The following is a 121,896-nucleotide window of genomic DNA, read 5'->3' as shown; positions in this document are numbered from 1 at the left end:
CAGATACAGATCTGGGCTTCATGTTTGTGGAAGGTGGCACATAATTACCAGCAACACATCCCAAGCATACTTACAGAATCACAAGTGCTTGCATACCTCAGTGTCTGTGGTTGACACACCAAACATGAAAGAAATGGAATTTAGCCTAATAAAAACTAATAGCTTTTAACAGTGCCTTAAACAAACCAAGCCACTCAAGTCAGAATATAGCCTATAGCTTAAGTAGCTATAGTACAATGATCCAGTGGTTTCATACCTTTACCTTTCAAATAAAACATCAGAACGACAAGTCAACTTGCACAGCATTGATAAAATGAGCTATCGGTACCAGGAGAGTAAGAACCACAGCCAACCGTCTTTTTTTATAAAAGTATTTTTAATAAACTGATGGATTTAAGATGCTAGACAACTTGTTGCCATGTACAGGTAACAAAAGTCAAAATTCTTTGAATTTTATACAAATACTATGTAGTATTGTAAACTTGAATACAAGTTTACCAAAAATGCATCAGTGAATATTCAGCTTGTAACCAACTTCCAACAGTGAAAATTATCATGTATCAATAGTGATCAGAATTGCATTGCAAATTTTAGAAGTAATGCAAGTATATTTTTACCAAGCCACTCTGAAGTTACTGGTGCACACTGACAGTACATTGGATTTTTTTTGGCTTGCTGAACAGAAAATGGCATTTAAATAAAACGACCGAGTTAAAGAATATACTACGTATCAAAAGTACTATCTTACAGAAAACTAAACAACAATGAGAAAGTAAACGGAGCAGAACCCTGAAGTAGTGAATTATTTTTCTACCCGTTTTGATGGAAAAGACTCCACAGGTGTCCAGCTTTCTCACAGCATTTTGGAGTGTCCTAGTCCTAGCACAGTGTGGCTGTTAGTAGACTAAAGTAATCCCTGCTTGGCAGTAATGCTGGTGAAAGGTAACTTGTTCTATTGCTAACAAATCGGAGTAACCACTGGCAGGGTGACTTCTTGGAGGCATCCAGCAGAGGCTGAGTTCACAGCACATGGTTGAAGTTACAGTACCACTTGCTTCGATGCAATACCCAACAGCCTTCAGGGTTCACATGTCAGTTTCCTCACAGGATTTACAAATGGATGGTATTTAAACAAAAAAAATGGAGCATAAGACAGTATTTTCACCTGTACAGCTACCAATAAAATGAACATTTTTGTTACAAACTTTCCAGTCTGCTTTATAAAAAATATTCTTAGTTTTACTTCTAAATAAAAACTGTGCTGTGATCTGTCGCTTTCTTGCATTGTACATGCTGCAACTGTGTGGGTTAATGAAGGTGTAGAGATTTGTGACCTAGAGCTCTGGATATATTAGAAGCCTAGAAAGCTGGTTTTGGTACATAAAAGTTAGGTAGCAATGAAAATTCATTCTATTTATTTTTCCTAAAGCCTAGGAAGAGCTACAGTACATTGCTAGATCAGTGGCCTCAACCCTGAGCTGAAATAAAGGACCTGCCTTGACCAAGAGACTTAGTCACACTCCTACCACAGCTGCACAGGAGAGACAAAACTTATCTATGGTCTGTCACCTTCGCTGTAAGTAGTGTGATCTTTCCTTCTGTAATGCTTGAGAGTTGACTGGAGACCACCATGTTCATTTTCACAACAGGAAAAAAAAGAACTCAAATTCAGAGATTCAGGATCAAAGAAAAAACAATCAGGGAGAGTCAGTATGTCCAACTTCTGGAGACCAAATAGATAACATGATAGACTTGTCAGTCTTAAGCATTTCCCACTTGGTAGAAGAGATTATAAGAACACGTACCAAAGCACAGTTAGCAAGACTTCTACCATTATCCCACTCTTTCAAGAAAAAAGTAGCACTTGATTTTCGCCCCCCGCCATAACCAAACATTAGCATTTCTTTCTGTCACTACAATATACCACAGTTCAGTGAAAGCTTCAACTGTCCTACAAATGACTCGGCCCAACTGCAAGCAGAAAGACTTCTCGCTCATTTTTAACATGAATTGGAGTTGGCCATCATATGAATTCTTACTAGAATATAACCTACTGCGCCTTCCTGAAGGGTTCAATGGCACTGACTACACATAGCTAGGAGAGTACGTAACATTAAGCATTCTTGCCTCCTAAGAGGATTTGTTTTTACCCCTTTTAAGTAACAAACTGTAGAGTCAGTATTTCACTTAATGGAAAAATTAAACCCAGCAACAAATCAAAGCCAAAGCTCGTAAAAATCATTTATACTTCTAGTAATGCACACGTCTTTGAGAGCTGATCAGTTTACAGATGGTATGTTTTTGTTACAGTTTAAGGCAGCAAGTCTTACCTCCCTCATGTTTGTGCTACTGTATCCTCATGTGCACAATAGAACCTCACTAATTTACACTAATAACTGGAAGAACCATTAATTCTCTTGGTAAGTGAACAAGAATAAGGCATTCCATTATATATTCTGATCACTAATTATAATTTAGCTCTAATTATAATCTACCAGCAAACATACTTCTGTGTTTTAGAAAATAGCATCTCTTACCTTCAGATATAATTATGTGTGCAGATTAGTGGGTTCTGCTGTGTAAACACGCAGGTGCATAAGCAGTTTTCAGGTTTTTCTTCATTACATCTGACAAGAAAGTTAATGCCACAGACAGAAACTGCGGGAAAATAAATTAGGATTTCTCTATAATTTGTGCGAATCTGCACGACTGGGCAGTAATATGTAAGTAAAAAAAAAAAACACTAATGTTTACAAACTCAAATGAAGCAAAAATCAGCAGCAGAAAGCAAGGCCATTCCCCAACCATAAATGGCTTGTATTATACTGTTCAAACTACGTGAGGGGAAAAAAAAAAAAAGAATACAAGTACTAACTTTTATATACAAGTTTTAAATCAAGTAAAGCAAATGGCAAAAAAAAAAAGTTGTTGATGCTTTCAACAGGTGATATTTACATGTCTAAATCCTGGCTGAAGTAGACTGTAAATACAGACGGAAGTTAGGATGCAAACTACACGGCTAAGTTTAAAAAAAAAAACACATTAGGGATCAATGTGCAGTGTAATGAGATAGAAATTTCCCTTCATATGTGCAAAAATCCACAGTTTCGTTAATGTAGAGGTCATACTTCTTCAATAAGAGATCTTCGACAAAATCAGTCTCCCTACATCCCGGAATCTACCTGTTTACATCAGCCACTTTAAGTGTACAGTACCCTGTTCGCATATATAGTATTCAGCAGTTTCTACATTTCTCAGAAATTTAAACTTCGCCTGCCTTATATCTTGAAAACAAAGGGGAGAGTTCATCCAGGGCATAATACTACTGCCTTTGAGTTATACCAACAGTTAATAAAACACATGTTCTCTCTTCTTCCATGGTGGCAGGAGTCCTTACAGGACTTGTAAACAGCAGTACACCATACTGTAAACAAATAATTTAAGTTCTGCTTTATACAAGATGTTAAGTTAACTCAGGTCTATCAAACAGGTGAAAATGAAAAGGGTGGCTTCACATAAGATCCTTCCCTTTCCTCCCAGCAATTCTTTTCACTACATAAGTAATCCTGAGCTGAAACAGGGGCTGATGAGAGCCATTTTTGCATATAAAAACAATGTTCTAGAGTCAGCTCTCATGTTCTGTCAGGAAGTCAGTTGCTGGAGAGATTAAACTGAAGTATTTCAAACCATTGTTACTTTGGAGGAGGACTTATAATTTGGTGTGACGTCCAGTTCTAGACCCAGATGCTGAGCTTGCCAAGGAAGCTGATGCTGCTGCATCCTCAGCTTCCTCCAGCTCCTCGTGTAGCTCCTGGCTAACACTAGACTGGAGGGCTGCAGGAGTTAGCCATTCCTTCGGCAGGCAGCTCTGGAGAAACGGTATACAAGAGCTGAAGTAGGCAAGACGATTCACCCATCGTGGAATCTCCTTTCCACACAGAATCTAGGGCAAGAGGGGAAGGAAAGGATTAACTTGTCTTCTTGGTTCAGCAGCAACAAAGCTACATGACTGTAAAGAGAAAGCAAAGGCTGCAGCACTCTTAGATTTATGCATCACAAACACCATTCAAGAAGCACTCGGCTGCACTAAGACAACTTGGTCCATCAGTAAAAGCACCAACCCAAGTTGCAGAGACTTGTTTTTCACTCTAAGTTTGACATATGGTCCTGCTTTCCTTCTGTAAGGAAGGAAAGTAGGGGGTGTATTTTTATTTTGAGTTCTGAAAAGCCCAAACACCTAGCTCTTTTTGAATAGTTTCTATAAAAGGCACAGAAATGAGTTAAGCTTTATTTTGTATTCACAGACAATCCTTCAGGAACAGCGGCCAAATGAGAAAGCTCACTATTACAGATGTGCACCCTGAAATCAAGCAGTCAAAAAAACACTGCTAGTATTACAGCTACGTGGAGTTACACACACAGCCCAGGATATTTACTATGATTGTCTCTGATGACTCTGGACCAGAGATCACTATCTCACACCACACAGGCTGCTAAGATCACTAGAACAAGAGAAGCAATACAACACAAAGCTAGCTTCAACCCCTCAAAAATATATAAATTTGCATTAAATATTTGTTTTTACTACACAGCAAGTCATTAAATGTTTTCATTGTCACTATTGAGGGAGTGACCTATTTTATTTAACTGCCTCCATGTTCACTTTGAGCATTACTTATTCCAATGCAAATCCGGAGAAAATCATAGCTAACAGGAATGTTACTCTGCTGTAACTGAATAGCATTTTATTTGTAATTATATCCCTGGTTTTTAGTCAGCTTGAACACTGAATAGGACATGAGATAAAACAGAAACGACATGATCATGCAGTTCAAGGGTATGGCAAGTGGCTGGCCATATGGGCCAGATGTCACGTCAACTGCAGCTTCACCAGTGGGCCACCCTACTAATTTGTACCAGTGGGCCACCCTACTAATTTGTACCAGTGCTGCATGCAAATCATCCACTTCAAAATTTTCCAGCACCACTGGAAGATCACACTACACAAAGCAAAGGCTATACAGTAAGCATGCCATTAACTTTTTTTTTCCCCTTCTTCTTCCTCCGGAACGGTTAAGTTTTATGGAAGATTGCCATGGAAAACACAGCCATCCCTTTTTCGGAAAGCCTCAATGAGCATTAGAATAAATTCTGACAAGTACAGGTTAGCAACTACTAATGAAAACACAAGTGCCATTCCCCTCTTTGTCCTGGGTTATTTGTTCCTCACCCTTCCTCTTGTGTTGGTACAAGCACGTGAGTGATCAAGCACTCAATCCTACTGGCAAACTGGTAAGGTTAAAATAAAGCTGAGGGGGAAAAGCAAAGCCCATTCAATTCCACCACCAGATACTTTTGCACACCCACACAGGTATCTACATGACCAGGACACAGGTGCTGGCAGAGGGATAACTTGACAAAAGCCTCTCAGACAGCAGATTCACTTCTGAACCTTCAAGGCTTTTGTTGTTCTTTAATAGTACATCGTAACTTTAGAAATTATTTTCAGTGTGAGGGAACACTGGTAAAAGCAGCATGTGGCTCTGTCTCCTGTAGTGATCTACGAGGAGTCTGACAAGGTCCTGCAATGCTGTTAATACCTGCTTTACCAGGTCTCTCAAACAGGAACACCTCCCCCCTTCTGGACCTCAAACTACGTATAACAACGTCTAGCATTTTTGGCAGCATAATCTTGCATTTTGGACATAAGCCCAAAAATCTGAAGAAATGGTAACATTTACCCAAGGTAACAAAGATAAGACACTGGAAATTATGCCAAACAATCCAAAGGACAGGAAGGAGATGACGCTCTGTAGCCACCTGGGATGCACCTTTCTATAGACCCTCGTGTTTGTTTACCTCAGATAAAGCTGAAGAAAAGTGATTGCAGTTTTTGTGCATTAGGTGATAAGCATTTCCTTTGAATTCTTTTCCAAGCTCTTCTACTATTTTTTCTATGTCATCTTCCATAAAGTCAGTACTGCCTAGAACCACAGCCTCTCTAGAAAGAGAAATAGAGATTAGAAAATGATTAGGCTGCCATAAAATAAGTAGATAACTGTTCTCAAAGTGCTCAAAAATTACCATACTGCAGGTGGGGAAATCTTTCTGTCCTCCTAGAATAACATACTTTTTTTTTTCTATTGCATTTTACAGCACCACTTCCATCTTACATGATGTTATTTTCTTGCTGACTGCCCACCTCTGTTCCACTTAAGTTCTCTGCAGCTTAACTCACAGAAGTGCAGGCTGCAATTTTCCCCTCTTCTCCAAAGGATATTGTTTATGGAAGACAGCTGGGAATAGGCAGGGGTTTGTAATGCAAGGAAGGGTCAAGACAACCACACTGAGAAACCACAAAAAAAAAAAAAAACACACAAAAGATGTGGAAACCTTGAAAAGCAACACCATTACCTTTGTATAAAAATTTCACTACCTTGAAAGAGTTACCCCATTGTATATATGGAGAATAATAGAAAGCTAGCTACGAGTCCACATAATTTATGCACATTTAAGGAATTTAACAGTACGCTAAAAATAATGTTCTTTGCTGCCATCACCTCTTCCCATTTTTCAAAGAAAAGAAAACATGCTATTATCTCACTAAGTCAGAAATCCTTGGGTACCATTTAACACACTTAAAAATCCTTGTTTCCTTATCCTTAAAAATACATTCAACCAGCTGTCCTTTTAGCATACCTTCTAAAAAACAAGAAAATAGATATTTTTCTTACTTAAATTTAAACGTTTCTCCTAGCTCAGAAGCATTTCCTGGTGAAATTTCAAATATTCCAGAAAAAGGGTATGGATGACCACCGTAGGCAAATTCTGAAAAAGAAAGCTCAGGTTAAAAAAATAATAATGATGTAAGATGACAGTAAAGAACAAGAGACCTCATCAACTGGTATATCAATTGCAAGGATCTTCTAGTCGATGAGAACTTCACAAGGACCTAAACCTAGAAACCAGGGCAACAAATGCAAAGAGCGACCAACTAATAGGTTGACTTCTAAGTTAATAAAACTAAGTGAAAATTGACAAAAAACTTGCTATATCAGCATGCAGGCTTAATTAATAAGTGTATATAACTGGTGGGATTTTCAATTTAACTTTTAAATCTTCACTTATACAATGAAAGCAATGTTTTTTACATGCGCTTAGCCCCACAAGTCTACTTAAATATTTACAGATTAGGGATTCAAAGTACAGCATCCTCAAAGGTCTGATGGTACACTACAGCTGTATGCGTTGCCAACTAGTATTGGCCTAAAAGGTTTTTGAATTTTTTGATATGCAAGAGTTCAACTATCCTGTGTTCTTCTCTAAGAAGAAAGTAAACCAGTGCACAGATCTGAAGTCTGCACCTAACATCTGCTGGCACAAGCCCTTACAGTTCATGAAGGTATCAGTGTGCTTTAACTTCCTTCTGTGTCTGTAAGATAACACACCACGCCACACCCCGGGTATAATAAAAAGCTTTAAGCATGACTTCACACTTCCTTTCCTAAAAACTTGAAATACATCATCCAAGTCTAGCATTCAGCTTTGTGGATAACCTTTTTTAAAACAGGTTAATAAATAAAGTTTGAGGTACTGTGAAAAATGCAAGTCATTGTTCTAGCAGGGGCACGACCTAATATGAGAAAGCTGTTACAAGCTGTACAGGAAGGGAGACGTGGATTTGGCACAGCGCAAGGACTGGGTTTCACACACACCACTACTAGGAGTCAGGCCCTTCTGGTTTGGATTAGAAGAAATTCAAAGAAGATTTTAACTGTAAACATTGTATTTCATCAACTCCCCGTTCCTCTGATAACACCTGCAAATCCAGTTACAACGCTACTATTATGGTAGCTGCAACACCTACAGCTTAAGATACTTGCACAACGGGGCCTTTGGATCAGCTCACAACCCCCACTGCTTTTCCTCACCTCCAAACACATTCCAATAAAAGAAAAATAACAAGTATATGTAAATATACATCTAATCAGACTACTTTTAGCAACACCATCACCTCAGAAAGGGATTTTACTTCTAGGTATGAATGTCTAAGACCGAAGCTTGCACCCCTTCTGGCCGGGACTGGAATCGAAAGTGGCCTGCGTAAATCAGGAAGCTGCCTCCCAGAGTACAACCCACTGGGCAAAATCAGGACATATCGCTCTATTTATCAGCAGTGTATCTTTCGTAAATAAACAGTATGCATAAGATACCTTTTAAATAAACTCTCCCTAAAACAAATAAATCTACTAATAAGGAACGGACCGCAACAGATTAGTCTCTATAGTTAAAAATTAACTCCTTGCAGAAGTGCTGGCAGAATACTGACGAAACATGATCCATCATGCTTGTGTGAAACATACTTTTTTTTTTTTTAACAATAGGTATTTCTAAACCCAAGCCAAATATTGCTATTTCTAGTGGGAAAAAGATGTACACTTTTTCACAGCTATATAGCTTTACACAAGAACGCAAGATGCATATCAGTAATCTGATAGTCAAGTGTTTTTTTGTTTATTTCCCAGAGGCAGAAGAGATGAGAACTTGAAAACAACAGGTTTCAGGACCAGCCTTCCCTCACTACCCCAAACCCATTTTTGTTTGAATAATACTGTTACTTAGACAAACAAAAGAGTAAATTATGGTTTTCTTGTACATACCTCGGCCATACACCTCTATACCTGAATGGAATACTCCAATTCCAAGGGAAGAAGTATACTCATTCATCCAATACTAAAAAGAAAAAAAGAACAAAAAGGCTCTAGTTAGTTTCCAATACAGATTTGTCTCCTCACAGCACATCAAAAGCATAAAAGCCAACCACAAAACCGAACTGCACAACCCAGTTTTTAACAGGAACAGGACACGCTATTAAAATTCCCCAACTATACACAGTCAATTAATTCCATTAGGTTTTACTCGATGTTTTAGTGCTGTCAGTGCCTGTCAACCAAGGAGACCATATTGGGGAGAAATCCAGATCAACTTTATTTGTCAACAGCTTACAAAAGTTTCCCATGAGTTGACTACATGCTGGAATCAACTACAAAAATTTTGCAGGAGTGCTTTTTTTTTTTTTTTGGAAAGAACATCAAAACGTAGGACTAACATACACACACCAATTGTCCCTTAGAGCAATGACCATTTTTTCTTATGACCAGATGATGACAAGACGCTCAGAGATATTTAAGATGAAATTACCTTGTATTACGTCTTTGATTACTCAATTGGTAATCACCATACAATAGCCTAAACTCTCAGCAGGCTCCTGACGTATCTGTCTCCACGCATCAAGTGCAAGACCTGTGCAGACACCTGGTATGTGTTTCTAGCATATCACTTCTATGATAAAAAAACAGATTGCAGCTGTATTTCAAAGTTATCACTTCCTGGGTTTTTTTAATTCTAACACACAAACCACACTCCCCCCAAAAAAAGGAAAAAGAAAGAAAAAAACTTCTTGTCACTATTTTCTATTTAAAAAGTAGCAGCAGTGAGGGCCTATCAGGAGCTAACAATTATCCTCAACACCACAAAGGCATACAGAGTTTGAAAAAAATGAAAACCTCAAAGTTACTGCCTTTTCTTGGCTACATCACCACCTTGAAAATATCAGTCTCCAAGGAGCAAAAAAATTTTGGGGTGAAACAATTTAAAGAGGAACCTCAAACAAAGGCTTCAAAGAAAAAAGTCTAAGCAGCGTCCTTAAAGCTGAAATTGGCTAGCAAGGAAAACCTCTCAAAAATACATGAAAAACATTATTTTGTCAATTACTCCAGTAGTGGCAACTTTCCTCCCAGGTCACCCAGACCTGAAGCACACCGCAGACTTCAAAGAGTCAGCTGGCAGTCAGGATACAGACTGAGGCAGCATCCTCAGCGAGTTATTACTTGTTTCGTAAACAGGAAGGAGAAAAATCCATCTTATTTGCACAAACTGTTGACACAGTAAGCGCTTTCTGATGTGAAGTCACTATTAAAACATCACAACCGATGATATAAATGTAAAAGGTTACAGATGTCACACTGTTGATGTGTACTAGCCGGGGCTGGTACATAATTTACAGACATTTTAGTCATCCTGGCATTTAACGTGCAGTGGGAGAATGAGCCGTTTTTCCTCCAGTGAGGATCATTCTCAATAAGTTTTGGACTGAGAAGCTTCTTTGTGAAAATCAAAGGAAGTTAAATGGCAAAAAGAGCAAGTCAGGCCACATATTACAAGTTTTCAGGCGTCAGAAATGCATGCATTTGGCTTTCACAATCAGCCTTACCCTGAGGATTGTCAAACCTAGAGGCAGTGGTCTCCCACATTCGGTTACCCGCAGTAGCCAAACATCAGCACCCCATTTTTTCCAGCCTAAACTTGACAGCAGCGCTGCAGGCACGGGACTTCAGCGACTAAGGACTTAATGATCATGTCTCCAGAAATGCCAATTGTGGGAAATCTTGTCAATGTGAGTTAGCAGCAGGCAGGTCTTGCTCCTTGTGTTTATCGAAAGCTAGCAGTCACTGAGATCTGGGGGCACAGTTTGCTTCAGAGTAAGCTTCACACTCAGCTTTGTTAAGGGATCACTGTGCTAGTGAGCATGGTATAGATGACCACAGTAAATCACCACCTTAATCTGTTTAAAGGCTTCCCAATTCTCTCCTCCCTCTCTCCAGAAGAGAGAGCAGAGCGCTCATCCACATGCATCTAATCAGCCTTTTCAGGTCAAGCTACCTCCAGAAACATGTGGGGTTAGGTTTGCTCTGTACAGAACGACGGAACAGGGAGGAGAGAAGAACAGGGGATGCAAGGAGAGAGGTAAAACTGCCCAAATAACATAATGAGTTCACGAGCATAAAAAATAGACCGTTCATTGAAGGGAAATTAAAACTTACAGGAGAATGCAAGAGAGTCCCAAATGCAGACCTGCTTCAGTTCTGAAGCCAGTTTTCCTCACTTCTCCAGCTCACTGTTTCAAAATAGTTTTACTTTTTTTTACAATCAGAACTACAGGAATATTCAACATATGAGTTGTCAGCACAGGAAAAAAGTTTATTTGCCTAGGGAGAATGTGTCCAAGTCTCTGTAACCTCACACTGAGCCGGTAAGCAGCCCTGGTTAGTGGCAGCACTTCAGTATGAGGGGCTCATATGGCTCCAAAAACTGAGCAGTGGTAGCAAATTTAACAAGTGTTAGCAGCTTGAAAGAAGTGCCTACAGCACTGCACTTAACACTTCCAGCAAGAACCGAGTAGGTTAACTGATGAATTTCAATACTGCAGAATTACTTCCCCCTAGGAACAGTAATTAGATCTAATTATTACTTAATCTGGATCAGTTATTGAAAGGTGGGTCACATCCTCTCATTGAGCAAAATGCTTTATCTCACTGAGGAAAGGAACACGGGAAAATGCAGCTTCAAGTGTGCTGAATTTGGCTGCAGCTGGCAAGGGAAGGTACAACTTACAGAATAGAGATTGCCCGTAAATGAGATATATACAGCTCAATGGTTCAGTAACACGACAAACTCTGGAATCCCAAACCGATCCCAAAAGCTACATCCTTGCTTTCATTACACAGAACAGGCTCCCTTCACCTAGTTTTGATCTGAATTTAACTACAGTAGAACGTGTAAGAGCACTGTCCCACATCCTCAGTATTTTGCAGTCAGTCAGTCCTGTGAAACAGGGATTGGTGTTTAATGCTCGTATCAACAGAAATTAGAAACATTTTTCTATGTGGGAAATAAAGCCAAGTCACTGATACAAAAAACACATTAATCCTACTGCTTCAAAAGTATCTTTGTTACACTCTTCAGAGCTTTCATTTATGTTAATACTTTAGATTGTTACAGCTTTACTTGATGAGTGAAAAAGACTGTGCTACTTTGGGCACAAAAAAAATAGAGTCCTCCCCCCCCCCTCCAGAAAAAAAAGAAAGCAATTTTACTATATTAAATACTCCAGTTCTCAAAACACTGTAACTGTTTTCATATGACCCTTTCTATAATAAGTTTTCAAAGGCATGAACAGAAGCACACAAACATGCCCTTAAGTTTCTTTCCCTCCAGGAAGCTGCCACTACAAGAAAGTAAACTCTCAAGCACAACACATACACACCCCTCCTCAGCCTCTGGTGTTATCCCAGATTTTCTCCTTCTCAAATGCTAAGGAAAGCAGAAGGTACATGCTCTGAAGTGAACCAACTCAGTCCTGTACACAGCTCCAGCAGCAGCGAGGTCACCCATGAGTCCCCTGCATATCTACCTGGCTGTTTTGGGAACTGAGCTACAGCTAGCACCCGGGTTAACATGAAGCTGTTCCTAAAACTGCTGAAGCTACAGCAGTGCTGGTTCTGTCAACAAGTGACTAATAGTGTTCTCTGGTTCAAAAAAAAAAAAAACAAACCAAAACAATAACAACCCCACAAAGCCCAAACTCCCCCAGAACTCCTCCAAGTGCTGTGAAACACCAGAAGCGAGAGCAGCAAACCTGCGAGGGCCTCAACACACAATTGGTGGCCTTTGATGAAGGAGTAGAACTTCAGAACGGCTGCAATAAAAGATTCTTCCCTTCTCCCCCCTTGCACTTAGTGCTCCAAACGATGCATTACCGATGATTTCAGTAGGCTTCCTTCATGCGGTAACAAATGCTATACAACATGAAAGTCAGGCTTTAGTTTAGGCTCCTGCTTCAAACCAGCTTAAAACAGACTGAGACATCGTTTGTGAAAGAGTTCAAGGCTGTGCACAGACAGTGGCGTTCAGACACCGTCAGAAGCTCTGTTTTTCTTTCCAGTTATAAGGAAAACTGTTTCTCTAGCTGTCAAATAACATAGATGTCATTATAAAACAGCAAGCACAGCTGAAGTAGGATAAAGCAATATTTTGCTCAGGGGTCTCAGCTTGCACTGTGTATAATTTGTGGTGATGTACAGCTTTGACAAGTACCACAGCTGCAGACCAACACACAAAAACCCACCCCTATGTGACCAGACATCCACTGGTAAGGCCGCTTGTTGCTTGTTTCTTTTGGACAGTGCGTGCTGAGTAGAGGTGGTGGCTTTGCAGACTCCTATACTTCTTGCTGTGGGCAGAGCCCTCCCAAGCACAACAGGACAGCTGTTAGAGCCCTCTGCACAAACCAGGGCTAGTTTTTACGAGCACGACCTTCCTGTTGCTTCCCCTGCTCCTGTCAGACCTGCTAGGGGAAGTGAATAAAACCCACCTCCAGACTCAGCTCTGGAGGATGCATATTCCTGCAAAGATGTCTCAAAAATAAGTGACAAAGCACTGAAGCAGCACTGAAGCCACCCCCCGCCCGCAAATGCTCTCACAGTGAGAACAGATTTTGTAAGACCATCACATCACCATCTAAGCAGGTGTTTACACATGAGGCCATCTCTTCTGTTAGTTTTCACAGCTGCCTGTAAGCAGGGCTCTGACAACCCCTGGCACAGCCACGCATGCCTCTGCAAGGACACTGGATCTTCCCCATTCAGAAGTCAGAGGTGTGTCAAGCCTTTGCCTTTGAAGATAACATCTTGGGTATGAGTCTTGAAAGTAAAGTCCTGCTTCTTCCTCTGTACAAGTATTCATAGTTAATATACATAAAAACAGCTCTCTTAACGCTAGAGGAGCTCCTCCTATGCACGTTTGTAAATTGTAGCCCAAAGAAGTCATGCATACCTGTGTCATAAAGCATCCATTCCAAACCTCCCGTAAATAAAGCACGCTGGCTTTGTCGTACGGCATCCCATATGTGCACAACCAGGTGAGCAAAACCCCACTTTCTGCCCCTCTGAGGGGTCACAGTGACGGTGTTGCTCCTGTCCCCAGCCTTTCCCCCCCACTCTCGGAGAGGAAGGGAAACCAAAGCAGGACTAACAGGTTACGCGTGCTGGTGACAGAAATCCAGCACGGGAGGTGACACAGGGAATCCTTTGGCAGGGACGTTACTTTCTTCCGCTCCAATACTTACCACAGAAACCAGTGACAGGGATCAGAGTAGCTGCTATAATTTCACATAGTTTTATGCGAGCAGCTCCCTGCTAACTGCTGGCAAACACTCCAGCACTTGAGCCTGAGTGCTCCCAAGCACAAAGACGCATTTTCTCTCTGCCAGCAGCCAGACTCCACACTCCACACCTTTGCCCTTTCAAAACACCAAAAGTTTACTTTAAAATGGTGGCAGCGGCAGGGGGAAAGCCTCTCCACAACCAGCCAAGTAAGGCAAACACTGCTGCTACCTGGAGCTGGCTGTGAGGCGCCACCGTCCCCGCACCAGGTGACCCAAAACACGGGCAGAGGAGGACTCGCGGCGCTCGTCCTCCTTCCCAGCGGCTGACGGGCATTAGCGGATAATATTTTCCTCACATCGCTGATCCGCGGGGCCTGTGCCCTGCTCACACCTCACTCCTTACCATGGCGGCTGAGCCGGACCCCGGGCAGCACCGCAGCTGCCGCCGGTGTCCCGGGCAGATCCCAGGGCACAGGACCACGAGCCGGGCTGAGGCAGTGCCTTCATTTCTCCCCACACAGAGGCTGTTCGCGAACCCTTCAAACCCCGAGCAACTTTTCTCCCCGCAGCGGCCCCCAGCGGGGGGAGCACCCCCCTCCCCCCCGAGCAGAGGGGAGCCCCCCGGTGCCCCTCACCATGTCGTAGACGTTGAGGACGACCAGCTGGTTCGCCATCGCCCCGCCGGGCGGCTATCGCGGCGCGGGCACCCCCGGGGGCCGCTTCCTCCTCGTCCTGCCTGTTGCTGCGGGGCGGCGGGGGGCGGCGGGCACCATGGAGCCGCCGCCGCGGAGGGACGGGGACGGCGCCTCGCCCGCGGCCGGCGGCGGGGCCGGGAGCGGGCGGGCGGGCGGAGAACGGGGCGGGGGGGGGGAGAGAACGGGGAGCGGGAGCGGGAGCGGGCCCCGCCCCGGCGGCCAGAAGGGAGCGGGAGAGGGAGGGAGGGGAGGAGGGGAGAAGGCGGTGAGGGGCGAGCGGCGGCGGCCGCCGGGCAGCCCCCTCCGGTGGGCGCAAAATGGAGCCGCTGCGGCCCGCCCCCGCCTTCCGCCAGGCTGCCGGGGACTACAGCTCCCGGCGTGTCCCGCGCACGGCCGCCGCCGCGCAGGTGTGCGCAAGGGGCTCCCCTCCTCTCCCCTCCCCTCCCCTCCCCTCTCCCGGCCGCCATCTTGTGTGGGGGAGCGCTGGGGCCCGGCCCGGGTGCGTGTTTCTGGAGAAGGACAAATGTTTTCTGTCTTGCAGCGCCTAATCTGAGGCGCGAATTGCGTTTACAAGCATATACACTGCTACATAAAAGGTGCCCTTCGCAATAGGGTGCCCCCTTGAGAAGATGTACCTCACCCCACTAGCGCTCTGGCTCCTGTTACCCTCACCTGCAGTGTCCCCGGGAGGACAGCCCCTTGGCACGCAGAACAGCTCCATTCCCTCCAGTACTGCAGGGCGACTGAAACAGACAGTTACAAAAGCATCATGGAATCACAGAATCATAAAGGTTGGAAAAGACCCCCAAGGTCATCTGGTCCAACCATCCCCCTACCAATGTCACCCACTAAACCATGTCCCCAAGCACCACGTCCAACCTTTCCTTGAACACCCCCAGGGACGGTGACTCCACCACCTCCCTGGGCAACCCGTCCCAGTGCTTGACTGCTCTTCCTGAGAAGAAATGTTTCCTAATTTCTAACCTAAACCTCCCCTGGCGCAACTTGAGGCCATTCCCTCTTCAGACAGTGATCTTTGGTTAGAGGAAATGGTATCGTTGCAAAAACCTGCCAAAGGTTTGGCTGCTGGTTGTCAAATACGAAAATTTATACACCAGCCTAAGAGACTGGTGTATAAACCTCAGGTCCATCTGAGCTGCTGAGGGCTGCTGGCAGTAATCCCTTAGTTGGCCAGTGAAACCGTAAGCCTGTGGACAGGATGCCTGTAACTCCTTTGGGTCATGTTCTTCATCTGCTCCTTTGGCCGGCAGCTAGGAAACAAGCCGGCTGTTACGAAACCAAAAGGTTTTGTGGAAAGAAGGCTGCTTCCATATCGGGGAATACTGTGGAAAATATGATTGTATCTTAAAAACAGCAGGGGTCAAAAACCTTCTCTGAAAAGGCAGGGACTTCTTTTCCAGCTAACAGTATGCATTAACTGGAAAAGAGAAGTACAAAAGTCTGCAGTGACTTCTAGCGAATGATTTTCTTCATTCTCCTGCTTGTTCCTTGTCTACAAGATGCAATGTGAAGAAGAAAGAGGAAAACATAACTTCTAGCCTATAGTGATAGGAGAGAGATAAAATCCATATTTTTTGAAGAAGGCTGAAAAAATAAAGTTATAAGGTGTCATTTATTTGACTTGGAAGCTGAACTTTGGTATTTAAATATTAGACTTACTACACAGAGTAGTGCCATAATGCTATATCTCTCTCTTCCTCAGTGATACAGTGATATTTTCGTGCCATTATCTGCGAAAGACAGGAAAATCCTTTTGAGCAAAAAGACTGGAGATTAGCTAGGTGTCAGACACAATGTTAAACATATGTGAATGCTGCAGAAAGTTATGCCTTACATGGTGTTTTCATACCAGGTTGTATTTATAGGTTTAGTTTGGAGAGTGAGCAAGTACGGTATGGGGCTACTTCAAGATACTATGATCAGTTTGGCAATTTGGATGTTAAAATATTATCAGAGGACAGCATATGATTTTCAAGATCTCACTCCATATCTGCAACCTGTACCTTACCTCTCCAGTGATGAAGGGGTAGAAAACCATGATTTCCTGAGGCTTAGTAAGGATGCAGATAAGGACAATATTATGGACTCCGCAACAGTGGAAACTACAGGACTACTAACTAATCCAGGGATGTCCACCAGTGGTGATGGTAAAACATACTTTGACCTGTGATACTACAGTACGTGGCAATAAAGTACACAAAAAAACTCTTTCTACTGTATAAATTTCTATCACATTTGGTACCAAAGTGGAGGTGCTACAGAAATGGCTGTCAGTTTAGGATTTACCGATGAGAAATCAGAAGATTGCAATGATAGAACAGTAAGTACCCAGTAAATAAGGTCCCAAAAAAGCTGCTGACTATTCAGGCCCTGCATGCTGATGGCATAGAGGAGCTGAAACTGATGCTGCTACTTTGGCATGCACAGAATCAGTGACACCTTGGCTGAGTAACTGTGGTAACCAAAGTTCTTGAGCTCATGGGGTCTTTGTTCATTGAAGATGACTTTTGATCCTAAGTAGCTACAGTTTGGAAAGTCTTATGAGAAGGTGGTGGAGAGGAGTCAGGCCAAGCTCTTCTTTCCATGTTAGGATGCAGCACAGGCTGCTCAGGATAAGTCTCCTACAAAGTATTACTTCCAGGACCCCTGAGCCTGTACTTTAGGCATCTTAGGTTAGGGGGTAGTGTTCAGCAGTGGACACTGTTACCTCAAAAGAAGTGTTAATGTGTGAACTCCAGGGCTTCTGCTTTGTAAAACTGAAAGCCAAGCTGCTTGGGCCTTGAATCGGAACCTAGAAAATCTCCTCAGAGAAGAACAAAAAACAAAATCATTGTCTGTCCGTCTGTGAAGTTTTATTACATTTAGTTTATACCGTAACATTTTAAATTGCTTGTACGGGAGAAATGCATTTAAAAGAGCAGTCAGTGTTCATGTGTTTATGGAAAACGCCATTTTCTGGTTTGTTTTCAAAGATACAGAAACAGTGGAGGAGCACCAGTTTTCAGCCGTAATGGAGAACTGAGAGAACACCAAGGCAGCTTAGAGTCACAGAGAAATGCAGAGTGCCCCACACAGGTGTTGCTGCAAACCTCCTGTGCATCCCACACATCAGACACTCTCACAGGTAAGGTGGAACACAGATGGGCAAATGCTCCAGGAGGAACTGGAGGGCTCTAATTTGTACTTCAGCCCATGGACCAACCTGTTTTAAGGGAAGACTGGCTTCAGTAGGAACAGATTTTCACTGCAGGTGAGATTTCTAAGTTGATTACCATTTTTTTTTTCTGATTTCAGTCTTGGTACAAACTGTACAGAAATAGATGGGATATGAGTCATGCAAAATGAATCAGTAACAATGTTTAAAAATGTGCATGTATTCAAGCCAGATTTCTACAGCTTTTCATAATCTTTATGATTTTTTTCATAAACTGTGAACATCAAATTAGATTGTAACAATTTCACCATTTATTCACTATCGGGTTTAATTAAACCTATTTTAGGAAAAATAGAAAAAATGCCATTAACAGCATAAGCTCTGCAAGGTACCTTAACTTGACAATAAGAAAATTCTGGCTAGAAGTGCAAAAATGTCTTCATCTGGAATTAAAAAGTAGATGCAAGTAAGACTTAACTGTTATAACAAATATTATAACCCTTACTTTTATATACTGAAGGAGTGAATAAGCTTGAGAGGATATACAATCCAAATACATGTTATTAAGATAGAATTAACATCTGTTAAATATCAGTAAAACATGCAGTATCAAAAAAAAAAGTCTTCAAGAACATATAATATTCCCTTTGTGCACTGTGCTACTCAGTTTTGTAACTGAATTGGCTGCAAACCTTCTACAGAGTGGAAAATTTGCACAAGTTGTTCTATCAGACTTTACATTGAAAAGTAATGCTAATTATCTCAGGTAAGCCAGTGAAAGCCATAAAGAGGTGAAAGTAACTCAAGCACGAGGCTCACACCTGTAGCTACCACTGACCTTTAACATACAAGTTAAAGTTATATTGACTAGCATGCCCTTTATATATGAAACTCAATAAATGAAATAATATTATAGAGATATTAAAAGTGCTTACAAAACCATCCTTTAATAAACAAGATTCATTTGATTACGGTTCAAGAATAAAGACTGTTTTAAATAAAAGGTACTGGGGTATTTAGAAGTTCATTTGGTTTAAAAACCTTACCAATACCACGTATCTTTTGTACAGAACACAGGAAACAAATTTAATATATTAAATAATAGTCATATTTAGAAATGTTTACTAGCTGATGCCTTTCCATTATTAGTGCATGGACTGCAAAGAATGCTATTAAATCACAAACACTGAAATAAGAAAAGCTGTTAGGTTATTTTCATAATTGAGAGCAAAGGCAGAGAATCTTATGAAACTGTCCAGTACCCAACATCACCCATCCTTGCATATTTAATGAAAAAATTGAGTTCTTGTTAAACAGATTAGAATTAGCATTAAAATTATTTAAATCCTTCTGTAGTTATAAGTAACGCTTGAATTATTTTGTAAAATTTTACTACATTTGCAGTTATGATTAATTTTTCTGCAGTAGAGTCAACATTTGTGAGCATTCGGGTGTGCAAATATGGATTTTTACATGTGCCATGCCTTGGAAAAAGCACTTTCTACAAGAGTCACCCCAGCACTATCCACAGGGCTTTAACCATGAGGTAATATGTCTCTGCATAAATCAGGATACAAAGGAACACATACAGCTTTGAGAGAGGTTAGAGAAAGCTTGGTAACAGTCATCTCTTTACTGTAGGTTTAGTGTAAGCAAGGAATATTGCAGAAACTGCAGTGCATTAACCAGTCCTCACTGTTTTCAGACTGACCTCTCTGCTGGTGGTTCAAGCATGTACACTTGAAAAAGGAGAAGAAAAGCTTAAACTCTCGTTTTTCAGGTTGTGAAAAAAGGTACTGGCACAGGAAACTTTTTGGTTTCAGGTGTAAGGGTAGCTGTTAGAAATACACAACAAGGAAACGTGAACAATGTTTGTTTTATTGACTTGTTAGAATTTACAGATCTATTGTATATTCCCCCAAGTATATGGAATGTGGGGTAGTACACTGAATATTATACAGATCAACTTTTTTTTTTTTTTGTACTGGACGAAAATGTTAAAATACAAAATTGTTAACTTAATGCAAAAGAAAGGCAAAAATTCTTCAGTAGAAACTATACTCTCATAAGTTCTTGAAAAACATAACACGATAGGCCATTTTCAAAGATTTTCAGATTACCTGTGTTTATTTACGAACAGTATGGTTCTTTTTTCTGTAGCTGCCTCATTGTTTTGAGACTATGTAGTAAGTACTTATGCTGTGGACTAATCTGAAAAATGGAGAAGTCAAGAATTCTGAGAATGATACCAGAATCATTTCTAAGTTAGAGCTAGGGAACAGTGAAAACATTGTTAACACCAAAGCAAAAGGAAATCCCGAGGAAAAAATATTTTTAAAATACGAATGGTCAGCATTTTATCTTTTTTTTTTTTTTTTTTTCCCCATATCATTACACTTTTTCACATTAAAGAAGACAATAACCTGTAGTTTGGGTCTAACATCCCCACTCTGAACACATAAATGGCATTATGACTAGAAGCCCAAACAATGTAATTCTTAGAAGTGCTATTTAAAATTTGATTCTGCTCATACTTTCTGCTTCATTTGTTCTGTTCTCATGAAACTCAAAACAAGATCTGTAATTCTGAACAGAAACAAAAAGAGTTGCTTCTGAGGTAGTTCTGAAAAACAATCAGACACAGTTTTTTGTTGTTGTTTTATTTAATATACAGGTAGTGGCTAAAAATGATAAATGGATTCTGCTATGTAAATGTTCAACTGAGCACAAATTCAATGTCCAATGAACATAAATTATGTAATTCAGTCCCTTCACAGCACTATTAAGAAACTACCAGTAATTTACCAAACACAAATATCAGTCCTTAAAAAACATGTATGTCTCCTTAAGATGACATCTTAGAGAACTTGCTGATCTTACAGTTGGAAGTCAGTCTGCATTCAGTGTATCATACTCAGTCTCTGTTATACAGATCTCAAGACTACTACTGGACAGAAAAGACAGAATATAAAACAGACAGGGAACTTTGAAGTGCCTCAGAATTTACTTCTGATGCTTCAGAAAATATTTTCCTTAATCTGAAAGAGTTATGAAGATGCTTCATAATTATGGCTGAAGTTCAGACAAGAACATCTTGGGCAGACAGGACAAAGTACTAGCTCTGTGGATTTTATATAACGTATTCTGTCATTTCCTATCCAGCTCGGCTACTTGAAGGTTAAAAAAACAAACATACAAAAATAAACCACAACCACCAACAAAAAGAGCAAAAGACTTAGTGGTTCATATATTCTCTTTACATTCTTTCAAATGCTTATGACTTCCTGATATGGCTTCCAGTGGGAATCTAATCAATCAAGCAGCAAAAAAAAAAAAAAAAAAAAAAAAAAGATTACTTACTCAAAGTTTCTTCTCAGGATATATTATTGTCTGTATATACATGTCTACATTAATACCATCCATATGTATACGTAAACTCTATCTGTTAGAAAACTGTCCTGTTAATATAGATAAGATACACTAACATATAAGATACGAAGGAGTGCTTCTAGAGAAGAAGAATGAACTTTATAGGAAAAAAGATGCATACAAAGATTTCCTGAGCTAAATGTCAAAAACCATCTAGGATACGAATTTTATGTATGTTCTAAAAGTCACACTGTCTTTATACAAAAGAAAGGTTAGCCATGAGGAACTGACTCTCTCACCTAAGTTAATGGGACAAGGTAATGACTACTGAAGAGGTTATCTTAGAGGACAAGTTTAGAAGTAGTCAAAGGATTTCCTTTTCAACAGATATAGAAATTTAATTAAGATTCCATTAAAAGAACAGATTGATACGGAACTGGGTGGGGGGGAGTGTATTTTACAGGCAATCGATGTGCTTTAGGTCCTCATTATCATGAAGGCTCTGTCCCAGCTGTTCCTTCCCCTGCCACTAAGGAGGCAGCTAATGAGGCTGTGTGAAGACAGACTCGTGTCCTGCAGGAACAGGTGCTTGTAGTGGCCTTAACCAGAAGGCTGTTGTACATCAAGGAGTTAATGACCCACGTAACAGCTGACTTGAGCAGGCACATGCGTGTGCTGTGCTGTACGTATCACTTGGATGTTGGATGAACTTACTAATTGCAGCAGAGAAGGCTATACGTGGCTTTTTCTTGGCACCTGGCCTGGCACGTCTCGTCTTATCTTGACATGAAGCAGCATGTTCATGTATCTTTTCACTTGAGAATAGAAATGATAAATAGAGTTGGTTACTTCCAAGAAAATCCCATAATAGCTCTAAAGACTCCCATGCTGGCAAATCTCACCACGGATGGTATCTGCGCAGCAGGCTGTGCCCTGACTAAAAGGTCCAGCCAATGCTGTACAACTTCGGGTTCCCAACATCTGAAGGGATGTAAGGTATCTACACTATCCCCTTTTACCTTTTCTTATCGCCAATAAATGTTGTTTTAATCAATACCTAAAGTAGTCCAAGTGCCTTTCTTAATGGGATCCGTAACTGACACTTGCTAGTGGTGCAATACAGTAACTGTTTTCTATGTTTTGTGATGTAACTTTGAAGTACAGTGGGTTTTGCCAGATCAGATGAGTGGAATCCCAAAGGACAGGATTAACTGGAAATGATGGCTTCTAAATCAAAGTCTGATGAAAGATGTCAAATAAAGATTAAGATGCTTCCAAAAAGAGCTTCAAATGACTGTCCTGTGAAGTCACTTTTTTATTAATAACATTCTGTGCCTATTGGGAGATAAAAAAAAAGGCCAATACTGAAGGAAGGTTCTTTTATATTTTAAGAGGTATCAGAAAGTTGTGAGGCTACAGAAGATAGAAGAGAAAGTTTCCACTGTTCAGGCTCTACATACATTGGCTGTCATAATGTTGAACTTCTGGCTGTACTGTAAAACTTAAAGGACCCTTCGTCTGTATCATAACTGTCTGGATAGTCAGAAGAATGTGTCTGTGATAGCCAATACATCATCCATTGAGGATTTTCAAGTTACGTGTGCTGCTGGTGATGCAAGTTTTTGGTGTTTAGGTAGGCTTTCTTCTCTTACTCTCCTTTGATGGGGACTTGTTATGTTAGGGGGAGGACTCTGTATAGGAATTACTGTCACTCAAATGAAAGGGTTCAGATGTTTTTTTCCCCTCCTTCCGAAAGCCAGAGGCTCTGGCAATTCCAAAAATCATTTGGTCGTTGGTCTCAGTCAAAGCCAATGATCTCCTGTCAATCATTTATTTAGGAAGGACTTGACAAAGTGGAGAAAAACAGTGAATAGCGTGTCTGGCTTTAACTGTGGGTCTCCTAGCTTGGGAAATTGCTGCACATGTCAGCACAAGCAAAGCACCTTAGCACATCGATTGCCTATAAAACATGTTTAGCTGCAATATTTTCTAGCTAGTATTACATACAGCTACATTATAATAGCTAGAATTGAGTGTCCTTTTCTAATCAAAACACTTTTAGAATTCTGATAGTGAAAGTATTGTAAACAGATAGATTAATGATGAAATAGATTTCAAAAGATTTACCCTAAATGTAGCTATAGCTGTGTTTCTACTGTCAAGACCACAGATGGACTACTAAAAAAGCTTACTGATTTGTAATTACATTACCGCCCCTTTGAGCAAAAGCCCAGATTTGGGGTCCTGTGAAAGAAACTTTTTCAGATGGGAAATACACTATGAAGTTGACCTAACTGCCAAGGAAACTACTGATAAATAGGATATTCAAATGGAGTCCTTTCTGAACTGGCATCAGAAAACAAAGTCTGTCTCTGGCTTCACTGTGGAGAAGATGTCAAACAAATACGTCTCTGAACAACATACAGAACACAGGATTTTGCAGAAATTTCAAGCCAGATACTCCAGCCCTGTGTGCAAGAAATAACTCTTTCTTTGCCTTTAATTTTTAGGAAAGTTGTACAGAGTTTTTGCTGCTTATTCCACTTCCATTGGCTTGAACCCACTCTCCTATCAGCTTCTTGCTGTGTGCTTGCATCTGAGCATTTTTTTTAGTTCTGTAATCCCCTTCTGGCTTCCTGTCTAGCACTCTTCCTTGTGTCCTACTCTTTATATTACAAAAGTGTTTTAATTGTTCCTACTGTTGCCCACAAAGAATGCTTTGCTAAGCATTAAGTGATACCTTTGCTTTTGTCGTAATATAACAATGCTAATACCATATTTTTGGCATAAAACTATCTTTTCTGAGTATGACTAAATCAAGGCTGTATTGTCATATGAGCTTTATTCCACCTTGTCAGTGCTTGTCCATTGCCCCTCCTCCAAGGATATCCGCAATGCAACAACACGAAGTAAGATGACAATACATTTTATTCACAGTATTACAAGCTATTTCTAAACCTATGTTTTCGTACCTGCGGGACCCATACTTCATCCAATGTGAAGTTTTTACTTTCATTAAGGATCATGGGCCAAGACAGTACTTTATACAGACAACCTTCCTGTTAAAAACAGAAATTGAACAGATTAAAAATGTGAAATTCAGATGTGTATCATTTGCAAATATGGTACACAAAAAGGCAGCATCATGCTTCAGTATGTTTGATTTACTTCTCTTTAAGAGATAATTGTCTTTGTCAGGGTTGCAAATGAGTAAGTATCAACCATCATGTCCAAACCTCCAGAACTGCTCCAACCATTTCTTTCATAAACTGGGCTGTCAGAGGGGGCCATCAAAGTTCCCTTACTACTGTACGTAGATGAGGAGTTGGCCTAAATATCCTTTGCCATTCTCCTGAAAAAGGAAGCAATGTGCTCATCTTAGATGTAAAGAGTTTGGGCAGAACTTATTTTTACGAGACCATGTAGATTAGATTGATTTTTTTTTTCTCTTTAGAGAGAAGGAAGTCTGAAATTTCAAAGACATTTTTAAAGTTTCATTTCCCAAACCATATTCTCATGGGTAGGTTTCTCTTCTGTTTAGTGCATCGTTTTGATACCTCCCACATGCTTAATTTTGAATAGTGTATGATGTTAAATCCACTACATTAAATGCTAAAATGTTAAGCTGCTAAATACATCCATTCAGCCTAAAGAGGTCTCAACACATGTAAAAACAGTGATATATTGCACGTGGACCACTATGCATGAAACATTTAAATTACATCCTTGGTGGTTGACTTACTTTTTTGATGGATGAAGTATAATCTTAGTCAGTTCTGCCTTTTATCTCCCATAATATAAAATTCGCTTCTGCATTTCTAAACAAAAATCGCCATCCTATCTGTAGAACAAGGAATGTGGTATCTCAGTAGAACAGCATGAGCACACAAACAGCATTTGTATTCATAACTGTGCATGTTATGAAGAGAGCATGTAGAGCTGCTGATGCTGCAGAGGATCAGACAGGTAGGCAGTGTGCTGACAAGATGCCTTACTCTAAGATGTCCTAGGGCTTAGAGTAGCATCTTGGAATTACAATATTGATGTGGTGCAACAGTACCCACCAGCTTCTTGTGCTATGTACAAGAAGGAACATAGATTTGATAATATTACTCTTGCCATTGGAGCAGGATAGTTTCTTCAGCTTCATACCCGCACACAACATTGGTGGAAGAAGTCTTCCTCGTGCTTCACAACTTATCAGCAATTTACTTACAAGGAAATAACAGGTTGGAAATGCTCTTGATTTGAAGTTCCATTAGGCAACTGTATTCATCCCAGTCATAACAGGCTATCTGAAAAGAGAGAAGTTGTACTCATACATTGAATATTGTGCTATATTTCTCTTTTTTTTAAATTTATTTATTTATTTTTTATATGCAGCCCAACTAGAATGAAATCTGCAACTCTCACCTGGTCCTTAACTGTTGGATGCCACAGAAATTTCCTAATGAAAGGCAAAAAAAATCAACAATCATTTTGTTAAACTTCTTATTTTATCTTGATACAACGTAGTGTCAATTGTTTAGATAGAAAGAATTCAACCTGCCAATCTCTGACTTAAAAACAAAAGCAGCAAGTCTGTCTTTCTACTATACAGTTTAAGCTTCCTTATGTTTTAAAAATTTTACTCAAAGATGACCATAGGTTCTAAAGATTTGTAGCCAACAACTGATATCAACATTACCCAGAACACATAACTAAAAATTTAGATAACAGAAAAATTGCAGCCCCCAGTTTCTTTACTTTGTTTGTTTCTTTAACTTTTTCTTTTAACAGCACATTGGGTGAAATTTTCAACTATAGCAGCCTGTTGGGATGAAGTACAAATAATGCTTTTGCAGCTATTTCAGACAGTAATCTGAGTAAAGAAAAAAAATATTTCAATAGTTTTCTGCATTGATTCTATCAGGCCACTGTCCTAGTAGAGAATAAGTAGAGAAATAACGTCTTTCTATACAAACTACACCTGAGGCCCTAAAAACAAAGAAAATATGGTATTCATAAATTAATTATGAATCATTTAATATGTACACACTGCACAAACATACATTATTTTTAATTTTTATAAGCTATAAGGATTATCATTTTTGTACAATAAATTCTCATTTATTATTTTAGTATTCTGAACTCTATTCACAAAAAAAAAAACAACACTTTTCCAATAATTTCAGTATGTTACCAAATTATTTTATTAAGAATTAAATCTCACATCCACTTAACCCTCCACATCAGCAAGTAAAAACTACAATAGCTCCATCCATATTAGCCAAGCTAAAATTGATGCTACAACAGATTTTTTTCAAACCTCAGGTTAGGAATGCTGGAAAGCTGTTACATATACATCTATATACACCATCCTAAATATGTCTAAATCTTGATCTTCAGAAGCTGTGCTTCAATTACAAGTAACAAGCAAACATGGCTCTAGTTTGTTGTTATGCAAACTATTAGAACAGAGCTCCCAAGGCTTCCACTTCTGGACTATTTAACAAACTACCTTTTTTTTTTTTTTTTGTAGAAAACTTACTTTTTCTTCAGTTATTCTTTCAGGTAAGATTCTTTTAAGGATATGCAGTTTTAAAGAAAATACAAAAAAGCTGGCTTGTTGGTGTGAACTTTAGACTAACTTTAATTTAATTCTAAAGGCAAAAAAGATCTACTGGATATGCTTTTACCTTCCTAAGCTTTTTGATACGTGAGAAATCCCTGTACAAGAATGAAGTTTGAGCTGATAGTACTGTACTGATAGTACTGTACTTCTCATCACAAATGTAAACAGTTCAGAGGGTTATAGGAAAATAACACTTTTATTTATTTATTTATTTATTTTTAATTTGTAGACAACTCATACTGTGAAATGCAGAAAGGTCAAGTTTGGAGGGGAGACTGATCACTGTTAGGAGAGATGTGGGCTTGCTATTGAACCTTTCAGCACGTTCAGTGCAGCCTAGAATTAGGCAGATGGAAATAAGCAGAATTACAGAGATCTTACCCAGTTTCACTCTTTGTAAACTTGTAAACTCGGGCTTGTACTGAGGTAAGATGACAGGCATAAGACAACCTACTGTGGCACTGAATCTGAAATCTGTCGGTCAGAGACTGTTGACTCAGGCAGCCCTAAACCAGAGTACCTAGCTGGGTGCTGCTACTATAGTTTTTCATAAAGAAATCAATTCCAGAAAATCATCAGTCCCTGAAAACACTCCTGAAGACACCTGATTGTACTTCCCATCTGTGATCTGAGAGTCTGAAAAGGCAAGGCTTGTTCACTAGTATTTTTAGCAGCCCTTGAAGGAGAATACTAAGAGTTGAATTGGCAGCTTGATTGAAAACTTTGAAAGCTCAACTGGTTCTGACAAGGGAATAATCAGGCTACTTTGTGCTTTGATGCAGAGCATAGTGATGATATCATCGGATGCACACAGGGTTTTTTAAGGCTCTATGCTTCAATATATTAATGGCAAGACCTTTGTCCTTGAATCTTCTCCTGAAATCAACTGCATGAAATCTATAACTTACCAAGAGCAATCCATTTTGACTGATTTGGGTGGAGGAAGAAACTGGTGGAATGGCAGAAACACACAGACATTTTAAAAACCCTGCCACCACTGCAGGTGAGAGTGGTACTGAAAGAGAGACTGAGCAGCATGCTGTGGGGAGGGAGCAGGGAGGAGGAAGTCTGAAATAATCAAATCTTTAAAGGAAGGGCTCAACCATGGATTTACCTCACAGAAGCGACTAGGGAAGTCACAGGCCTGCAAGCAAAAAGATTTGACTGCATAGAGGTGCTTGAGCAAAACATAAGCAGAATTATCTCAAAAAAAAAAAAAAACACAAGTAATTTCTGCTTATAAAGTTGGCTTGATAGATTTACTAATCTGATTTAAAAGGACACGGAAATGTGTGTGCTAACTCTGGGCATCCAGTCCCTTACACTTTCTCCCCAAGTGAGAGATTACAACTTGCTCCCCAAGTTCGGGTTGAATGAAGCAGCCTGAAAATGTTGGATTTTCTCTGCATCGCTGTTACTATCAATGACAAGGTGATTACCACTGTAGCTAAAGATGAATATGGTATTCTCTGCCGAGACTTGTTCTCTTTGGAAATGGGGATGGAAGATGCAGGGGCTTGCCAATGATAGACTTACTGATAGCTGTGAGATTGCTTCATTCATTGGCAGTGAGTTCCCTGTGAGTCTTGGTAGCAGAATCCAGAAGTGTACACAACAGCTTGCCAAAGTATACATTTCGTGCTAATTGATGAAGAAGGTTTCAGAATCATCTGGTATCCTAAATTAATGGTGGCCTTCCTCAACAGAATGAAGCAGTGTCTGGTGGTTCCTGGTGAAGGACTATCTGGCTGAATCCTGGTATGAGAATTCCAAAGCCGGCGAATTGCAGCACTGATGGTTCAAAGATGAAGTCAAAGAAAGGCCTTCACCTCACAGTAATTTAGCCATTGTGTACTGGGGAAAACCATACATTTCTGATTCCTACAGCATAGCTGATAGAACACCTAAGCCTGGCATTCAATTAGATCAATTTTCTTGTGCAAAGTTGCAAGCATTATGAAAATGTTTCTTTTATCAAAAGACAAGAAACAAACCGATTTCTTAGGCCTCACATTGTAAAACTTTTTCTTCACTCAGCAGATCATTTTTGTGATCCTTAATCCTTCCCCAATTTTGTGCATTCCTTTTGAACAGGGAGTATCAGAACTGGACACAACTGTATTAGTTTCAGCTTTATCAACGCTATGCACCAATGCAAATCGATCGTTTCAGTTCTTCTTCATATTTTCTACCTTATACATACAAAAAAGCCTGCTAGATCCTTTACATATTGCTTGTAAAAGAGATATTTGCACTTCTACGAATACGGAGTATTTCTTCTACGGAGAAAATATTTGAATAAACCTGTCTGCAAGTCCAAAACAACAGTGAGGATAAGAGAATTAGTGTTTATCGTTTTCATTTATCACTTCACAGTACCAACCATAAATGAGAGGCTGAATCTCTTCTCTGTTCACGTGGTTCTGACTTGCCTAAACATTGTATCTGGGATTCATCTACCCCAAATTAGATACCTAAACTACAGATGGGTGTATGTCACAAAACAGGAGCTTTCATTAATTAAGACAAATTCCTAAGCACAAAAGACTAAGCCCTGAACCTCTCAGTACTTCTAGGATCTTCAGATTCCTTTGGGAAAAGCACTCAAGAGGTCTACTGTCAACCTAAGCCATGCAGGTATTTCCTGAAACATCTGCAAATAAAAGCACTGTCAGGCCTGGAATGTGTGTTCAAGGACTGCGGAACTCAGCACCCTCATTCCTGTCTCTTGTCTTTTCCTTGCTTCTGCACACAGACGCTTCTGATTTGTCATAATTTCTCTTCATGGCAGGTCAGGCCCCTACCCTTCCAGAGGTGTACTTACAGCCACGGCGTCAGAGACCAAAAAGTCACTTTATCTCTCATGTCGAGTTCGAAGGCATTCAAATCCATGCTGTGTTGAAAAGCTGCAATTGAGCTAGAGTCTTCAGAGCTAAATGTAGGCCATAACATTTCAATGTCCCAAGGATAAATTTGGTGGTATATTCTAGAACCATCCGTTAATAATATATACATTAGCAGATGGATTCTAATAAAGGATCATGTTTTTCCTCCTACTTATCCACACAGGAGGCTTTACTAGTCTTCTCAAGCCAGTTCCTGTGGCAAGTAAGACATTATGTTTTATTTTTATCAATAAATTCCCAAAGTAGTCTGTAAGAAGGAAAGCAGAAATGCACATTTGCATAATTCTAATTTACAAGGGATTATGGCTGCCTTTATTTTTCTTATAGTTCTTATCTATTTTACGTAGTATCTGAATGTACTTCATTCATAAAACATCCCCAAGTTAGAGCAGTGTCTTTTGATAGCGGCTGACAGACATATCTTTTGCTCTTTCAATCTCAATCCCATTAAAAAAACAAACGAACAAACAATGAATCTTGCAGGATCATTTCCTTTGTCAACTGGAATTCTTTTTTATTAAGAATCCTGATGTCATTGGGACAGAAGGGAAGTCTTGGTATAGATAGAAGCACATTTTGAAGAAGGAAGGCAAACTCTTTAATTTCCTTTTAATGACTATAAATTTCAATGTAGCATTTCAATTCTAGCAGTCTTACCATATATCATCTCATGTGAGAAGGGAGGGTAGCAGTGTGAAAACTTATTGAACTGACTGCAAGAAATTGAGGTAAATGATTAGTGTCACACTCTTAGAAGAATTGCACCAACGGTGGTACAAAATTATTTATTAAGTTTCTTCTAATTTCAGAAGGTAGACAGTGAAATCAAAAACTAGGAAAAAAAAATAAAAATTTGCCTGTTATTGGACTTTAATTTCTAAGCTTAAAAACCACATATATTTTGTATCTCGGTGGTGTTTGGAAACTGTACGCGTCTGTAAGATCTCACTGAGAAGAGAGCATTTGGACTTAAAAATGAATGGTTGTAACATTATAGCTCCATGGAATAATACAGCTTTCACCATTACCGAGAACACCTTCTCCTCCATAACCTCCACTGAGCTACTTGGAATGTGTAAAAGACAAGAGGTTAACAAGAGCTAACACAAAACCATGTTGCAGACGATAATTGGGGCCACTGATGAATTCAGGAGAGTTGTGTGAATAAGTCATAAGAGAAAACGTGGCTTAAAGAGAGAACCTACTTGTAGGAATAATCTTATTGTAAGTCTTGCAGAATTATGCATGAAAACATGCATGACAACAGAAATAGTCTTGAACGTTGAGAATTTCTAAGTCTTTGGGAAGAATTCTTACTTTCTCATCCTCTCGGTGTGTGTATGTATGCATTCCTGATGCAGTCATTCTGAGCACTGAAAGCAGAAAGTATTAGTATGCTTGGTAGGCAGCTAACTACAGAACCAGATAAAGACAACAAAGCATATTATCGAATTCTGTATCCTTATGTTTATATGCTTCACTTGCCAATTATCAGTGCATTCCATGGAATTATTGATGAATTCTATTAATCCAGTAATTAATGGGTTCCCTGCAGAGACCAACAATCTGTATGGTCCTACTAATGATAGGGAGATAGCACACTGCCCCTTTATTAAAATATACAATGGCATGAATATGGCTGTAGTAGCTATAGTATGTAGTATCCAGTCTGGAGAGAATTTGACACTTGGAGGTAACAGAATAATGCAAGTTAATTAAGACAGAGAAATGATGCTTTGTTATGTTCCGATGAACAGCAGCTGCACAGCTTCCCAAAATTATTTCCCTAACTTTAGGTAGCTACCACAGTAATATCACTAGGCCATGAACACAATAATACAGCTAGAATACCCCTAGTTCACAAAATATGTAGGATAAGAACAGATCTGATGGGGTGCAAAAGGCCAGTGTCACAGAAGGTTACTTGTTTGTAGACCAAGGCCCAAGCAGGTCTATTTCACTACAGCAGGGTACAGCAGGGCTGACAGAAACTTAAAAACTGAAAAATTCAATTCATATAAAGCACAGTATAAGCTTTGTAGCTTGGTTTCTGGAGAAAATGTGATACAGGACAGGACCTTTTCCTATTCCTATGAACTGTGTGAGTTTCCTAGGAAGCTGCTGCTTTCAGTGGAGACTTAAGAAGCCTAAGAGCCTCTTGCTGAGTGTTTAGTAAATACTTACTGAAACTAGGAATCTGTCCAAGGCCCCTAAAGTAAAAAATGCCAGCAGCTCAGTTAGGACAGGTTTTGTTTCTTTTTCTCTCTGAGTTTGAAATTTCAGACCGTGATAATCACCCTGTCCAGGCTGCCTAGAATTTTAATTAGTCTGCGGGCTCGGTGGTCTCAAGGGGGATGCTGGATTACTGGAAACACGTTGTTACACCCCATACTCATTTTAGTTTGTTCTGTCAACAGATTTATCAACTTCCAGACTTACCACAATAAATGAAATATTTCAAAAGGCAAAAATAATGCAAATTTTGTTCTTGGTACAAATGCAAATGCCACTGGCTTCAATAAAAGACATTTGTGCAAAATAACCATGTGTGTGTGAGAAGATTCAGGTGAATCAATAGACTCTGTTCCTTATTTGGATTTAATTCATAAAACCATGTTATTTTCTTATAATTGCTTATTCTGTACTTGTGTTGTGTAACAAACCAGCAGTTAGTAAGATAAAAAAAAAAAAAAAGTAATACCAGAACACACATAATTAAGAAACAATTACTGAAGTTGCCAGAATGCATGGATTCCCATTTCACGGGGTGGGGCAGGGAATTATTTTAGCTCTGCTGTGACAATTATGATGGAAAAAAACATCTCTGATTACAGGAACTTTTTTATGGAGTGTTGCTATGTTGCCATCTAGCGATGAAATAGACACATACAATTGATAAAGGTGTAGGGGAGCAAACCAAAGCTATGGAACAAGTCTTTAACACCCCCGTTAAAAGTCCTACTCGTTTCTTGCAGTATCATACATTTGCATGATAAAACCGGTGACAAATACGTTTGCTAAATGTAACTCCTAGCACATTCACATTACTGTTATTTACTGGTTTTATGTATTTTCTTATGAACTCACAATCAAATAAAAGCTCTGAATTTCTCTCACTGCTGACCTGCTGTGTTTTCACAACAAATTGCAAAGTATGGTGAATACTGCATACTCGCGGAAAGAAAAAGAAGTAATTTCCCTAAAATGCAGTAAGCAGTAAGAAAAGTAGAGCAACTGACAGTACGAGAGTCCTCATATTAGACTTGTTGGTCCAAAATAGGGGAAGAAACAGTGCAGAAGAGTTTCATCAGGGGCTCCAGTGCAGAAAGGACAGGAATTGGAGGGGATAGCACTGCCCCAGGAAGCTCTTCAAATGTCATTTGTGTGGATACATGAATTGCCCTTTTGTGGATATCCACACATATTGTGGTTTTACCATGACCTCTTTATTTATTTCCAAGAAAATTGACGTAGCTGCTTGTGAAAAGAAAGCTCCTCAGTCATTCTTTGGAATCCTATATAATGTTTGTAAGAAACTGCTACAGATGTCACCTGATGGTGGATGCTGTAGCACAAGGAGGCACTGGTGCCCCTTTCATTTTTCCTTCACCTTGCAACCACTTTCTTGCTATTCTATTTTCTATACAGAACATGCAAACCACTACTCATAGCATGACTAAGAGAAGGATTAATACTTTGGGTATTATTTTATCACACATGTTTAGAAACATATTGCTGTTATAATTGCCATTGTCCTACTACAGCTCAACAAGGGTATAGTTAAATATTGATTCTTCCTGGAAGCCTAACAGAAAATGCTGAACTCTTCAGCAGTCAGGTGAAAGAAAATGTCTAGGATGCTTACCACAAATACCTGGACTCAGTCCTGAAGAAGTGTTGGCGTTTAACCTGGCAGGCAACCAAGTGCCACTCAGCCATTTGCTTGCTCTCCCCGTGCAGTGGGATGGGGGAGAGAATAAAAAAAATAAAAGTGTGAGAACTCACAGGTTGAGTTATGGAAAGTTTATTAATAAAGAGGGAAAAAAGTCAAACAAACAAATAAATAAATAGTAATGACAATAAAAACAAGTGGTGTACAATGCAATTGCTCGCCACCAACCAACTGGTACTCAGCCAGTCCCCGAGCAGCAGCAGCCCCACTCCCAGCCCAAATCCCCCACATTAATTGTTCCACGTGGTGCCACATGGTGTGGGACATCCCTTTGGCCAGTTGGGGTCAGCTCTCCTGGTTCTGTCCCCTCCCAGCTTCTTGTGCACCCCAAGCCTCCATGCTGGCAGGGCAGCTCGAGAAGCTGAAAAGTCTTTGGCTCAGTGTGAGCTCTGCTCAGTAACAACTATACCATGGGTGTTATCAACACTATTTTCATCCTAAATCCACAACACAGCACCATACCTGCTACTAGGAAGAAAATCAACTCTATCCCAGCTGAAACCAGGACAACAAACTAGCAGAGATAATTTAGTTGAGCCTGAATGACATTCTACCTGAGCTACCTTTCTTCTTTTTGTGCCTGAAATATCAGCAGATGAAGTAAAAATGTGCAAACCCCTGACAGAGAAGCCTAGAGAAGGATGAGTAACAGTACCTGGCCAAGGTACTTTTTTCCTAAATGAAGATGAGGTGTTTGACACAATAGCTCATGCTGGTTCTGAAGTTCCAGGAATGGCATGCCTGAATGGGGGGGACATTGAACTTTGAACCGATACCTATAACTTACAGACTATTCTTTATAGGAAAAATTTTTAGGTGATTTTTGAGTCCAGCCATGCTTTCTACTCCCTGGGCTTCTATACATACCGAGTAAAAAAATGACATGCAGCCAGATTTTCAGGTCTGAAAGGCACTTATATTTAAGTACCATGGTGAATGAAACAAAGGGCAGATAAACCTGCTTAACATAACAGGCTGTCCTTAAAGAAATGGAAAAAGGGCAAAACTATTACTGAAGCACAAAGTTATCCTGAAGTAGAAAGAAGAAGCCCTGACATGGCCACAGTCAGCCATACTTTGTATTTGGAGGAGCCACAGAATGATCTGTGCACAAGCACTGGAAGTTTTATGACTGGTTGTCATAAAACAGCTGGCATGCTGCAAGTTTACATCCCACAGTTTGTTATTCATCTACTCAAATCAAAATGCCAAGTCTTGCAATCTGTCCTTAGAATAGGGCAAGCTGAGTAATCACACAGCTGCTTTCTCAGAGCTGGATGAGCAGAACTTGGACAGAATATAGGCTTGCTTCCACAGCTGTGAAGTTCGATCATTTCTAGCAGGCTGCACATCACTTATGCTGCAGCTACCTGTATTCAATTTGTTAGCAAGGACACTTTTTTTTTTAAAAAAAAAAGTTTCTGTATTTCCTCATATGATCACAGTCTCTTTCACAGTCAAACAAAAAGCGGGAGAGGTAGGAAATAATTTCTCTTGTAATCTCTTTATATTAAATTTGGCAGATGTTGTGAAATAAGTAATTTTAGTAACTAGATATTAGTTTGCTGTACCAGTGGAATGCTTAATCATATTCATTGTATGACACACACTAAAAAAATCTCAAGCAAGCACTCAAATTCAAAGAAATGAATAATAAATTAGCCAAAATCTGCTACTAATCAGCTTGAATTTGTGTAAAAATTGCATTTGATAAAAATGAAAACAAATAAAGACCTAGATTAAGATATAAGGCAAAGAACTCATTCAAACTTCAATTTCCCTTGTGCTTAAATTAAATTTACCTTGTGCAAACTTAAATTTATCATTAGGAAGAGTAGATTCTGCAAAAACAATAAAGTATACAATACTTTAAGTATCATTTGAAAGCCTTCTACTGGATAAAATTACTTTAGAAAGTTTAAAATCAATCTGCTTGTATGAGGTATGTACATAGTGTCTAAAAGGTTGTATCGCGTTTAGCATACTGGCCTTGGTTGTTCCACTGCATAAATACTTTACTATTTCAAGAGAGACATCCGTATTTGCTGATGGTTCTCATTTCAAAACACACTCTAAGCATCTTTCATAGACTTTTATATAATGTAACTTCTCTCTTACCAAATATACATACTGTTCAGAGAAAGCTTGTCTTCTGCTGAAGTTCATCCTATTTAAAGTTCTCAGATTAAGCAGATCGCACGGAAGGATACCTGCTGTATCAGAGTGCATTGTGGAGGCCCTGTGTTGTGCGCTGAACCACTCCCCTTTCCAATACAGGAGATGTGTCTTTGTAATGACATGACAGGGAGCAAAGTGCTGCTTGCCTTAGAAACAGGGCCTCTGAGTCTTCTGAACTCCTTCTTACTGCATCAGGAATGGGTAAGGTCCAAGGGCTGCGACTTGAGGAGAGGCAAGGGAACTGCTGTATCTTTGACGTCAGAAATACAATAGAATTAGGACTGCATGAGATCAAACCCCACTAAACATCCTGGACGAAATGTTACTTCCCATGAAGGCAATGCTGAGACATTCGTTGCCTTCAAACGAGATCAAGAATTCTTTCATCAGTTTAAGAAAAACAAACAAACAAACAAACACAAAAACACTGTAGACAAGGATCAGAGTTCATAATATGGAAACATTGATTATTTATTAATTATTATAATGCCTTATTAATTACTTGAGTAAAATGTTATCAATCTACCAATTATCTTCACATTTACAGAAAAAATAATCCAGATGAGAGGCACAAGTAGCTCTAACTAGTGTGACTGATATACGTATAAGAAGAAAAAAGTGCCATGAACAGTTCTTTCAGGATAAAAGAGAGGATAAGAGAGATTACTGCTATTGCTGTCTTTGACTTTTTGTCAATCACATTTTGTTTACATTTAGAAACTGTACTCGGTGCATTGCTTCTAGCAAAGGAAAACAAAAATAGCAATCAAGTGCTCCTTTTTGGCTTTGACAGAAAGCAAATGATGCTTTGCATTACACAGGAGTTACCAGAGGGGTTCAAGAACTGAAAATAAAGCTATTGCTGTTTATTTCTACTATGTTTACAGGAACAGGACTTTTATACTTATTTCATAAGCAAATATATGCCATTTAAAATACTCCTGACTAGCATTATATATTTTTTGTTTTTTGTTTTTTGTTTTTTTTTTTTCCTCCTATAGAAACAAAGGAAACCAAACACTGCCCCTGCAACCAAAATCTCTCTGCTTTCATCTTCTATAACCTTCAGACCTGTTGGACACACATCCTCCCAAGTCTGTATATCAAGGTGAATAACCCCCCCTTTTCTTCGTAGTCTGTTGCTCATTAGCTGCCTTCTGCAATTCTGTCTTGAAATGCTGATTGACCCCAGGCAACGGCTGGCTGCATTTTTGAGCAGAGCCACATCTGAATCCACACATCCTTCATTTTCAAACCTGCACTAAGTGCAAAAGCTTCTCTTTTCCCCTTCCGTGAGTTTTAATTCAATGTAGAAAAAATAGTTTTCAATTAATTGCACGTGTGAACACAGACATATATTTCCACACTATCCACCATGATCCAAAATTCACAACTTCCAAACTAACATATTTTTCATTTCTTCAAACAGTTCATTAAAAATATTATCCCTGCTAGTAAATATTAATATATTTCCAAAAATATTCCCATAGAAAAAAACTTTTTATAGAAAAAAAATATTTATTTGTGAAGCTGTCATTATGCACCATGTGAAACAATTAGAATGATAAGAAGCAGGCAAATACTGCCCTTTATCCTCAAAGTCTTGAAGACAGCAGCATGCTTTGCTTGATATACCATTTTCCTAGTGCTATGGGTTTATGTTTCACTTATAGTGATATATGCATCTATACAGTGCTCTGTTACTTACAAAAGTTTTGATTTATGAACAGCCCAATTGAATTCAGTGAGACTATTTATAAATGTACAAGCATGCTTGGAAACTCACAGTCCTAAACACTATTGTCACATATGTAGGTTAGGTCACAGCATTTGCTACCTCTTGTTCAAACAGTGTTTGAAAACTTGAGCAGCTGAAAGCTATTCTGTAATGGCTCAAGAAATACTGTGAGGAAATGGAAACATTAAAGGCTAAAGAGAGCTCAAACCCACAGGTAAGGTTTATTGAGACAGAAAAGGTGAGGCGAAACATACATGAGAGGGAACTAAGGTTTTGCACTGCATAAGGGGAGTGAGAGAGAGAACACAAGTGAGTAGACAACAATTAATTTTGACATTCATGAAATAATTTGCAGCAATCCCATCTGCTAGGAGAAAAATAAAATTAAGAGTGATTTAATAGAATCATTCAGATTGGAAAAGACCTCTAAGATGATCTAGTCCAACCTTTAACCCAGTACTAACAAGTCCACCACTAGACCATGCTATGAAGTTCTACATCTGCACGTTCCTTGAAGACCTCCAGATATGGATGGTCACCCAAAACACCAATTACATTCTTTACTAAATACTGAAAAAAAATCCCAATTAATTGCAAAGCTGCTTTTTTAAAATATATATTTATTATTATTATTATTATTATTATTATTATTATTATTATTATTATTATTATTATTATTATTATTATTATTATTATTATTATTATTATTATTATTTTGGTAAACATGAAGGCAATCTGTGACAATATCCACATGATCCGTGTCATTCCCGTTTAACAGGCAGGAAATACTATTACTACAAATCCATTTAAGAATCAAGAATTCTAGTGATCTCAGTAAGAAATTGAATAATGCCTGTACGATGGTTTCTTATCTCTCATTTAATTAAAGATTAAAATCTGTTAAAATTGCACTTTTTTTTTAAGATGTAATCATATGACAGAATTTGGTATAAAAAGACTCAGTGGTCATTACAAGAACTATTGTGAGAAAACTGAGGTTTTTTGCTACTATTTGATAAGCAGCTGCCTCACCAGAGAAGATACAACATGCAGGTAGGCCTCTAGAGCAAGCAGAGGAACTGGATGTTAGGGGCATGAGTGTAAAATATTTAGCATTTTAACAAAATAAAAGGGGCTATCAGAAATCTCAGAATTCATTGACTAAGCTTGCAAGCCAATGAACCATCACAATACTAGTTAAACTCTGTTCTTACTTGGAAGAGAGGTTATTTTATAAACAGCATGTTCAGTTCTGGAGCTCCATTTCACAAGAGACTATGGATGCAATAAGAGACATCCGCATCCAAACCATCACCAAGTACATAATGATCAGAACACATTTTTTTTCACAATTTATTTTCACAGCTTACTTCAGTCTTTTTTTTTTTTTTTTTTCTATAAGTCCAAGAAAACTGATGGTTCAGTGTTTTTGGTGAACTGATATTTTTTTTTAAATAAAAATAAACACTATACATAACACGGTACTTAAAAACAGATACAAGTGTCTGAGAATCTAACTAGATTAAATCATGAGAATTTAGGATTTAAGAGTCCTCTTCAAAAGTCTGTGCAAGAAACAAACCCCATGTTTCTATTAAATAGACAATACAGTCTAGCAGTTCAGTATTTGGATGACAGACAATCTAGATCTCTAAGATCAAAAAATTATATTTGTAGGACATTACTTAGAAGTTCTTTGTACAAAATTAAAAAAAAAAAAAAAAAAGAGAACGTGAGAGAAACTTGAGCCTAAAAGCATATGAAATATTTATTAAGCTTTTGGCTAAGCCTTTCCTTTCTTGTATGTGAGACAACCTAGTTACTGTACAGTATCAGAGTGACACTGAGGAAATTAAGAACTACAAGACTGCCCTCTTTCAACAGCTGAATAAACAAGCCCCCTAATCAGAGCCAACTGCCGGGGCACACTTCCCTATCCTTGAGCTCTCTAAGCATGAGGTATGGTATGGGACATTCCAGCAGCCTGTACATCCTGATTGCCTGTCTATAAGGTCACATTTCATCCCATTAACCAGTTTATTCTCATCCATCTTGTCCCAAAACATCATCTGTACAAAAAGTCGATTTCTACTTCTGCTCTGCAATGACAGCGATTTATTTGCCATTCTCTCAGGGAAAAATGGAGCATGCAGATTTGAAGAACTCGCCTAAAACTTCTTCACTTATTTTCTTTAGTATTATTACATAAAATGTTTGTCTTTGCAAATCATAATTCACAAAACTTATTTCCAAGCAAAGGATCTAGCTTTAAATCTTTTCAAAGAACAAAAACCAGTTATTTTATTTTCCTGTACATATCCAGCCCTGTCAGCTGCTACCTTCTTTGTAAAAAAGAAATGTAAAAAACATGTAAAATGTAAAAAGCATGTAAAAAACCCACCTCTGTAATGTACCAATGAAATTTCAAAAGTATACTGTATTCTCTTAATTATTCTCTCACTGAATTCAAAGTCTTGCTTATTGTGGTGATGTTTCTCATTTTTTAAATTCTTTCTTTTTATCTTCTGTAGTGCATGCATCAGGAAATTCCCACTTAGTAAATGAAGTTCTTTCATAATCTAGATATACCTAACTAAAGAGCTGAAAACACTTGCTGTGTGTACAAAGGTATCAATTATGAGAACATGTACAGGTATTGCTTTATAACGTTCTTAATCCAGTTTTTATCATGATAAAAAGATTAATGAATTTAACAAAAATACTTACAGATTTTTTTAATTGGAATAAATAATTAAAAAATCAACAAGCAGGGATCAATTACATTAAGCACACTGTTCAAATTAAATTATGTATGTCCTTACTGTATAATCAGTTCTTGTTCTTAAAAGGTAGAGTGACAGCATTTTGGAGGGTCTGGAGTGCTAAAGATGCCAACCTTGTCTAGCACAGTAATTCTTAAGGCTTTTTTGCACTGTAGCACTATCAACAACCAATTCTTTTTTGTGAGGGACTCTACCTCATAATATCAATTTTAAAACAGGAAAATGCTGCAAAGTTGGTGCAAATAATTAGGAGGTTAAATAAACCTTCATTTTATTAAAAATGTTAATGACTTAATGTGATTAATGTTAACATTTTAACATAGTTCTGTGGGACACCTACAGATTAGCTAACCATGGCCCATGGACTTCTTTTCCACAACCACTATTGTAGCACAGGTAAGACCTGGGTGTTAAATATCTGAGTATTACATCACTGTCACAAACAGAACTAGATTTAACAAAAAACTTGTACCAGATACCCTGACAATTTCATTGCCATGGACTATTTCTCTCTTCAGTCTATAATTTTCCTGAAAGAAACTCAGAAACTGCTTTCAGTAGGGAAAACAGTATCAGAAAAGTATTAACATCCTTCAGTTGCCCTTCAACACAATTAAGAAGTATTAGTAAGGATGGAGAAATAACACTTTATGACCCATCAGCCATGCTGAGCATTAGCTAATAGTCCACCTGACATTCTTGGCTCTTTTACAGCATTTTTCCTTTATTCATGCTCATCTTGGATTTTATGAACTACTGAAATTCTATCTTAAATTCAGCTCCAAACAATTTAGAACAACTTATCTGTAATACTTAAAAAAAATAAGAAAAAAAACACGAAACATATCAGAGTATGCGGGTTACTTCACCAATGTGGGGTACTCCATCAGAACAATTAAATCATACTGATGTAAACATTCCACATATCTCTTCAACTCATCTGAATGAAATGCAGAAATTATCTCATGCTGCATCTGGTCTGTGTTAATTTATTAAAAGTTCCTGTCTGAGCCTCTTGAAGTTTATTGGGAGGCAGGAAATGACTGTAATATGGAAATCCTGAGTGTATCCAACTTGTGGTCAAATTTGTGATAAACATAAATGCCTCCAATAAAAAGCATTGAACAATTCAGAAGATGATGAACCCTAAGCTTTATCAATGTACATTTGTACATTGTGTTCAGTTTTACAAAGTCAATACCAATCCCAAACTTGCTAATGCCAGAACGGGCAATCGCATTCCTTTATTTGTTGAACACAAACTCTTGCAACTTATTGTCAACTCTAAATGCTCACCTGAGCAGATTCAGCTTGCTGAACTAGAAAAAAAAAAAAGTAAAAAAAAAAAAAAGTGAATGGATTCCCTCCATATTAGAAGAAAAAAACATTACCGTAACATTGCATGCACTTACTGGTTCTCTTGCTTATAGTGAATAAAGCAAAATAAAAGCAACAGAGAATTTCTGCACTGTGTTATTCTAACCTCTTACTTATGCTACAACAAATGCCTATTTTTGATAAGGGGCTTTAGATACCAGTTGTTTTTGTACTTTAGTCGAGAGTTAATATTTTCTAGAACTATACTATAAGTAGTATATACTATAAGTAAATAAAGGACATTTAGCATCTTTTACTGTATTAGAATGAAAAGTATTCATTTATTTTGCAAAGAAAAGGAGGTGGGGGAATGATAGATACTAACTAAGCATGATGGATCTGTAACTAAAAGCTGTAAATCTTGCTGTATCAATCAGTACTGATCTTCATTAAACTTGATCTTCATTAAACACTTACAGGTTTTCTGGAAGTAAAGAGTTCATAGTTTTCTTCTTTGGTTCTATACCTACCAAGATAACATACAAAACCACACATTTCAGAACTCTCCTATGCCAACATAAAAATAGCAGTGCAACGACAGTGTGTGTCTGATACCTCTTTGAAAAGTAGCATTACAAGATATTTCGGGTTGGAAATATCGGGTTGGAAATTAGGAGGAATTTCTTTTCAGGAAGAGCAGTCAGGCATTGGAAGGGGTTGCCCTGGAAGGTGGTGGAGTCACTGTCCCTGGGAGTGTTTAAGCAAAGGTTGGACGTTGTGCTTAGGGACACGGTTTAGTGGGTGACAGCGGTGGTAGGGGGACAGTTGGACCAGATGATCTTGGAGGTCTCTTTCAACCTGAACTATTCTATGATTACATTAACACCATGTTACTAGAACACTACCCTGACAGGCTCAAACTTATTTTGAGATTCAAGGGAATGTTTGTGTTGGCAGTGGTGAGGCTTTAGTATCATTCAGCTACACTGGAAAATCATATCGTAAAAAATAAATCAAGACCACTTTTTGTGGAATCATGACATGATGTACAGCCTCAGTTTCTTCTTTCAAAGTGACTGCACTAGAACAAAAGTTGCCTTTGTGTCAGCAGAACTGGAGAGACTTCGGCAGCTCCTTGTGCTTTTTAGTGACTTCCCACGATCCCTGTCCAGTGATTTATCATGTCTATGTTTTTTAGCACAAGCAGCCAAAACTATCAATACTATGGACTATACCAAGTGCTTAGGGGACCATTTACTCTGAGAAGTGTATATAAACAATTGCCTTGTGTATCGTTTGCAATTGCTCAAGATCTTTGTACAGAACTGCTGACTGCTTTGCCATAGCACCTCTTTGCAATGACATTCAGGACTTAGATTTTTTTTTTTCATGTTCTCAGTCAACTTTATACAGTCAACTTTATACTTAATCTTCTGTTTTATATCTCTCTAGCTTTACAAGACATAGTTAAACTTTACTCTGATGACTTTTATACCTCTTCTAATTCTTGATTAGAGCAAGCCTGAAGGTGCAAAGAAGCAACTGAAAACCCGATTCCAACTCCCAGACTGTGACTGCTCAGTGACTCAGGTTTCTGAATAGTTCGTCTTAGCAATAATTACATCATTCAGACTTCTGCCTTTTTAATAGCTACTTTACAAAAAAAATCTTCCCCCTAGGGGTGTTGATTCTGTGAAAGAGGAAAGAATGAAACAGCCTCTGAGGCACCAGTTCCACTCCTAAACCCTCAAGTATGCACGATGAGGGCATTTCTCTGCTATGGGTTTTTCCATTCTCGTTTTCTTCTCAGGAGGAAGCTGGGGGCCATGTTCTGGTGGCTCTGGAGAAAATGGCTTCTCACGTATAGCCCCTGGCTACTTCACCATTAAGCGTGCAGAATTGAACACACACACGACGCTGTGGTGTACCCAAAGCATTTATTTGCGGGTCTGACATTCACGCTAAGAACCGCGGGCGCGATTTGCGGAGCACAAGGAGCGGAGGTGCCGGGCCAGGTCTGCGCCGTGCCCGGGGGGCCATGAGGGGAACCGGCCGCCACCAGGCCCCAGCCCGAGCCGCGGCCAGGAGCCCCTCACGGCGGGGCTTCACCCCCCGGCCATGGCGGCAGCGGGGGCAGCGCCGGGCCCCTCAGCCCGCCCCACAGCCCCTAAGGGCCACGGCTGCGGCCGCATGGGGCAGCCGCCACCCCCCCGCCCCGCTACAGGTGCTGCCCGCGCGGCCTACAACCCCCAGCACGCCCCGCGCGCGGCCCCGCGCGGCGCTCTGCGAGGGGCTTGCCGCGGGGCACGCTGGGTAATGTAGTCCGCGCTGCGAGGCGCGGGAGAAGCGGCGGGCGGGCTGGGGGAACGGGGAGGGCGGCAGGGACGGACAAAAGCCGCCCGCAGCGGCGGCGGCGGCCTCGCGGTTCCCCGGGGGAGCGGGGCGGGCCGGGCCTCCTCCGGCGGGGGAGGGCGGGGAGCGGCGGGGCGGGGGCCGGCGGCGCCTGGATGCGGCAGCGGCACCGCGGCGCGGCCGGGAGGAGGCGGGGGAAGCGGGGCCGCCGCGCGCTGCCGCTGCCGCATGTGCCCGGAGCCCCGCGGCAGCCGCAGCCGGGAGCGGGGCCGGGACCAGGAGCGGAGCCGCAGCCGGAGGGGGCAGCGCGGGCCATGGCGGAGCAGGGAGCCCCGGCGGCCGCCGTGCCCAACGGGGGGAGCGCCGCCCGGCCCCTCGGCAACAAGGTGACGGTGGTGCTGGGCGCGCAGTGGGGCGACGAGGGCAAGGGCAAGGTGGTGGACCTGCTGGCGCAGGACGCCGACATCGTCTGCAGGTGCCAGGTGAGGAGGGGGCCGGGGAGGGGAAGGGAGCGGGGGGGGGGGGGACGCGGCCCGGCGGTGCCCCGGGGCCCCTTTGTCTCCCCGAGGCGCCGCGGGCGGCAGGAGCAGCGTGCCCGGGGCGCTGCCGCCGCCCGCCCTTTGTCTGCCTTTACAGCGCCTTCCCGCAGCCCCCGCCGAAGCAGCGAGGTAGCCGGCCCCGGGGGAGGCTGCTTGTCGCCCGGCTCCCCGGGCAGCAGCGGCCATGTGCCGGGTGTCCCCCTGCCGCTGGCCGCACGGCCCCGCGCCGCCTGCAGCACGGGGCTCGGCCGCGTCTCGCTGTGTGAACGCCGCCCGGAGCAGCCCCGCACGCTGCCCCTCAGCCTGCCAGCGGGCACGGCACCGCGCGGGCACAGCACGGCCCGCTCCGCAGCCGGCAGAGCGCGAACTTGAACTTGGGAGACTTTAATTTAGCAGCAAAGGGATGTTCCCGCAGGCAGCCGGCTGTGCGAATGAATGGCTCTTCCCTCACGTCCCTGGCTGGTGAGGAAATAAAGCGGGATGTGGGGATGTGGCGGGGCTGCCTGGGGCGAGGGGCACCGAGCGTGGTGGCTCGGCTCGGCCCCAGAAGATGGAGGCGCCCAGGTGAGTGCCCACACGGCGCCCTGGCGGGAGGCAGGCTGGCTCCCCTGCGGGTGCCGGGGATGCGACTCATTTCTTACTCCTTCCCGCCCAGCTCAGTGGAATCGAGGAAAGGGCGAAGCTGTGATGTTATCTCAGGCTTGAGTTTCATGGCCAGTCCTGCCATTTCTCACTGCTTGTTGCTGCTGCTGCGAGGAAAGAGTTTTTTTTTCTTTCCACCCTCCTTTCTTCCGTTTCCTGTTGGTGGGCCTCCTGTGCTCTTGGCCTCCTCCCATGTGCTCACTCTTGCACTTGACTGCTTCTACTAAGTTGGTTTAACTCACCAAAATGGCAGGGAACTCTTTTTTGGGGTTGGGTTTACTTTCTACTGTTTTAGTAAACAAAACTGAGTTTACTTGGCTCAGAGGAGCCTAATGCAAAGAGGAACCCTGGACAAGGTAAGCACAAAGGACCTTATCTTAGAATGGGAGGGAAAATAAGAATGTTCTCTTCCTGTGGCACTGAGCTATTAAGCTATCTTGCTCTGTGTTGTGCAAGAATACCCCTGGTGGTTTTGTTACCGCTGGTAGGCAAGAGTGTGAAAATGACTTTTGTGCTTTTCATATCAGTACAAATCCATAAAGAAAGATTGCAACTCTGCCTGACCCTTGCTACTTGTGGCTTTCTGCAGTCCATGCTTCTGATTCTTATTTCACTGTTATACCCTGTTCATTCTAAGATGGTTCTTTCTGTTCATCGTGCCACAGGGTTGCTAGAGTACCTGTGGATGAGACCAAATACTTTCCCATGGAAAGTGTGTTAATACAACTATTTCCCTGAAGGACTGAGTAAATTGTAGCAGAGCTTAAGATGTCTTAGAAAATTGCATGATACTTGCATTGAAATTCTGGGAACTCTGGTGTGGTTTTCCAGTTGTGCCTGGTTCTGTGCAGACGCAGCCCATAAAAACAGTCCTGACCAAGAACTGAGGATTGTTTACTGTTTACTTTTACAACACCTGTAAAAAAAGGCATTGCAAGAAGTTGTGCTCTGAAATCGGTGGCTGTACCCTCTTGTCTCCTAACTCTCAGGTGTCCTAATGGCTTCTTCAGTCGTTTGTTTGGCTGGCTGACTGTGGCATCTGGAAGAGGTACAAGTAGGCAAACCAGTGTATCTGGTCGTAAGCTGTATTATGGCTGTACTTCTTCCAGACAGCACCCCCAAACTTATTTTATCTTAGGTTTGGAGGTTGAGAGTACCCTTGTGCTTAGAGAAAGAATATGGGGTTTCCTTGTCAGGAGACAGACTTGCATTTATCAAAACTAGTATTGTGGCTTCAGCAACATCTGACCTTGCAGACCAAGCTCAATTTGTGTCCAGCGGCTGCGATGTGTCTACGCGATAGGCATAGTATGTGCTGGTTCTTCCACTGTTATGCTTGAATTGGTCTTAATCTGCTTCTAAGGGGTATCTGGTAAAATGATGCTTTTGATAAAGCAAATACATCTGTGAGACTTCTGTACTTAAACTACATTTGGGCTTCAGTGGCTTGCAGAGCAAAGTCTGTTTACCTGGTATCACATAAATCACGGTCCAGACAGTAGAATAGAGCAAGAACAGGTTTGAGATTCAGGAGAAGTTGCCAGAAAAAACGTGCTTTTGTGTTTTTTTGTTTTTGTTTTTTTTGTTTTATTGATATAGGTTCCTGTTAGCAAGCAGTTAGCATTGCTGCTCTCAAACCTGGCAATTTCTAAAAGCATACATTGTATTTTTATCAATTCCATGGGTAATGGAAAGTTAAAGGAAAACATTTCTTGTTCTGATTCCTACATTTCAAAGTGGAACCGAATAAGGGAATTTAATTACTAAAATTTCATTTGTTAATGGATATGGGAATGGCAAATTGATGCAAGCAAATGATTTTAGGTAATCATTTTATCAAAACAAAGACAGTACAAAAATATACTGTATCTCTAATATTAATACTCCTGCCCCATGTACCAGTGTGTATGATACAGCAAAAAAAAACCTGTGCTGTCTTCACTGCATGGTTCAGTTCTCATTCACCCCTTTCATCAGCAGACTTGTTGGTCGCTGTCTTTTCATAGTACTGCAGGTACCTGATTTATTCGGAGCGCATAATTCACACAGGTAAATAGGATTTTGAAGTCTTAAATTATTATAAAGCTATGCTTGTTATCCTAAAGAATCTTATTTTTCTGCTCCTTCAGTCCTGTCATATGCCTTACTACTACTGCAGAACAGAGTTGCAGCTTCTTACCACATCTCCTCTGCTGATCTCAGTGCTTGCTGCCTGGTAGCTCCCCATCGTTGCTCTGCGTGCTGTGGGGTCACACACTTCTTACCCCCGGACCACTAATGTGCAGTTACTGCAGTGTGTGGATTCTTAATCCTCCCTCAGAGAAGTTTGTGTGGTAATGCCCCTGCTCGTCAGTTGATGCACGGCAATTACAATGCAACGGGAGAGAAGTTGTCAGCAGGCAGGTTCTTGGGGTTAAGTGGTTGCCACTGATCAGTTGACTGCTGCTTAAGTCCTCAGACCTAATGCCTCTGTATCACTTGTCTGCATATATCCATTTCAAAAAAAAAAAAAAAGGAATCTTTGTGTTTTCCTTCCACCAAACCCCTTTTCCTAAAAACTCTCATCTGAAGAGGTGTTTGTCAGGCCGCGCGGGGCCGGGAATAGCAGGATCAATAGCTATCTATAGCAGCTGCTGCTTTTTCAGCTGGTCAGGCGTTCGATACGTGGCGTCCAGCTGAAGCTCTGGGTGCGCCTGTGGACCTTGCAGCGGCCGGCAGCGTGCCAGTGGTGCGTGCTGGTGAGGAGAGAGGTCAGCGGGATGAGCCTGCCGCATGAGTGAGTCACACGCTGCACCGACCTGCTTGGAGCATCCCTGACAGGTGACCTCTGCTTGTGGCGAGCGCTGAAACCGTCAGTTTCACACAGGAGGGCAGCTGAAACCCCATTTCCCCATTCATAAAGCTTGTGCCATTAGCAGGAGATCTTAACAGTACGAGGGAACAAATTGCACCTCGAGCTGCTGGTTGCTTACTGCTCTGTCCCTCTTGCTGTTGTTACATCTTGCTGTTTTCATTTGCTGGGCTCAGATGCAGTGCTCTGTAGCAGCTTAGTGAAATTTCAAATACCTGTATTCCCAAAGTCGCTTTTTGTTTCTTGTATCCCTTCTTAACTCTGTTGCTGTGAGATGTAGCAAACTGTTTCAAACTGTTTTTTTTTTTTTTTTGTGCACTGAAGCAACATAGCACTGGACTGTGCTTTCAGCATTTTTCTTGTTCCATATCAGCCTGCCTCACTAGGCCTCTTTTATCTCTTAGGGATAGATTGGCCTTTATTCTGGACTTGAATGAAGATTCGCGTAATAAAATCTGTTCCCTACTTAGTACATGTAAGGCATTGCAACAATATAGGGTTTTGCAAATCAGGTGAAACCGAGCTGAAGCTAGTTCTGACGAGCCTTTCCAAAGACCATGTTCCTGTAGCAGTTCCTCAGAGCTAGCTCTGTCAACACAGAGAAACATACAGAGTTTTCTGAGGTGAGTGAAAGAAACTTGGGCTGGACTTCAGTAAAATTAATGTTTTCTTTCAAACAGTTGCCTGTTTTCTTCTAAAAAATAAGGCTGTGTGTAGGCTGTCATATTTGCCTCAAACCACACTCTTGATGTTGTTCTGATGCACTAGTTCTTGTACTACACATTCAAAGATTTCTGAAATCTGGCCAAACTTTCAGGAAGTTGAAAAGTTAAGCATGTAACATGATGGCTCCTTGAACTAGATTCAGCTCTTACAAACATGAGTTGATTGGCATAAATACCAACAAAGATAATTGCCAGATGCTGAATGTTGTTTATATTGAAATCCAGGAGTAGGTTATGTAGTACAGTTTGATAACCACACATTCATTTTTTTGGGGGAGGGGGTAAAGAGGCAAGAAATTAATCACAAACATCAGAGATGTGAGGCAGTGAATTTGTTATCTGCGCCTTGGTGGAGGTGTGGTTGGCAACCTGAAGCTGAAGCTAGATTTTTGGCAATATGGTTTGAAATGAGAAGCAAACAGCTTAGTGATTGCCAGTTCTGTTATGTGAGGGTATGTAGTGGAGGTTAAGGATGAGACAGCCTCTGATCAGCTTGCTGGAGGTGTTCTCAGCATTCCGAGAAGCTGATTGTGGCAGGAAGGGAAAAAAAAAAAGTACATTGTTAGTAGTGGTAGTATCCTTTCTTTGAATCTATTTTTGGCTTTCCAACTAAGAGTTAAATGAAAGTGTTTACAACCATATGATGCCAAAGCAACATTGACTTGCTTCTTGCCCGACTTGGCAGTCACTTGCATTACTAGCTCAAAAACAACAGTGGTTGCCCCAAGGTGAAAATTAATGCTGGAATGTGGTGGCAATAAAAGTCAACTGTTAAAAAAAATAAAATAAAATATGCTTGCGCATGTACACACCCCTCCAACAGGGAGAGCTCGAGGGAGCGTATGACTTCTTTCTTAATGGAGGCGTAAGATAACATCGCTTTAAAATAGACAACTAATTTCTGTTCTAGAGGAGATAACTTGAAAGACTTCTTTGCTCTACCCGGGGGCATCCTGTTTTTGGCATTACCATGTCATAAGAAAAGCCACTGATTGTCATCATAGGCTTTTGGGGTCTCTGTAGTGCGTATCATGGTATTTCAGAGCTGCTTTAAATAATTCAGAGCTTAATGTTGGTACAGAGAGCTATTCACAGTATGATTTTAATAGTAATTTCAGTCTGCTTTTTTAATAAATCTTTTTTTCTGTGTACTTCAGCTGTTGGGTGAAGTTGCAGTAACGTGGGCCAGGCAGTTCTGAGGGTGCTGGTGTTGGCGAGGCATCGAGAACTGCTCTCCTCTCCTGTTTGTAGCAGGCTGAAGTACTCTGGTTACTGTACCAATGGCTAGGCTGCTTTGACTTTATGAAGATATGTGCTGGAAAATGTTTTTAAAAATGTGATTTTTTTTTTCCTGTGCTCCTGCAGTGCATATTCTCCTTGTGTATATTGAACATGCCGTACACTTAAGCTTAGACTTCCTTGGCTAGTGCACATAGCATGAATTTCCTTTTATTCTTGGTGCTCAACACCAAGGCTTTAAAAATCAGTCTTTTTTTTTTTTTTTTCTTAAGAGAAATCATGTTTTGCTTTCAGTTTGTGAACAAGCAACACCGCTTTCCTTTTTCCGTTTTGCTGGTTATCTGGGTTGGTACACTAATGTTTCCTGTTAGGCTGCACTTAAAAGAAAAAAGGAAAAAAGTATGTTAAGCTAGAATGAGCTTCTTAATCTTCGGAGCAAGGGTCTTCAGTGAGTGACAGAGTAAGTGTGTATGTTTTTCTTAGAAGAGTCCATATACTAGGAAAATAGAGTTGCTGCAAATCCTTTTCATAAGCTGGAAGGACAAGCAGTGAAGTCCTGTGGGTGGTTTTCAGGTAAGTTGGCGAGATTGGCTATAAAGCCAGGAGCAAGGGACTTCCCTGAGCAAGCTCATCAGAGGAATGTTCTACTTCAGGATTTTCCTGTAAGCCGTTGAATATGGCTTTATATCATTTTTGGAGTCTTCTCAGAAAATGTGATTCCGTGCTTCCTCAATGGCTGGCTTCACTTGGCTTCAGAGGAGCTCTTAAGTTAGCAGACAGAATCACAGAATCACCTAGGTTGGAAGAGACCTCCAAGATCGCCCAGTCCAACCTCTGGTCTAACACTAACAAGTCCTCCACTAAGCTGTATCCCTAAGCTCTACATCTAAACATCTTTTAAAGACCTCCAGGGATGATGACTGAACCACTTCCCTGGGCAGCCCATTCCAATGCCTGACAACCCTTTTGGTAAAGAAGTTCTTCCTAATATCCAACCTAACAGATGCTCACTGATGGCTGCAGTTGACACCAAATACATTATTGTTTCAGTTTAATTTTTTTATGTCCTTGGTGAATATTACTATTATTGTTGAAATATATTTATGGAAAGCTAAGTAATGACTTCTTAGGAAACACTGTGTTTGTACCTGCATATTTAGCAAACAAGCAACAAAAAAAAACAAACAGGAAAAGAAATGAACACCTCAACAAACAGCCATTTATTTCAGAGTCAGTATTTCTTTAGCTGAGTTTTGGTAGTGGTTGATAAAGCACACTAAACCTGAAGTCTTAGCTAATGAACTTTCTTGCGTTATTTTAATATAACAAGAAAATAATTGCTGTATCTAAGAGGAAATCTCTTCAATCCTGACACTAAAGGTCATGATGCAGAGACTGGTGAAGTTGTCAATTAGACTTTCTGAAGGCAGATGTAAGTCATTGCTGTTTTGTTAAATTAACTTTGTTAAATTATCTTCTAATAACTCTCTCCCAAATAATCGGTCCTTCGTTGTCGAGTGAATCAGCTCAACATACAAGGAATATCAGTTCAGTTCCTTGGGATCTTCTGGCCGGTACTGCAATGCAATTCCAGGGGAAAAAATGGCTGTTGGATATTATGAGAGCTCCTTCTCCGTGCTTTGTTCGTCTGGAAGCTGTTATGCGTGGATGGAACATGACGAGCTGAGGAGCTCTTGCCCTAGAGGAAGGCTCACAGTGAGCAGGCTGTTTTGCTTAGAGATTGTTTGTATGTTCTTCTGAGTCTACTGGTTTGGTTCTAGAACATGCCTTTTGAGGTGTCCTGAAAGTTGGTTTTAGTCTTCAGAGTAAGGAAAAAATCATGAAGCTGTAGTCAGGTACGGATACAATATTACTCCAAACTCTGTCTAGTTCTTTACCCCAAATATTTTAACTGCTAGTTAAGACACTTAAAAACTATAGCTAGAATGTATGAGAAAACAAGCCATTTTGCATAGGCAGGGGGAATGCTGAAATACTTTACCTTAAAATTGCCAGAGGTGTCCTGTTAGAAATACAGTTCAGTCAGTGTGCTTAAAATGTAGTCCTCTCTGATACTGTTGATTTATCCTCAGTGTATTTTGTAGTGTTACTGTCTTGATCGTGATATGGTGCTGGTACTGATGCATGTGTGCTGCTTGCAGCAAGTACTGCCTTCCAGTCCCTAAAAAGTGGTTTTTGGCTGGCAGTAGTCACTTGTTTGATTTACTGAAAACTCAGGTTTGTTTCCAGTAGAATGTCAGCTAGCAGATAATGACCTTTCCCTTCAAAATTAGTATCTCCAGGCATACAACACCAGTGCAAACAGGGTGTTACCTAAGCATGTTTATCAAACGGCTCCCAGATGTACAATGCATGTAGCTGCCTTTGCTATCGTATGCCCCCTCTCTGCACGTGTGACCGATCCTGTTTGGGTTGGCCAGGAGAGGTACATTCATAGCAGCGTCTGGCTTGGTGCATAGCACCGACCAGCTTATCCATGTGGAATACCTGGATGTAGATTCGTGGGTGTGGTGCTTACACTGGGAAGGATTTTTAGGCTACTTAATCTTCTTCAACAGGTTGGAGGCACTCCCTTCTTTCTCCCCCCCCCCTTTTTTTTTTTTTTGTTTTTAAATCTATCTGGGCAGTGTACTACTCTGAAAGTAATACTTCAGAAGAATTGTTTTTTGGTTTTTTTTGGAGCGAGGCTTCTGGAAGGGAGGTAAATAAGGGGTTTTGGGACCGTGACTGCTGTCATTCCAACTGTACTGGTGTGATAATTTGTCTATTAGTGTGCACCTTTCCATCAGATTCCTGTATACTTAGCTGTTCTCCATGCTGAATAGCTTGGATATTTCAGGATTACCAGCTGGTGGCCAGGGATCAGAAGCTTTTTCAAGCAGGTGATTTAAGCATACTGCGCTAGTGACATTGGAATAATGCCTTTTTAAAAAGCTTACGCAATTAGTTATCTTACAACAACAGGTTTTGCTTAAATATTATAGATTGGATAGTGATCTTAAGCCTAATCTGATGTTCACTATTCCATTTCTACTTAATGACATAAAATACTCTAAAATAATAGCATAATTTAATAGTCATATTATCACAAAAGGGAAAAAAAAAAGGCTGCTGGGTCTCAGTAGGATTTTAAATTGTTCATCCAACAGCATCAAACTAAAAAGACTTCAGACTAAATCCATACACTGAAATGAGTAGGTTGGTGCTTGTTCATGACTTTTGCTCTGCATCTCCAAATAAATAGAAACTTCTCTTTTCTGATCCAATTGGCACCCTTTTGAGCTGGATGTACACAGAAGTTTAAAAACCATACTTTTTAAGGAATACTAATAAGGAGCTTTCATAGCTGAGGATGGTTTTGTTTGTTTTGCTTTTGGTTTTTACATTAAATCTATGATTAAAGAGCTATTTCTCTGATCCTCATCTTCACGGCTATGTGAGCTGGTCAAACATGTTGTTGGGGAAAAAAGAGGTGTTAGGTTCATGTTTCTTTCTGAGCAAGCTCGTGTTTCCCCCGCATTCTCAGCACAGAAGTTCAGTGTCACCTGGTGGCAGTTCCTGCTGGAACTGCTCACAGAAGTGCTGGCAGCAACTGGAAAACTGCAAACCAGTCCTGAAGCCAGCCTTGGGGAGCAGCGGTGGCACCATGTATGGACTACAAGGAAAAGTCAAAAATTAAGAAAGGGCAAAACTGTAATGCAAAGTCCATGCTCATAGCAGTTGAAAAGTTGAGGAAATCCTATTTGAGATGCAATTTAACATTGTAATTTGGTAAAGCTTTGGGCTGCTTGCTGAAAGGGCTGATCCTTTCAGCACCGATGAATCTGTAATGGGAGAAGAGAAAAGCTGTTCCAAATAGTGAGTTAAAAGATGTGAGGGGGAAAAATAGGGTAAGGAAAGGAGTAAGGGGGAAAAATAACGTAAGGACAAATGAACTAAATGCTTTTATCTTTTCATAAGCCTTCCTTAAAGTACAGTGCTAAGAAGACTGCTGACTTCTGAAAATCAAATTTTGGAAACCTCAGAGTATGCCAAAAATACGCAGTGCTGTGCATTGATGGAGATAAATAAATAAATAAGTCTCTTTCTTCTCAGCTTTATTAGGATGTCAGGGAGAAGATCGCTTATATTCTTACCTGAGTAGCCTAGTAGTAACCTAGACAGATATTAACAGTCTAACAGTCTCTGTTAGATGTTCCCTCAGTATGTCACACTATTTCTTCTTGGTTCTCTATTTTCTGTCTTCTTTTTTTTTTTTTTTATATCCACATCATATTCTTTCTTTACTCTGGCAAAGCCAACTGTGCCTTGGCTGCCTGACCTTTTCCACAGCCTGCGTCCCAGCTTCCAGAGGGGCTCCCAGTGCCACCTTTCTGCAGAACGGGAGGGAAGCATCCACGTTAAGTTCGATGCTCAGAGTGCTGCTGGTGCCTTACTGTGCCTCCCATGTATAAGAAGTCATTTTTTCCTCTCCTCAGCCCTTTCCTATTGGTAACTAAAGCCAGGGTTGCCGTGCCCCAGTGGGTGAGTACGCTGGCTGTGGTGCTTCTGCCTGGCTCAGCTGAAGGAACCGTGCTGTTGTGCAGGGAGGAAGGGTAAAGGAGCTGCTGCCACATGCACGTGGTGTGGTCCACACAGAGCAGGAACACCTTCTGGTCTTTCTCTCTGTCTGTGTCGGCCCAAGGTAGGTGTTCCAGATTTCACGTGGCTGGGAGAAAATTCTCCCAGTTTGGGAACCCAGGTTACCGAGTTATGGTAGACAGACACTGTACACAGTTAATCAGAAAGTATTGCCAACCTCAAGAAATGACTTGTGTCTTTATTTCCCTCTGGCAAGGGATGTATTGAAATTTATGTGGACATAAACAGTATAATTTATTTTCACTATTAGTTAAACCCAGTTAGGAGTACTTCATTAATGTTTAAATACTTTAATCAGGGGAGTGTTAGCTTGAATGATCTAACTGATCCCTTTTGGATTAGCATGGTGAGGGAGGAGGAGGGAAATAGGGATGGAAAGGACTGATGCCAGAAGTGACTTCATCAGTTTCTACCTTGAATTAATCCCAGAGGCAATAGTTGTGAAGATGTTGGTGTTATCAGCAGTTTCTGGGTGAGGGGTGGGGGAACTTCCACCAAGGAAAATCCTAAACACACCAAACCCAAAACTCAACAGCCCCCCTGCCACTCAAACTCTGAGTTCAAGTGTTTGTAAGTAGAAATGTTTATCACGGCTGTGTGCAATGTGAGCACAGGCACACTTTACTAGTACTTCACTTTGAGTGTAGTGTGAATTATTCTCTTAATATACAATTCCTAACTGTGTAACTGTACACTTGCTCTTCTGTGTTAGGTTAGGGCTTACCTGTAAATCAACGTTTTGAAGACTCAATTAATTGAATGCTGCTTTTGTAGTGTTCTCCTAATACACAGTTTGAAATGAAAAAAAATTGAAATAAGTGAAACCGTTTTATGGAATGATGCCCAAAGCAGGGTGTGGACTGACCAGACAGTCCTACCTAGCAATTGTTCTACCAGGCACCTGATAACAACAGCACTTCTGGGATCAAATCCTTTCATGCTGCGGGCATTGTCATAATACAACTGAATTCTGGGACTGAAATTTGAGTATAAGCTGAAAACAAGCGTTAGGAAACCTTGAGCATGGCCTAAGAGTGTAGTCAAGTGGTGGTTCATCACAGTGCTGAGGTTTTTTGCTTTAGTTTCTAGCAAAATCCCTTAAAGCACAGCTGCTAATAGCGAAGATGGTAAAGTTTATATAACCTGGGTGACCAGCTTGCTTCTCGATGAAGTATGAGCTGTGCTGTACACGTAGTTCAGAGTTTAAAGGGTAAAATACCATTTTAATTCTGTCAGCCACTATGTCAGGGTATTTTTAAACAAGCACAGAAACAACACACCTCTGTGTATCTTGACGTCATTCATCAGTGCAAGGGAAAAGTCTGGACACCACCAAAACCCAGCAGCTATGTTCTGATGATTTATACGCTCTGTGTCTCCCTCCTGAACACCCTACTCGAGCAGGCTGGCCAATGTTTCATTATTTTCTTAAAAGAATAACCTTGGATGACTTGCTTTGTTTATACAACTAATATGTTTCATATGTTGTGAATGCAAAATTTGGCTTTCTGTGGTTAAGTCAGATCACTTGCAGGGAAAGCCATCCGTGTCCAGAAATTTTCACCACTTCAAGGTACTGCTTGGGAAAACTCTGTAACATGTTACAAATTCATCTCAACTTTGTGCGAGTTTGTAAGGCATCCTTCTGTTCCCAGAGGAGATGGGACTGGTGTTAAGTCCTCAAATAATGCTGAAATAGTAAGAAGTTTCATTGCTGACCTCGCTGAGATAACATTTACTCACAGCATGTGTTTATATACTTGCAGAGAGGTTTGAGGGCTAAGAATATTTGTTATTTGTAATGTCGGATGAATGGCTTTTTGTATTGTTTTCATGCTTTTTGAATGTTGCCGAAGTAGTGAATAGCTTTTGAGTCCATTGTTTAGAAAAGATCTTCTGTGATAAACTACTGTGAAATATTTCAGGTTTATAATTCCATGGCTTAATATTTCAAATTTCTTTCTTCTTTTCATATAATGCCTTTCTTCAGTTTGTCTTGTATTGAAAAAAGGCTTGGAATATTACGTCTTTCCATTGTCTTTTCTTGAACAAAGCACTTTGTGTAAAATGCCTGTAAATATTCCTGTGGTTACGGCAAACAGGACTGTTTTGTGTGTAACCTTGTCTTGCACAAATGATTTGGTCACAAGAGAGTGTAAGCTTATTTTCAAAAGCACAGCAAATGAGAACAGGGGATATTCGGTAACTATTTTGTAATCTTTGTTAGTTTCATAAGCCTATCCTGACCCTCTTTGAGACTTGGACACAGGCTCCTTTTGTGTTTTGGATGTTATTTTGCAGTTTAATAAATCTCTTAATACTCTCATGCTTCATGGTAATGAAAAAAGGTAGGAACACTGAGTGCTAGTTGGTACAAGTGGTCTCCTGTAACTTGGAAAAACCACGGTTATCTTAGGTACCTTTAGATTCACTCCTTAACAGCAGACTTCAGATACAAATACCTTGTACCAGCTGAGGAGGTATAGAGTGAACTAGTCAACTTCGAATGCTTTTCTGTGAAAAACAATCAGCAAAAGACAGAACCACAAATTCAGAACAAGAGGCATGCACGTTGCCAACCCGCAGCACGCATCCTCCCTAATGGTTTCACATACCCAGTTTAACTGTTTTTGAGTTTTGTTTTTCTTTGCTAGGGTTGCAGTTTGACTTTTAATACTTACATTTTCCTAATTGTAATAGGAAGCAAATAAAACTGTTGAATGCTTTTAGAAATGTTTGCACATTCTAGAATGTTTATGGGTCTGTCTGAGAACTGCTAGAAACATTGTACTCCAAAGCATTTGTACCTTTATGAACCACAATACCATCCAAAAGTCTCCATGAAAATATTCATGTGAAAATTGTCAAGTTTGACAAACCAAGTTGAGCAGATTGCCTGGGTGAGGAAGATTTCATGTAGATCTTTTATCAGCAGCAAAATGAAAGCTGCAGAGTTGGAGGTGGAACGAGTTTATTCCGTCTGTACTGTGTCTTCATTTGTCTTCCGTATCAAGAACTATTAATACTTTTTTTTTCCTCAGGGAGGCAATAATGCAGGGCATACAGTTGTTGTGGATTCTGTGGAGTATGACTTCCATCTTCTGCCAAGTGGGATCATCAATCCAAAAGTCACGGCATTCATTGGTAAGTGGTCCATCTCTGAAACAAAAATGGGCAATGTAGTGACAAACTTTGGACATACTAAAATAACAAAGTATACCTGAGGGCATACAGGATTAAGACACTTTTTCCTCATTCCCAGGGGCTTGAGCTTTGCTTGTAATTCTACTACCTTGTTAATATTGACTTAATCATGAATTTTAGATTATGGATGTTTTATTGTCTTAGGTCGTTTTTGTTCTTATCTGCCGTATCAATGCAGATGGCTATCTACCCAGTGTATCTTCGTTGTCCCTTCCCCTTCCATCTGATTTTTTTAAATTATTTCTTTTATTCTCACAATTCCTCCTCTGTTTCAGTCTTCACCCCTCCTAAATGACTACCAGTACTTAGAGCAACATAAATCTTTCCTTCCTTTTCCACTGGAATGTAAAAGGAATGCTGAATCCAAGAAGATTTATGCACTATATAGATTTTGTCAAAAGGTCTTTTCAAGAGACTGCATTAGGTTTGGGGTTGTGGCATTACTAAGCAATGTCAGGATCTATGATCTATTTGCCTTCCGAAAGGAGGTTTAGATTGTACTATCTGTTGCTCCATACCAACATACTTAACCTCCTTTTGCTCTTGGAATCTGGTCCTACTTTTCCTCAAATTACTTGTATAACCAAACTTCTTAATAATGTTGTATAGCCCTTAAAGTTTTCTTCTAAAGATGCAGGTGAATATAGAAAGTCCTACACAGCATTATAACTGTATGTTTGTGTGCTCTTTCACAGATCCGGTTAGTTTCTAGGTTACTTAAAGGCTATATGACCTATCCATTTCCAGCCTGTTTTTGTGATAATTTTTGAGTAAGTGCTCATTGACATTTTGCTAAAGAGCACAGCAACTAAAGTGCATCTGTCAGTAAGTAGTTTGATTCATAAACGATACCCGCTGAATTATTAGGACCAGTTTGTAGTGACTGTGTGCTTCCAATTAGCATTAACACCATTCCTGATGGGAATTTGTTATTGATTGTGCCTCCTTTCAGCTGCTACAGTGTGACTTGGCAGTGGGGTAGTTTTGGATTAACTGGCCCTGTCTAGTACTTTCTATGGAAACTGGGCCAACAGGCATGGAAATAGATCCCAGCTGACAGAGGGGAGGTTGGGTTGTTAACTACTCCTGGTTTGGGGAGCTGTGGCAGATGATACTGCTATTATTCTATTTTGGTGTCTTACTGTATTACATTTATTCTAAAAGTTTATTGCTGAAAAGCAGTGGAAAAAGAAATGTCCATTTGCCATGTTCTATGTGCTGGACTCAAGGTCAGGTAGAAAACACTAGATCCTGTAGAAGTACAGTGGGCAGGAGAGAGCTTTTTACAAATCTTTTTGTATCTGTCTCCCATCTATCACTTGGCCTGTCTATTCTGAACTTTGCTGTTCTAGCTGCTTTGAAGTCTGACTTGAATTTAAAAACTCTCTTGGTGGTTCAGTTGTATTTAGTAGAAGAAAAAAAATCTGTCAGGTTTAGGATTCCACTGAAAAGGTTTATAATTAAAAGAAAAAGGGGGGAAAGTGTTGAGGGGAAGGACAGAAAGGTTAGAGTATTATAATAGGTTATTACGATTGATTAGGATTATATGCTGAAAAGTATAACAAAGAAGTCTTAAATAGTTTGTATTTCGGTGTTTAGAATGCTTTTATCTGTGAAATAAGGTGATTTGCATATAATTTCAAATGGCAAGTCCGTTCATGACAATAGTAGGTATTTTGTTATACTGGCTGCTTCAAATCTACTGTGTTTGGCATGACCTTAAGATGATTCAATACTGTATGTACAAGTGCTTCTTAAGGCACTCGCTGATACTGGTTAATTGTATGAGCTAACAGTCTTTCTGAGCAATTTGTCGGTGTGGTAAATCTCTGCTTCCTGTAGGACAGTGTGCTTGCTTTTGATGGAGCCTTTTCCATATTAATTCTGCTAGTCTGTTAACAACCTGAACTCTGCACATGGAATACACTGTCTATTTACAGATGGAAAGTGCCTGAGGGAGTGCTAACATTTATAACGATGCTAGAAATGTGCTAAGCTTTTAAGAACAATTGGGTGATTAACGTGAAGTGCAAAGAGGGAAGTTAATTTTAGAAATGAGGAAGAGGAAGTTGCATTCTGAACTGTCCCACAATGCTGTAACTGTTTGTCATGATCTAAACTGAAAGTTTATTAAGCTTAATAAAAAGGTTCAATGCAGGTAGTTAAAGATGCATACTTTGAGTGTAAGTCAGTCTTTTAAAGATATGTTACAACTTTCATTCTTAGCAATTTACTGAAAGATTAAAAACTTAAATACATTGTTTACAGAACATGAAGTGTCTTTGAATTTGTTGAAATACTATTTTTCCATGTTCAATGTAATTCATTAAATTTTGTCTGATGATTTTCTTCAGGAAATGGTGTTGTAATTCATTTGCCAGGGCTCTTTGAAGAAGCTGAAAAAAATTTAAAGAAAGGAAAAGGTGAGAAAACTAAGTTTTACTACTCTAAAGTAGTTTGTGGACACTTCATCAAAAGATTTAGATAGAGAATGTCTCTGCAGAGGTTACATTCGATAACTTTTTCCAGAACTGCATTTACCTGCTAGTTCCTGACAGGAGCCTTATCAAAAAAACGTAGGGTCCTGATGGGAAGTATAGATGGGAAAAAAGAATCTCTGTACCATTTAAGAACAGAACATGTTCTAAATATGAATTATCTGCAGACATACTTTGTTGCTTAAAGCAGTGAGCTTAATAAGTAAAACAACTTTTAAAAGTGTGTTACCAGTTTGTAGACATGCTACCTCTTGCAATCTTAACATATGTTTTGACAGCACATGGTAATGCAAACAAATGCAATAGAAATCCTTTCTTTGGTTTCTTGTTGTCATGACAGTGGCCATGCTTGATAGCAGTCCACTGGAAGTGAGGTAAATCAACTAAATTATTCATAAGTAAAAAGCTACTAATTGGCTGCTGAAATTGAAGAACTAGTAGAATCATCTGGAGTTCTTTATCACAATAAGCCTGACTTTCTCAGTTTTAGAGGCTGATGTTAAGTTTTAATAATTCCAATCTACTTTTTTTCTCCAGAATGTGGTTGCTCATCCTTTAAATAGATCGAAGACTAAACATGAAAAGTGTTTTTCCTTTACATATCAGAAGAAAAAAATACTATATAAAACATAATTTGAATTATTTTACTTTGTCTTTTAAGGGCTAGAAGGCTGGGAAAAAAGGCTAATAATTTCTGACAGGGCTCATATCGGTAAGTTCCCAGATCTTTATTATTATTTTTTTAACTTTGTGTTCTCTGAACTTTCCGTGGCAGTAAGAGAGTGACTGTTTTAGCCTTTCTGGCCATTTGTTGGTGTGTAAATGTCATCGGGCTAAGCCTCTGTATGCTAGGCATTGTATCTGCTTTGGCTTATTAAAAATTCTAGAAAAACTTGTCCATCACTCAGGACCCTCCTAGGTTTGTTTTCCAGTGAGTCCTTAATCCCCCTCTGTAAGCATACCTTAGTCAGGAAAGCAGGCTCAATTTCCAAGCTGAAGGTAAGATGTGAGAAGCAGTCAGAAAGCAGTTCAGAAGTTAATTCACTGAAGGATTCATTTCCCTTTTCGGTGTAAAAGCAGTTTTGCTTTTCTTTCCTGAAATAGAGCAACTTTTCTGGTGTGAAACCATGTGAGTGGGTGTGACTTTCAAATTAATGAGCTCCCTAACAACTAAAATGCCAAGTACTTCAGAAAAGAGACTGTATGGGAAGGGCTCTGTAGGAATTAAGAGAATGGTTTTCCTTCTCTCAGAGGGAGTTCATCAATCAAGGTTTGGTTCCAGCTTATGTTCCAGAAAATGCTTCAGTTCAGAGCATGGAGTAGAATGTTGAGAGTCCAAACCACGGAAACAGAACTTCAGTGCTAAAGGCTATATCTCTCCTAGGCCATCTTTATTACTTAATTTCCTCCTTTAAATTAGATATGTGGCATAATGGTTATGTAACTGGATGTATTAGGAAATAGAATTATTGCTGCTGTGGTAGTCATCTCAAGATGCAAACTTTTCAGGTCTTTATCAGATAAAGGCTTATGACATGGGGGAAAAATGTATTTTCTTCTTTATGTTGTTTGTGTGTTACCACATCTGGAAATCAGGAGTAGGTTAGTCAGTGAACATGTTATTTCGGAGTAAATATGCTTTTACTTTGATGTAATTACTCTGCATTTGAAACAGTTGAGTAACTGTTCCTAAGTTACTAAAATGCTTTTGAGAGTAGAATCACTGTAGGTGATTCCAATTATTTGGAAGTTGTTTAGAGAAGCTGTTCTGTAATTATTATGTTGCAATGGCAATACTGTGAAATTTTCATGGATAAACAGGTCCTGAGTAAAAAAAAAAAAAAAAAAAAGACCAGTTGTCGACTGCCACCCATAATTGTTCAACCTGTCAACATAAATGGACTTCCAAAATGCTTCTGTTTAGAAAGTTTTGAGGGCGGTCTGGAGGTCTGTTGCCATTACAAATGCCTTGGCTAAAATGGGTGTTCAGTCTGTGAACTATTAGTCTGTAACAAATGATCAACTAACAATAGGTTCAAGCTGCTGGGGATGATCTAGTCCTTGAATTATGGGAATGTGTGGAAGTAAATACCAAAAATAACTTGGTAAGGAGGATGAGGAAAATCGCTCATACTAGTGAAACATGAACACTTCTAAATCAGTAGGTTTCTTACAAGTTTTCAATCTTATCCTTGTAAAGAGTAGCTTAATTACTTCACTTTGAGGACATAGTGCTGAAGAAAAATAAGCCAGTATCTGTTGAACTGCAGAGTGTTGCCTCTGTTCATATTTGCCATGAATCTGTCACGTTTATTTTTTTTGCCTTTATGGTAGACAAAGAATCAATGGAAGGAGTATTTTGCATAATCTTTGTTGTTAATAATATGTAATACTTAAAATAAATCAGGGCTTGTGAAAATGACTTCTGTTTTCTTCAGGTAACAATTGCATCCTTTCCATGGGTAACGTTTGTGGGAGTTTCTTTTATTTCCAAATGCATTTCCATTGATGCTGCCTTGCTAAAATTAAAATGGTCTAAGAAATCTTCAGAATGAATGAGAATGTTTACTTAAAGTCTCCACCTTAAATTTCAACAGTATGACTTCTTACCGTAACCTGTTTTCCAGGATTTCTTTCAACTACATGTTTTCTTTGCTTCTTGTCCATACATTCTTTTGGGACACTAGAAGACCGTAATGTCTTAGTTTTTCTATGGAAGGTGTGTGCACAACTGCTGAACTTGGAAGGGATGGGGGGCTATCTTATAAAAGAAGAGAAAAAGCTCTTGTCATTTTATTTCCCTCTCTTCTGTATGTGCATGTTTTTTCCCAGGTTGATAAACTGGACTAAAATTGTTTTGAAAAAAACATTACTGATGGCCATTTGTTTCATGCAAAATGTCAGCTTATACATTTTTTTTTTTTTAAGTATTTGATTTCCACCAAGCTGCTGATGGCATCCAAGAACAACAAAGGCAAGAACAAGCAGGAAAGAAGTAAGTAGTTTTAATGGATGGCTTAGTACAAGCATGAGTTGCTGAGTTGGATTTCCATTATTGATTGTCATTGAATTTAAAAATGTATTGATTATCCCTGTAAGTCTGTAATGTGGAGTGTTCGGGATCACTTCCACTTTCGTACTCCAGTGGCTAGCAAAATGTTGTATAATGAAAGGGTTTTAGCTTGATAGCTTGCCTTAAGGAAAAGTTCCTGGTTCTTAATTTGCCTTACAAAAAGGGTTCCTGCTTCATGTTTTAATTGTTTACCAAAAGTATCTTTGTATCATGGATGAAAAGTAATTCAGTCTTCCTTACTGAGAAGTCTAAAATGTCTTCATCCATGACAGTAGTCTTTAAGAGTGTCTTTTCTGGGCATATCTTCATGCAGGTTGCTATTGTATGTTAACTTGTCAATTGTTTTTGCATTTGGTCATTTTCACACTTGATTGTGCTGTACCAGCTGTCTTGGTACCTGTTCTCTTAGGAATTAAAAAGAAAACAGGTAGAATATGTGTGTGCATTTCTAATGAGCCAGTACTGTTTTATCAGCATTACTTTGAGGAATGCTTGGGGAGTGTGAGCTAAAATAGCTCTGTGGCAATAGTTGTGATTGAAAAATGCTATCAGTCACTGAGCTTCTTGTAAGGTGGAACTACTATTTCATTAGTTAACGCTCAAAATTGTAAGGGAAAGCCCAATTAAAAAATTCCTGCTTTCATCTGATCTAAAGAACCCTGCTCCACCAGAAAGTTACATTCAAAGCTAAGAAATTTAAGACCCTCTTAAAAGTGCTGTATATATTCTTTCTGTAGGGATTATTATGATCCTGATGTTCTGCGACGATCATACAGTTCTCAAGCTTGTTAAAACTGCCGGTGGATTAAAAGCATTAATCTATTTACTTCCCCCACTACAGTGACTTAGATAGCCTTAGTATTTAGGAGGAAGTACTACTGAGGATTGGCGAAGCATGAGATGTCAGAAACTGATTATCGAAAGACTCCTGGTAGTGTGAGGGGAGGAAAAAACACTTGAAATAGCTTGCTAGTATGTCTAAGTGTAGATTTGACTCTGTATTGCATTTTATATTAAACTTGTTTTGTATGTTTAGTATCTAACACTTCAAAGCTGATCGTTACAAAGAGTAAGTTAATTTTTAACTGAGTACTTTCATCTGTTCAAATGTAGCTCAAAGCCAATCACAAGTGAGGGTTCTATAGCTTCCCTTGCAGAAAGGTTATAGAAAACGGTAATCTAATACAGAAGTATATTATGCTTATACAACTGTTCTAACAACCAGAAATACAACCTTTTGACAACTTAATTCTTTTATGAATTGGCATGTCCTAATAAATGGAAGCTAAAGCCTCTTAAAAAAATTACCTGGGAAGAGTATGAATAGGGATGGAGGCTAGAGTCAATTATTTAAGCCACAACCTCCTGGTTTGGTTACATGATACTGTATTACAGGAGGTTGGTTACCATGCTTTCGTTTCAGACTGACAAACATACCACACCCTGCCATCAGTCTAATTGGAACATTTGTTTTACCTTTTCCAAGATTATTGTTTTGAATCTACTCCAAACTTGTTATGGTCTGGTTAAAATTACTTTAAGTACTGATCATGAACTGTATTTCAGTTCCCTTGCATATCGACTGATATGTTCTAATATGAAGTTTAGATATGACCTTGGGATTAGCCTGTATCTTCTATTTGAAATAGAATCCCTCTTGAATTGAGTTATGGTATGATACTTTCAAGACAATTTAAAGAAATCAAATTTAAGCTTGACATTCTTGCTCTACCAGTATCAGCTGAAAAGACCCATTTAATATTCAACAGTAAGAACTAAAATATATTAAAAAGTATTAGCTCTAGTCCTGGTAATGGTACACGGCAAAGGAGTTACTTCGCAGTCTTTCAGATTATCATTTGATTGATATGAAACTGTTGCTCACATTAAGCTAACCAGCTTTGTTAAATATGGTGTCATTCTTCTGAGCAAGTTCAGGTCTACCTGTACTTGACTGGCTTAAAGTCAGTGCAGGCAAACTGTTAGGATGTTGCTGACTTAAGCTAGAAAGGATTGCTTTAGGTTTTAAGCTATAGGTTCTTCAGGAAGTATTGTTAGGTAAGAGTGAGAACAATGATCTCGGTTTTCAGAATCAGCTACAGGGAAAATCTATTCAACTGTTTTGTATGTACAGTGTTTTGGGCATCAGTGTTACTTTGATACTTGGCAGTATTTGGTTTTCTGGCTCCATTGGAAGCTTTTACTATTAAATGAAATATTTCTCACAAATTTGAAATCCATGCTGGTTGTATTTTTTTCAGCTCTTCATTAAATGTGTTTTTAGGAAGGTGTATGGTTAGTTTCAGTTCATAATATTGAAGGGTATTGTTCTAGCATTCAGGTTCTTAAGTAGAAAAGTTGGGATTTGTGTTCAAATAAGCAAATAAGATTCATTGAAGTATTAAAAAGTTACTGGTCTAAAAACAGAAGTATGTGGAAGATGAATATATTTATGTCTATAAACAGTGATGTTCTGAAACTAAACTATGTACCAAAAGAATCATGTATTTGAATGTTTAAAACAAGGTTTGCAATAACGGCATTTCACTTCATGGAAGAATGTATTAGCTTTAAAGAAAAAAAACACCGTAGTTGTATATCAATAATAACTCCTGTTATTATCTTCTTAAAGTTTGGGAACTACCAAAAAAGGAATTGGTCCAGTATATTCTTCAAAAGCAGCACGAAGCGGCCTCAGGATGTGTGATCTTGTCTCTGATTTTGATGAGTTTTCTGAAAGGTAATTTTTGTCCTTTAATGCAAGTTTCGATAATAGTTTTCAATATCTGGGTGTGTCCCCGTGGAAACGGTTACAGCTGGTTGCTGTTATTTTTTTTGGTTTCTCAGTCTGCTTAAAATTATTTAATTGCCAAGTAACTGTAAATACATTATCAGTAGATTGCAAGGTTGGTGGAGGTGAGAGAAAGAAAACAAATAAAACAAACCTTAATGTATTTTTGTCTTCCAGGTTCAAAGTGTTAGCCAATCAATACAAAGCGATATATCCTACCTTAGAGATAGATATTGAAGGGGAATTGAAAAAGCTCAAGGTAAGCCTGCTTCTGTCTTTTAAATGATGTAATCACTGTTTAGAGTTACTGATATGTAAATCTCTAGGTGATTGACTCTCATACTTCTGTGAAGAGTGGGAACTTAATACTGGTAAATTGATATGTATCAAGTCTGCTAGTATCCTTAAAAACACCTTTTCCTCTTTATGCAGCGTTTAAAAACTTGGTTACAAGAAAACTACTGTAGACTTTAAGAAAAGATCTTACAGAGAATTATTTCTGACTTACTGGCTAGAAAAAACAAACAACAAAAGCATCAAGACTATAGCTGGGGAAGGCATGTCTTCATTGTAATGCAGAATATGATTTCCTCGTGTTAGAAACTTAAGCACTGAAGTAAATTACTATTCTATGCGATAAAGCCTTAAGGAAAAAACATTTTTTTTTTTTTGCATGTTGTTGGACTGTAAGTTGATAGCAGCAGAAGTAATGAAGCCTGATTGCCAGCAAACTATTCTTGTGGTTAAATATGAAATTTAATTTGATCCCTCAGCCCCCAGCAACTGGATTACGCTTATGAGAGTTCTCTCTAGTGTTGATTCCCTTATGCCTAGCAGTACAATTTCACAGTATAGCTGCATTCTTATTTATCTTACCCTTATTCAGCCTTTATTTTTTATTATCTTTTTTGTTTTATAGAAGTCTAGTTGTCTGAGACTTCTTCTTTACCCCTTAGAAAACCTCAATCAAATTTGACAAATGGGTTAAAAAAAAAAAAGTGGAGTATGTGTGGCACAGAGGAGGGCATGCACGGTTATACATTTCTAATTCTTTTAGAAAATCAGGCCAAAAAAATCATACTTCTCATATCTTTAATTGCTGCTTTACTTAGTTTGCCAATTCTAGAATGGAGTAGTGGGAGTTCTTCGAACTTCTGCTTGGTTCACCTTAAGTGGTATCTGTTACACATGCTGAACTGAAGTATTTCTATCAATATGTAGACCTAAATCAGTTTCTGTTAGGTATGTATTATGTAAATCTGAGTATGATGTTCTTCCTTCCCTTGATCATGTATTATGGCATTTCTTTACATTTGCTTTTACTTTTGAAAAGGATTAATAGCGTAAATACGAGCACTCGCACTCTGAGCTAGCATTACTATAATGAAATTGTACTATAAGCTAAGCTACTCTTTTGTTATTTAGGCCTACATGGAAAAAATAAAACCAATGGTAAGAGATGGTGTCTATTTCATGTATGAAGCTTTACATGGACCACCAAAGAAGATCTTAGTAGAAGGTGCAAATGCAGCACTGTTGGACATAGATTTTGGTAGGTATAGCCTTAATGAGAAACAGGTTGCTATATATTTATCTTGTGAAAGAATTCAATATAAGCTCTTCTGTGCATAGCTGTTCTAATGGAATAATTGTTTTCTATTCTGGAAGAACAGTTCTGTCTATGGTTAGCAAATTAATTACAGGAGAAAGCAATGTTTTTAACTCCATACTTTAAAAAAGCTTAAGATTCTCCCAACATCAATCTTTTCAATGACAGGAAGGATTAGGTGATTAAACTTCTCTTCTTAAATAGAGCGTAACTATTACTTCAGCATATATGTTTCACATGGAGTAGCTTGCAGTTGTATAGATCTTGGGAAAACATTTAAGGAAGGTGGAAAGCTTTTTAATACTCCATAGCAGAGAGGCAAAGTATATGCACAAAATACTGACTTTTGAAGAGTCATACTGCATTTTTCAACTCTCTGTTTAACAATGTTTCACTGATTTACAACACAAAGAATGAACCAGGAATCTGGATTGTTACTGAGGTAAGAATGAAAAGGTTATCCCAAACAATTTGAAATTATAAGTGGTAACTAACACTGTAATTTTGCTAATAAAGTGAGAAGCTTCTTGATAGAAACACCTTTTGTATTGTGAGATTACTGTATTCCTTACCATATTGTAAGGACAGACATTATTCTACCTTTATGTAGGCATAAAGCAAACTATATGATAGGCTGCTGCATTTTGTGACATTTTTCTTCAGTCTCACTAGCATGCAGCTGCATCATTTTTCTTTTTACAAAGATGCTTATGCCTGAGATAAAAGCCTGTAAATAATACTGTCAAACGAATATGAAATTGGCATGGGCTCTGTGTTCAGCTGATTGGAGTTCTGATGCTGGGCACTTTCAAACAAAACAAGCTTGAAAATCTTTTTTACTTTAAGAGGAAGATTTATCTAAGAATATCCCTTGTAAATGTAAGCACAGTCTTCCCATGATAATCTGAATGCTGGAAGAAAGTTTTAGCAAGTCAGAAGAAAGAAGTCTTTGAATAGGCTTTTACAGGGAAGTGTTTGATACAAAACTGGTATTTGCAATAAACTCTAGGGTTTGGGTGTTGGTTTTTTAAGTATTAAGAATTTTGGCTTTCATATAAGCACAGGAAATGCAGATCATGTCTGAAACTCATCAGGTATGTCTGTAATATTGACAGATCTCTGTGTCACTTAGATTTATTTTTTTTTTCCTGCCCGTGCTGTGAGAAACAGATTGATAGGAGAATCTCTGTTCTCCTTTAGGTAGATACTGTCAGCTGGTTGGACACTTAGGTGACAACAGGCAAGTCCTGCTCAAAAGATTTGACAATACCAAATTTGATTCAGTGTTCTGAAAGAGGCTATTTTCTGTGCCTTGTTGCACAGATACATACAGCTTCTGTTCTGATACAGAAGTAAATTTTATTAGTGTGTGTGTGTCTGTGGGCACTGAAGATGGTTAAGTCTTGCATTCCATGTTGCTTCTCTGGAGCATGTAGTGAGGCTTCCACACATCTCCCTGACTGTGCATCTAGTTTTCTGTCTTTTTAAATAGTGAATGAGGGTAAACCACTGTCAGTTCACCTTGAGGGAAGCTGAGAATAAGAAAGAGCTGCCTCATTGACTGCATTTGTGACATCCCTTAGCTATACTACCTGCTACTAAAGAGAACCTCAGCTGTGCTGTCACAAAAAAAGATGAAGACTTAATTAGTGCTTGCAAACAGCACTTACATATGTAACATGTTACACAGGTAAACCTGTGTCTTTCTCTAGAGATTTGAGTTAAGCAAAAAAGCCACAGATAACTTTGCCAAGTCTGCAAAGCCTCACTTAACAGTCTTTAACTGCTTCCATTTTCTGTACTGCTGTATTTTTGCCTTGGCTGTCACTCTTTTACCGATCTCTTGACTCTTAGACCAAAAAATAAAAACATGAAGCACAAGGTAGAAAACTCTCTCTTGTAGTTACTGTGTGGCTGAAACATTTGTTCATGATTCAAATCGACTAAAGATGAGCATACTGTTTCGTCTTCCAATGTTTAACAAAAAAAAAAAAAAGTGGTGCAAAACTGAAGATTTTACAGGAAGTTTAGCTATCTTTGATGTCCAGGCTGCTCTTTAAGTGACGGCTGAATATTTAACCAGAGACAAACTCTCATCATTAGTGAACTGGGTTATATTGTAGGAGTTGTGCCATGCTTTTTTTGTTTGGTTTGTATTTTTTTTTTTTCACGTGTCTTTTGTTAATTTTTTTTGAACGTTAGTTGTGGCAATCAATTTTTTCAAGTAATTTGGTAAGCAAAATTCTACATTTTCCAAACTTCTGCATTTACATTTCTTTGTGATTTCTTACTGTTATATCGTATTGACCAGTTTGTGTAACTCATTATTTTTCCTTCGAAAATAGGAAATGGTAAATCCATATTTTCTAATTTCCTAATATAATTTCCTTAAGGGTGTCCTTCCAAATTCTTATATTGTTCTGTCAGTGAATGTATTTTGTATAATATGAGGTATGGTTTCCTGGTGTCTCATTCCAATTCTTGACTGGTATGGTCATTTGGAATTGTTACATCATCAAATTTTGCAGGTGAAGTGGTAAGATTTCTATTGTTTTAGTAAAGAAGGATCAGACATTGTACGTAAGAGCTTATTAAATCTGTGACCTCAAAATACAATTATTGTGTAGTTGGTTTTGGTTTTTAGTGTTACAAAATCTAGGTAAGTGCAATTTAGTAGTGATCCTTACCAGGTTAGATTTTTTTAGTAGTTTTAAAAACTGTTTTTAAACAGTGATTTTAACGCATCCCCTCCCCCCATTTTATTTCTAAATAGGCACGTATCCTTTCGTGACTTCATCGAACTGCACAGTTGGTGGTGTTTGCACGGGTCTGGGCATGCCACCACAGAACGTCGGGGAAGTGTATGGAGTTGTGAAAGCATACACAACTAGAGTTGGAATCGGTGCCTTTCCTACAGAACAAAATAATGTGAGCACTAACTGCGCTAGATGTGATCTGTAGCTGGGTGAAATAACTCAGTGTGTGTCTTATGTTAAATCAGTATTGCTGGTTAAGTGTGAATAGAAGACAGTGTGTTAGGATATTTCATCCCTCCAGTTCTATTATTTGTTTATTCCTGTTGATTGTTATTGTGGCTAGGATTCCTGCATGTGTCTTCACCAGCAAGTAAAGTGATTTCCATGTTGTTTGTGGTAGAATATTAAGAATAGTCTGAATTGCAAAAAACTCCAGAAACTGAACAAAGATATGTTGGACATGGCAGAAAGTGTTCAGAGCTGTTTTTTGAGAATGTTAATGAAGGAGTCCAAAGTCTGCAAAGTTTTTTCACTTGGAGGGTGGTGAGTCACAGGAACATGTTGCCCAGTGAAGCTGTGGATGCCCCATCCCTGGAGGTGCTCAAGGCCAGGCTGGATGGGGCTTTGGGCAGCGTGGTGTGGTGGGAGGTGTCCCTGCCCATGGCAGGGGTTGGAATTGGGTGATCCTTAAGGTCCCTTCCAACCCAAACTATACAATGATTCTGTCATTCTAAACTGACCTTACAGGACTGCCAAATCTGATTGTCAGCTTCTCAGATCTCCTTGTGGAATAGAAGGCTAAAGCAGGAACAAATTTTCAGAGAGTTGCTCAAGTAGCGTTCTCTTGAACTGGAAATGGAACTTTTTCTGTTCTCATCTCTATAGACAATGTTGTAAAAAATAAATAAATAAATAAAATGGGGGGAAGAAGTTTTAAGGTACTTTACAGTATTGTAAAATGGTGTTAAAATACATGATGTATACTTACTGCAAATGAAAAAAGGCTCACGTAATAGTACTACTCTTTGCTAGGAAACTGGAGAATTGCTGCAAATACGAGGTAAAGAGTATGGTGTTACCACTGGTAGAAAGAGAAGATGTGGCTGGCTGGACCTTGTGCTGCTCCGATATGCCTACATGATTAATGGATTTACTGCGTAAGTTTTCTCAGCTTTGTTAGCAACTTGACATAAAATCATGATATGCTACAGATTAAATTGTACATGTGGTAGTGAGCAACAGATTTAGTACTGATTTATTGTTTTGATATTTTCATAAATTAATTATCCCTTTTCTTGGAAGTTAATGTTTTTGTATATGTCTTCATATCCTTTTTTTTCCTATTGTAGAAATGCTTACATCTCATAGTATTTGATGCTTCAAGCTGTGCTATTCTCTTTGCCATCCCACCAAACCAAATCAAATGCATCACAAGGGCCTTAAAACGTATTATAGTTTGTGGGGTTTGTGGTTTATTTTCAAGGAAAGAGAGATGGAACCTGTTGGTATATTTAGCAGTATGTGTAAGTGTAGAAAACATGTATACAACTTGGGATTTTCATTAAAATGAAAAATGGGGATGTGAAACAAAATTGGTATGAAATTCTAGTAGATCAACTTGTTTAAACACATCCTTTACTTAAGTTGTCTTGCTTTTCTTGTCCCTTGTGCTTTGCATTTAAAATAATACGCTTTGGTTATGAAACTGGATATTTACAGAGCCAGTACTTTCTTATTTTGTTGTCTTCACTATAAGGACAGAAACATTTGGCAAAGGACAAGAACAGACAGCAACAGGCATCGTGCTGTGTAACCATGTCAAATGAATGGGCATAAAGTATCTTGGCAGCACTCTGTCCAGTTAAAATTCTACCACTTAAAACTATAGACCAATTATTTTAATTGAAGAATACTTAATGATTTTTGCCCTTTTCTAGTATCAGATCTAAGCACGCAACAAAAAAGCTGTTTTTTTTTTTTTAAGTCACAAAATAAATGGAATAGTGTCAGAGGCCATTTTTCTAAGGAAAGATGATTAATTGTAGTGTATGCAAAGTGCGGAATCCATTTTTTCCTGTATCTTTAAAATATGATCAAAGTTGAGAGTTGTTAAAAACATGTTTAAACGGAGTAATGTTTCTTTATAGATTGGCTCTTACCAAATTGGATATCTTGGATATATTTTCAGAAATCAAAGTTGGTGTTGCATACAAACTAGATGGTGAAATCATACCTCATTTTCCTGGTAAGACTACTTATTTTGCACTTCACCAAAATTTAAAATTGTTATCTGATACGAGAATAAGTCAAATGCATTTAAGTAAAATGCAGTTGAAGTATTCAAAGTACCGTTTTCATGGGTAACACATCTTTTTCAGTTTGTTGTAGAGATACTCCAGGAAAAAGAACATCAACGAGTACCAAGGATTGGTTTTTCTGATGTGCGCATAGACATATTTTCATTACTACATCAGGGTTTGAGGCTGGTCACAGGTTATAATGTTTTATATGATAGCATCAGCAGAGAATTTTTTTTGCAGGTGATACCAAATGTAGTAATCAAATGCAACTCACATCAGGGTTTATGGAGGATTCAGATGTGATTCACAAAGGTCTAAGTGTGATCTGTCAGTAGTCCTTGAAATTAACATGTCTACTGGGGAAAATTTGTAACTCTTTTTCCATGTGCTTGGGGGAAATTCTCTAATTGGTTAGCCCTCCAGTATCTTTGAGCTAGTGTCAGCTACAGTGTGAATGCATATTGAGCATTGTGGCATGCACTGTTATTCAGGAAGTTTACTGCACATCTTACACTAAACCAGGGAATGCTTTTCTACTTGTAAAACTCAAGTATTGCTTGATTGATATTCTTTTCAGAATACTAAGGACATCTGTACACTTTAAATACCCTTTGAATGTAATGGACAATGCATGTTTGAACTGAGGACTACTCAGCAAGTACTTGGGTGGTAGCTCTGTCATCTAACCTGAGGGTTGCTTGTTATTCCTGCCCAGTCATTAAAAAAAAAAAAAAAGCAAAATGAAACTTTCTTTACCCTTTGTTCTGCAGGCTCTCAGAGAGGGGTTTATTTCTTACCTTGCCACTTTAACTATTTGAATTTAATTTAGAAGAATTCTAGACTGGGAACCTTTTCACTGGCAGGCTATTTCTCTCTCTGTTCTTCCCTACCTCCCACTTTCTTGGAGATGTTATTGACTTACCCTTCTTGTGAAATAACTGTCTCTAAATTAGAAGCACACAGAGTACCCAGCATCTCAGGAAAATCATGCCATATTTCATATATTGTTCCTTTTTCCTGCTGCATCTGAGAATCATAGGAATCTTGCTCAGTTTTTCAGCTTAGTTTTCTGTGGACACTTGCTAATCTGGTAAGAAAGAACTAAACATGCTTTGTAAATTTACGGCTCACCTCAGGTGGTAACACTGAGGCTCTAGTGTTTTGCTTTGGAGCTGGCCACTTCATTCCCATGAGCTTATGGAAGAAAGATGGAAGTTCCTACCATCTCAAAGATCATCCAGATTAAGAGCGATGTGAAAGCCATAGTCTAGTCCTGCTCCTGTACAAGGCATTGGTTGATCTCGGCACAGATACAACCTCTTGTTCAGGAGACTGAAACCACAGGTTCTTAGAAGGTTGCAAGAGTATTTCTGAGAAACTTTACTTCATGTCTGCTTTTTTTTTTTCCTTGTGCTCTCTTCCTGGGCGTTTACTGTTGTTTACAGAGCCAGGACACTGCAGTAGATGGATCTTTTGGTTTGACCTACGTAACTGGTTTCTGGAAGTCTTGTAAGCTGAGATCCCAAATTCCAGCTATTCTTTTTGAGTTGGAAGTAATATCACACCACTCTTTCTCTAAATTCTAGTACCAGACTACCAGATGTCATTATATCTGCGCTCTCCATTATCCAATTCAGCTGTTAATAAGCAATGTTTCAGAGAGCCTGAAAGATAAATCCCCTCAGGGAAGAGATCAGAGCAATCTAGATGGTTACTGTATCTGTTCCTGCACTGAGCTCACTTCATGTCTCATCTTTACCACACATCTTCTGTTAACACACCTGCTGGAGCAAGATGAGAGAATCACGTGAAACATCAAATTTATCACGTCTTCATTTCTTTTGGGGAAGTAAGGAATTGAACAAAGAGTAGTGGAAGTCTGTAGGCAAGGTTAGACTACTCAGTTCTGAGTGCTTTCAGCTTTCTCCCAGTTATCATCATCAGAGGGCAAACTGTCTGTAGACTTTCAAGGTTAGGTGTTTGGTCACTCTTTGTTCCTTGGAGGAAGACTGACATCTTATTCTGGATCATCTGCAATGCCTGGAAGTTAGTTTGTGGTTTTGCACTCTGAATATAGCTATCTTAAAATTTATGTGATCAGCAGACAGCAGCTCAATTGTTACTACTCGTGACATAAAAGGAAGTGCTTGTTCTTGGCTTCTGCAACCCAACATCTTTAGTATTCCTGCCTGCTTGTCAGGGCTGACCATACTGCAGCAAGTATTGGTTCAGAATCATGTGCCTTAACCTTTAAACACCTTGGTCCAAAAACTGTGCACTTCTTCACTATTGGCTCCAAAGTCAGTAGAATATAGCCCTCTTCCACTGGTACTCAAAATGCCTAGCTCATAAGGGCTGTGTTTACGACATCCCTACTGTTGAGCTCTTACCTACACCAGGACAGATAGTTCGATGTGCTGAGTCTGAGCTTGTTGGCTAAGCACACACTTGGCAGGATTAGCTATGATTCTCCGTGTGAACCTTCATTGTGCCTTTTGCACCTCAAACACCTTCCCAGGTGGACTGGATGTCTTCTGTCTTTGCAGTAGTGACTTGATCAGGTATCTGAGACATGGAGCCTACGTAACAGTAATTACAATGCTGTTGGTAAAACACTGTTGTCTTCAGGAAGGCGAGAATGCCCAGTAGCCTCCATTTCTTGTTGATATATTTTTCCTGTCTTTGTGTTTAAGGCTTTTGTTTTGCTGCCCAATGTCATTCCAAGATTAATGTTCAGAAAATTAATGGAATGATTCGATTCCAGAACAATGTATTTTTCCAGTGCTTGAGATCATCACAGGATTCAGAATTGATGGACATCATTATAGCAGGTTATTAAATAAAGGGCAAAATGGAAACGAGTCATTGCTTCTATTCTGAGAAGTAACTGGAACAGCTACTGTTCGTACATCACGTGTCATTCCACCTTCAGGTCACAGAGCTGACCTGGTAGACAAAATCTGACACTGTTGACTGTCATGGTAGGCACAAAAAAGCTGTCTTTAATACAGGATGATACTCATTTTATGTCTGATCAACGTAAATGCTTCAGGCTCTGCTGTAGGATGAAGGCTGGTAATACATACCATGTTGGCAAACTGCCTTCCTTGCAGTATTCTGTAGCTGAGGCCCTTAAGAGCTTAGCTGGCTGCAGACAAACAGGAGCCTAATGTAGAGTTTTGGGGCAAAGGCTCTGTGGGCATGACAGCATGTACTGTTTATACATAAAACTATGTGCTCTTGACATGCTATGACTCTGTTTAATAAAAAGAACACTCCTATGCAATGGTAAAACGTATTTTAACTGTCTAGTACTTAACCAGCTGTTACATAATTTTGTTTTCACATCATCCAAATTCCTTCACAAAGGGAGGGTTGGATCTTTGTATTTGTACAGCAAGAAGAATCAACATTGTAAAGAATTAAACTTCCTGAAGAGTACTCACAGTTGCTTGGGCTTATTTTCTCCACTTATATTAAGAAAAAGGTACAAGTTAGCACCTCTGGTGCTGGTATTGTCTTCTGAGAAGGTCTCTTCATATAAGAAAAAAACAAAAAGCTTATAGCTATGTTTAGTGGTAGAAAATACATAAACTTTGTGGATATATCGTGTTTCTGTTTGATTTTCAGCCAACCAGGAAGTCTTAAATAAAGTAGAGGTTCGGTATGAGACACTCCCAGGATGGGGTACAGACATATCAAATGCAAGGACATTCGATGAGCTGCCTGTAAATGCACAAAACTATGTTCGCTTTATAGAAAGGGAATTGGGGGTTCCTGGTAAGTAAAGCAGATTTATTTTTTTTCAGCTACATAAAACTTCTCTCTCATGCACTCTGCCTTGAACATGCAAAATATCGAAAATTGGTTTGTATCTACAGTTAGTCTGATGTACCTGATGATACTTTTAATTACCATTTTACTTCTTTTTATTTATCGATTTGGCTGTTGAATTATTTTAATACGCATCCTTTCCTTGGCTTACACTGTAGCTCTTTTTCAACTGAGACTTTTAGAGATTGCTTAAGAAGCTGTTCTTTAGGTTGGGTGTAGTAGGGGTTTAGTTCTGCTGCCATTATAAAAGTCAGTGAGACCACTGGTATGCTTATGTGATGTTAAATATATAAAAGAAAAGGTCCTAAGCTAACAATTGCTCATTGTTCTTAAGTTTCCTAATAAACCTGTTCTTGTGATCCATCCAAAGCTGGGAGAATGAGATGAGGCAGACCTTTACTTCTTTGTCAGTTTGTGTCTTTTTTCCTATGATGTCAATGTTCTGTTTTTTTTTTTTTTTTTAATGTGAGCCTGAAGACTGACTGTTCTAAGTTACCTATGAATTCTTTCTTTAAGAAGAGTAGACAAAATTATCGTTTCTTAACCTACTAATAGTATAATATATTTCTTCATAGACTATAGTGTTTATTTTCTTAAGTATTTAAGATCCTGAGTTTGTATCTTACCTTAAGATAAAGTCTGATCTTGCTTTGTATTATGTATAATACGAGTTTGCTTTTCTCTCCTGCAGTTAAATGGATTGGAGTAGGGAAATCCAGGGAATCAATGATCCAGCTGTTTTAAAGATTTCAGATGCATGGAAGAAAGCACACTCCTCAAAAGACTGCTCATTCTTAAATGCATTGGTAGCCCGCAAAGCAAAGATGTTGGAAAGATAGATTTTTTTTTTTTTTGCATGGAAAGAAATGCTAGAGTTGATGCCCCTAAATCAATTGCTATTCCTGAAAGAGACTTCAACATGAAACCGTGTCTGTTCTTATTCAGCTGCAAATTCAAGGACATTTGTTGTCATTTGTTGTTCAAGGTGCCATCAGATTTTTTTCTATACCTAATATTTACTTCGTAATGTAATTCCTGTTTGAAAATCTAAGGTGTCATTATTTTCATGACTGTTTGTCTTTTGTTATCCTCTCTCTGCTTTTGGCGGTGTTACTTCCCTGAAATTTTAGACAGTAAAATAATGCAGTTTTGCACAGATAGTTTTACATCCTCATTATTTGTATTCCTAAAGCTGTTGTATTCCTTATGGCTGCTCTTGTGAGTGATTAAAGAGAGGGATTCTGATTTTGTAATGCTATAAATGCTGTCTAAATTATTGTGTGATCTGTTTTTTTTTTTTTTAAAAAAAAAAAAAAGGTGTGATGCCAAGTTGTTAAGAATGTCCAGCTTTTTTTAACTGTATAGCACAGGAAACTTACTCTTTGTAACTCACAGAGGACACTCAAATGTTTACTGCAAAGTGTGCCCAGAAAGTTAGAAAATTGATATTGTAAAAAGTTCATTTGCGATTATTAAAGAACAGTTTTGATATTGAGTTAAATGTTTTATAACGTTACTTCTTTTTTTTAATTATTTTTTAATTTTAAAATCCCTGTACTTCTCTACTTCCAAAGTGCATGGTTCAGGAAACTGTTACATACTTATAGTTAGGTGGTTGTAGTTTCAGCAAACTACGCTTTTATTTGTGAGAAGTCTAACGTGTGGATGCCCTTTTAAATTCCTTTTTACAAAACCAATAGAAGATCTTTCTCTGGAGGGCTAACAAAGCACAAACAATTTTATAATTATAAATTGAAGATGCTTTAGAAATAACAAAGAATATTCCATGTATTTGCCTTAGATGTAGGGAAAACAAGTATTCGCCTTATGACATTGACATATTTTGGTTTATTAGTGTTGTAAAACAATCTAGAATGATTTTCATTTATAACTGCTATGATTTAATACAAAAAAATCTGATTTTTTGGCAATAACCCATGATTACATATTCCTATTCCAGATTTTTTGACAATGACTTTGTTTCTATACATTATATTGTGGTATTCATGTGCTTCTTTTTCACTCCAAATAAAATTTACTTTTTCTAAAACCAAGTTTGTGTCAGGGTGAGGCAGGGCAGTTCAGTAGATTTCAGCTGTGCAGATGAATGTAAGAAACTTTTAATGTAAAATAAAAGCTATCGGACCTTCCATGTTACGTCTTAGATAACCACACATTGTCTGAAGTTGGGTAGATTTATTGCATTATTGCTGCTTCTGTGGTGTTCAGCACAATGCTTATATTTTCAGGTGGCATCAAATAGGATTCTTTATCACAAGGGGAGGAACAGGAGCGTTGGGCAAAATTACTGACATGTAGGGAGTGTTTTCCTGTTAAATTGTTTGCATGTGACAGAGCAGTTAGCAGTTAGGGTACTTTACTGGCCTGATGTGGAAAGAGGAGGATAACACAATGCTGGAAAATTAACAGATATGTTGAGAGACCCTTGTATTAGCACTGCATGCAAGCATCGTTCTCCTCAGTAGTTTGAAACAAAAACACAACAAACCACTGACAACAAAAGACCAACTTCATACTTTTTTTTCTGGAAGGGGAGAGGATAGGGACCTAGTTTTGCTCTCAGACTCATTTTTTAGGAGAAAACCATCACATTTGTCCCTAGCTAAAGCGAATCATAAATTTGAAATATGTGATGAGAAAGAAGGGTGGTGAGAGAAGAACTGTTATGTATAACTTACAAAGTTTATTTAGAAGTTTTTTTTTTTTTAAAAAAATAAAAAATCAGTATTTCTAGGAGATGGAATAAATCATGAAGTGTGAACCATAGGTAATAATTACGAAGTGTTCTTGTCTTCTATGTAGCTGTAGGAGGAGCTGTCACTGAAACTACCAGTCCAAGGAATGGGGGCATCATTGGCGAATGGGGGCATCATTGGCTCAAGGAGCAGGTAAAATGAGGGAATGCTTTGCTTCTGCAGCAAGTAAATAAAAGAGGGCTTACTTGTTACCTGTCTCACTTCTGGTAAGCAGAAACTTTAAAGTTAAGGCCTGTTTCAATTTTCATACCTCTGTAACTCCATTGTATGAACTACCCTTGTTTTGAGGAATTCATATTCCCAGGTGTGAGAGGGTTTCTAAGCAATATAGCTATGTCCTAAAATTATATGAAGTATTTGTGGAGTTAAAGAAACAAAACAATTGTCTTGGATGCGAGAGTGATTTATGCTTCCCTTCTAAGTTCAGCTGAGATTTCTCTTTCATTCACATGCAGGCCTGGAAGGTTGAAAGCATGCTCTGACCAGTACTTGTCCAGACAGTATGTGGTCCAGGATCTGTTGTTGGTGTGCATTTATTCTCATGACCTGAAACACAGAATTTTTCTCTTTAAGTTTTGGGTGGTTAAACTTGGTATCTGTAAAGCTTATTAGGTTGTCTCTGAATGCCTGTTTTGTGTAAGTTTGCTTATGAGTTGACTCTTGGATTGTTGCACAGCTGCTCTCCTAATGTCAAAAAAAAAAAAAAGGTTATAGAATAGCTAAACCTGGCCTGTTTTTTGCTTTTTTTTTTTTTTTCCAAATGCTATTTTTCTACCCCTTCTTTCATTTGTACATGTGGGAAAAGAAGTCTTTTGGTCAAGCTGAGATACATGTCTGGTCACAGCCTGAATGTTGTGGAAATGAGCTAAAAGGTAGGAATATTTTCAAGCACTGTATGGTTTGCTCTTGAAGCCATGTTTTGTTCAACAACAGAAGCAAGGGGAGAGCCATTTCGTGAAAGAAAAAGAAGAGCATCCCAGTGCTGTACCAACAGCAGGGTGTTTACTGGTGGCAATGTTTAAGTGGCTCTGAAGGCTTTTATAGTTGCTTTTCAAGCCAAAATACACTGCTTTGCTTCCCCCCAGCATCTCCTGTTTGTGAAGTCAAGAGCCCTTTGGCCTCAAAGGAATTGCCCCAGTCCCCAGCAATAGGCTTTCAATTGTCTATCACAGGCTAGATGAGTGAGCTGTAATAAAAGACACAACCTCTGTCCTTACGCTTGCCATTGAAAAAAGCAAGTCTGTATTTTTCAGGCCATTCCTGTATATTCCTTTCCTCTATGAAGTCTCTTCTGTTGTTAGTGTGTAAGGGGATAGGACAGTAGTGTAGGATAGTAACTGATTCTCAGCCAAACGCCCCTCCTGCTAAGGGGATGCTTTCAGGAGAGGCAGACTTGGTAGACTTGACAAGGTGTCTGACAGAAAAAGTATTCTGATCTCGTGCTGTTCTTGCTTCCACTTAATATTTACGTGGTGATACTCCCAGGCTAGTGCTGTACTGCAGCATTTAGTAACCCTTCTGTCCCTATGGTTTAGCGAGTCTGCTTTGTTAACCTAATGGGAGAGGAAGTGGGGGACGCTTCTGCTTAGCCTTTCCATTTGTATTCCATGTGTAATTGGGTTTTGGTGTGCAGCTAATGGACAAACCCTTCAGATAAAGTGGCAGACAGATCTGGTGATGTAATGCATGACAGCTGCTTTTGTCCATCATTGTCCTGGAAATCTACTTTCTATTAGAAAGATCATAGTTTCCTGTTGCTGTCACAACCAGCTTCCCTAATGAAATGTAATCAAAGGCTTAGCTGGTTTAGAAAAAGTGAAAGGCAAAATGGTTGGGATCGAAGGTGAGGGATAACTCAATCTGTTTTCTCCCACCCATACTGCTCCTAGTCTCTGAAAGAGTGAATCTTAATATACCCAGAGGTATAATAATCAAGCTTATCTCTTCTGATGTATAACAATTTTATGTAATCAAGGTACTCTGCTGCACATAGATACGTACAGACAAGGATGACACATTATTTTCAGGTACTTAGAATTTTATACCATTCTTCGTTGGTCAGTGTTGCAACTGTGATTGTACATAATGAGCTTACTTCTGATATCACCTGTGAATATCTTTCACATTCAAAGATGTTCAGTACAGCTTTAATCTGATAATTTTCAGTTAAATCCTAATGCTCTTCACTGCCGCTTTAGAACTATTATATCAAATGTATTAAATCAATGTGTTTTCTTACACTACTCCTTATTTTTTCAGTGATGAATCAATTTGTTCATACATCCAGGTACTGATATACATAGAGATAAAATGTTACTGGCATGTACAGCACGTTTAACTAATAATTTTTAAATAGCAAAATGCACAAGTATCAGTAGCTTGCTTGTTCTCATCCTTTGATTGTCTTCTGTATATTAGAGAAGAGGGAACCAGGATACTTAAGGGTTGGTAGTGAAGAGTGTATGGCTTTGGGGGATAGGTGGCTGCTCTCTTTTGGGGAAAAAAAAAAAGTGAGAGAACACTATTCACTTTTTTTTTCTCAATGCAATTTAAGTTGGTTAACATTTACAGCAGAGCGAACCTCCCATGTTTGTCTTATGCCCCTCTTGCCAAGGAAAAAGCAGTGTGTACAGCACAGTATGGATGACTTACCTGCACTGAAATAGGGCAAGTCAAATGCTGCCTTGTATGAAGTTTGATTGTACCAGTCACTGGCAGGCTTTCTCACGATTTTTTGACAATGAACGTACTTCCTGAGAGCTGCGTTGTCAAAGTCAGGTTGAAATGGAGTTTCAGCTCTGTAGTTTACGGGAGCTGGCTGCAGTTTACTGAAAGGTCTAGGCAAGAAGCATAAATCATTCTGTAATACCATGCTGACATATGGTATGTAAATACTGTGATCCACCCAAAGGGTAGCCAGCATTATAAATGTACTTTCTAATCTCCTGCTGAAATGAGCACTCAGTATAATGCAGCTGTAATCTAATAGATATTAACAGCCTGAGAATGTACAGTAAGACCTTAATAATTCAGTATTGTTCTATTATCTCCATCTGACTTGTAATTAGTATGATAAGGGTTGTGCATCTTGCAGGCAAGCAACTAACTGGATTAGTTTAATATTACTAGATTTTTTTTTAAGCCTTGACTCCTGAATTGAAATAGCCTACAACGCTTAAAAAAAAACACAACAAAAAACAAAAAACGTGTATAAGAGTTTTGAAGTTGGTGTGTAAAACAAATTTTTATGGGGGGAAAGTACCCAACAATTTCTATCGTGGATTCTCAGATACATAATAAATTCAGGACATGCAGCACTTCTCGTATGGCCAAAACCCCTTTGGATGTAATTTTGGTTTACTCTGCCTGGATTTTCTTGTTCCTCTTTTAGGCCAAAGTCATAAAAAATCATTAGAGTTGTTGTGATGTTGCCCACAGTAGGCGTAAACAGGAAAGGCTTATTCCAAAATACCTATGGCTTTACTCTGACACGCCAGCTTACCCTGGAGCTCCTCTGGACGTGTGTGCCTGGTGGACCCGTCCTACTTGCCCAGGGTAGAATCCGTAGGCATCCTTCCCAGGGCGAACCACTAAGCTGGTAAAGCAAGCAAACAGAAAATAGTGGTGGTGTGAGCAGGATCCCGCCCATTCTATGGAAAAGCAGATTGTCTATGTGGCAGTTATGAATAAGCAAAGAAATATTTTTATGCTAGTGTTGCACTTACTAGGAAATAAGGGAATTTCTTTGATAACAAGGTACAATCTTGCATCTTTTTGGGGAAAAAAAAAAAAAAAACAACAAACTGAGCTTGCACATTCATCTGCATGCCTTTACAAAAAGTATCCTTCTGAGAAGGCAGAGTCTCAAGCAGTTTTCTTGTACAACTAACTGAGAGCCTGTGCATGTGCTGTGTGGTTCAGGAGCCTTACCCTGGTGGAAAGGTCGGTGCAGGATCCCTTAGCTTGTTTGCAGAGTACGACATGACAAATTCCTACAAACAATTATGTAAAATGTTAATTTTGTTTGTTAAGGAGCTACTGATAGACCTAAAATGACTTGTTAACATAGCTGAATGTACTCATCTCCTATTTTTGGTAGCCAAGGACTACAGAATAGCATACCTATTGGGAATCCCCTATGAAATGAAGAAAAGAACCAATGTACATGTGTAAAAGTAAAGTTCTACAAAATGCTGCATTTTTGTAGAGATTCTGAGGCTTGTAGAATGAGTTGCACAATACCGGTAGCAGGTCTTACAATAGAAATAAATGCAGGAACTAGTTAACTGATTTAAATGGTGCTTTATAATTCAGGACAACAGTGCTGCTCTGTGACTCAAAGCAGAATTTCTTTGCAGACTGATTCATTAGATCAGTGGGTCTGATGGTCTGCTCATTTGTCACAATTAAGCAGTAATTTGCTCTACCTCCTGAGGAATGAAATTTGGCTGATTCGTATAAAACAGTGACTCACCAGTATTTGGAAAACAAAGTAGATGTTTTCTGTATTTTGTTGCCCATCAGAGTCAGTGAATTATGGTTTGGCCACTCCATGGCAACTACTTCACTGCAGTGTGAATTAATATTGTGGCTTGAGGAGTTTTAAGTTAAAAGCTGTTCTCAGCAGAGATGAGAGTCACAAACTATTGTTTTGAATAGGATTATGGCACTGCTGTCTTAGAAACTCCTTGAATGTGTCCATAGTTTGATTTTTTTTCCCTAAAACTAAGAGTAGTGCGTCTTCCACTTAGTTGTAGAGCACTGTGTAAAAACCCCTTATCCAAATCAGTCTACAAAAGAATGTATTTTCATGCTTTAGATAATTTCAGTCAATCTTGGAAAATGTAGCTATACAACATACAAAAGTGACAACTCCAACACTCACACACAATATGAGCTGTTGAGAATCACTGTTATATTTACCAACATTTCCATATCCCTGTCAGCCAGTTCTGCACAACTGTTGTCCTCATCATAGTCAGCAGCACCAACAGAGATTCTTCTCCTTTCCCCGGCTCCTCCCCGTGGGTGATTATTCTTCTCCGGCTTTACCCTTACCGTGACTTTAGTAGGAAGCATTGCTCATATGCTCCTCTTTGAGAAATGAGGGGAGTTGCACATCGCTTCCTTCACCAGGAATTATTTATTCAGGTTGCCAACCCTGTTACCTTGCCAGTGGCAGTGACTGTGTCCCACAGAACTGACAATCTTCCTTCCAGACCTTGGGTTCACTGTCTCTTGGTGTATGCTTTAAAGGCTCTCATCTCAAAACTTGTCCTCCATCCTGGACACAGCCAGGACCATTTTCAGTATTTGCCAAGTGAGTGCCTAGGTACAGCTTTCTTTACTAACTTTTCATGCATAGCTTCTGTTACAGGTCTTGGAAGCTTTTTAGACTTGATGTATTAAACTCAATGTACTGTGAGCAATGTGGCTTTGGTCTGAGCAGACCAGGCACGTAAAGAACAACAGGAACAAGAGAACCTAGACAGGTGAATTGATTCATGCAGAGGCCTGCAGGAAGCCTGTGCCAGGCAGGGAAAAGCAGTATATCCAAGTGCCAAAGCCATACAATTAAAATTGCAGGCCCACCTGTAACCTACCTGCCCGTGTTAAATAACAAGCAGCTATTTAAAAATGCCCTCATCCTGTTCTTGAAACTTATCTAACATGGCACACTGAAGGACGTGATCCCCCTTTTCAGGATGAAATCCGTTCCACTTTCCAGAATCAAAAAAGTCCATCCCAGTAAAGTTTATTTTCCCAAGTGGTATTTCAGTTTACACATTGGGTGAAGATCAAGGCTATAACGTGAGCTTTCCTTCCCAAGTTCACACACCGTGGGTTTATGGATGAGATGAATCTCAGAGGGGTGATCAGGCACTGCACAGCCTGTAGGCACAGCGGTGGGGCTGCCTGCCCAGGTTCCATTCCCCTTGTGAAGCTGATGCAACAAAGCCCTTTCCCTCACTGTGCCTGGCTTTGTGATGCTTCTTTTCTTTCAGGTGCTGAAAGGGGAATCCTGTCCTGCTGTGGGTGAAGAGATCAGGCCTGGCACTGTCAGCTTTGCAGATTTGTCTTTGAATGCTGTTGGAGCCAGTTTGCTAGCAGTGTTGTTGACCATGTGCACAATAAAATGAAGGACTGCTGTCATACTGAAGATCATGGAATCACAGACTCACAGAGTCACTTAGGTTGGAAGAGTCCTCTGAGGTTATCGAGTCCAACTGTTAACCTGGCACTGCCAAGGCTACCACTAAACCATGCCCCTGTGCACTGCATCTACGCTGTTTTTGAATACCTCCAGATGAGGGTCTAAGGAGACTGGGAGCTGAACGGGGTAGGGGGAAGTCTAGTCTACCAGCAAACCTCGTGGAAACTTGTGCCCCTGTACTCCCGACCCACCACTGAATGCTGCTGGGTTTTGGTGAGCTAAATAGTTGTGTCTTCTGGCCCCTAAGCTGCACTGTCTTCACGTTGCTCCTAGGCCTGAGTGTAGGAGCACCTCCTGGCAGCAGGGAGATTTAATAAATTCAAAGGATGAGAAAACACAAAAGGACTGACACAAGGAGCAAGAAGTCAGGGCTGGATATGGGGTAAACTTTTTTTTTTTTTTTTTACTTTTTTTTTTTTTAGACCCCTTGCTGTAGACAGGAGGTAAAGCTTTATTTAGGCTTTCTGTAGAGGTGTAGGTGTAGTTTGAGTCTGGAACTTCTTTTACGCACCCTTCTGTCATGTGAGCTACAACCGGCATCTCAGCAGTGAAAGGGGGGGAGCTCAGGAAATCGAGGTGGGACAGGGAAGAAGGAGGAGCTTTGTTTGCCTCCTGGGACAGACCCTGGAACCAGGGAGGGCCACAAGGGGCCTTCTGGTCAGTGGGGGTTGGGATGGGAGGGAGGACTCTGCCTTCACTGGGCCAGGCAGATACTTGAGTAACCTCCTGCTATGAGACTTTACAACCACACAGAGGATCTGCTCCTCTGTTTTACCATCAGAAAGTTTCCCCTGCTATCCACTCAGATCCTTCCTGCTGCCATGTTAAGCTTGCTGTTTGTTATGGGTTTGGAGGATACATTATTCCCCCTTTATCAACCTTCTGCTATGTCCTGGTATTATTATTTTTTTTTCTTTTTTCCTCAGACTGATCAATCCCCATTTTCTCCTTATTTGCTTGGAGATCTGAGTCTGTTTGCGACTGCCTTTTTTTTCCTCTGTCACTAGGGAGTTGGGACCTGAAAAAAGTCAGTTTGTTCGCTGATGCTGGCAATACTGAGGAGAATGGATAGATGACATTGCATATCTTGCATCAAGGAGTCTACTTTTGGATTCCAGCACAATGTTTTCCATCTTTCCAATGCCATAGCTTTGCTGATTTATATTTCATTCCATTTTGCATTTGCTGTCGATACTTTATTTTTGCTTACATGTAGAGCCTTGCCTAGAGCCTCTCTGCATTGCACCTATTTTTCTCAGACCATTTCTCTGCTTTGTTGAAGCCATTTTGAACCATTATCCTGTTCTCTAGCATCCGTGCAGCTCCTCTCAGCTTTGCGACACCTGCACTTTATTCTCTTCTGTTGCTGACTTCAGTAATGAAGAATGTGATCTGTATGGAAACGGCCTCTCGCTGAATGCGTTTTGCTGCTTTGATGGTGAATCACTTTCCGGGATGTGATTTTTTCCCCTTTCCCCACTCTGCACCTACCCCAGCGCAGGTCTACCTAGACCACATTCCTCGCTTGCTCATGAAGGCACCCTGCAAGCCGGAACGTGTTGCCGGTTGAGCTGATACCAGCAGCTTGCTAATACTTGAAGAAAACATCCTGATCTTCATCCTGTGGCTGTGCCAGCCTGGTTCCCTTCAGCAGGCAGCGGATGAGCAAGAGGGCAAGTAGGTCCCTGTGGATGTGGCTGTGTGAAGGCCCAGAAAAGCACCAGGCGGCTCCATGCTGGGCCAGTAGTGGGGCTGGCATGAGGCCTCGGCCTGCTGTTCCCCACGTCTCCTCAGGAGACAGGTTGGGTTTGCCCACTGGGTAAGGGGTCAGAAGGCAAATACAAACAATGTTTTCATCAATTTCTAACTAACCATGACTTATTTGTAACTAATGATCAAGCCTACGGTGGTTGTATGTTATCTTATCTAGTTAGATGATTTTTTGTGTCTCTGCTTTTTTGTGTGAGAACATCCTGAGCGTCCTTGTTAAAACTGTAGTCCATTAATTAACGTGGATGGCAGCTCTGTGTACTGGGTTGCTGGAAAATGCTTCCAAAAGTCCAGCATGTCCTGTACCTTTTACCTCTCCCTCACCTCGGCATCCCCCTGGCTCCACAGCACGTCCAAGGCTGTGGTCACTGCTGGAGAGGCTGCCTCAGCTCGTGTCCAGAAATGGGCTGGGAAGGTCAGAGTCAGTCCTTCCATTTTGTAACCCTTTTGTCTTCAGTTTCTCTCCCCTCGGGCAGCACTGTGTGCACCCAGTCACCCTGGCACAGGTGGGGAATTGTTCCCGAAAAGCAGCCATCTGCACTGGGGCTGCAGCACGCTGATGCTGAGGACAAGCACCTGAGCGGTGCCTCTGCAGCCCCAGGATTTGCTGGGCTGGCAGTTTAGCAGGGGAAGAGCGGTCGATAGGTTCAGCACAGCGAGGAAACGCATCAGACGCCCTACAGAAAGCAGCCTGCAAGGTAATTTTCGCAGCCACTCCTGAGGGCAGGTCTGGACTCCACAAGCTGGGGCTCTCCCCTAGCTGAGCAGAGCACCTGCCCTCGCCTTTGCCGGTGCCCAGCCCGGGGGCCCAGCGTTTGCCGGGTGACAAAGCCAGGCGTGCTCGAGCTGCGCGGGGGCTCAACTTGCCGGAAGAAACCTCACAATTCTTATTTACCAAATTGACAAAATCCTATCATCGCAATTAAGGGGATATGTAATTAACTGTGTCTTAATTACAGCAGCTGCCACTTCATCTGAATGCAGCAATTTGCGGAGAAACCGGGGGAGATGCTTTAAATCCGTGTGTGCAAACAGGGAGAGCGCACACAGCATCAAGTGCGGGGCTGCCGGGGTGGTGCGGCCGGCCCTGCCCGGAGGCACAGGGTGGAAGCAAAGCTTTGCTGCTTGCCACCCTGCATGGGAACCCGTTGCCTGTGGGTTTTGGAGCGTTTTGTTTCACCTTGGCTCCCTCAGCTGAAGAGCTGAGTGTGGGCCAACCTCACGGAGCCCTCGTGGTGCAGAAACATTTGTGAAGAGCTCCTTGTTCCTGATCCCAGCCTCTCACGCAGGAGCTCTGGTGGTGCGTGACGAGCTGTGCTGGGCCATGGTGAGCTCATGCTGTTCCCCACGGTGTCAGCCTTCTCAGCTGGAGCATGTTATGGGGACGGGCAGCTCACCCTGCGCCTCTGCACCCACCTGCAGGTACTTCTCCAACCCCTCGGGCAGCACCAGGCTGTGCTCACAGCTCAGCGGCAGCTCACGGTGAGCTCCAGCCCCAGCTCACAGGCAGGATCTGTGCTACAGAGGGGAAGGGCTCAGGTCCTTTTGGCTCCACAGAGCCACAGACACCATTTGGGCTCCATAGAAGTGTGAACGTGCCCCGTATGTTTTGCACATGAAACGGGGTCGGGGCAGGAAGGATATCCTGCTGTGCCGGGAGTGCTCCCTGGTTTACTAACCAGCACCCGAACCATTTTCTCAGTGTTTCAGTACCTTGTGTTGCCAGAAAAGATTGTTTTATTAGCATGCACATCAAAAACATGATGTGCCATTGCTATTTACAAAAAGGGCATGAGCTCCCATGGACTACTGCGTGACCAGGCTGTCCCCAGCAAAAGCACTGCTGAGCTGTCTGAAGCAGCCCTCGCATCACGCTGCGGGCCTCCAGGCCGCAGTCAACATCATCTCCAGGAAAAGAAAAAGTTAGACTTGTTAAAACTTGTCTGTACTAATCTTTTAAAAAGCATTTATTCCTAGTGTATTTACACTCTGAATGAGGCTTCACAGGGAAGTTTTGAGTGCATTTCTCTTTCTGTCGGATTTGGGATGGAGTGCAAACCCCACGTTGTTGTTAATAGCAGTTATATTTGCATGGAAACATGCTCTTTGCTTCACTGGCCTTTGAATTTGGCTGCCTACATTTCTAAAAGTGAAATAATAGAGTATTCTGACTCAGTTATTTCCACATCAATTGTCTGTGGTGTTACTGACTGTGCTTTGGGTATGGTCCTACCAGGAGACACTAAAAAAATAAATAATTTTTAAAAAGACGATGATGAAAACAAAGCAGCCTTTCAATTTGTTTAATCCCAGCAGAGCCTGTAGGCAGAAATGATGTGATTTTTGTAGCCACCAAGCACTTCCACTGATGTCGTTTGTGGGCCTCAGTACGGGTGCCAGGCATTTAGCTTCCAGTAACAGGGTTTGAAAACACCACTCAGAGGTTCCCACTTTGAGTGTCCTCAGCAACAAGCAGAAAAGAAATGTAGGAAATACAGGGCATGAGAAGAACGTTTTTACTGCAAGTCTCCTGCTTTGTAGGTGCAGGGTTTCCATAGGACGCGCAAAACGCTGCCAGCAGAGCCACCTGGTGAAGACCTCCCCTGCCCTCCCACAGGTTACACGAATCCCGTTTGCTCTCCCACTCATAAAACTGGTGAGACAAATCTGCAGCTGGTCACACTGAGGCAGTTTGCTTCAAACATCTGCTGCGCAGTCAAAAATAGTTTTTTTTTTTTTTTTTGACATCAAGGTGTCTGACAGCAGCTTGCGTTCGACTTCCCGGAGGTGGTGTGACGGTGCTGCCGCTCTCCAGAAGCGCTCCCCGCCCGGCTCCTGCTCTTTCAGGGGCTGTGAAGGGATGGGGCCAGGACCCCTGCATCAGGGGGGGCTTTCTGGCTTTTGCTAATGCGCCCCGCCTCTGACCTGCAGCATCTCTGGTAGCCAAATGCCAGGCCTCTCTCCGCACGAGGCCACCGGCTGTGTCAGATCGTGGCATGTGAACAAAGGGCCGGGAGGAACGGGAATGAGATCACCAAATCCATTTGATTTATTCAGGCCTGAGACTGGGTCTTCTGGGTGAAAGTGAGTGTGTTAACCCACTGTGGGAGTTAATTCCTTGCCTAGTAATTATTCAGGCATCATTAAAGCACGCATTGTGCTGGAGGTCAAATGAGATTACTCTAAAGAATTTGGAATGGGAAAAATGTTGGTATTTTTTTTCATCAGCCTAAGTGTTTAGTTATCTCAGTGTTTAGCTATTTATATTGAGGCTGTCACTGTGGCATGTCACTGTATAAACACAGGGATGCTCTAAATCTCTTATTATTTTAATGCCATTAATGTTCTTCAGCTGGGAAAAAAAAAATCCCCCCCGGATGATAATAGAATAAGTGGCTTAAAGTAAGCAGCAGCTCTGGGAAAGCTGCTGGTGCAGACGCACCCAGGCAGAACGGTGCTGGGCTCTGCTTCACCCAGCATCCACGGACCGAGATGGCTCTGCCTTCACCTGCTCCTGCCCCCCAAAAGGCTGCCCTGCACCTGCAAACATGCATGGGAGCATGGCAGTCCAGACCTGCTCCCTGCTTTTTGTGTCGAGAGAGAGGAAGGGGAGCAGCACTGCGTTATTCTCAGCTCTCGCGCCCGAGTGCTACTTTGAGCAGAGCTCCCCTCCGCAGAGGTAGGCTGGGTGCCTCGCTCAAATCATATGCTCTGGCACCAGGGGGGAGAAGCAACACATGGGCTGGATCAAGGAGCATTCTTTTCTTGGCGATTCACAAAGATACAACTTGTAATTGCAGATCCAGACATATGCTGTCCTTACTTCTGAAAAGGAAGATGCTTGGGTAATGGCACCGGGTGGAGGGGGAGCCAGGAGCACACCCAGGGCATACAGAGGGGTCGGCTCCTACCCTGGAGAACCCTGCCTGGCTTTCTGGTTGCAGCAGCTGGGGGAGAGGAACTGGAAACTGGAAAACTGGCCCAAATGGTCTGGAAGTGCAGCAAGGTGGTGGGCCTCTGGGGAACGCGGGGTGGCTGGGGAGGAAGTCCTAATGCTGAGGGTGTTTCAGTGCTGAGAGGGTCCTGGTGTCTGGCACACTTCTGTGTGGGGGAGAGAGGAAGGGTGAGAGCGTGAGCTGGGCAAATCAGGGACAACAGGCAAGGGAACCATATGCATGAAAGAAGCAGCCATGCATTTTAGCCTGTGGGTTTCTTAAAGCCTAGAAACAAAGCTTGGTGATTGGTCTGCTAGCTCCTTCCAAGTAACTTCTGAACTTTCCAGGCAGCTTGGCTGAGGGTGGTGTTCTCAAAGACGTTCAGTTCTCACACTTCTGTTCCTTTGTGAAAAAACATCTGGGAAGAAAAGGTAAGTCCAAACCCACGGGAGCTCGGGTGCAGCGTTAGATAAAGGGGGGAGGTATTGCGAGCACTGCAGCTGCACAAGGAGCACTGCAGAAGCAAAACGTGATGCTAGAGGGAGCATGATAGGCATGGGGAGCAGGACACACAGTGGGAGGGATGCAAGCCCCATGCATTCACCTGCCCAGCAGTAACCACACATAATTCACTTCAGCTTGAATCTGAATCTGCACTACTGTGCCTGGATGGGGCGGGAGGAGAGCACCAAGGTGTGCAGACCCCAGACCAGGAGGAGCTCCCTCCTGCCACCTTCACCATTCCTGGTGAGACAGGCAGGCCTCTGGAGGCACTTCCAGCCCCACTGGCTGGGAACCTGGCGCACAGCTGAAGGAGCGCGTAGCTGAAAGGCTTTGTTCCTGGCCCATAAAGCAGAGAGTGCTGAATGCCAGGCAGGGATCCAAGCGGCATCACTCATGTTTCAGCCTAGCATGCAGGGGACTGGTTCTGCGTGTCGAAGCAGAGATACAGATTGCTGCCTGGGTTTCCACATGTCCTGGTGCAGGCCTTCGCCCTGCAGCAAGGGATCCTTGAACACAGCCATTTCCTAAGGAGGAAACTGTCTGGGACATGGGAGGCACCCTAAGGGTGAAAAGCACGTGGTGCAGCAGCAGGGGAGGTCCTGCTCCTTCACGTGTCTGCATTTCACCTCAGGTGTAAGGGCTGGTCTGTGCCCCAGCTGGGAGCAAGAACCATTTAACAGCTGTGTGCTACCAAGCACCAAAACAGAAAACTGGGAGCACTTGTGTCCTGGGGTGCCACATGATCAAGTACTGGGGGAACCTGTAGAAGCGTCCTTTGTGGCTGCTTCTGCCTTCTCCCCGGGTTCATCTGGAGCAGCTCGTTGTTGCCTCCCTGTTCATTGACCTAATGGCCTTACACCTCATATACAACGATTTTGCAGGGTATATCTGGGAATCCCCTAGTCCATCACTTCTTCCCATCCTAGATGACGGTGTACAGGGCTGACCTTCCACAGCTGGTGGGACAGAAGGCTTGGGAGGGAGCAAAACTCTTCTGGGCAGGACCATGCAAATACCTGCTGATCAGCATGACTGTTTTTCCAGAAGCATGGACTCATTTTACAAGGCAAACTAGGCTTGCTGCACTCCTAGGGCATAAAGTCTGCCTGCTTTGCCTACCTGCTCCAGCCTGGCAGGTTGCTGGGGTCTCAGATTCATCAGTAATCAGCCTGTAGTGGCTGTGGGAGAGCAAGGATGGAGCCCTGCCCTGCTCTCCTGTGGGGTGAGGCTGCCTGAGAGCGAGCTGAGTGCTGGGGGAGCTGGCTGGATGCACCTATAGATACGTGGCCGCCAGCAGACTGGTGGCAGTCTGCCCTGAGCAATGGCTGTGGACCATTCATTTTCTTCAGTTTTTCTTTAGAAATATTACAGAAGAGTTACGCTGGGGCTTGCTAATTGAACCTGTGGTGGAGCCCATTTAACACCTCGGTGGAAGATTGTGGTGTTTACTTCTTGTTCTTCAGCAGCAGCGGGATCCAGTGATGTCTCTTAAAAGATAACTGGGGCAGAAATGATGCTGATGCTGTGAAATAGGTCAAACGTGACATGACACCTTATTCATTTAGCTGTGAACCCCACCACTGCTCCTCTGCCTCCGTATCGATTATCTGACACTTTTAAAACGCTCCTGAATCCTTTGCCTGTCGCCTTGTATGACTGCACCGAGCAGTTAGCGCTGGAGAGGCCTCGCATCCTGCTAGCTGGGGGGTCTGGTTCTTGTTCCTCATCTCTGTAACGCAGAAAGCAAGAGGGACATCTTACCACACAGAGGGCCTGTGGCTTACATCAGGAGCCGGGGGATAGGAAATGTCTCCGTGGAGAAAACACACTGGCCTTTCTTTTAGTGAAGAGTTTAAGAATAACGTCCAGCCAAAATCCTGGCCCCCCGTGGCCACTGAAGGTCCAGCGGTGCTTCTTGCAGGACTTTCATAAGCACCCGTGTCCCGAGCATATCGCAGGGGTGTGTATGGGAATGTGCTCTGGCTTCCCTGATTCTGCTTCCTGATCACACTGCAAACAGGAGGCATCATCCCCTTCCTGCTCGGGATTTTCCCATGTTGTTAAGCCACAGGCACTCCAGCAGTCACTGTATATAGCCCCGGCGCTGGGAGTGCTTCAGCTGTGGACTCATGAGGTCCAAACGTGTCACTGTGCTCTGTCAAGTGCCTGGGAACGGCAGCCACTGCTGTCAGAGGAGCTCGTCACTCTTGGAGGCATTTTTATGAGTCTGTAAAATGTCCCTGCGTCTGCTAAAGATTGAAATATTAGAAAGGAAAAAAAAAAAAAAAAAAAAGAATGTTATTGTAAGCTTCACCCTAAATCATTGGATCCATATGGAGGATTAAGGGCTGTGGCAGCAGAGGTGAGCTCCTGCAGCGCGGTCCTGTGGTGCCGCGGGGCATTAGGCAGACCTGTCTGGAAGAGACACCAGGCACCCTCAGCCTTGTTCTTCCCCTAATTACATGACTGCCACTGAGGAACACATGTAATGAGCACTTAAAATTAGACTCTGAGAGCTCTTGCTTAACTGAAGAGACTGCTGATATTTGCAGAGTGGTGCTCGGGCTCAGCCAGGCAGCGCTGAGCACACTGCACCTGAATGGCTGAATACATGAAGCACTCTCTTTCCTTTCTCTGTTTAATAAAAAACAGAATGGGGAGAGCCTGATTTTGCTTTTCAGATTTGTTTTGCTCATATTTTTTCCAGATGTTCCTGAGCTTGCTCTTTACTTTTCAGCAACTCCTCCAAATAGCAGACTCAGCACGATCACACATACTGGCCTAAGACTATAGGGAACACAAAGCAAAAGGGAAAAAAAAAAAAAAACACAACACACAAAAGTCTTTTCAAATATTGTAGATTTCTGCTTCTTTACTCTCGCTTTCTCTCTGGATTGTCAGATGAAATGCCCAGCGCAGGCACTGACTGTTTCTGGAAGCAGAGCAGCAGTTCGTTGTCTGGGGGCTGGACTGACTTGTAACATGGTGGGATCTTGCCAGGACGCCTGGGTAAAGCTTCCTGCCCAGCACCTCCTTTCTTGCACTTTCATCACTACTAAACCGTAATTTTGAAGCTGGTGGGCATTATGTCCCAGGTGACTTGCATCTCTGTGAATCTGTTCTAGCCCTTCACCAGGTGGCAGGACACGAGCACCCACTCCCAGGCAATCCCATGGCTCTCCAGCAGTGCCAGGCTCTGCAGGAGCCGCACGCTGGAAGTAGCCACAGCAAGGCTTCTGCCTTCTCATTATCATGTGCTCAGGGCATTTCTTACCCCTCCACGACCCCTGCTCCCTTGGTATCTCCAGCTTTTGCAAGGCACCGGCTGCCCTCCCTCAGCTCTGCAGTGCCCTCCCTGCAAGGGGTCACCCTGCTGGCTGGGGAGCACTCGCTGTCCCCTGGCAGGACCAGGGTGTATGACTTCCACACCTGATTTCGTGGGACAAACCGGGCGTGCAGGCACGCCTGTCTGACAAATTTGGCCTGGCACAGGCTGTTCGGTGCAAATCTTACTGCAAATAAATGTCAGCACTAAAAGAAAAAGGAGTATTTTGGAGGAAAAAAGAAATATCTTGTGCTGTTTTGTGGCATTTGTGAATAAAATAATGAGACCAAATATATCACCATTGGATTTAAGCCAGATAAGTTCATACCATCTAATCCAGCTGGTGGATCATGACTCCGTTCATTATTTAAAGCAATGCTGTGGGAAAAGACACACAGCAAAGCTAGCAAGATGGTGCTTGAGCTGCCATCCTCCTGGCAGCCGAACAAATGCAGCGTGCATTTTCTCACACCAGCAGGGAAAGGAAAGGAAAACGTGGAGCTAGCAGTGAGCCCAGCATCCCCTCACGACACAGACTGAGCCTCGCCCCGCATTTCCATCCCCTCTCCAGTCTGGTTCTGTGTTTCAAGTGACTGAAACACAGTCTCCCTGTTCCTCCTGACCATGGTCTTGAGGGTTGTAGCATCCAGCCAGGAGAGCAGTGCTGAGCAGAGCACTCCGTCCTGCTTTCCACCCCATCTCTAGGGTGCCCAGAGGCAGGCAGCAAGCACCCACTTTGCCACATTTCCCCCAAATGCACTCCTAGCCCTTTGCACGCTGTCCTCTGTGCACTTCTGTGAGGTCAGAAACAAAGTTCTTGGCTGCATCCTTCAAAAACACTCCCAGCTGTCTTCTCTTTTTCTCTGCGTCCCTCTGGCACTTCTGCATCCTGACTTGCATCTCCTCCAGGGCGCAGCCGATGGGGCCTCACAGTTTTTGTGACACTGAGGGATTTGAGGAGTGTTTAGTACATCCTGCTACAAGCCCACACCCTCAGGGCCACCCATCAGGGCCCCCTCACAGGAGCTGCTGGACATTTCCCCAGGATTGCTAGCACATCCCCATCCCCAAGCACCACCCAACACACCTTCCAGCCCCACGGGGCATCATGCTGCCTTGCATTTAAGATGAAGTTTTCCACCTGGTGAACACTGTGAGTCCAGCACAGCTCCTGCAGCAGGGAGTGCACAAGTACTTTGTGTACCTGTGGGATTGAGACTCGGCTCGGAGGCAGCCCCCACCTCAGGTGGTCTTTCTCTGCTGTGCTACCAGGCCACATGTACCTGTGTGTGTGTGTGCATCTCTCATGTAAACGTGGGGAGATCCATCAGGGAGCATGGCATGGGCATGCAGGACTGTGCTGCTCCTCCTCCTCACAACTTCCACTCCTCTTCACCCATTCAAAGGGGCTTTCTGTGGAAAAAACTGCCCACCCTTGCTTCATTACTCATGATATATAGCTGGTAGGACAAAGCGTTTTTTATTTTTTTTCTAAGTAAAATTAACAGGAATATCCTGGTCACAAAATTTGTCTTCCCTCTGAGGTTTGTTTTCCAGGAACACTGGTTCAGGTCTTAGAGAGCTGGCGATCAAGACTGCCGCATCTCTCATGCATCTCCCAAATTTATGAGACACAGGTCTAAATGAAAGCTCAAGGCACAGCCAAAACCACAAAAATATGATAAAGTAACTTTCCTGCAAATCAATTACACTTGCCTTTTTCCTCCTGTGTCTCAATCCCACAAGCTCTTCTGTCATCCATCCAGGTTTCCAAGAATAAAGCAGGGCAAGACAAACATTACCTTCTAAGATAGGAAAACAGACTGACCCCTCTTTTTATTTTAAGGAAGTTTTTCCAGCTCTGCTTCACACAAAATAAAGAACACAGCGTTAGGCACCTATTTGCACATCAGCAGCCAAATCTCTGAGCTCAAACAAGGGGCGACAAGGGGCAGGAAACAGCAATGGCCTTGTTGAAGCGCTGGGTGCTTCGGCAGGCTGGTGGAGAACAAGGAAGGACAGGAGAGTTACGAGAGCCTATAAATGCCCAGCTGGAGGTGTGGTGCATTTGCTGTGTGCTCAGCAGCTGCCTGGGGTGATGATTTTGGGCAGGTGGGGCTGGCACTGGTGGATGTGAGGTGGGTGGGAGCAAGATGGTGCCTGCACGGAGGAGCAGAGTGGCAGACTCCTGTGTCCCAGCAGGATGAGCGTCCAGTCAGGGCTGTGGCTCCAGCACCACGGCCATTGACCATTTCAAAACCCTTGGTTTTGGCAAGGCTGGCCTTTCTGGTGGCTTGGCAGCGGCCTCTCTCTGGTGTGAGGCGGTGTCACCACCTTCTCACCCAGCATTGCAGGCCCCTTTTGGGACATCCCGTGTGGAAATCCCTCTGATTTTGGTGTGGTGCGGGGCTGGCCGGGGAGGACAAGGAGCCTGGATGGGGACAAAGATGAGCACAGGGAACTCCTCAGCACCCCAGGCGCTACCTAACCGCAGGGGAGCACGACCCGAGGCCACACGCAGCGTGCTGAGCCGCACCGGTTTTATTCTCCGCCATGGCTTGAGGTGCAGGAGCCCTGCACAGGGGGCTCGCACCCCCACCGCCCCCCTTCCCTCCGTCGCTGCCGGCGGGGCCGGGGATGCGGCGGGCGAGCAGCAGAGGGTGCCGCAGCCCCGGCGATGGGAGCCGGGCCCGGGCGGCTCGGACGCTAGGGGTCCCTCCCCGCCCGCCATTGCGGGCTCCGGGCGCCGGGTGGCGGCGAGGGGCCGGGCGGGCCGCGGGGCTGCTGCATGGGGGCACCTGGGGGGAGCCCGGGGCAGGGCCGGGGGCCGGGGCCTGCGCCCCGAGTCCTGCCGGGGGGCAACGGGGCCGAGCCGGCGGCTCCTGAGGGCGGGCAGGGGGAGCCGGGGGGTCTCTGGTTGTAGGGCACAGTGAAAGCAGGAGGCGGCATTCACGCGCTTCTTTTTGTTCCTAGCGCCGTGCCCCGCTGGGTAATGCTGCCCTCCAGCTCGGGGAAAGGTCCGGTGCTTGGCTGAGCACAGAGGGCAGCCGAAACCTCGGGGCAGCGGGGAGCGATCCGCACCGCTCGGGTTCCCCGGCTGCCAGCGGCCCCAAAGCGGAGCCCCCCCAGCGCCCTGAGCTGGGGACACCCTGAGAGGCAGAGGGGATGAAGGCAGGTTTAGCAGGGGGGGCACTTTGCTCGCTGATTTTGGGGCTGCGATGAATCCCGACTGCAAAACCTGACTCTGAGAACCGAGCGACAATCGAGAGTGCAGGAGGTTTTTTTTTTCCCTTTCCCTTTCCTTTCCTTTCCTTTTTTTTTTTTCTTTTTTTTTTTTTTTTTTCCCCAGAGACTCTGGGTTTTGTTTCAGAAACTTCATAGGCGTAGGAGCTGGCTGTAAAGGTTGAACCAGATCTATTCCAAGTTTTATCTGCTTCACAAAAGTCATTTTGGCAGCCAGGGAACCGACAAGACCTGAATCCAAAACCCAGCAGAAGTTCCGTGTTAGAAACTTTAGAGAAGGAAAATGTCTAGCACTTAGAAACAATGTAGGCTTTCATGTGAAGCTCTTTGAAAAGTTAATACACAGCAAAAAGTCCTTGGATTAAATATTGTGTGCTTGCACTGCGAACTGACATCAAGCCTAGGGTCCGCTACCTAATAGGAACAGTTTGCAGGGGTGTGCAGAAGAGGCTCTGAGTGCATATTTGTGTATGGCACCGGCACAGAAAAGCTGTGACAAGCAACTGAATGAACTAAATGCTTTCCCTACCAGAGCAGTTCAGTGAGTGCATTTAAGGCCACTCCTGCCCTCCTTTCTCGGTTGACATTTTCCTGGCCCCGCATGCTAATGGAATCCATCCTAAACTAGCAGGTATCACCTGCCCCTGCAGGGAAGCAGCAGCATCCTGTCCTAGTACCTGCCACCAGTGAAAATTTGTGGAAACAGCTGAGAAAACTCAGATAAAAGGCTTTATCTTGCAATTGTAACACTTCTGCTGAATGTGATTCAGAGCAGTGGGAATCTGAACCCGATATAAAGCTGCTGCTCAGCATCAAAGCAAGCATCACGAGCATCACTCCGTGTCCCAACACTGCTCTGCTGAGGTCCCCGACATGGGGCTTTCCACTCACCGAAGACCTTTTAGATGGGGCAGCAATTGCCAGGGGGGACATGATAGCCAAGGAAAGTGGAATTAGCCGTAATACAGATGGGGCTTGTGTATCACTGATTCCCTTTGAAAAATGTGTTCATCCTACTCGTTATTTGAATTGTGGCAGCAGCCAGGAGTCGCAGCAGTGGAGCAAGCCCCTCTGTGCACAGCTGAGCAAGGAAAGGACAGCGGGGTCTCCGCTTGGTTGTGATCTGAGCAGTACTCTTCCTCAACCCCCTGCAGAAATGGTCCCATCTCAGGGGTGTCAGCCTGGCTGTGGAGGAAAGTCAGCTCCACTGGGAGCTGTGGGCACAATAATTCACAGGGAGAAGGAAAAGGAGGAGTGCTCTCAGTTTGTGGAGAGCATAAGGGTATCATAGGAACCTTCACAACCCTAAAGGCAGTTGGGTAAAGGATAACGCTGCAAAGAATTGGACTGGAGGATATTTGCTGTGTAATTTTGCACTCACGGAGTCATTCACATCCTCACAGGTTGCGTGGTAGCCACCAGTAAGAAGGCTCTGGCCGTGTGGGGATGTCAGGACTGTGGGAGTGGAAGCTGGAGTCTATCAGGCTTCATACGAACGGTCCTCAGAGCCGCTCCAGGAAGAGCGCCAATTAAAACTGACATTAACCTTCATCAGTTCTGTTCCACAACTGCCTGGACATGGTAGCTCTTAAAGAACATCCTTGGTCTTAATAGCATGTTCTGCCTCGTGAATCAGAGCACCCTGGCACATGGCCTCGTGGTGCAGGGGGCGGTGGAGCAGTCAGTGCCTGCAGCAGTCCCAGGCTGGGGCTGAGCAAGCCTCAGTCTGCTGCTTTCCCTGCTGGTATATTTTGCTGCTTGTGTGTGCCACGTAAAGAGCACGGAGACATTTTAACCTGAATTTTCAGGCAATATGTCGTGTCTTGGTCTGAGAATCCTTGTCTGCATTCTGCTTTGGCTGTCCATCTTTTCCTGCCTAATATTTGTTGTGTTACAGAAATCAGGTCTGAAAGGAAAACTGCATGGACATATGACCTAGAAACTTTCTGGAAGTACCATCAAGGCAGACACGCAACTTCTTTGATGGCTTTTTATATTTAAGTGCTTTCCTCCTCTGCTTTATTTCTGGGTTCACATCAACAAAGCTTTCTTATTTATCTACTTCAACTGTGATGTCTACTTCCAGGGCTGCTATTTAATTATTTTCCTGTAATATGCATCTGGAAGCATTGTAGTTTCTTTCCTCTGTATTGCAGTGCATGTGATTTGTTTTCTTGCTATCCAGCTGGATCATACACTTTTATAGGCAGAGATTTACTTCAGTGAGACTCCTGTCTCGAATTAAACGTCCTCACAGTTTAAGAAATCATTATATCAGCTGGGCGATGCTCGGCCCTCAGCTGGGGCTGCAGAGGGACAGGAGTTACGGACCCCCACGCCGGGCTGTCTGCGAGGCGTGCTGTGATTTCAAGGCAAGCAATCCCTTTAGCATGGTAATTTGGGGAGGCTTCAAAAAAATACAGATGCTGGAGCCATTCCTTATCATTTGAAGCTTTTCTTTGAGACCTGCACCTGGACAGCACACACGGAAGATGAAATGTCAATTCAATCTTTCTCCAGTGATGTGTTGTTGCTTTTCTTTCTTTCTTTTTTTTTTTTTTCCTTCTTTTCCTAAAGATACATTTAAAGGGCAGCTCATTTGCATAACATTTTCATATCCCTGGTCTTGAGAAGGCTTAAGGAGTCAGGGCTCTGATTTGGAGTCTAATATTCTTACCTTTCACTGTGGCTGAGGAAAGGAGGACACGTCACTGAAAAATGTCTCAATTCTCTTTGTAAAAGATTGTTGTGTAGACTGGGGAAGACAGTCAGTAAGGGGTTAAGACAGTAGCTAGCATTACTGTTGGGGTTTTTGATTGCCTTACCCCAGGCATTCGCTGTGGATCCTCAATGTGAAATGTGGTGGAATTATTGTGAGGACGTGTTGTTTAAATATTAAACATTAATGTTCTTCTTTTGATGGTTAAGCCAGTATTAAAACCGTTAATTTTTCATTAAAGCACCTTAAGCCAAATTTGTTTAAGCCCTCAGTTTGCTGTCGTCTTCAGGGTAGAAAACACAAAGTAAAAGCTGTGCAGACCTGCGGATAAACAGGAGAGAAGCGCAGGAGCCAGCTACAGGCTTCCTCACACCGCGGAGGGGGGATGAAGGGGAAGGGAGAAGCAGCAGGAGGGGAAGGAAGAAGAGGAACAGCTCTGGGAGGAGAGGACGAGGGAGGAAGAGATGAGCACGTACAGAGCCACGGGAGAGGCAGTGCCACGCTGTGGTGGGGTTCGGCCCCGGCTGCCTCGTTTCATCTCAGCGTCGTGGCGAGATCGCCCCAGCTCCCAGGTCCTGATGGCTGCGAGAAGGGTGGACCTGTAAAACCACGTCTGTGTCTTCACCGCTGCTCTGCGACCGCCAGCGAGGGATGGCAGAAAAATAACTGCTAGGAGGTGTTTGTGCGTGATCCTTTGGTGCATAAAATGGCTTTAAGCTGCGGTTGGCGGGTGAGGTGGTGGCTGGGCAGGGAGATGGGAGAGGAAGCGCTGGCTGAGGCTGCCTTTGCCAAGCAGGGAGAAGGATTTTGCAGTAATTGAGATGTGAAACGCTGAGAGTCTTGACAAGAGTTTTAGCTGTACAGATGGGTAAGGAAGGCCATATCTCAGAGACGTGCTGCAGAAAGAATCTGCAAGCGGCAGAGCGCGGGCTTGGACGGGAGCCCGGGGGAGGCGCCGGCGGGAGCCGCTGCCCAGGTGACACCGTGGGGCGAGGATGGAGGTGGTGGGATGGAGGGGCAGGGGGCTGGAGGGTGGGCAAAGGGATGTGCGGGGCTATCAGAGGTACGGGGAGCCGCCAGAGGGACAGGAGAAAGACGGGCAGCCGTGTTTTTGCTGGGCATAAGCCGATGGCTGCTCATCCACAAGATGATCAAGACTTCAGAGTTTGATGCAGGTAGGTAATGGGTCTCCAGCAGAGACATGGGAGACACAGAAACACATCCCTAAGACCAGCATCAATGAAGCCTTCTGGTTCTGGGGTATGAGGATCCATCCAAAACCTTGCCAGGCAGACTGGGACGTGCAGAGGTGTTGTGCTTCTCTCTTCATACCCCTACACAGATGCAGAGGTCAGTGCCCTACACGACTAAGGACTAGCACAATGCCCTCTATCCTGTGAGATTTCCAGCTACACAGACCAAGAAGTGACCCATTAATATTTAATGTAGGCTATTTTATTAGAAATACCAGGGAAAACAAACTCATATTTAACTTTGGTTATTGGACTCTTTTTTTTTTTTTCTTAAACACCACTTTTTTGTTGTTTTACCAATCCAATTAACCCTTAGGGGAAAATCCCACTCATTTTAATAAGGATGTCACCTACAAGGACCTGCAGCCATGTTACAGAACTACTCCAAAACTGGGGGGGGGGTCTTAATTCATGGGTGGTGTGAGCTGAGCTTCAGGCACAACTGCACTGATGTAACAGATGGGTCAGTGCAAGCCGTGCTGTTTTCTGTTGGATTGTGCAGCAAACTACATCCGTGCTGCTGGTCGTGCTTCTCACCTGAATTATTTAAGCCCCTTCCTGTAAGGGCCAGCTATGTGTGCTTCTCCACTCCGCTCTGTCCTCCTCCTCCTGCCTGTTTCCTTCCCCCTCCACGTCAACGTGACCAGCTCATTTGCAACATTTCTGCTGCAGCCCTGCCGAGATTCATTTTCACTTTTTCATGGAAAAATCAAAATCTTTGGAATTAAAAGCTCCCAATATTGAATCGTCAATACCAGGTGAAAATTGCGCTCTGCGTGACAATGGGGAGAAGGACGGGCTGGGCTGGCGTGGCACCAGCGGGCTCACGTTTGAGTCACATGGGATGATCAGGTCAAGTGTTTAAAAAACAAGCAAACAAACTAAAAAAGGCAATGGTAACGGGGAGGGCAGCAGAGGAGAGTGGAGAAGCAAGTTTTCCATTCAGAAAATGGGGGAGCAGTTTCCCTGCCATCCCATTTACAAAGCATTAGCAGAAGCGGGGCGCAGAGTTTCTGAGCAATGGGTACAACTGTGGAAAAGCATTAGGGACTTGTGGGGTCCCTGAAGGGACAAACTACTTCATAGGTGCTGCTCCCAGGCCTTTCTTTTCTGGCCAGGGCTTTCAAAATCTCTTCACACTTTCTGAGCACCTCCTGGCTCCCTCCCTCCTGTGTCCACGAGCCCTTTCCCAGCTGGCGCTGAGTGAAGCCAAGCATTGTGTGCATTCACACACGTGTAAGTGGTGCTGGAGATCCAGTAGTGAGGGGCTCTGTGTCGTAGAGTCTTCCCTGAACATTGGATACTCTCACTGGTGGCCTTCAGGAACGTCCAGGAGGAGAAGGCTTCCCGATTTTATTCCCGGCTCCTGCATTTCCATGCTGGCCGTGATGCACCAGGGAGGGCGTGTGTCTCAGCACTGGGCCACGTGCTCCTGCAGCAGAGAGGGAAGTCAGTTGCAGTGAGTGTCATCTAGGGGCAAGGAGCAGCACTGAATTGGTAAAGTAAAAATAATAATGACTTCTTATTATGTGAAGTTACAGTTAAAGGCAGCTAATGTGGTTTTTCAAAGCATATTAGTAGCACAGGAGATCTGAATAGCAGCGTACCACTAAGTGGAAATCATAAGCTGCCAGCTAGGCGTTACACAAAAAGGCTGTTCAATCAGAAACACTCCTCTTGGGTGTTTGAGAATAGACCCACCACACACTTGTGTCCCGTGAAGAAGAGAGCAGGGTGGATGCTCTGTTCCTAGCCCCGCATCAGGTGATGGCACTGTCGCAACCACACTGGGAGAAGTGTCCCCCGGCCAGCTCACTTCGCAGAAGGTGAGTTTTTCTTTGCCAGACCGGTGTAAAGCAACATTTAAAGGCTGCCCTTGAAGAGTGGTGCCCTTCCCTGTGTGCAGTAACTGCGTTTACCATCAGTCATTACATTAATGGGACTCTCAGCGCAGGTTTTTTCTGAAGTGCAGCTTGTATAATAAACAATTATGGCAGAGGTTTGATTAGCTCCCGTTACGGACTCGATCCGACATCTGGGGGAATCTCTCAAGGTGACGTTTATTATCCTTTTTCTGCACAAGAACATGCTCAGTTGCCTTCCAACAAGTCAGCAGACAAACGCATATTTTCCTAGACTGGTGTCATTTGTAATTTGATTGGCCACTACTTCTCTCTTTAAAGAGACTGATTCCTCATAAGCTATTAAGGGTTACACAGAAACTTGATTTTGGTTATTTGTATATCTGTCTGTTGGACAAAACCAGCTTGCCTTAACCGTGGGCCCAAGAGCCCAGCCGGGCTGTGCAGTGCTGCGCCTTGCCCTCCCTGAGGCCTGTGGGCTGCCCTCCTTCATGGGCCTCTTCAGATGCTTTTGTTTGTGTTTTCCTTATGAAGAAGGTTTTATTTGTCATTAAGTCCCCTTTTCTTATCTGCCAGAAGCTAGGGAAGCAGGACGATGTCTGTGGGAAGGGCTCGGGCATGAAACCACTGCTAATTACCTGTGTGCAGCACTGAAAAGGCACCTATGTACCACAGGGCAGAAAGTGCCCTGTGCTGGGGGATGTGTAGGGGAGAGAGGCCACAAAGAGGAGAGGGGATGTATGGGGAGATGGTGAAGGAGCTCCAGGGAAAAGGAGTCAGGAATTGCTGAACCCCAGAAGAGTGAGTTGTGGGTCATTGATGGGCGAGGAGAGGCAACCGGATTAAAAAAAAAAAAAAAAAGAAGAGAGAAAGACAAAAAGAGACAGGAGAAACAGGAGTAAAAATTTTTTTTAAAAAAAAGGACTACCAGATCACAAAAAGAATGGGGCAAACTGAAAGTACATATAGAAACAAAAGGAGGCTGAGACCAAGTTTAAAAAGTGAGATGGGGAAGCTGTGTATTCATTCACTGCTGCTTTCCCTGCCCTAGTGCCCGGAGCACACTGCTTCTCCCAGAGTTGTGGCTTGGCCAACAGGCATGATCAGGATGTGGTGGCATGGAGCAGGTGACACCCTGGTCCCAGACCTTCCCCTGCCCCTGCCTTGAGGTGCAGCTCTGGTGCTTGCAAAGAGGGGAAAGCCCAGGGCCCCTCTCCAGAGGTGTGCAGAGGGATGGGCACGGGCTTGGGTGCTTGGACCTTGTTTTGGCCCTGGATGGAGCTGGGATGCAGCTGGGGCTGGCTCCCCCTGTCGCATCCCCTCCCCAGGGATCTGCTGTTGGGATGGCAGCCAGGGCTCAGTCCTGGCTTTTACAAGATTCACATTTTGCAAACTCCAGTTCAAACCCAGTGCTGAATGAGGTTGAAAAACCACCAAATGGCTGCTTGCAGCAATCACACCGTGTCTGCATCAGACCCCCCATGCCAACAAAAGGCAAACTCCTGGGAGGCCAACTAGGGCTGCTGGACACCGGGCTGGGTGTCTTGCTTCTCAAAACGACGCCATCACCCTGCTGAGGTACAAAAACCTGCTCTTCACCTCCACACAAACCAGGATGAGGTCCCGAGGGGGCTGGCAGTGGGAGGAAGCACTGCTCCCACCCGGAGCAGAGGACGGGGCTCTGGGCTGTGGCACACAGCCCTTGGCTCTCCCTGCCACCAGAACACCAGGGCTGAGCCGCCTGCAGCCAGCGGGCACTGGCCCCATGGCAGTGCCCATGGCACGTAGCGTTATTGCCCGCCTTGCTGAGGCCCTCTCGGCTAGCCCAGCGGGGAGGATTAAGCATAAAATTTCACGATTCCCTCCCCGCCCCGCTTGTTTGCCGCGTCTCTGCTCCTTTCACAGCGGCGATCCCTCACCGGGAGCACGCGGGGCTGGCCGAGGCTCGCCGGGCCATGGCTGTCCCCTGGTGTCCCGGTGTCCCCGGCAGAGCCGCAGCAGCCAGAGAGCGCGGCACCGGCGCACGCCGTGCCGGGGGCTGCAGCCGGAGCCTTGGCACCGCCGCCTGGATGCGAGGTGGCAACAATGGAGAGGCGCCGGCTGCCAAATCTCAACACAGCAGGCAGGGCTGGGTTCAGCTCTAGCTGAACGCAAGCCGTGTAGGACCCTCCATTTTGGAAGAGAGCTAGCAAGGTCTGGCACTTGGAATTCTTGGCATCCACAAGTGTCTTCACTCTTTCTTATCCCCTCCTGTTCCCAGTAGATTTTGCATCCTTTACAATGGATAAATTATACATGCAGAGTTTACTCTCCTACCCGAGCTTCGAGAATACCCCGGTGCCAGCCAAGGGAGCTGGTGCATGGGGGAATAGCCAGGAATGTTTAAAATAGTCTGGCCATGTGACTTTGGAGATTGAAAAAAAATATATATATTAAAAAAATCCTTCCCCCCAGCACTTCAGATGTAAGAGAACTTTCTTTTACAGCAGGAGGGAGCCATGAACTGGTGGTCCTGGGCCAGAAGCCCAGGTTTCCCTCCTGGCTGCATGCATAGACGTGCCCAGGTCCTTGGGTGAGTAGTGGGGAGGCAGGGCCAGGACAGAAGATGGGACCCATGTGGGCATCAGGATCCGACCCAGGCCGAGGAGTGAGCTCTGCATGGGGAGCGAGGTGAGGGCAGAGCACGTCTGTGCTGCCCTGGCTTGCGCTGGGTGACTGCCACCAGGGGCGGGTGTACCTGGGCACGTACACACACATTGCTCCTTGCTGGTGCTTGGTGCACAGAAAAGCAGCCCTGGAGAGGAAGCTGCGGGTGGTGCAGATTCTGGTCTGTGCAGGACCATCTGGGATAAGTGGGAAGCTCCTCCTCGTGCCCTGTCCCCCTCAGCCCGTCCCCATGTCCCCAGCGTGGGGGCACCGCCAGGCCTGACCCGCTGTGCCCGTCCCGGGACGGTGCTCCCGCTCCTCTGGGGGCAGATGGGCAGCCGTGCTAACGAAGCTTTTAATTACGGCTACTGGCTTGTGCTACAGGCATCCGAGTCTCATTTGAATGCAGGCAACTTTAAGCTCTTTTGGCAGTATAAAAGGGCCTCAGAGTGGATTCCAGTCACATGTGCACTTGCTTTTAGGCTCCAGCGCGGTGCCAGAGTGATGTAAAGGGGCCTCCGTCAGCCGGAGGATCAGGCCCCGCATATTTTACACTCTTTTGTAGCTTGCTGTGACTCTGCTTATCTCTAACAGTTAAAAACTGAGTGCCAATGGTCTACACGCTGGATACGTATCATGCAAAACCAAATATAGCACGGCTCAAGAACACTCTTTGCATAATGTACATATGTATTTCATTTATTTTTGTAAAAATTCTGCTTAAGCATATGGAAGGGAAGGAGTGATAACACTGCCTAGAGGCAGATATAATGTGGTCAGGCAATGTGCAAGCTTCCTCACACAGCTCGAGGAATGTGCCTGAGTTTGGAGCTGTTATGTGAGTCCTGGACAATTCCTTAGCAGCAAGTAGGTCATACAGATGACTGTGTGACAGGGGTCTTCCTTCCCATCAGATGGCAGAGAGCCCCCAGACGCATTTCACCTGGGGCTTGTCTTTTTCTAACCCAGAGCTATGGATGTGCAAGACTCTGGCTGAAAATAACCGTGTAGATCCATATTTAGGAGCCTGCATGCATGGATTTTTCTTCAAACTTCTGGCTTGCCACATCGACGCTGTCCTACCAGTGATTCTACAAACCCTCTATTTTACATTGCATATCAGAACCACTACAGCCATTTGCCAAATAAATAAATAAAAAAGTAACAGAAAAAAAATAGCTGCACTTAATAAAATTTAAACTCTTTGTTGGTTGTCCTCCCTGCCTGGGGACAGCCAGCCAGGACTGACCCCATACTTGGCAGTGCTGTAGATAAGCCCTGGTGTTCTCCAAATGTGCCTCCATCCATGCTGCTTTTTCTTACTTTCCTTGTATGCAGATGAAACCATATTTTTGAAAAATGGAGTGGCTGCTGCTAGAGATTGGGGTAAACCATGTGTTTGCTGTGAATTGTGCATTCATTCACTCTGAACCGCCTTAGGAGCGCAGGCATCTGTTTGTCGCCGCGTTGGGTGTTACCAGCTTCTGGATGCTTGCCCAACGCCAGCCCCAAGCCTCTGGGGCCCTTGGCCAAACCCGGTGGCCTGGTTGTGCTGGGGGGAGGCTCCCACGTGCCCGGTGTCTTGCCATGGTTTTGGCATGGCCATTTGCAGGATGGCACCCCGCAGTGCCCCCAGGGCAGATGCAAAATCCGGGAGCACGGGAGCCGCATTCCCTGGTTGCATGCACCATTTGCCTATATTGATCTCTGCTTCATTTATCCCTGATTTTTTTACAGGTGCATGTGATGGGCGAACCAAGCACACCAGTACTAGCTGGTTTTCGTGGATCCAGCAGTGTATGAGGCATTTTGAAGCCAGCTGCCTGTCCAAGGGTACACAGGTTAAGGGCTGGTCATCTGAGCTTCTTGCACCTTGGGTGGAGAAGGCACTGAAAGAAAACCTTCAGTTCATATTTAAGTCTGTCTCATTCAGGGAGACACCAAAACACACCTCTAGCAATGAGTGGATAATTTAGTGTAAATCTGCACAAAGTGGGATGTGGAGAACAAACTTTAGCTAAGCCAAAGTCAATGGTCTCGACCTCTGAGTAACATCAGCCCTGGGCTGAGGTCCCAACAGGGTCAAGGTCTAAACAGCTTGGAGAGATGGGAAGGGTGAAGAAACAGAGGTTACAGAGATAGCCCAACGTGGTTACTCATGGGCATAGCTGTGGGTTTAACTCATGGACACTGGTTTTATCTATGTGCTCACATAGATTTTAGCCATAGATTTTTTAAAAACCTGGTGATTCTGGTGTGCGGTGTTAACTTACTGGCATACGAGCACTTTCTGTTGAGAGGCTGCTTTGCAGAAGCAATTAGAAAGACTGATCTGAATGGGGAGAGGTTGAAGCAGAGACATTATACGAGGACAAAGAGCTGTCAGAGAGCAAAAATATGTAACAGAGGCAGCAGCATCCAACAACAAAATACCTTTTTCTGTGTCATGCTCTCCGTTTCTATCCCAAGCCAAATTTTAATCTATTTTTTTTTTACTTGTACAAACTGATTTGCTTAATATAGTCTTATGCAGCTGTAACCGAGAATAAAATTAGATCTTGGTCTGCTAATTGGGGCCCTGACCCAGAGGAGCAGTTAAGCACACGCTTAGTGTGAAGTATGGGAGCTGTTCCCCCGAGTCAGCAAGGGTACGCCTGAGCTTTGGGTTAAGCACCCTTTCAAGGATTTGGAGCATACAGTTCACAAGGGCTGGTATCTAACCTCCTCCCTTTCCTGCTTTCGTACATCAAACATCCAAATATCTTCATGTGAAAATAGTGTTTCAGAGGGGAGCGCTACAGCTTTTCTACCTTCCACGGAGAAAAATTGGCCTCCAAATTAAAGGTTGAGTTTCAGCTTAGGAGAACCGCCAGAGCACAGACAAAGACATCTCTCCTTTACTTACCTCCATCCCTGTAGCACCGGGTGTGCGTGGTTGTGCCTGCAAGGGAGGAATTAGAGCGAGGTATTTGGGGGAAAGTCTGTGGTTCATTGCGTTGCATGTTGTATGAGGCCAAAGGACTGGATTTTAATTTAAACGATTAATTTAGAGGGAAGTAATAAAACAGAAAATCGAGTAAAGATTTATTTGCCCCCAAAAAACTCTGAAATGTCTCCTATTTTTAGAATGCTCTGCAAATGCTTTTCATGCAAATGTACACGCACGTATACATACGTATGTATATCTCTGTTATGTAAATCATCGCTGGCTTCTTATTCACTGTGTTAACGAGCTTTGAAAAGGCTTTGACATTTCCTTCTCTGTGCAGGGATTTCTGTTTTTTAAAGAAATAATTAAAGCCGTGTATCATAAAGGTATTTTTAAGCAGCAAGACTCTGATAGCTGTATTCAGGCTGAATGTGATCTCATTGTGCGAGCGGTACGCTGAATCCCGACCGACCTCCCATCCCTGGCTTACAGCTGGCGCCCAAGTTCCTTGCTGATCTGGTGTGATGTGGGTGCTCTGTGGGGTTGGGTTTGTTCCCTGGGAGCCAGGAGCTCCACAGCATCTCACTGGCAGCCACAGGGTGGGAATTACACCGTCACTTTCAATGGCAGTCCTTCACCCAGCAGAGCTCTACCTGATGTGTTTAGAAGTGAGGGCTTTCCAAAGAGCCTTCTTCTTCAGGTGAGGCGAGCCCTGCTTTGTTCCAGAGCTGGGAGCCCGAGGAGCCAGGCAGGTGCTGTAGGTGATTTCACCAAACATTTCCCCACAGAAAGGGTGCTTGAAGGGTGGCTGTACTAGGGATTCGCTCAGTCTCCCCACCCTGCCAAAAAGCCCAGATCTGGCCCCTGGGGCCATGGGGCAGCCTTTGCCTGTGGGGCAGAGTCACACTGAGTCCCGTGTCCTTGCTGTGCCCAATCCACAGCCACCGCTCCAGTGATGGCACCGGGTGGGTGCCAGCACCAGCTCTGGGTGCTCAGCACCCACCTGGGTGCATCTTCTGGAGCGAAAATTCGGTTCTTCGAGTCACCGTGTGAACCTCCATCCTGCTGGCAGGGAGTCAGGAGATGACTACTGCGGACCTCTTCAGTGCAAAACCACCTCTTATAAAGTCATCAAAACCCAGCGGGAAGCCAAGAATTCCTGAGGCTGGATTGCGTCCCAGAGTGTCCAGTAAGCAAAGATGTACATTACACGTATGCCTAAAATGGAAACACGAGCTGGTGCTCGCTTCCACAGCTTCAAAGGCAGCAGCCAGCACATTCTTTCTGGAGCCCAAATGCTGGTCCCAGCACACAGCCCGTGATGGGGATCAAAGGTGAGCACCAGGTCCCAGCCCGCAGGCGCTGGAGCATCTGCAGTGCAGCAGCCAGCTCGGGAGAGCTGCACACGGAGCTGTCGGCTCCCACCACATCTGTATGAGGGCTAGAACGTGCAGCAGCCAGAAAACATCTTGGCATATCAGATTTATTTTTTTTTTCTGTAACTGGAAGGATGTTTCTTAGTAGCAGCTTCTGCCCATGTCCGTCAGCTGCTTTGTGTGACTTTCCTTTTCACTTTCAGCTGTCTGTACTGAGTGCCAAAGGAAATGAAAAGGGATTATTTTACACCCAAGTCATATATCCCATAAGAAAGGGAGCACCCTGCTGTGCCAGCTAGTGGTTTCTATACAGCGGCAATGCATAGAAAACAGATACTGACTTTGAAAAGTAAAACTCTCCAGGGAGTTGCTGCTCTCCCTGAGGAAATACCATTTACTGTGCACCAGCTCCATTTGTCTGAGGGACATTTCTAGCATGTTTCCTGGATTTTAATGTGGTGCAGGTTGTCACAGCACACCAAGACAGAGAACAATGGGCTCAGAGGATTGGACATTGTGGTTATAAATACTGTTTTATTTAGGAAGACTAGTGAAGGAGCAGGCAGTGGGGACCAGTCAGGTAAGAGGCAGAGCAGTGTTGTTACTCACCATGGATGTCCCTCTTGGTGTACCTGGACTAAGGAGGGATGGTCACCCCTGTGCTGGGTTTTTGCTGGGATTTCAGCCCTGAGCTCTGGCCAGAGAGGTGAAACCAAGCAGTTTCCATGTCATCTGCGTTCTGTGAATATCCATCCCTCCTGCTCAAAAAGAAAGAAAAAAAAAAAAAGTAGAAGGAAAGGAGAAGAAAGAAAGCCTCACATTTTCTGTGGCATCTCAAGCTGGGGGGAAAGGCCAAGATAAATGGATACTTTCAAGGTCATTAGCTTGTGGAGCTCACAGTTTGTATCGCCCTGCCAGAGCTCTGCTTGGAGAGGTTATAAATGTTTTTCAGCTGGAGCAGGGAGCTCATTGTTGGAGTTTGGATCCTCTGCTTGGCTGACAGTGAAAAATCCCAATTCTGGTGGAGCAGGCCCCCCCTCCCGCCTGGAAGGTCTTTTGTCTATTCATCTGTAGCAGAAAACACAATGAATTAGATGTGCAATCGCAGATACTGCAGTGCCTTGCCAGCCTGGATGCCACCACCAGAAACGCTCCTGGGCAGCTGACCTTCCTGGCGGCCCAGCAAAAGAAACACAAGGTGAAGGTGTTTCCTGCCCAAGGAAATTACCTTGAAATGACGGCCAGCCCTCTCCCATCTCACCCTCTGGCAGCCCCATGAGCTGTGGTGGAGGGAGTGAGGGATGGACAGAGCCAGAAACGTGGGGCAGGGAGCAGGCTGCTGGTCCTCACCCCGGCAGATGTGGGTGCTGCCCTGCAGTGGGACGGGGGCAGGTGAGTGTTTTGCAGCCTCTGAAGCAGGGGCTGCCACCACCCTGCCAGACTGTCCACATTTCTTCAGCCTTTTCTGACTGCTCTGCCACCCAGCAGTGCTGCTGCATGCAGGCGGGTGTGCTGAAGGGCAGGGGGCATGTTGCCTCATCATCCACAAGTACACCTGGAGCATCCTTCAGCCTCCTTGCCCTGCCTGAGGGCTGCTATATCATGCTAGGTAGGAGCTATCTTCCTTCAAAATCAGGATTTCTCCATTCCCCCAGACGCAGGCTTAGTTTGCTTGGCACATTGATGCTGCTCCCGGCATCATGGGCTCCACAGGTTCCAAGGGACTCAGAAATGCTGCAGATAAATTGCTGTTTGGGGTCAATGCCACAGGCTGAAATGGATAGAAAATTCCAGCTATTTGGTGCACAGTCAGGCCAGATGTTTTATAGCCTCTGGTGGAATATCAGTAGATGTATTTCACAGCGGTAAAGGTCAAAGATGGACTCTAAAATAAGTGGAGCCAGCATTTTTGATGGCTCTCAGATTAGAGGAATATTTACTGGCAGATAATATCTGCAGAACAAGAACGTCTCGGTCAGGGACTGGAGAAGACTTTTAGCAACAGCCAGCACCTCCAAGAGCCAGGTCTCCCAGAATCCTGGGATGAAATGCAGGACTCACAGTGCCTCCATGGGGGCAGTAGGACTTTGCTGTCTCCTTTTGGGGCACTCCAATAGATGGGGCCAAGTCCCTTTCCCTCCTGACTGCACAAGGTCCTCCAAAAAGCTGCTGCTCTGTAAGGATGCCTAAGCACAGAGCAACTAACATTTATTCCCACTTACTCACACCAGGCATTGCAAGATGGTCAGACTGATCTAAGATTTCACTGCCACAGGTCCATTTGGCTACAGAACCTATCCCCAGGATAATCTTCTGTGTAAGTTTTAGTTTGTATAAGATTTATGCCCAAGCCTATATAAAGTAGGAGCTGCAAAAATACAATTCAGAAGTGGACAGGGCATGAATTAGTGGTGCTTTTTCAGAGGTATTTCTTAAATGGCACATAGAAATACTGCGAACAGATGTTATATTGCTTTTAGAGGACAAAAATGGGTCAGACCTTATAGCAGAGTCTCTAACCATCACGTAGTCACTGCTGTCCTATATTTCTCAGGATGGGACCAGGAAACACTCCTGGTCCAGTTGTCTTAAGCAGCATAGGTGTGCACGAGAGGAAGGTCTGGCTTCCCGTATTTTGTCTGCAGGAGAATAAGTGGCATCCAATTCTGAGACAGCCAAAAGAAAAACAATCATCCCAGATGCTACCATCCTAAGAACAAGAGGCTGGTGAGCAAACAGCTCCCAGTGGGATGCAGTCCCAGCTGCTGCAGTGCCCTGGATGCAGCGGTGCTACATGGACAGGGCTGGAGGGGAGGAGGAAGGCCCAGGAGGGTAGTGCTGGACACCAGGGCAGGGGCAGCAGCCGTGCTGGGGCACATCCCTCTGAGGACCAGAGGCAGGTGGCAGGTTGTGCCTGTGGCCTGGGCAGAGCTGACCTTGGCAGTGGCGAGGAGGATGGAGATGGCCATGGGGTGCTCATGGGACTGCCTGACATCCAGGCCTGCCAGAAACGTGCAGCCCCGGGCGGGAGCCAGCCTGTTCGCCAGTGTCCTGGGGTGACCTGGAAACGGGGCCTCTTGGGGCCGACTCGATGGCTGGAGAACATCCTATAGCTCCTTGGACAAACGTCTCACCTTCACCTCAGCACGGCCAGTTTGGCTAGCAGAGGCTTATACTGCAGTTCTTTTTTAGAAGAGTTGATCTTTTGTTCACGTAATAATTTCTCTTTATGGAAGGTCTTCCTGAAGAACTGGTTTCAAGTCATCTGATGCTGGTTGGAAAGTGAGGTTTCCCTAAGTAGCAATGGTTAAAAGATCATGCTCTCTGTACCCCTGCCTCTCTGTGCTGACAGGACAGTGCCTGGTTGTGAGAAAGGGAAAAAGTGTACGTGGGCAATATGTCTGCGACCCCTGCTAGCAGGCCTCCAGGACAGCAAAAAGCAGGTCGTGAGATTTTAACTCTGCTGGAGACATCAGCAAAGGTTCCCCCACAACCCCACAGCCCAGACTTCTGCTCCAGCATCCAGAGCACAAAAGCAGAGGGGCAAGGAGGGCTGTGCTCCACGGGCAGGGCAGAAATCCTAGGTGAGGTCCAAGAAGGTGAGGTGCCCTGCTGTGTGGGGCTGTGTGGAGGTGACGGCCGGTCCGCTGCCAGCTGCCCCGTGTGCCCACGAACACCTCCACAGCAGCTCCACACCAGAACGGCACCACGCGGGCTGTAAGTCAGGAGGGGCTGTTTGCACCCAGAGCTGTGTCACGGGGCTCACCAGCACCAGTGGAAGCTTCGCCAGTCCTAATGCTTTAAATAAACTGACCTAAAATATCCTAGCAAAGTACCCAGACGGAAAAAAAAAAAAAGGCCAAAACCAGGCAGAAAGCTTACCACAGCAGGCGACAGTGCAAAATAACTCAGCCGTTCAAAACCATTCATTTTTCACGTCAGCCCTTGATTAATAGGCGCTTAAATTAAGTTTTGTTTGTTTGTTTGTTCTTCTGGGATTAGCTGTTTTGCTGTGAAAGAACACAAGCCCCTCACAAGATAAATGGGGGTGACACGCAGCAAATGCCCACCCTCCTGCTTTTGGTGAAAGGCGGCGGTGAGCTCTGGCTCTGCTTCTGCATTCCCACCTGCCTGGGGAGTGAAGAACGGGTCTTGTGGGGGTGTGAGGTGGCTGCAGGCTCTCTGCTATGCCAGGCCATGGCCAGACAGCCAGCAGAGCTGTGCTTTGGTGACCGGCAATGCAGCAGACAGGAGGCTGTGGGTCTTCCCCTGTGCCTGCAGAACGAGTCCCGGGAGGTGATGCCAGGCTCCGAGCGCTTTGGTGGAACAAAAGTTGGACGCGCTTCCCATCTCGGTGAGGGGAACAGAAATTAAACTTCATGAGCTCGAACAAAAGATGAATCACTAGAAGGGGAGAGGGGAGGGAAAGATAGAGGAACCACAGACAATTAGTACTGTACAGGCTCTGACAGAGTCATTAATGAGGGATAATATCCAATTAAGGAGGAGGATGGAAAATCTGGGGAATGCTTGTACATATTCCAGTAAATTGCTCGCAGCTCCTCCCTATTCCCCTCCCCAACTTTGATGATCATCTAAACGGGAAGAAAATGTCCAAGTGAAATATAGTTGATGGAAATATCTGGAGCTCCCAGGTAGGTGGCTTGCTTCCCGGTTGTCCTGGGAGCGTGTCCCCGGTCACATGCCTAATCAGAAATGCGTGCATCCAAGGGTGCGCTCTCGCAGCCTGGAAGGCTCTGGCAATGATTTAACTCAATTAAAGTCTGTGGGAGGGCTCAGCTTCACATCATAAGGCAAACACAGGATGAGTAACTGATATAAGACTGAAAGGCACTTTCCTTGTGTCTTTTGTCTTTAGGATGGCAGGAGGTGGATAATATTCCTGCATTGACACAGTAAGGCTGGAGCTCAGGGGACTCTGGTAAAGCATTAGTGTTTTTTTTGTTGTTGTTGTCAAAAAGGTCATCAGCAGCTTGGAAATGCAGATTTCCTTCTAACAGGAAGCCTTTTTTAAAAAAACTTTTTACTCATCTCAGCATTTCTTTAAATGGAACTGTTAGTCCCGTTGATGTGACCTAAATCAGCAATGTCCTGCATAAGAAAGAGAAATAATTCACAGTCCCCAGTGTCTCAGAAACACTTGTCTGGATTGACAGAGCCAGAGTGTTTCCAGAGAGTCTACTATAAAATTAGCTGGTAGCAGTATTCAGAATTTTGATTCATCTGATTTTAATGTTTTTTTTTGTTGTTTTTGTTTTTTTTTTTTGTTTTGTTTTGTTTTTGTTTGTGTGTGTGTGTTTTAATATAATTTTATTTTAAGGCAAAAAAAAAATAATAATCCCCAAACATTACTTTGGTCAGATTTATTTATTTATTTATTTATTTATTTATTTATTTATTTATTTAGCATCTGTGTTGTTTTTTATCTAGCACCTCTCTACAAGTGATTCCCAAAGTGGTTTTAGGAGTGAGGCTAAGTTAATTTGTTTCAGTCTGCACGTGCTGTATATTAGGAGAGCTGGAAGAAATTATGAGACTTTTCTAGACCTTTAGAGCTGTTTTGAACACCAGTAAGTCCCTTTTCCCCTCAACATTTAAGATAAAATTCTTTCTCTATCACTGCTGTAAGAAATGTGGACTTTTACATGCCTGCATTTACAAATGGGTTCTAAACAGTGTAATCACTTAGATCCCAAAGGTCTGAAAGATGGGACTTTACTTGGTCTTGCCATCATTTCTTTCCTCCATAAAAATATATCTATACTTAATCCCTTTCAGACACAGTGTGTACAACTGGTGGTTATTGCCTCAGTGGAAGTTACAGACCCCATTTTTCCCAGGGCAGGGCTGTTAGTGTGCACAAAGGCACAATACAGGCAAGATTAATATTGGCTTCTGCTTTGCCATTCCAAGCCCCTGCTAACTGTAAATAATATTTTAGCAAAGATCTTGATGCATCATGATCTATTGTGTTGCAGTGATGATGCTGCTTGTTATGTCTTTAGCAGTGATTTATCATCCTCTGCAATGACACAAATCACGGATGGCTCATGACACTCCAGGATGTATGATCTCTTAGTGGTGGCAGTGATGAATTCTGCGCTTAGATCATAACATTTTGAAACCTGGGATGTGGAGCTGATCCTTTGCTTTCTACTTTTAAAAGGTAGCAAAAGCAATAAAATCCTCTCTTTGTTAACAATACGTCAAGGAGCACATCTCTCCCTTTCACGATAGCTTGGTGTGGTTAATTCTGGCTAAGCCTCAAATGGTTATCAGGCAACTCCAGATTACTCATTCCTTTTGCTTTTCCCCTACTACCTCCTAACCTTTAATGTCCTCCTCCTGCATTCTGGTCCCAGGGACATATTTTGAAATTCTGCTGCATGTATAATGAGTATAAAATGTTCCTCTCGGAGCTGGAGAAAGCTCAGATGTTTGGGTACAGTAGGCCCATTCCGACACAACAAGCCTACGCTCAAGCTGTGATCCCAACAGAGAAGAAAGCTTTTCAGGTCTGAGCTGCTCTCCTCCAGCGAGCTGCAGCCCTGCCGGCTCTGCTCCCAGGAAGTGGAAGCACTTGCTCTTGTTTATTTTTATCTGAAACACCTCAGGTAAGAGAGGATGGAGCGGGGAGGGGGTGTCAGAGTCTCAGCCTTCACAGCTGGGTCCCTGCTGTCAGGACAGTGCGTTTCTCCATTAGGAAACACAAAAATTATTGTTAGATTGCAGATTTTAGGAGCTTAGCATTGATAAAAGAGACATCAATGTCAAAGAAAAAAAAAAAAAAGGAAGAAGAAGTAAAATCCCTGGCAAATCATACAGGGCCAAATGGTGCTCTGTATGGTGAGCACCCAAGGAGTTGGCACCCTGGGCTCAGGCCTTGGCCAATGTAGGTGGTGATGGGTCCTGGGGTCCTGGTCAGCCATCCTCTGTGGGGTGACAGTGACCCAGAGGGGCCCCATGTGCCCCCAGGGGGACCTGGGGCTACCCCAACCCCCCTGTCCTCATCATCAACGCCTGCAGGCTCCGAGGTGGCTCATCACCACTGGATGGAGCACAAGAGGTGGGCGAGGAGAGCTGAGGAAGCCTCCTGGGATGCTGGGCTGGCTGCCTGCCCTGGCCCCGGCCCCAGCATGGCTTCCAGGGAAGCTGTTAACAACCCCGAGCCTGCTCATGGGGACGGGGCCCCTCGGGGTGCCCCCGCCACTCAGTGCCAGCCCCGCCAGCCCCCTCAGCTGCAGCTGCTGCCCACCAGCAGGGAGCTGGGTGGCCGCCAGCTCTGCAGGTGCCCTGCCAGCCAAGACGTCCTCAGTGTGAAGACCCACAGTGGCATCGGCCATGTTATGGGGCCAAGGCAATCTCCCAGAGTCACGGTGGTGCTGACACAGCAGCCACACACCAGGGGTGGGCAGGGCAAGGAGCCAGACACAGGTGCTGCACCCTAAGGCGACGCCTGCTCAGGCTGCCCAGTGGACTGAGGTGCTGGTGCCCAGACTGCCTCTGCTGGACATGACCAGCCTGGCCTCTTCAAGGCTGTAATGTGGTCAGAGTTGGCTGCATGTGGCTGATGGTCCATCCCATGGTCAAATCTCAGGGAACGGGCATTTCTGCCCTACTCCTTCCCCTGCAGAAAAGGAGTCCTCAGTCAACTCCCTGTAAGAATTTACTTCTCAAGAGAAGGCCCTTTTTCAAGGAAGGATTTTTTTTTTTTTAATTATTTTTTTATTTTTCTAAAACTTATCAGAATAGGAACCACAATTATCAGCCAGGGACAGCTAAGCATCATGGAAAATATTACCTCCAGTGGTGAATGTTCAGACACGTTAGGATATAACAAAGTAAGATTTTAGAATAGAAAATCTTGGCCTATGCTTTAGTGCTCATTAGTGCCCGTGTTTTCTGTAATTCATGGTATGATACGACATCATGATATGATATTGCTGCAATAAGCAATGTTGTCCCCTAAGAAGAGAGTTATATTGAGCAAGACACAAATGCATTGTAATACAGACTTTTTAGGCTACCTACCCAGGAGTGGTCAGCTATAAAAATCCATAGTGGCCATTCAAACCAAAGCCTCCCTTGTTACTAGTCTTAAATGCCCATTTCCAGAAAGGGAAACATTTCTCAGTGGCTCACAAAGGTGAAAGAAACCATTTCAGATACACCTTCTCATGGTATCACATTTCTCCACTTTCCAGTGCATAAATGTGGTTGTCACTGAAATTCTTAACAGTGGAGATTTTACACATATAATAAATTTATCGCATCTAGCACTCTATAAATATAAATATGTATTTGAAACTTAGGGATATGCACCAAGAACAACCTTATTTCTTTTAGTATATAACACTTTACAATATACTTCTCACTATTTCATATTCTTGGACTACAAATATATTTACATACCTCATAGTCCACCACGTATTTTCAACTTCATCTGTTGAAAACATTGTAGGAAGGACTGTGTGACTTCATGTGTGCATTGGAAGTATGAATAATTGGATTGGATAAAAAAATAAAACAGATTAGACTGACCAAAACCAGACTAGAATTAAAAAAGAAAATCTAAAAGTGATCTGATTCATGTGAAGAAAATAGAACAATTTTCTAAGTCATAATAATTACAATAAAATAGTAATGAAAGTCAAGTATAATAATGAAAAGTGGTAAAAGTTGGAATCATGGAATGGACTGGAAGTGCTTCTGTGAGCCAGCATCTCAGCAGCTAGAGCAGCCTTGTTGGCATGGAGGGCTCAGGTTTGACATTCAATATTTCTCCCGTGTACAGAAGAGATGTGTAGCCACACCACAGCCCCCTTCAGACAATACCCTGTGCACTGGTCTACAGGCTTAGCTGAGTCTCCTCAGCTGTGCTATTAAATAAAAGAGGATTCTTTGCCCTCAATTTTATAAGAAGCCCCTTTTTTAACAGGTGTCTGAGACTTCTGCATGTGCTAAAACAGATAGTGTTGGAAATAATTTGATGGATTTGTCCACCATGTTCTGATGAATTGGTTTCAGATGAGATTCTCTAGCAAATTTTACTTGAATTTAAAAATATGTTTGTGTTTCCCTGAAATACCATTTGTGGAAGCACTTGGTATTTTCCAAAATATTAGATGATGGTGAAGAGTATAAGAATAAAGATAACAGTTGCTGTTATTCAGATAATTCTAACACTAGTTTCTTATTTCTTCTTTTACACCACTGTTTTACTGTTTCCTATTTCTTTACCTACCTGCAGCATATTATTTTACATCTGCTTTGCCATTTATTTTGCTTCCTCCTACCATACGTGATGGTGCCCACATCTCTTTACACATCCTCAGGTGTACAAGCCCCATGACTTCTTTTTATATTGCCTGGTCCAAATTCTTCACAGTATTACTCCAGTTTCCCTTGGGTGCAATGCCAATGAAATCGAGTTACATGAATACAGAGCTGTGTAACTCTGTGGAAGAGCAGAGCCCTTATCTGTATAATGCCTCAACATATTTTTTGTTTCATAATGTCTTTCTCTACACATATCTTTATTTACAGACTTTTTTATTATTATTATTTTTTATTTCTGTGCAGCACCTTTTACAAACCTGGCTTCTTTACATTCAGTAGCCATCACTGTGATCTATCTGATCTAGACAGCTGTGCGGAGACAGGGGATTTTGAAATATTACTGTAAAAATCTGGAAGCTTTTTGCCACACTTGTATTCATTTTAGTGGTTATCACTGTAACAGTTAACAAAAGACACAAAGACATCCATACCCAAAACACAGCATATGAAGATCTAATTTTTTTTTCAAATGGCACATACATTTAAATAGCTACTACTTCTCCCATTTGGCAAGGCCATTGTTGTGGCTAATGTATGTATTTCTGAAAACAATGATACATTTCCAATAGTATCTTCCACGATTTTTTTCAATGAGCAATAAAGGAGGTTGAGGTGGGATGTGTTTTATCCCACCACATTATATCATTCCTCTTTTTCCTCTTTGTTGGATGGCAATCAGGAACCCTCATGCCAAGCTTGGGAAGCAACAGCATCTGGCTCCTTGGCAGATTCTGCAGGCGGTCTTGTTGCCAGCCTTTAAGCTGTGTCTGGGTCTGCTGCATGGTTTGGCTGCAGATGGGCTCTCTGGGTTGCCTTGTGCTTATGGGTGCCAGTTTTGGCTTACCTTTGATTCTGAGGACTTTACTCATTTTTATTCATTTGTGAATAAGGACCCATCCAAATGCTTCATGAAACCAATATCAAAGTGTACCGATATTTAAAATGAAAAGGGAAGGAGGCTGTTTCCCTTCCCCCTCTCCTCCCCTCCCCTCCCCAGGATGAAACATTATAATAGCATCTGCAAATGGATCTGGATCTATCAGTATTTCCATTATAAATCAGAGGCTTAGAGCTTAGCCATGAATATTCTTCCCAGAATGAAATGCAATGCTGCCGCTAGTATCAAAAAAGTGCCGAGGGTTTTTTCAGACCACCTAGGCATTCCCGCACTCGGTT

At 42.4% G+C, this 121,896-nt stretch overlaps 3 protein-coding genes and 1 long non-coding RNA gene across 10 annotated transcripts; 2 read left to right on the top strand and 2 right to left on the bottom strand.

Moving 5' to 3' along the window:
* Nucleotides 1-355: 355 nt before the first annotated feature.
* Nucleotides 356-15,897, bottom strand: DESI2 (desumoylating isopeptidase 2). Of its 4 annotated transcripts, none has more exons than XM_072035644.1 (6): nt 15,769-15,897; nt 15,373-15,443; nt 8,661-8,733; nt 6,735-6,828; nt 5,860-6,001; nt 356-3,943 (listed from the first exon to the last, which is right to left on the bottom strand). In XM_072035644.1, exons 3-6 carry the CDS (start codon nt 8,725-8,727, stop codon nt 3,710-3,712), a joined length of 537 nt encoding a protein of 178 aa, XP_071891745.1. In that variant the 5' UTR covers nt 8,728-8,733; nt 15,373-15,443; nt 15,769-15,897; the 3' UTR covers nt 356-3,709. The 4 variants fall into 4 exon arrangements, with proteins under 4 accessions (XP_071891745.1, XP_071891744.1, XP_071891743.1 ...); XM_072035643.1 differs by lacking the exon at nt 15,769-15,897 and adding an exon at nt 15,580-15,764; XM_072035642.1 differs by lacking the exon at nt 15,769-15,897 and adding an exon at nt 15,685-15,730.
* A 147-nt stretch (nt 15,898-16,044) lies between these two features.
* LOC140002124 (uncharacterized) lies at nt 16,045-22,293 on the top strand. Its single transcript, XR_011808144.1, has 3 exons — nt 16,045-17,041; nt 17,694-17,971; nt 19,301-22,293. It is a non-coding gene; the product is annotated as an uncharacterized lncRNA (long non-coding RNA).
* Nucleotides 22,294-44,213: 21,920 nt separating this feature from the next.
* On the top strand, nt 44,214-78,302 carry ADSS2 (adenylosuccinate synthase 2). 3 transcript variants are annotated; one of them, XM_027453850.3, is made up of 13 exons: nt 44,214-44,566; nt 57,784-57,886; nt 60,301-60,369; nt 61,106-61,156; nt 63,373-63,439; nt 66,150-66,257; nt 66,486-66,567; nt 67,734-67,860; nt 70,691-70,845; nt 71,706-71,830; nt 72,821-72,918; nt 76,604-76,753; nt 77,499-78,302. In XM_027453850.3, exons 1-13 carry the CDS (start codon nt 44,240-44,242, stop codon nt 77,549-77,551), a joined length of 1,515 nt encoding a protein of 504 aa, XP_027309651.3. In that variant the 5' UTR covers nt 44,214-44,239; the 3' UTR covers nt 77,552-78,302. The 3 variants fall into 3 exon arrangements, with proteins under 3 accessions (XP_027309651.3, XP_071891740.1, XP_005018006.1); XM_072035639.1 differs by lacking the exon at nt 44,214-44,566 and adding an exon at nt 45,044-45,085; XM_005017949.6 differs by lacking the exon at nt 44,214-44,566 and adding an exon at nt 45,583-45,621.
* A 1,691-nt stretch (nt 78,303-79,993) lies between these two features.
* On the bottom strand, nt 79,994-85,824 carry SPMIP3 (sperm microtubule inner protein 3). Of its 2 annotated transcripts, none has more exons than XM_072035641.1 (5): nt 85,424-85,824; nt 83,515-83,576; nt 83,087-83,179; nt 82,237-82,421; nt 79,994-80,130 (listed from the first exon to the last, which is right to left on the bottom strand). In XM_072035641.1, the coding sequence occupies exons 2-5, from the start codon at nt 83,565-83,567 to the stop codon at nt 80,030-80,032; spliced, it is 432 nt and encodes a 143-aa protein (XP_071891742.1). In that variant the 5' UTR covers nt 83,568-83,576; nt 85,424-85,824; the 3' UTR covers nt 79,994-80,029. The 2 variants fall into 2 exon arrangements, with proteins under 2 accessions (XP_071891742.1, XP_071891741.1); XM_072035640.1 differs by lacking the exon at nt 85,424-85,824 and adding an exon at nt 84,508-84,865.
* Between the last annotated feature and the right edge of the window lie 36,072 nt (nt 85,825-121,896).

The sequence above is a fragment of the Anas platyrhynchos genome, chromosome 3 (assembly GCF_047663525.1).
Source record: "Anas platyrhynchos isolate ZD024472 breed Pekin duck chromosome 3, IASCAAS_PekinDuck_T2T, whole genome shotgun sequence".
NCBI lineage: Eukaryota > Metazoa > Chordata > Aves > Anseriformes > Anatidae > Anas > Anas platyrhynchos.
This window is presented reverse-complemented; position numbering and strand designations above follow the sequence as displayed.

What these genes read in the sequence shown, in the direction of transcription:
- DESI2 (XM_072035642.1), bottom strand. Translation starts at nt 15,715, where the DNA reads ATGGCCTCAAGTTGCGCCAGGGGAGGTTTAG. An exon ending in TCCTCCCGGGGACACTGCAG is followed by an intron (nt 8,734 to 15,372) that starts GTGAGGGTAACA and finishes TTTTCTTTTTAG; the next exon opens with TATTGGATGAATGAGTATAC. An exon ending in GGAGAAACGTTTAAATTTAA is followed by an intron (nt 6,002 to 6,734) that starts GTAAGAAAAATA and finishes TTCTCTTTCTAG; the next exon opens with AGAGGCTGTGGTTCTAGGCA.
- ADSS2 (XM_027453850.3), top strand. Translation starts at nt 44,240, where the DNA reads ATGCGGCAGCGGCACCGCGGCGCGGCCGGGAGGAGGCGGGGGAAGCGG. An exon ending in TTCTGACAGGGCTCATATCG is followed by an intron (nt 61,157 to 63,372) that starts GTAAGTTCCCAG and finishes TTTTTTTTTAAG; the next exon opens with TATTTGATTTCCACCAAGCT. An exon ending in TTCCTACAGAACAAAATAAT is followed by an intron (nt 70,846 to 71,705) that starts GTGAGCACTAAC and finishes ACTCTTTGCTAG; the next exon opens with GAAACTGGAGAATTGCTGCA.
- SPMIP3 (XM_072035640.1), bottom strand. Translation starts at nt 84,663, where the DNA reads ATGCTTCCTACTAAAGTCACGGTAAGGGTAAAGCCGGAGAAGAATAAT. An exon ending in ACAGGGATATGGAAATGTTG is followed by an intron (nt 83,577 to 84,507) that starts GTAAATATAACA and finishes AATTGTTTGTAG; the next exon opens with GAATTTGTCATGTCGTACTC. An exon ending in CTTGCCCTATTTCAGTGCAG is followed by an intron (nt 80,131 to 82,236) that starts GTAAGTCATCCA and finishes TCTGTGTTTCAG; the next exon opens with GTCATGAGAATAAATGCACA.